The 141,696-nt window shown below is 45.3% G+C and overlaps 8 protein-coding genes and 1 non-coding gene across 33 annotated transcripts; 1 reads left to right on the top strand and 8 right to left on the bottom strand.

Moving 5' to 3' along the window:
• Window positions 1-28,980: 28,980 nt before the first annotated feature.
• LOC132872726 (E3 ubiquitin-protein ligase RNF183) lies at window positions 28,981-31,780 on the bottom strand. Its single transcript, XM_060907761.1, has 2 exons — window positions 31,126-31,780; window positions 28,981-30,135 (listed from the first exon to the last, which is right to left on the bottom strand). Exons 1-2 carry the CDS (start codon window positions 31,316-31,318, stop codon window positions 29,435-29,437), a joined length of 894 nt encoding a protein of 297 aa, XP_060763744.1. The 5' UTR covers window positions 31,319-31,780; the 3' UTR covers window positions 28,981-29,434.
• A 164-nt stretch (window positions 31,781-31,944) lies between these two features.
• On the bottom strand, window positions 31,945-40,226 carry wdr31 (WD repeat domain 31). Of its 6 annotated transcripts, none has more exons than XM_060907758.1 (11): window positions 40,128-40,226; window positions 39,904-39,986; window positions 37,805-37,901; window positions 37,608-37,734; window positions 35,717-35,791; window positions 35,382-35,526; window positions 35,093-35,193; window positions 34,853-34,920; window positions 34,549-34,698; window positions 34,270-34,432; window positions 31,945-33,692 (listed from the first exon to the last, which is right to left on the bottom strand). In XM_060907758.1, exons 3-11 carry the CDS (start codon window positions 37,849-37,851, stop codon window positions 33,522-33,524), a joined length of 1,047 nt encoding a protein of 348 aa, XP_060763741.1. In that variant the 5' UTR covers window positions 37,852-37,901; window positions 39,904-39,986; window positions 40,128-40,226; the 3' UTR covers window positions 31,945-33,521. The 6 variants fall into 6 exon arrangements, with proteins under 6 accessions (XP_060763741.1, XP_060763742.1, XP_060763738.1 ...); XM_060907755.1 differs by having other exon boundaries at window positions 31,946-33,692; window positions 39,893-39,986; XM_060907756.1 differs by having other exon boundaries at window positions 31,946-33,692; window positions 39,893-39,986; window positions 40,133-40,226.
• A 4,756-nt stretch (window positions 40,227-44,982) lies between these two features.
• Window positions 44,983-60,275, bottom strand: poli (polymerase (DNA directed) iota). 6 transcript variants are annotated; one of them, XM_060907749.1, is made up of 9 exons: window positions 59,642-60,275; window positions 54,959-55,075; window positions 54,662-54,826; window positions 48,212-48,355; window positions 47,871-48,107; window positions 47,528-47,706; window positions 46,312-46,403; window positions 46,071-46,192; window positions 44,983-45,961 (listed from the first exon to the last, which is right to left on the bottom strand). In XM_060907749.1, exons 2-9 carry the CDS (start codon window positions 55,020-55,022, stop codon window positions 45,078-45,080), a joined length of 1,887 nt encoding a protein of 628 aa, XP_060763732.1. In that variant the 5' UTR covers window positions 55,023-55,075; window positions 59,642-60,275; the 3' UTR covers window positions 44,983-45,077. The 6 variants fall into 6 exon arrangements, with proteins under 6 accessions (XP_060763732.1, XP_060763730.1, XP_060763733.1 ...); XM_060907747.1 differs by lacking the exon at window positions 59,642-60,275 and adding an exon at window positions 59,313-59,509; XM_060907750.1 differs by lacking the exon at window positions 59,642-60,275 and adding an exon at window positions 59,225-59,299.
• Window positions 59,948-64,691, top strand: pgam5 (PGAM family member 5, serine/threonine protein phosphatase, mitochondrial). 2 transcript variants are annotated; one of them, XM_060907753.1, is made up of 6 exons: window positions 59,948-60,270; window positions 60,587-60,759; window positions 60,973-61,098; window positions 61,191-61,279; window positions 61,623-61,753; window positions 63,559-64,691. In XM_060907753.1, exons 1-6 carry the CDS (start codon window positions 60,077-60,079, stop codon window positions 63,707-63,709), a joined length of 864 nt encoding a protein of 287 aa, XP_060763736.1. In that variant the 5' UTR covers window positions 59,948-60,076; the 3' UTR covers window positions 63,710-64,691. The 2 variants fall into 2 exon arrangements, with proteins under 2 accessions (XP_060763736.1, XP_060763735.1); XM_060907752.1 differs by having other exon boundaries at window positions 61,620-61,753.
• A 272-nt stretch (window positions 64,692-64,963) lies between these two features.
• Window positions 64,964-82,324, bottom strand: ankle2 (ankyrin repeat and LEM domain containing 2). 5 transcript variants are annotated; one of them, XM_060907744.1, is made up of 13 exons: window positions 82,014-82,324; window positions 73,734-74,122; window positions 73,295-73,489; window positions 72,915-73,108; window positions 69,007-69,195; window positions 68,808-68,930; window positions 68,456-68,528; window positions 68,088-68,257; window positions 67,828-67,934; window positions 67,503-67,693; window positions 66,827-67,385; window positions 66,602-66,733; window positions 64,964-66,157 (listed from the first exon to the last, which is right to left on the bottom strand). In XM_060907744.1, the coding sequence occupies exons 2-13, from the start codon at window positions 74,116-74,118 to the stop codon at window positions 65,965-65,967; spliced, it is 2,511 nt and encodes an 836-aa protein (XP_060763727.1). In that variant the 5' UTR covers window positions 74,119-74,122; window positions 82,014-82,324; the 3' UTR covers window positions 64,964-65,964. The 5 variants fall into 5 exon arrangements, with proteins under 5 accessions (XP_060763727.1, XP_060763728.1, XP_060763725.1 ...); XM_060907745.1 differs by having other exon boundaries at window positions 73,734-74,119; XM_060907742.1 differs by lacking the exon at window positions 82,014-82,324 and adding an exon at window positions 75,170-75,420.
• A 147-nt stretch (window positions 82,325-82,471) lies between these two features.
• golga3 (golgin A3) lies at window positions 82,472-105,447 on the bottom strand. 7 transcript variants are annotated; one of them, XM_060907736.1, is made up of 24 exons: window positions 105,275-105,447; window positions 103,616-103,827; window positions 102,819-103,028; window positions 99,467-99,576; window positions 96,141-96,739; window positions 95,528-95,639; window positions 94,462-94,768; window positions 94,104-94,306; window positions 93,867-94,004; window positions 93,396-93,557; window positions 92,940-93,308; window positions 92,745-92,822; window positions 91,061-91,324; window positions 90,666-90,760; window positions 90,117-90,333; window positions 89,889-90,032; window positions 89,611-89,808; window positions 89,373-89,489; window positions 88,527-88,666; window positions 87,009-87,141; window positions 86,763-86,885; window positions 86,437-86,601; window positions 86,165-86,322; window positions 82,472-86,083 (listed from the first exon to the last, which is right to left on the bottom strand). In XM_060907736.1, exons 2-24 carry the CDS (start codon window positions 103,722-103,724, stop codon window positions 85,918-85,920), a joined length of 4,317 nt encoding a protein of 1,438 aa, XP_060763719.1. In that variant the 5' UTR covers window positions 103,725-103,827; window positions 105,275-105,447; the 3' UTR covers window positions 82,472-85,917. The 7 variants fall into 7 exon arrangements, with proteins under 7 accessions (XP_060763719.1, XP_060763716.1, XP_060763720.1 ...); XM_060907733.1 differs by having other exon boundaries at window positions 105,279-105,447; XM_060907737.1 differs by having other exon boundaries at window positions 86,165-86,319; window positions 105,279-105,447.
• Window positions 105,448-109,049: 3,602 nt separating this feature from the next.
• ranbp1 (RAN binding protein 1) lies at window positions 109,050-119,377 on the bottom strand. 2 transcript variants are annotated; one of them, XM_060907732.1, is made up of 6 exons: window positions 119,186-119,377; window positions 113,192-113,328; window positions 112,540-112,697; window positions 111,893-112,021; window positions 110,136-110,198; window positions 109,050-109,698 (listed from the first exon to the last, which is right to left on the bottom strand). In XM_060907732.1, exons 1-6 carry the CDS (start codon window positions 119,198-119,200, stop codon window positions 109,577-109,579), a joined length of 624 nt encoding a protein of 207 aa, XP_060763715.1. In that variant the 5' UTR covers window positions 119,201-119,377; the 3' UTR covers window positions 109,050-109,576. The 2 variants fall into 2 exon arrangements, with proteins under 2 accessions (XP_060763715.1, XP_060763714.1); XM_060907731.1 differs by having other exon boundaries at window positions 109,050-109,701; window positions 119,186-119,376.
• LOC132872959 (small nucleolar RNA SNORA77) lies at window positions 109,975-110,108 on the bottom strand. The gene has a single exon (XR_009651512.1). It is a non-coding gene; the product is annotated as a small nucleolar RNA SNORA77 (small nucleolar RNA).
• Window positions 119,378-120,243: 866 nt separating the features above from the next.
• On the bottom strand, window positions 120,244-136,744 carry LOC132872716 (atos homolog protein B). 3 transcript variants are annotated; one of them, XM_060907727.1, is made up of 11 exons: window positions 136,334-136,744; window positions 129,177-129,243; window positions 126,556-126,713; window positions 126,274-126,432; window positions 124,234-125,168; window positions 123,347-123,405; window positions 123,160-123,253; window positions 122,895-123,053; window positions 122,722-122,790; window positions 122,416-122,615; window positions 120,244-122,288 (listed from the first exon to the last, which is right to left on the bottom strand). In XM_060907727.1, the coding sequence occupies exons 5-11, from the start codon at window positions 124,990-124,992 to the stop codon at window positions 122,135-122,137; spliced, it is 1,494 nt and encodes a 497-aa protein (XP_060763710.1). In that variant the 5' UTR covers window positions 124,993-125,168; window positions 126,274-126,432; window positions 126,556-126,713; window positions 129,177-129,243; window positions 136,334-136,744; the 3' UTR covers window positions 120,244-122,134. The 3 variants fall into 3 exon arrangements, with proteins under 3 accessions (XP_060763710.1, XP_060763711.1, XP_060763713.1); XM_060907728.1 differs by having other exon boundaries at window positions 129,177-129,240; XM_060907730.1 differs by lacking the exon at window positions 129,177-129,243.
• Between the last annotated feature and the right edge of the window lie 4,952 nt (window positions 136,745-141,696).

The raw sequence follows: 141,696 nt of genomic DNA, 5'->3' as shown, positions 1-141,696 counted from the left end.
ACAAATAACACAATAAAACATGCAATAAGAATATGATCAGTATAAATCAGAGAGAAGAGAGAGAGAAGGGACAGCAGGCGTGGCATCAGGAGGACAGACAGCAGACAGAACAGGCGAGCGGAGGACGAGTTCGCAGTGAGATGTTGTGTTGTTAATGTTTAGTGTTGCCAGGTCTGATTGCTGATTAGCCACTTCTTTAGATTGGATTTAAATGTGATATACGTTTTTATATCTCGAAAGTGGGCTGGTAATATGTTCCACTTATGCGCCGCTCTAACTGAAAATGCAGATTGGCTGAAATTGCTTTTTCTTAAAGGAGAACTGAAAGCAAGTTTTTTATTATCAAAATTCTATTTCTCTCATGTTATTAAATATCGGAATGCATTTTTGATCGCTATTTTGTCGCTGCTATGGCAAGTTCTGAGTGTTTGAAATATGCTGTAATATATCAGTCCATATGTCAAAGCAATGGCCGTAAACGAGATTCGTTGAGACCTGTGCGAGACATCGTAGGACGGAAGTAAAACAGCGGAAATCAAAGCAACCAACATCTGCCAACGTTCTCAAAAGATGCGCGCGCCCTCTTTCGAATGCTGATGTAATCAAGCCAGAGGTTTTGTTTGTTTTGATAGCAATCAGGAAAGTTTGAAAAAAGTAGGCAGTAATCGTCATTTAAACTCGTTTCTGTGCGATATTTCGTTTGGAAAACAGTTTTCAAAATGGCGGCACTGACACCTGGCTGACACTTCACATTTCAAAGTCTCGCACAAGTCTTATGAAGATCGCGCGGATAAGCGACGCCTGCCGTGGACCAAATGAACTAAATTCAACATGGCTAAAAACCGAATAGGCCGATAAGTATAATATTTAATTGCAATTAGTTGCCAATACAAGTCATGATATAAGGTTACTAAAACCCAAAACGTAATTGAATAACACATTAATTAAGAAATAAAGCAAGTTTAAAAATGACTTCAGTTCTCCTTTAAGCGTGGCACGGTGGTGTAATGGTTAGCACTGTCGCCTCACAGCAAGAAGGTCCAGGTTCGAGCCCCGTGGCCGGCGAGGGCCTTTCTGTGTGGAGTTTGCATGTTCTCCCCGTGTCTGCGTGGGTTTCCTCCGGGTGCTCCGGTTTCCCCCACAGTCCAAAGACATGCAGGTTAGGTTAACTGGTGACTCTAAATTGACCGTAGGTGTGAATGTGAGTGTGTCAGCCCTGTGATGACCTGGGGAGTGCAGGTGGCCAAGTGGTTAGAGCGCTTGACCGCTAAGCGAACGGTCCCTGGTTCGAGCCTCGGCTCGACGGGGATCTGGGGCTCGCTCCCTGTCCACCCAGCAGTGAATGGGGACCTGGTGGAAACACTGGGGAAGTTAAAGGCGGCGAGGAAAGGAACTGGCCACCCTACCTCACTATGCTGATGGCCCAGGACAAGTGCGCTCTCTAACAGGCACTCCCCCAATGTACGAATCATATATGGGACTCCCCTTTGCTTTTTTTTTGTGATGACCTGGTGACTTGTCCTCTCGCCTCTCGCTCATAGTCAGCTGGGATAGGCTCCAGCTCGCCCGTGACCCTGCACAGGATAAGTGGCTACAGATAATGAATGGATGATAGCTGACTATCAGTTAGCACTCCAAGATACTTAAACTTTGAGACAACCTGCAGTCTCTCCCTTACTACAAACACATCTGGTTCTGTTCAGTGGGTTTTTTTTACTTACTAAAAACATACACACTGTTTTGGACACATTCAGTTGTAGACAGTTTTGTTTTAACCATGCTGTGATGTGTTGCATCACATTTGTGAGCTGATCTGCAGCTTGAACTGCACTGCTACCACATATGAAGATCACTGTGTCATCTGCATACATTTGTGTGTTGGCATTGGGGCAAACAGTTGGCGGATCATTAACATACAGTGTAAATAAAAGTGGACCCAATATGAATCCCTGTGGGACACCTGTGGGCATGCGAATGGATAGTGACTAACAAACTGTGACCAATTTGACTCAATCCAATTAATGGCACTTGTCAAAAAATTAAAAGTAGATAACTTAGAGAAAAGGACTCTCTGATGGTATCAAATGCCTTCTTTAAGTCTAGAAAAATTGCTCCAACAACCCCTCATTGATCTAATAAGGATTTTACTTTTTCTATTAAAAAAAAAAAAACAATTAGCCGTCTCAGTTGACTGATTAGCGCGGAAACCAAACTGTGCTGGGTGCAGTGGGGTGGAACTTATATTTAAAAATGCAATAATTTGTTCAGCTATGGATCAGTGGAAGGATGCCGATAGGTCTCTAATTACAAGTAGAGAGACAATCTCCACCTTTTAAAATTGGAGAGACAGCAGCCAGTTTCCATACACTTTGAAATATTCCTTCTCTAATTGAGAAGTGTACAATTTTTGTGAACCAGCTTATGTTAGCTAGTGAATAATCAGCTTCTTCAGGAGTTTACTCTGACAGCACCAAACATCAAGTGATTCTCCTCTTCTAGACATCAGAGTGACCATTTCTTAGCCTTGTCCTGATGGGATTTTAATGGAGATGTCTCCAGCGACAGCACCAGACGGTTTAGGAATGGAAAGACATGCCTTGTGTCTTCTGGAACTCAGTTTTTCCAGACAGTAGGATTCTGAGACGACTCGAGACGTTTTTCACACGTCAGTGGACCCTATCCTGCACCACAACACTTTCCAGAGGATTCCCTTGTTGGTATATTTAGTGATGACTTATTCAGGAGGTTCAGAACAGAAAAAAAAAACAGTTTGTTAGCATTAGCCATTAAAGCTAAGAATAAATTTGACGTGGCCTGATGTCGTGACAAGAGCAACGTTTTCCACAGAGGCTTTTCAGATATAGAGGAGGAGTCACGAGCATTACTCAAAGGTCAGGAAAGTTTCGTGAAGCTCCACAGGTTTCCTCTCCCACCTCCTCATGTACTTTTTTTCTTAGTGTGGTTATCTCCTCAATTCATTTCGCCGGATGATTACAACATCCTCATAAAAGACAGCAAGTGAGTCAGCTTTCCAATCATGTGTTTACATCTCAGGCCTGAGCGCTCCACTCCTCAGGGCTCAGTACAAATCACCAGCCGGACTTTCTGAAGTCATGAAGAATGGTTTCCTCAGTCAGGGAACAAAAACACAAACACACTTCAGATGGCTCAGTGTGTAAACACTCCCCAGAGTGTGTTTCCGAAGCCAGCCTCTTCCACAGATGTTTATTCATCTAGAAACAAGTAGCACTTAGACATGTAAGGGCCAAACATGTGACCGGAACAAGAGCCATCAGTCCTCGGGATCTACAGCTCAACCATTCCATCTACTGAAAACTATGAGAAATATTCACTCACACACTCCTGCTCACAGACAGACAGCAATTCTCAGGTTCTTTGGGTTCTACATGGAACCCTTTCTCACTCAGCTGTATGGTTCTGATGCTGTGCATTGTGGGAATGTCCAGTTCACATTGTGAATCCAATCCACATATCCCATAGACTTATATATATTAGACTATGCTGGTCACATGATCACGTTTTTCATGGAGATAAAAGCCTGTGAGATCTGCAGTCATGAAGTGAGTGATAGCCTGATAGCTCCAGATCACAACGATCAAAATGATTTATATGTTATACAGTTACATGACTCCGTTAGAACAGTTACAAAGAGCTCTCAGTAGATTTCAAGCTGCACAATGGAAATCAGCCAGTTTAGCCCACTTTGGAGCTCTATTACTGCTCTAGAGCTCATTATACTTCAGTCGATCGTTTACCCCAGGTCAGACTGTTTATTTACTCTATCAGTAGTTTTGTAGATACATTTATTTATTAATTTTTAAGAAATGGTGAACCTGTAGTACATTTTGCTCACAATATTAATGTCAGGGTGCAGGAACTTACGGCTGCAGATGCAGGGGAGAGCAGGTGCGTCGCAAACTGGAAACCACATCAGCAAACAGAAGACATAATCAGGGTCAGGCGAGGATCAGTTGATGTGCAAACAGTATTTCAGGGGTCAGGCGAGATAACAGAGTCAAAGTAACAATGGAAAACAGGGTCAAAGTCACAGAAGGTCAGTAATAGTAAATAAGGCTTGGTACGATCACGAGGACACAGAATGATACTACACCAGGGGCGATTTCTCAGAGACAACAAGGGAAGCCGAGCTTCCCCTAAAATTCTCTCCCCAAACTGCGGCATCTACGACGTTGAATTCTCATTAAAACAATAACTTGCATAACATAATATATGCCCAAGCTTGTATTTACGTTCATAACTATCCTGTAACTTATTTGAGTGATGTCTGACGAACTTGCAGTTCGCTACGAGAATCACCTTTGCTGCCAGGCTGTAACCAGCATTGCCAGATACTGCTGACGTTTTCCAGCCAAAATATATTCAAAACCCGCTAAAATGCACTTAAAACAGCCCAATCTGGCAACACGCTGTAACCTTTCTTATTTCAATGGGCTCTATGGCTGGCAGCCGGGTTTCCGTTGCAGTCTATGAGACGGCTCTGAACAGCCAATTTCGGCTAGTTGTTATTGGTTAAAATCGACAAAATCGTCACTTCCAGGGAAGCCGGGCTTCTCTGGGACTAAACGAGACAGTGGGAGGGACAAGAAGCCGGGCTGATAAAGGATTATTGGAGGTAGTGAGGAGGGCGGGCTCTGTACTTCGGCGTCGGCGAGGAACACGGAAGTATGATCAGTCAGTCCCTAGCGGATGTCGAGAAAGTGTAGTCGTGTGCCAAAGTGCTGTCCGAATTTCTTTTCATATAAACGTTTCTTCTCATTGATGTCTCTGTACATTACTCTGTAAATAAATGTAAATATTACTCGTTGTGCTCCGTTAACTTTCATCCATTCTATCAGTTTGATCATTCGCGAATTCACTCGTTTATTTCATTTGTAGTTCAATCTGGTTGTAGGCTAGCTTGAGCCTTATTGGGATCTGCAGTGCTAGCTGCTAACAGAAATTGGTGAAGTCTCTGGAAAGCACAACCAGCTGGTATGACAGGGTCACAGACCATTTTCTGGAAAAGGAGCGGAGGGCAGAATTTGTGTATAAATAGTGTTCATGTTCATGAATCTGAAGTGTGTATATTGTTCAGTAATGTTAAGAGAATGGTGGGCTCTGTGTTATAGGTTATACCTGGGTATGATATTCAAGGTTCTGTGTGTTGCATAGCCTACCTGGTTATGAATTTCCAGACTGTGTTGCAGAAGATGTTCAAGGATGTGTTGCACAGCTGGGTGTTGTGTTAAAGACTCTGTGTTGCATATCAGGGTATGATGTTCAAGGCTCTTCGTTGAATAGCCAGTGATTTTTGGATGTTTGATATTTTTGATTAAGGATATGAGGCACTAGCCTGGCAAGCCAGACTATAACATGAAATGTACAAGCAAAAATACTTTCTGCCACTAGGTAGGGTTGTCTAGTTCACTATTGGGGCACACCTTTCTATGCTTTGATATCCGGCCTACAGATTTTACGATGAATACGTAAAATGGGCTTCCCGTTTTAAAAACCAGCAGCCGCCACTGTACTACACAACTAGCGTGAGTCAGACATGTGGACTCGAGTCATGTGACTTGGACTCGAGTCAGACTCGAGTCACCATTTTGATGACTTGAGACTTGAAATCCCTAGATGAGGAATGACTTGCAACTCGACTCGGACTTGCACGCTGTTGACTCGAGACTTGACTTGGACTTGCCAGTTTTAGCTTGCAATGACTTGGCGTATCAGGTATAAATATTCTTTATTTCCCCCCTCGATTTTGAATCCAAGTACACTCGTTATTATTTGAATGCGGTGTAGCTCCTTGTCCTAGGCTACGGCAGTTCAATCCACTAGCACTAGGTGTCACTCAAGCACTTCAACTGGTTCAAATGAAAAACCAAACGGTGATGGGCAACGAGGACGCTGAACATTGATGACACTGAATGATGAACGGACGGATAAAAACATGATTCCCCGCGTAATTTCCTTTGGATTTAAAGAATACTCCAATACAGATGGCAAATGCATTGCTATGTGCAGAACATGTGGAGCCACAATTTCGGACAGCCAGTCAACCACATCAAACTTCGTTCGTCACCTGAGGCTGCATAAGGACAAGTAAGTAACAAAGCTAGGCTACAGCTAGCAAGAATCTGTACAGGCTAGTTGGTGGCTAGAAGTGGAATGTGTTAATGTATTAACGCTGTCAAGGATTTGTTTTGCTTTGCTGAATATAAAATAGTGAAGTAGATTTTTTTATTGGATTGCTTTTGTGTTCAGTCTAGTGTTAAATTATGTGGGCTAGGCTACCAGTTAACACACACTGGGAAGGCATAGCCAGAAGGTGGTGATTTGGTCAGAGCAGAGAACGTTTACAAGATTGTTATAAAGGCTCTGGTCAGAACGACACAGACTTATGATAAGAAACCGGACAGCAAAGGATAAAACGTGAATCAAATAAACAGTTACCCAGGCTGCAAACTAAGTATGTAAAACAGAAGTTCGCTCTTTGCAATGGGAAAGTCAGTGCTTGTCATGAAAGGCATTTAAACCACTGAGACGAGATGACTAGCAATGCAAGTTAAACCAGGCATTTAACTGTTTGCTACATACTGCACCAAGTCGTGGACGCTGTGCGATGTGTGTTATTAGTGCTGGGATTACGTGTCATCAGAGACATTCAATTCTATTCTCTCCCTCTCTCTGGTGTCATGTAGGCAATGTGAATAATGGGCCATTTGGGCTATGTAAAATGTAAACTCAGGTCAACGTTTTATAGCGCAGTACATCCCGACAGATTGGAGTGTAGCCTACTCCGACACGAAGCATTATCCCACAGTCTCACCCAAACGACAGGGCACACAATGCCTCTACATAGCGTGGCTTTACCAGTGCATTTATTAGTCTCTGGCGAGAAACCAAATTCGCCAAAAGCACGCAACTTGGATCTGGAGGATTCCGCTGAACATTCTGAAATTCACAACAACTGTTTATTCTACTTTATTATACGGCTCTCTAGAATGTTGCCAGGGCTTCATTCTCACATTCTGGCCAGAGCCCTAGAGGACTCTGATTCTGGCTACATCGTCACAACGTTCTGTGTTTACTGAGGCTACCGGTATTTTAGCGAGTGTTTAGTGAATGCATTGTGGTCTAGCTAAACTGATTAAGGGAACATCCTGGCTGGCTTGTATTAAACATTATACTGTGTATAAACCAGGGCTTTGAACCAGAATTTTTTTTCCTATTGGTTCGTTCCGAACAGAAACAGAATTTTAACGTTTCCGGTTTTGGGTTCCACCATTAAATAGACGTTCCCGAACCGGTTAGAACAAAAAAATTTCGTTCCCGGAATGGTTAATTATGTTCCCTGTCAGCTGTTTAACAAATGGCTATAAAATTATGTCTCTGTCTCATCCAGCTTAAGCCAAATGTAGGCTAATTCTATTACAACCTTCATTAAATAAGACAAGAAATAATTCAAAACAATTATTATTTCAAATGTTGGCGATTTGGATTCTCAGTATGTCTTCCCATCTACACAAACAGAAAAAGTGCCAAAAATGAAAGAGAATTCGTTTAGTGTGTTACCAAAGGCTAGTCAGGCCCTATAGAGGGGCTACCGCATGACGTCACCGCGCCGCGAGATTTTGTTAGGCGCCATATTGGAAGACCAAGTACACATCTATGCAAGTACATACATACATAAAACAAACTACACCTGAAATGTAGCCAGGGCCGGTTCTGCCCTAATCTGGACCCGGGTGCAACATCGCGCAACACCCCCCCCCAAAAAAAACAGTCTAAATCAGGACAACCATCACATAACTATAACTATAAACATTTTATATAAACTATTTTAAATAAATGGGCTATAATAAATGAGCCTGCAGGCAGCCACGGCGGGCTGCCTCAGAAAACTAACCATTCAATGACACAACTGAAAGCCTGCAGCCACGGCGGGCTGCCTTAAAAAGTTAGTAACCATTTGTCCTACCTTAAAACTCGTTTTGCATTTTCTGCCTCCTTTTTTGTATTTTTGACCCTCCGTTTATTTTCTTTCCTTTTCTGAAAACCCGATTTGTGTCCAGACATTTTGTTCTGCTACCAACGAACTAACTTGTCAGGTCTCGTCTCTCGAGCCCGCGATGATTCCCGTGGGAGGGGCAACAACTGATACATTTTTACAAACAGCCAATAGGGAGGTTGCAACGTTCAGGCTCTTCTTTGCTCAGACACTCAGTAATGCACTTACTCACTAGTAGTCCACCTTCCCGCTCTCTCCATTCAATCAGCGAACGTCACACAGGAAGTGAACCCCAGCGGGTCATAGAAACTTGTGCAGGAGAAGAATGACTTTTATTTGTAGACTACAGAAACTTTGAGGAATGAAATAAAAACCGGTATTAACCGGTTACCATTATTTTTAATAAGCGTTTCTGTTCCGGAACATAAAAAATAATAAAGTTTCTGGTTTCGTTTCTGCTCCATGTGAAATAGAAAAAGTTCCCGGTTTTCGTTTTCGTTCCTTGAACCGGTTCAAAGCCCTGGTATAAACAAATATGTTCAGATTAAATGAACTCAGACTTTGATATTGAAAATGATAAAAAACATGTTAATGTCTACATGATTAAAAACAGAAAACAAGTAGGCCTACTAATTTTACATTTTTTTTTCTTGTTTAGATTTGCAGAATATCTGAAGAACAAGATCATCCCAAGTGAGACAGAGCAGCCGTCCATTTCTGGATTCCTTACTGCAAAAGATACACAGTACAATGCTACCCACCCACAACAAAAAGCCATCACAAATTCAATACTAACAGATTTGGTCATTGGATGCAACATCCCTCTCTCAGTAGTGGAGAACAGATATTTCCGGAATTTTTTGTCAGTTAGTTGGTCTCTCTCATACACACAAACGTACTCAAGTCACGTTGTATTGTGTCAAAGGCGTGTCATGTTGTATGTTGGGACAGTGCCTAACTTCAGAAGGAAAACCATTCTTTGATTCTAAAAGTACACAGATCATCTGTTAGCTTGGACTTTGAGTTTCATGTCTTAAAATGCACATGAAAAGCATTTTTATGTGAAAAATGACATGAATGAAATGAAAAGAAAATGATTTTTGTTACACAGTACCAGTACTAGTTTTGTTTAGAATTTTGTTTTAATTTCTCACTAATTTTCCAATAAAAAATGTAAGGAAATGGTCATACTTTCACTCATTCTCACACCCTTAGCCTCAGATGTACACTGACTCACTCAAACTAAACTCACTGAAAATTTAGGATGCTTTACTAACGTTAACTAACTAATCATTGTCTCCTCTGAGATTCTTTGATTGTCTTGGGGCACAAGCTCTAAAACATTTTAAAATGGAAAAGAATGGGTGTACTGTAGTTACTTGTGCTGACTCTATCAATCATTGACATTACATTACATTTAGCAGACATTTTTATCCAAGGTGACTGGAAAAGGAGGACATACACTGCAGTGTGGAGAGGTAATACATTTGTGATCAAAAATGTGTTGATTGCCTGTAGAATAAATGGTGACTTGTTAGGGACTTGGAAAAAAATGAGACCTGGACTTGGACTCGACTTGGCTTGGGTAGGACTTGGACTTGACTTGGCTTGGGTAGGACTTTGACTTGACTTGGTCAAAAGTGCCTTGACTTGTGACTTGACTCGGACTTGAGTGGTAGGACTTGAGACTTACTTGTGACTTGCACATTAGTGACTTTGTCCCACCTCTGGCGTGAGTGTTTGCTGAGCTTATATAGAGGGCTGATTACTGAGGTAACGGGAAACAGGTGCACTTCCTAGTATTCGGGAGATGAGGGGCGCTGTGGCGTTTGGGAACTGTAGTCCGGAGCGGCCATGTTTGCAGGCTGCTCTGAACTCAGGTTTTCGGCGCAGTTACGCACAATTAATCCTCTGTTCATCGCCATTTTGGATTTGTTAAATTTTATACAGAAAAAAATGCGCATTGTTTTGCATTGTTTATGATTCAGAAAATAAAAAGGAGTCTTTTCAGTCATTTTTCCCCCCTTCAAATTTATTTCAAAATCTTCTGAGAATCGAATCAAACTGTGAGCGGAGTGTATCATTACACCCCTATGGGTTCTGCAGAACCTTTAACGCTTCCTTCAGATGGAAAACCCAGGAATTCTAAAGGCTGCTTTCACACTTGGCATTTTTTTCTTCAGAACTATCATTTGTTTCTTTTGTTCTGATATCAGCTATAAGTGTCTCACGCAGTGGTAACACTGTTACCAGGGCTGCCAACTTTTCAAAATTCCTTGGAGTGAGATTTTTTTTGGGGGGGGGGGGTCGACGGCAAAATTTTTCCGCACACCATGCAGTAAGTGGGAATTTTGTATTCAGTTTGATATTCAGGGGTGGCACGGTGGTGTAGTGGTTAGCGCTGTCGCCTCACAGCAAGAAGGTCCTGGGTTCGAGCCCCGGGGCCGGCGAGGGCCTTTCTGTGTGGAGTTTGCATGTTCTCCCCGTGTCCGCGTGGGTTTCCTCCGGGTGCTCCGGTTTCCCCCACAGTCCAAAGACATGCAGGTTAGGTTAACTGGTGACTCTAAATTGACCGTAGGTGTGAATGTGAGTGTGAATGGTTGTCTGTGTCTATGTGTCAGCCCTGTGATGACCTGGCGACTTGTCCAGGGTGTACCCCGCCTTTCGCCCGTAGTCAGCTGGGATAGGCTCCAGCTTGCCTGCGACCCTGTAGAAGGATAAAGCGGCTAGAGATAATGAGATGAGATGAGTTTGATATTCACTTGTCCCCCTGCATTCTGGTGTTTTGTTTGTGGGTCGTCCAGCTGGAGATGGACAATGGGGGGGGGGGGGGGGGGGGGGTGTTGAGATATTGGATTTAGTAGATGTTCCTGCATTCTGGTGGATTTTTGGAGTGGCCTGCTGTGCCATACCTACATTCTTACACACCCTGACTTGCCAGGCCTTCAGCTTGTGGCCAACAAAAGCACCAAGTTTTGGCTTAAAAGCCCCCACACTAGAAAACTACAGATGACTGCCAATGTTCCTGTAGCCCTATAGACCTCATCTCATCTCATTATCTCTAGCCGCTTTATCCTTCTACAGGGTCGCAGGCAAGCTGGAGCCTATCCCAGCTGACTACGGGCGAAAGGCGGGGTTCACCCTGGACAAGTCGCCAGGTCATCACAGGGCTGACACATAGACACAGACAACCATTCACACTCACACCTACGGTCAATTTAGAGTCACCAGTTAAGCTAACCTGCATGTCTTTGGACTGTGGGGAAACCGGAGCACCCGGAGGAAACCCACGCGGACACGGGGAGAACATGCAAACTCCACACAGAAAGGCCCTCGCCGGCCCCGGGGCTCGAACCCAGGACCTTCTTGCTGTGAGGCGACAGCACTAACCACTACACCACCGTGCCGCCCCCCTATAGACCTGTGTTTCAGATTTAAAGGCAAGTTCATGTTTGAAAATATTTCATCAGCTAAGCCTAAACACCTTCTGAATTGAAACTAAATGTTAAGTTTTTAATAACTGTTGCAAAAAATAAGATTGTCCCTCACTAACTATTCATTATGCATTTAAGGGCTTTCCCCACCACTGGGTTCAGCAGAAGATTGGCATGGGGAAAAATATCAACAGCAAAAGAACAAATAAAATGCTTAAACAGTAAGCAAAATGTGCATGTGCTACAAGAAACATTAAAATGATTACGTTTGAACAGTATTGAAACACAAAAAGCTGAACCTTGGCTATAGGTGGGAATGTGCACACAAAGTTGGGCTTAAAAATTTTGGTCATACTTAAATAAGCTATATTAATATATTTCTTATTAATGTATTTCTTATCTATGTTTCTTATTAGTAATAGAGCATTCATCAGGGCCTGTTATCTGACAAATATTCTCTACCTGTCTTGCCCTCTTTGAAACCCTGTCTCCTCAGTATATTGTTCTCTGTCTTTTTTTTAATTATTCACAAGTTCAAGTTCTTTGATATTACAGGTGACCATGCTTTATTTACTTTAACTGAGCAATTACATACATCATAAATAATTAAAAATAAATACCCTGTAAATAAACAATAGGTATGGTGGCTAATGGCTCTTCTTGCATTTGTAATATTATCTCTTACTTGCTTTATTTTACAACATTTCCAGTATGGCTTCAAATAAAGTCATAAAGTATGATAACATACAGTAAACAAACTAAAAATGCACATTAATAACCATGTGCTAAGGAGGTGCTCTCCTGTGCTGCTTGTTGGGGAAGATAGAGGCTGTGGCACGGCAGGAGGCCTATAATGATTTAGCATGCCTAGTACACAGCTCTCGATATGGCATTAAATATTCTCACAACACTTATAGGCTAAAACGATTAAGAAACTTTATATAAGTTCATAATTACGCCAGTAACACCACACATTGGCGTGCATATGTACAAACCTGTCTGAGACACCCGTCTTCAACTCGGATACCTTCTTCTTTCTCCTCTTCCTCTAAATTGACGGTAGGCAATTATCCAACTTCCGGCGAGTGCAGCATCATTAGATGCGCCACCTACCATAGGGGAGTGTGTACAGAAAGGAACACCTCTCTGCCTGTTTAGCCGTGCATAAGGCGTAATTGATCAATCGCAAGTGGTTGGCGCGACGCAATGGGTAGCCTAGATCAGATAGATAAACTAGATTTTTTTTTCTAGCGTGAGAAATCGGAGGTATGGCGTGTGAGCGTGTGAAGACAGTCAAATGCGTGTGTCTCACGCTCATTGCGTGAGAGTTAGCAGCCCAGCTGTTACCATGACAATGCTCTTTCTTACCAGTCCTAGCTACTATCAGCTAACTAACCTAGCGTACTCTGTAGATCAGATCTATAACTCTCAGTTATACAGATGCAATAATGACTGGTGTAACTCTGGTGACAAGGGTCAAAGGAATTTGAATTAAACACACACACACACACACAGAGTTGTTTTTAGTTACACTGCAAAGTTGGAATAGTTTTGATTCAACATCAGTTGAAATCTCATATTCACTCAGTAACTTTCTTCACCAGCACCTCCATGTTCATGTGTGTTCTTTTGTTTACCGATGAACTTCTGACCTTGTTCAGGAGGGGAAAATATACCTAATGTAACTTGACACTTTTCTAAACTTCTTCAGTTTTGGAAGCTCCACTGTGACCAAATAAACCTCGGCATCATCACCAGCGGGAGCAGCACTTATTAAAAGTGACCACTTCCTGTAGGATTGCATGTAAAGCATGCACTGGTGGTTGAGAAAGCAGCCTTATCCAACTTCCTTCCTTTATTCTATTTAAACCTATCAGTCCAACACTACAGCGCAGTGTAAGAGTGTGTACAATCACAAAACCACACCGAGTTCCACACTGAGTCAGAAGATGCCTTTGGTTTACCGTCATGCACCTACAGGAGACACGTTTCCTCTGAGATTCACCAGCTTCTGAAACGGCCAATCAGATTGGCTGTAGTAAATCCTGAAAAAGTGTGCGTGCGTGTGTATTTAACCACAGACTGATGAAAGGAGTGCTCGGTCTACTGCTAATCATGAAATTGTGTCTTGGCTTAATGTAGCAGCACGCAATCCAACAACCACACACACACCATGACCCATATCACATTAATCCTCCTATTGAACCTTGCTCTTGGTTTTATTTGTAAAATAAAATCTGTCACGGCGGCACGGTGGTGTAGTGGTTAGCGCTGTCGCCTCACAGCAAGAAGGTCCGGGTTCGAGCCCCGTGGCCGGCGAGGGCCTTTCTGTGCGGAGTTTGCATGTTCTCCCCGTGTCCGCGTGGGTTTCCTCCGGGTGCTCCGGTTTCCCCCACAATCCAAAGACATGCAGGTTAGGTTAACTGGTGACTCTAAATTGAGCGTAGGTGTGAATGTGAGTGTGAATGGTTGTCTGTGTCTATGTGTCAGCCCTGTGATGACCTGGCGACTTGTCCAGGGTGAACCCCGCCTTTCGCCCGTAGTCAGCTGGGATAGGCCCCAGCTCGCCTGCGACCCTGTAGAACAGGATAAAGCGGCTAGAGATAATGAGATGAGAATGAGAAAATCTGTCACTCGATGAAGCTTCACTAAACACTGCAGATGTTCCCGAAGGAACCTGGATGATGTTATTAAAATACCGTAACTGTGTTACTTCTAGAACTTTTCCTCACACCCAGAATACAGAGATCCCTTCACGGGAACAGAACATTCTCATCTCTGCTCTACCATTTTATGTAGGGTTTGTCTTTATTACGAGCAACATTTTAATGCTAATACACAGCTAATGCTAACGGTGCTTACAGACACCAGGAAGTTCTCACGCTCTTTTTCTCACAGGAACAATTGAAACCTTTCTGTCATTTAGTGATTAACAGTACATCAGCGACAGTGATGAAGTAACATCCGGTCTATTATCATGTCAGTTATGGTAGGAATCCACTCAGTGAGTCAGGCAGGTGGAACAATGTCTCGGCTGGATAAACAGCACAGACGGTGATGTATTGTTTCTTCAACAGATGAGAAATTGAGCTTCGTGCAACTCTGAAGCTGAATTTTCATTCAGACCTCGAGACGTCAGTCTATTAAAGATAAATAGCTAATCACAGGAAGTGATCAAAATGAGCTGGCATTGTGCGTCAAACTGCAGAAACATCAGACCACATGTGCCACAGGATTTTGGTCCAAGGAACTGTTCGAGACCATCATTTAATTTGTCGCTTTATTTACAGCACTGTACCAAATTCACAGAGGACTAAGGAAAGCTACGTTCACTAATTATTGCTCTGTGAACACTGGTGTAGCTCCAGTAGCCTGTAGCAAAACTAGCCAATCAAGCGTTACACTGTTAAACTGAACACTTCTATTCTGTGCACTACATAGCCAAAAGTATGTGCACCCCTGACCATAAGACCTGTATACGGTATGCTTGTTGAACATCTCATTATTTCCTGTTATAATGAGCTCCACTCTTCTCTTCTCTCCTGGGAAGGCTTTCCACTAGATTTTGGAACGTGGCTGTGGGGATCTGTGTTCATTCAGCTATGAGAACGTTAGTGAAACCTAATGTTCTGGTCTTGGGATGTTCAGGAGGCTCCAGTTCATCCCAAAGGGGTTCAGTGGGGTTGAGTTCAGTCAGGGCTCTGTGCAGGACACTTGAGTTCTTCACTCCAACCTTCACACACCATGTCTTCATGGAGCTCCTGTGCTTTGTGCACTTTGTCATGATGGACCATCTGTTAGTTCCAGTGAAGGGAAACTGTTATGTTAAAGCGTACAGAGACGTTCTACACAACTGTGTTCTTCAGACTTGTTGGGAACAGTTTGGAAAAGAAGCAGATATGATGGTGTCATGGTCATGGGTGCACATACTTTTGGACATATAGTGTATTGTAGTACGAAAAATAGCACTGCTCTGAAATGCAACCAGCACTGAGAATTCTGTAGAATTCATTTCACATTTCCTGGTCACTAAAGTTAGATTTCCTTTTGTTTTGTTTGAGTGAGTAACGCTTAAATCCACCTCATGATTGCTGGGCATTTTTTCGCAGATTATAAACATTTACTAAAAAACCCTCCCTGGAACAAAACTGTAAGGCTGTACAGTATGATTTTTATGACAGCACTTGAATGGATGAGGTCAGTGTTTGACTGCTGATATTCACCGTACCTTGGAGCGTTAGTGTTTAAGTGTGTATCACACACAGTCAGTTGTGTAACGATATCTGAGCCGCTCTGACCCGAGTCTGAACTACAGCCGCCTGCAGCCAAAGCAGCGCTAATCAGTGAGACGCTGTGAGTCACGCAGCAGACTCATTTATAAAACGTGGAGATGAAATGCTGTAGCTGCCTGACTGCAGGTTAATAAACATAACCTCTCCCCACCAGCCTCTCTTTTTCTTTTGACATCAATAAAAACATGGATTGTTGTCATGTAAACGAGGAATTACAACTGTCGGAAAACAGAAAGTTCCAGCTTTAACTCTGACACTGGAGACTCCTTTCATCCATGTTAAAGAAACATCTCAGTACAGAAAACTTCACCACAACAGTGTTTAATGTGTTTATTATCAGTGAAGCGTCTGCTGTACACATCCCTGTGAAGGAGCTGTTACTATGGAAATGATAACAGAGCCAGACAATGGCATTAATGATATATAAACCTGCGCTAGTGTCAGAGCTGCTGTTCCAGAGAATTAATCAACACCTTCTGGCCAATCAGAGTCCAGAACTCAGCAGTGCTGAAGGATAAAATATAAATATAACACACAATATATTTTATAAAGTTCTTTAAGCTAATAGAGCAGTGCATCAGGAGACGAGTAGCTGCCGCACAACAGGACAGAGCTGTGTTCAGGAATCAGGACAGTGTTTTGAGACAGATCAATAATGTGGCATTGAAAAAAGCAAGATGAGAAGAAATGAGGTGCAAATGATTCTGTTCTGAAATGTAACCTGGACTGACTGACTGAATGACTGACTGATGGAATGACAGACTGACGGACTGATGGAATGACTGAATGACTGACTGATGGAATGACTGAATGACTGACTAACTGAATGACTGACTGATGGACTGAATGACTGATTGACTGATGGAATGACGGACCGACTGACTGATGGAATGACTGAATGACTGACTGAATGATGAATTGATTGACAGACTGAAGGACTGACTGACGCTAACATCTGTTTCCAAGTTTTTTTCTCATTAAGCTGCATCTTCTGAAAAATGAGAGCTGTTTATTTGAATAATTATGGGTTATATAAATATAAGGTTAGACATTTTCCTCTACAACACACACACACACACACACACACACATACACACACACACACACACACACACACACAGTCGTGTGTAAAACGTGAAATCTTCACTGAGGCGTTAGCACATAGTAACCCAAATGTTTTTTAATGTTTTAACATGACGAAACAGTGAGAGGACGAACAACAGTTTAGATAAAGTAAAATTGTGTGCGTGAGAGAGACACACACACACACACACACACACACTCTGTGTTTGCTCGGGTCTCTCAGGGCCGTGGGCTATGAAAGCAGACTCAGGGTGGAGCACTGTCGGGACTGTTATCTGATGTTATATCATTAACACACACACACACACAATATTTGACTTAATTAAAAGTTATAATCATTAAACCAAAAGCTAAATTTATCAATAAAATAAAGGTTACATTTCAATTAGTTAAGAAGAAGAGAAAGAAACCTTTATTTGTCATATGCACACTTCAAGCACAGTGAGACTCATCCTCTGCATTTAACCCATCTGAAGCAGTGAACACACACACACACACACACACACACACACACACACACACACACACACCCAGAGCAGTGGGCAGCCACACCAGAGCGCCCGGGGAGCAGTCAGGGGTTCGGTACCTTGCTTAAGGGCACGTCAGCCCAAGGCCACCCCATGTTAACCTACTGCATGTCTTTGGACTGTGGGGGAAACCGGAGCACCTGGAGGAAACCCACACAGACACGGGGAGAACATGCAAACTCCACACAGAAAGGCCCCCGCCGGCCACGGTGCTCGAACCCAGAACCTTCTTGCTGTGAGGTGACCGTGCTAACCACAAAGTTAAAGTTTATTGTGCTGTAAGCTACATTTGTTCACTAACTTTGGTTAGCTAGAAAAGTAAAATTATTATTATTATTATTATTATTACTACATTGAAGGTAAAAGCTAAATTCATGTTAGAAATTTTTTAAGCTGAATATCACTGAGGGACATAAACTGAGAGTTAAATAATTTAAAGTTAAGTTTCTATAAGCAACAAAAGGTAAAGGATAAACCTCGTTTAGATAAGTTCAGATTTTCTGTTAAGGCAAAGCTAGATATCCGTTAGCTAATGTAAGTTAACTTACATTACTCTTAGTGAGAAAGTTACCTTTTAAATGTAAAAGCTGAATAAAATATTAGATGATAAAAGACACATTTCAGTTAGCAAAAAAAAGGCAACTGTGTAATATAGTAGTAAAGTAAAGTAGTAAACGACCTACTGTTGGTGTCTGATCAGGGCTGTGTCTTGCTGCTTGTGTTACTTGACCTTAGTGCAGCATTTGATACCATTGATCATTCCATTCTTCTGGATAGACTAGAAAATGTTGTGGGAGTTAAGAGAACGGCCCTCTCCTGGCTCAGCTCTTATTTAACTGACCGCTATCAGTATGTTGATGTAAATGGTGATATTTCTAGATGTACTGAGATAAAGTTTGGTGTTCCACAAGGTTCTGTCTTGGGTCCACTGCTTTTTTCTTTATATATGTTACCTCTGGGTGATACCTGGCAACTTGTCCAGGGTGTACCCCGCCTTTCGCCCGTAGTCAGCTAGGATAGGCTCCAGCTTGCCTGCGACCCTGTAGAACAGGATAAAGCGGCTAGAGAGAATGAGATGAGATGAGACCTCTGGGTGATACCTGGCAACTTGTCCAGGGTGTACCCCGCCTTTCGCCCGTAGTCAGCTGGGATAGGCTCTAGCTTGCCTGCAACCCTGTAGAACAGGATAAAGCGGCTAGAGAGAATGAGATGAGATGAGACCTCTGGGTGATACCTGGCAACTTGTTCAGGGTGTACCCCGCCTTTCGCCCGTAGTCAGCTAGGATAGGCTCCAGCTTGCCTGCGACCCTGTAGAACAGGATAAAGCGGCTAGAGAGAATGAGATGAGATGAGACCTCTGGGTGATACCTGGCAACTTGTCCAGGGTGTACCCCGCCTTTCGCCCGTAGTCAGCTAGGATAGGCTCCAGCTTGCCTGTGACCCTGTAGAACAGGATAAAGCAGCTAGAGAGAATGAGATGAGATGAGACCTCTGGGTGATACCTGGCAACTTGTCCAGGGTGTACCCCGCCTTTCGCCCGTAGTCAGCTGGGATAGGCTCCAGCTTGCCTGCAACCCTGTAGAACAGGATAAAGTGCCTACAGATAATGAGATGAGATGAGATTGTATTAGTTTCCACTGTTCTGCTGATGACACACAGTTGTATGTTTCTGCAAAACCTGATGAGAGACACCAGCTTAATAGAATTGAGGAATGTGTAAAGGACATTAGACACTGGATGCTTATTAACTTCCTTCTGCTTAACTCTGACAAGACTGAAGTACTTGTACTCGGACCACATGCAGCTAGAAGTAAGTTTTCTGATTCCACAGTAACTCTGGATGGCCTTTCTGTTTCTTCATGTGCAGCAGTAAAAGACCTCGGAGTGATTATTGACCCCAGTCTATTGATAACATTACCCGGATAGCTTTCTTTCATCTCAGAAATATTGCTAAGATAAGAAATTTATTGTCACTACATGACGCGTAAAAACTAGTTCATGCTTTCGTTCCCTCCAGGTTGGATTATTGTAATGCCTTACTGTCTGGATGTTCCAATAAGTGCATAAACAAGCTCCAGTTAGTTCAAAATGCAGCAGCCAGAGTCCTTACTAGAACTAGAGAATATGACCCCATCACGCCTGTCTTATCCACACTGCATTGGCTCCCAATCAAATTTCGTATTGATTATAAAATACTACTATTGACCTTTAAAGCACTGAATGGTCTCGCACCACAGTACCTGAGTGAACTTCTGCTCCTCTATGACCCGCCACGCCTACTTAGATCAAAAGGTGCAGGCTATCTGCTGGTACCTCGTATAGTGAAGGCTACATCAGGGGGCGGAGCCTTTTCTTACAAAGCCCCACAGTTATGGAACAGCCTTCCAAGTAGTGTTCGGGAATCAGACACAGTCTCAGCGTTTAAGCCTCGGCTGAAAACATATCTGTTTAGTCAAGCCTTGTGTTAATGGTGTTTATGAGGTAAAGGTGTAGATCTGGAGGGTCCTCAGACAGAGTGTTTGGTAAACTGGGATGTATGGATGCTGTCAGTCTCCACTCGCTTGCTCACTCGAGTTTGTTGACGGTGTAGTGGCTGCTGCTTTATGTCCCGGGGCTCCCTCATGCCTGTGTTACCTTCTGGCTCTCCCCTTTTAGTTATGCTGTCATAGTTAGTTGCCAGAGTCCCTGCTTGCACTCAGCACAATATGTATACTGTTCCTACTTATTCAGGTGACATTGGACATACCTAACAACCTGTGTTTTCTCTCTCTCTCTCTCACCCCCCCCCCCCCCCCCCCCCCCCAATCTGTCCCTCTGAGTTACATGTTGGTCCTGGGATTGAGATGCTGAACCTCTTCTGCTCCTCGGACCTGCCTGATCCATCCTGGTGCCCTGTGTCTGGTTGGAGTCTCATCGCATCGCTCCTGTGGAGGGCGGCCCCATGTGGACTGTTGGGGGTCACGCCTGGAGGACGCTCTGGACTCTTGCAGTGGTGCTCTTGTGGCTGGGGACTGCAGTTGACTTGCTGACTTTAGGACTGCAGTTGTCATGAACAGTTTTGCACTCGGGTTTCCGTCGGTGGGGGGTTTATAGCATCAACAAAGCTGACTTTATGTTAGGACTGTTAATGTTATAGTCACGTTGTCTGTTGTTGCCCAAATGAGGATGGGTTCCCTTTTGAGTCTGGTTCCTCTCGAGGTTTCTTCCTCATGTCGTCTGAGGGAGTTTTTCCTTGCCACCGTCGCCACAGGCTTCATCATTGGGGATAGATTAGGGATAAAATTAGCGCATATTTTAAGTCGTTTAAATTCTGTAAAGCTGCTTTGTGACAATGTTTATTGTTAAAAGCGCGATACAAATAAACTTGACTTGACTTGACTTAATATCACGCTAATATCTACATTTACTGAGCTAAAATAAAGCTAAATAATAAAAGTTAACGCTCTGTGTTGTATCTATGAGTGAAACACTTTTTCCATGTCGTGACGTTGCAAATTTTGGAGATCTCATGGCTTCGTCTCGACTCGGCGTGAGGTTTCTGTGAAGCCGTGCTGTAGCTGCTTCTGATTCTGATCATTCGGGTCGCTGGGCTCCGGGTCGGGCCGTGGGAGTTTCTGTGGTAGGGTTGGGAACCTCTGTGATAGAGTGTGTAACGTGTGCAGGAAACACACACGCTTACATCCATGCTTACACGTACTCTTACACACGCTTACACACATGCTTACACATACTCTTACACACGCTTACACACATGCTTTGTCAGGAATCCGTTATTGGGAATTACAGTTTCTCATCCTGATTTCCACAGAGCTCCTGATTTGTGAAAGCTGGCCAGCTGAAGTTCACAGTTTCTCCAGTGTTTTTCCATGACATAATGACACAGTTATGCTGGAAACATCACCAGGTCACTGCTTCACGCCTAACTGTAACCATACAGCGCCACCTGGTGGACACGGAACCATCAGTGCCACTGGAGGCAGCATTCACAGTGTAACTCTATTTCAATTACAACAACTTCTGAGCTGAAAATCAGTGAAATAAATATAATTTTGAAATATCAGTGCAGGTAGAGTTTAGGAGACGAATAAACTGGAAGTGCTGTGAGGAGAAATACCTCACTATGTGAACCAAGCTACTCTGACAGACTCTTGGAGTTTCACCTCAGGTCTGTGCAGATCTTCATTTCTCCTCATCGAGCTCATTCCCAACACTCAGCTCTCAAACTCTCTGCTTATAACGCGTGACATGCTAGCTAACGTCAACAGGATGCTATAAGTGATCAAAGTTAAAACTCTTTCACCTATCAACAATCATTTGTAAAGTGATTAAAATATCAGAATAATTCATACACAGCAGGTAACTCCATGTTTATCTACTCATTATCCGCGCTCAGGTCAGGTAACGTTACTGCGATGAAGAATCTCTGTCCTTTATTCAGCGTGGAATCCTCCGCTGCTGTTTCGTTTCATGTCGTGTTTGGTCTCGGCATCAGCGTCGACAGAGCTGAGGTGAAAAACCTTTCCACTGCCAGTGAAGGTGAGAATGATTCTGTGGTAAACAGTCGGCTGTTTGTGATCATTTTCCCCTGCATTTACACACTTCCTGTGTTTGTGAATCACAAGCTCATGTTAGCTAGAAATATATTCATAACGTGTTTCTTTGCTTTTTACTCGTGGTGTTAAACTAAAAAATACACAGAAAAAGAGTTAGTTCCATAAGATGTATAAACCACAAACTCAATGCTAGCTTGCAAGTTGGCTAGTTAGTTTTAGCTAGAAACTGTCTTGATAACTAAGTGTGTGTGTGTGTGTGTGTGTGTGTCATGGGCGATTGCTCTAAGACAACGAGGGAGGCTCAGCCTCCTCTAAAAATGACGAACATCATGTAGGATGAATTGCGCTAGGCTTATGTTATAGCCGACCTTATAACATTGCTATTTCAGATCCAGAATCATAGAAATATATGTGCTCAACCCACTACAGTGCGAAATCATTCCGTTATAACTTTAATGTGTGCGTGAGTTTTTCCCCCTCGTGACAGCACGATGCAGCCAATGTTGCCAGATACTGCTAATGTTTTCCAGCCCAAAATATGTTCAAAACCCACCAAAATGCACTTAAAGGATATGGGACATGGATTTTTTTCTGGGCATAATTATGTATAAAGGACATAAGAAATGCCATCTAAATCACTGCAGGGCGTCAAAAATGTGAAAATCATCACATCATTCAAGTTTTTTTATACATCAGCGTAAAACAAGGATTCGTTAATGAGCTAGGTGGTCACGTGACCCGTGACGCAACAAAAACTTTCCAAGGAGCCAGCGCTTGGGAATCTAATGTAAACAGGTTACCGAAATGGACACCATCGACAGTGATATTCCCGATGTTTCACAGAGATGTGAAGTTAGACCCTATCAATTCGAACCGATAGCTGGAAATTCACATGAACATGGATCTTGTCTTTACTCTGACGGGTCAGATGATTCTGAGAGTGAGAGTTCATTCAGCCCTCATGAAACTGAAAGCGGTCGGCTCGATAACACTTCCTGGTAAGTTAAAAACAATTCTGCTCAAAGGCTAATGATCTGTTGAAAGAAGTATTATTTTTGTATCATACATTGAAAGTTCATCATAGATCTAGCTAAAGTCCGTTGCAAGCTAGTTTTTTTTTTTTTTGCTGATATTTTTAGAGATTGATTGAGATACAATGCTTCCAGAGTCCGAGATGAAAACATTCAAAATGGCGAAACGAGTCAGAATTATGATAATCAATAATTGATACACCCAAAATTATAATACTAATCCTTACCTCGGCTTTTAGTCGCTTAGCGCAGAGGTCTTCAACAGGGGGGTCGCGAAATCGCACCGGATCACTCATATCAACAAAAATATTCCTGCCCTGTCCCCTGGCCTCCGTGCAGGGATGCAAACAGCGCGCCTTTCGGCGGATGCCGCCTTTTTCACGGCTGAATCGCGCAGATCCGATTAAAAAAAAATAGTGATGTTGGTTCATGAGGCATGAAGTGTAAGGATGAGAGAGAGGCGGTTTGGGTCGGGAAGCTGCGCGCATTTGTGCAGCCTGGCGCAGATGTGTGCGGCTTCCTGATTTGAACTGTTTTTTTTCTCATCCTTATGCTTCCTGTTTCATGAATTAATATCGCTCAGTACCTGAGTATTAATAGTATTAATGTTGAAAGAATCCTCAGTGAAATGGTCCGAATACAGTTTGTGGGAAACAGTAGGTGCAAAGTTTTTTTCAACAGGTGTTCTGTAAAGTTGTCCTACCAAGCCTACTGCGCATGCGCGAAGCCTACTGCGCATGCGCAGGTGAGCCCACACTTTCCTCAACTTCAGGTCCTTGGGGAATGCAAAAAAACTTACTCCAGGGCATTTCCCATTGGAATTATTGCAACCATAAGCAGCACAATACACCATAATGTCCAATGTATGATGTCCAATGTACTTTAAAGACTATAAAAACAATTTTCTTGTCATCCACTTCTCCATTCATCTACCCGCTTGTGCTGTGCCTTTTTGTTACGTATGATCACGTGCCAGCGGCTCTTCCGGTTGCAAAAAATGCATATCGGAAGTCGAGCAGAAATGCCATATAATCATCACGAATATAACGATTTTGCTGAATTTAATAGATGATTTTGTATTTGTTGATGCAATTAATTCATATTTTTAATGGAAAGAAACTGATATAGCGTGCTTTTATGTTTCATGTCCCATATCCTTTAAAACCGCCCAATTAGGTGGGAAACCGCCTAATCTGGCAACACTGGATGCAGCCAAGCCTCAGTGGACTTCAATGGCATTTGGGAGCTCTGCGCTTTTCAATATCAAAATGCAAGATGATTATTGGACAAATACTGCGAAAATGCCCGCCCACGGAGTCCCACGGACTCCCAGCCTTAGTGGACTTCAATGGCATTTGGGAGCTCTGTGCTTTTCAATCTCAAAATGCGAGACGGTTATTGGACAAATACTGCGAAAATGCCCGCCCACGGACTCCCAGCCTCACAGTGGGAGGGACATGGCAGTTTCCGCGAGGAGACTGGTGATTGGTGAAAGCGGCCGGATATTTTCTTTGATTGACAGCTCGTTTCAACTATAGACAGGCAGCGATGAATCTCAGTTCAGTCCCATGTGGATTTGCAAGTGCTGTGGTGTATTGTAAGAGATCAGCTTACATTTCGATTTCATTCATTACATACGGTTTCTACCAGCTTTTTTAGTTTGTATATATTTTCATTGTAAATAAAGTGTAAATATAGTGTTGTCAAGTTTGCTATCTTAGTTCCAGAAATTTCGTTTATTTGAGTGACTGAACTTGAACTTGAGGGGGCTAGTCAGCTAGCAAGAAAGCTGCGCACGGATGCCAAGCATTGCTGATTTAATTTTGGCGAAGCCATTTGCCAGTCTTCCTTTCGAGGAAAAAATTAAAATTAAAGAGCAGGGTAGACCAACGCCTCAAATTGACTTGGTGAAAAAGGTAGGGAATAATACTCGTTCCTTTCAGCTCTCCTGGGGCGGCACGGTGGTGTAGTGGTTAGTGCTGTCGCCTCACAGCAAGAAGGTCCGGGTTCGAGCCCCGTGGCCGGCGAGGGCCTTTCTGTGCGGAGTTTGCATGTTCTCCCCGTGTCCGTGTGGGTTTCCTCCGGGTGCTCCGGTTTCCCCCACAGTCCAAAGACATGCAGGTTAGGTTAACTGGTGACTCTAAATTGAGCGTAGGTGTGAATGTGAGTGTGAATGGTTGTCTGTGTCTATGTGTCAGCCCTGTGATGACCTGGCGACTTGTCCAGGGTGAACCCCGCCTCTCACCCGTAGTCAGCTGGGATAGGCTTCAGCTTGCCTGTGACCCTGTAGAACAGGATAAAGTGGCTAGAGATAATGAGATGAGATGAGATTTTTAAACAAAAACACAGCCGAGAACATTTCACACTACAGACCTGGATTAAAAGTGAAGGGTTATCAAAATTGTCAATAAAACATTTCTCAGTCAAAATAAGTAAAATATAGGGAAAGTGTCATTGAATGAAATGTGTGGCCCCCAGCTCTATGTTTGGCTCCCCAAGGTCAGTGCTTGTGCCTATTCCAGAACACTCTGCTGTTACTGCTGAGGTTCCTGACAAAGAGCTGCTTTCAATAATGATCAATTTTTAAACAACATGCCACAATTTTAAAATATAAAATGTTAAAACATACCCCCCCCAACACCACCATCATGTATATTGGACACATGGGCGCCGCCAGGGGGGGAAAGGTTGGAACAATTCTAGGGGCCCAGCACTGTCATGGGGCCCTTTAAGGGGCTGATAATGTGCTTTTAATGATTTTAATAAGACTTTTGAAATAACAACAATGCAATATTCCATCTGGTAAAATGAGCTAATTGAACAAGGTTGTCTATTTCTTGAGTTCTTCAACATATTGTCATTTAACCCTCCCCCTTTTGCGAAATGGTACGGTCCAGTTCTGGTAGAAGCGCGATGCGTTAAATCTGTGTGCTGATCAGTGCGACGCTACTTGCTGCTGTGTCGCGGTGCAGCAGCCAGCAGTGGAGTGCGTACAGTCTATGATCACTAAATATGAAGAGTGGCTGTCAAAAACGTAAAGAAAGGCAGCTGAAAGCTGAGAGGGACCGGAGAGGTAGGCAACTGGTCACTCAGTTTTTCCCAAAGAAAGGTAGCTATCACTCACATGTGTGTTCAAAATATTAGCGAATGGTAAATGAACAGTATGAACGTGGTTGGATTAGCCTATCAAGAGAACACTTTTACAGTTTGTACAGTGACTTTTTTTCCATTTTAATAACTGAACTGACTTGTGTGATAAACAAGATGAAATATTACGCTATGCTGGTGCTAATAACTAGTGCTAATGACCAGTTTCATAACTAATGGGGTGCCCTAAATATGCACAGATTCAGCCTCAGGGGGGCCTCCGCCCTACCAAACCACTGAACCCCCCTTTGGAGAAGGAGGTAAGCAGCAATACAACCCATAAATGCTTTAGGATTGAAGTTTTTAATGAGCGAGCGCCATATACAGTTTGCTAGATTAAAGTGTTGCTAATAACGGACACCTGTCAAGTGTTTGACATGGTTAGGTGTGTGGAATGTTCACACGTTCTAAACCATTGGTTTCAAATTGAGGAGCTGGAGAAAACGCAGCACACATAAAAGAGGGATAGAGGTTACAACATATGAAGAAATAGGTACGTAATTGATCAAATTGAAATGTCACTCCGTGTCACTTTGAAATAAATTTATGTTTCCTGTCTTTTATGGGTAACTCTGCTTACACTCAAATTTCTGTCTAGACACACTTTGCTTTGAACATATTCCCTTTTTGCAGAACAGTACACACAGCTTTCTGCCTAACACATAACAATCCATGGGATTTCCATAGGTATTTTGATGCTGGGTAGAAAACTTTTTCTATGATTTATTAGCAATCACATCACACATTTCACTACCAATTGTCCTAGCACAAGAAGGCATGTGGCAAAATCTTGAATTTTCATTTGTGATTGTAAATGCACCAGAATTAGTCACTGACCAGTTTTCATCTAGTCCCTGGTAGGTTAATACATAAAATGTAATAACAAAGTCACAAACTCAAGGTCCATGGGCTATCAAAAGTCAAATAATGACAATAGTGCAATTGTGACGAGGGTGGGCAAAGTTGGGGGGCCCAAAATTCTAATTTTTCATGGGGCCCAAAATTTCTGGCGGCACCCCTGATTGGACAGTAGGCCAATGGGCCAAAAGAACCTGTTATTTCACAGTTTGTGATGCTGCCAACAATCAGCCAGATCAGAGGCAAGAGTATGGGCAAAATTGATGTGTGTTTTTTCTTTTAAAATATGGAAATATCGTAACCGACCAGCCTCCCCTGTTTGAAAGACTACCAGCCGCCACTGGTGTGTGTGTGTTTTAAGTAGCGGTGTAAAACTAAAAAATGGCCAAAAGGGAAAAAAAAAGTCCCCTGAAAAAAGCTAGCTAGTGTTACAAGACACCACAAACTGTTTTAAATGCTGTTTTAATGTTAGCTAGTTAACTATCTAGCTGGCTGGTATTAGCTACAAACTTTCCTGATACCTAGCATGTTTGTTATTTTTATTAGTGGTATTAAACCACCATGAGGCTTATCAAACAAACTGTTTTAATTGCTAATATTAGCTTCTTAGCTAGTGGGTGTTAAACTAATTCCGTCAGGTATATAAACTATAGTCTTTTGTTCAGTAATATTTGCCCATTACCTCACTAGGCAGCTAGCTTAGCTAGAAACTTTCTGGAGAACTAGCATATTTGTGCATTTTAGTTCAACTAAAAGTCACCCAGAAAGAGAGCTAACCCCATAACATATTAAAGCCTTTTTAATTGCTGATGTTATCTTGTTGGATAGCTGGGCATCTAGCTGACTAGTTAATGTAACTGTCTGTATTTCTAGTTTGCTTGTTTTGGATAAACTCAGGGCGAGACGGAGATAAATGTAGACATTGAGGCTACATCCACACGACAACGGCAACGAGATGTTATTTAAAAATATATCGCGTCTAAATGGGCAACGATCAGTAAAATATCAGGTCCATATGGCAACGCAACGCTTGCTGAAAACGATGCAATACACATGCCACACCTCTAGGGGCGCTGTAAGACGGTCCCTTCGGAGACACCAGAACAATAGAAGAAGTAAGGACGCATGCGCATAAACTATTATGCGCGAGACTTCATATTAGCCACAAAGTCAGGAAAATCTGTTCGTAAAATTACATTATAATGACCAAATACAATGAAAAGTATTTTTCCAGTCTCACCTGTGAAAGGTAATCCCATGTGATCTCGTTTGGACGGCAAACCTGTTGGTACAGTTAAACGCAGCTAATCTTTATTCTCCGCTTTGACCTATCCAATATGGCGGCGAGGATGACGTATGATTCTATGCGGAAGGCGGCGTCTTTAATGGTCCAGAATAAATTGAATGCTACACGTTGATGGATTAATTTGTTGTTTCTCACCTGTGAAAGGTAATCCCATGTGATCTCGTTTGGATGGTAAACCTGTTGGTACAGTTAAACGCAGCACATGAATCTTTATTCTCCGCTTTGACCTATCCAATATGGCGGCGAGGATGACGTATGATTCTACACGGAAGGCGGCGTCTTTAATGGTCCGGAATAAATTGAATGCTACACGTTGATGGATTAATTTGCTCTTCTACGCCCTTTTTGAGGAATGTATTGTAGGACTTAAACCAACATCTGAAGAGGTGAGATCGCTCCTTTTTTTCCCTATTTTTGCTGGCGGAATTGACTCTGCCCTAAGGGCAGAGTCTCTCTCTCTCTCTCTCTCTCTCTCTCACTTTGCACCATTACACAATAAATATTCACAGTGAAAATATTTTGTAAGCGCGTTTCATGAACCAAGTTATAGGATTTGTTGACAACTCGCATCGAGTTCGTTACACTTCTACCCGGCGTGAAGCACTCACAGTCATGTGGTTGTGACGTCATCGTAAACAAATCCGTTCTACTCATCCAGACGACTTCACAACGGCAACGTTGCCAGATCTTTCCACTCTGGAACCCGTTCTCAAAAAGATTGCGTTTTGGGCACCTAAAACGCCGGTGCCGTGTGGATGCCAGGCCTAAATGATAAACAATTGTATCGGAGTCACCTGAATCCGTTGCCGTGTGGACAGGGCCTTAGCCAGTGAGTGGTGTTTTCTGTGTCTTTAATAAGACTGGTGTTGCTGTACATTCATGTTTACAGTTAGCCTTTGGAGCAGCTCATAGTGCAAATCTGAGCATATCAAGTAACAACAGGAAGAAAACATAAAACGTGAACACACATAAACACATTTTTTTTCCGTATTTAATCTGTCTGAAGTTGACAAATCATCTTGCTGAAAGTGCAGAGTGGAGAAGTCTGTTCCAGGAGAGAAGCTGCAGAGAAACCCGTTTTATGGAAGAACCACTGGAGAGACGCTGAAACCAGTTTACGTGAGAAATCAAACCGCTGCCCTAAAATCCCTCCCTCCTCTCTGTGATGTCACTTACGTATTGAAAGGAGGATGCTGATGCCGATGGTGAGCGAGACCATGATGAGCATGGAGGATATCATGAGGAACGCCCTGCACATGGGAAGCCTCATGAGCCGTCTGAAGAACGGGGCCACTCCGCGTGGCCTGTCCTGGTCCTCATCAGCGCTGACGGGAGACCCGAGGTCCAGGCTGCGGCGCTGGTTGTTTAGGGAAGCTGGAATGGAGCTGGGAATGCGCTTCACCTGCAGTTTGCATTTGTTGCGATTGAAGCGGATGCTGTAGACGTGCTGCATGGCCTCCGGGAGGCAGGACAGCACCGCCACGTCCGTGTCCAGTTTGGGCAGGCCGAGGGTGGGCAGAGGGGTGAACGCTCTGCACAGAGGGCACTGCAGGCTCGCGGGCTGGGAGGACTTTATGTTCATGCGCGCGAGGCACTCCAGGCAGAACGTGTGGCCACACTGCAGCACTTTGGGCGTGTTGAACACGTTGTTGAACTGACTGAAGCACACGGCGCATTCCAGCTCTGGGAGGTCCTCGTTACTGTGAACCTGCACTTCAAGGACCTCTGTGGTGCTCGGCGTGGGCTCCGTAGACACGCCCGGGCCATTGGGTGAGTCAGGAGACTGCTGCATGGCTGGGTGAGGGTGAACGGTGACGGTGCAATGGTACAAGTCTGACGAGTCAGTGGGGCTGCGACACTGCTGCTGATCTGGAAAACAAACGAAACATAAACAAAACAAACAGATCACAATTTGTTTGCATTTGTTTGCAAAGGATTCAGCAAAAACGCCATCAGGAAGTGAGTTTACGTGTGTCTGATTCATCCTCAGCACAGAACCTTCATTGAGTTCAGATAATTCGCTTCAGAAATTCAAATGTCAGATTTTGAAGAGTGAAACCTCAGGGCCATGCAAAGCAGCCCAGGCCTGCTTACTGACGTGTGTGTGCTGTATGGTCAGTCCGGGATGGAGATACCATCATGTGCACGTTTGCTTCCTCTGGACGCACAAAATCCAACACCTGAGACCAAAACCAGAGCTGTTTGGACCATCAGCACACAACCCAAGTAGATTTCCTTGTTTGCTCTGAGTGCGTACCAGACGTCATGTCTCAGACTTTAATCAGCACCAGTTCAATCCCGCTTCTGCTGAGTTCTGGATTCTGATTGGTCAGTGTAGTACGTGTTGATTAATTCTCAGCTCTGACAGCAGTGCAGTTGCACATCACAGGTTTATATTAACGCTCTCATTCTAATACCTGATCGTTTCTATAGCAACAGGCACTTGTACCACGGCTTACACAAACAGATTGAAAAGGTGCGTGATCGTTGATATTGTGTGAGATGTTTATTTATGCATCGTCTCTAGAAGGAGTCTCCAGAGCCAGCGCTCTGTAACAGTCAGAGGTGAAGCTGGAACTGTAGGTTTTGCGTTATCGGTGTGACAACAGGAACTAACCTTCGCTTCGCACCTTCGCTTCACAAATTGCAGATAAAGAACTTTGATGTGTCACTCTTTAATGAATAAAATATTGTACTGGCAATTTGCTGTGGTATAAGAGGAATAAAACTCTCGGATACGTGCTGTTAAATGAAAATAATCTATTTTGGAGTGGTAACAGTAACTCTGCTTCATCACACACACACACACACACACACACACACACATGGCTGTGGTTACAGTAGTGATGTTTCCCCTACCTGGATCTCTCGCTGTCTCTGTACAGACCCTCCATCCCTCGGCCCAGGGCTCAGTGTGTGTCCTGTGGCTCTGACGCCTCAGTAATCCTCCTGAACCGTCCCTCCTTCTGTCTGCATGTTGATCTAAACCCTCTTTCTCTCTCAGTTCCTGCATTAGTACACTGGAGTTCGCTGTGTGTGGTGGGATTTGCATACAGAGATATCAAACACCAGGAAACACACACAGAGTAGTCAAATAAAGCTGAGGGACACACAGGCAGAAACTCGGACAAGTATCAAGGTCAGAGGTCAGTGCTTATTCAATAATAATAATAATAATAATAGCTGTTACTCCACTGTTAAAAATCACAGGTTTATTTACACTGCAGGCGTTTATCAGACGCTCTTACCCAGAGTGATGTGCACCACACCCAGAGCAGCAGTTGGGGGTTCGATGCCTTACTCAAGGGCACTTCAGCCATTCCTGCTGGTAGACTTGAACAAGCAACCTTTTGGTCCCAAAGCTGATTCTCTAACGATTAGGCCATGGCTAATTTACAATTAACTCACTCATTCTAATACATTATCGTTTCTATAGCAACAGCTCATTTACAGGGACTCGTACAGCAGATGCTCCAGATTTAAAAAAGCGTTGAAACTGAATTTTTCTGCATTTATTTAACATTTATGGAAAAGACAATCCGATTCAAAACCTGTCCCTAAACATTTCCCCCTTTTTTAGTCAGTTTTTGTTCTTAATCTTTATATTTTTATGAATCCTCATATAATGCAATAAGTCCAGCACAACTGATTGATGGGTTTGAGAAATGTTTATTTTTGAATCATCCCAGAATTAATATTTATACTTGCATAAACTACGATGATTAAAAAAAACAAAAACGCTACATTCAGTGAGTTGAAGATCTTTTTAAAGTCACAACATTCACGTTTCCTCAGATGTAACGCACCGCTACCAGGCTAAAGCAGCTAACGGAAGTCACCCAAACATTTATATACATATTTAGCGAACATTGTAAAGCTAATTTATTAAAGTATTTTATAAAAAGACAGTGGAGCCTCGAATAATCCTGAAAGTGCAATCTCCTTATCACTGGAGTGGGACATTCTGCCCTTTAGTTAGAGGAACATCATTAAAAGGTAGTGGTACAGTTTGACCTCGAGTCCTTATTGGACCTTCATCTGTCTAGTTCCAGTGACCCCCTGCACACTGGAGTGTCAGATTCCTGTTCTTGGCCGACAGGAGATGCTTTCCTGTTCACCACGGTTGTAAACGATGCTCATTTCCTGTCAGATTGGCCTCCTCTGGCCATTCTCTTCATCAGCAGATCTGACAGGGTTCCTGTGTTTCCGAAGAGTGTACCGTAGCTAGAGAACGAGTTTAAAGCATTTTGTGTCGTCGATCCAAATCTCCAGCACTACGGCTCTGCGCTTTGGCTCAGTTTAGCAGCTTGTAAAAAAAATAATAATAATAAAAAAATCTACAAAAACACCTTCCTGCAGAGAGCCGATTCAGAGTCAAATCGTTTTCTCTTTTGGGAACAGAATGAGACCACGTCGCTCAGATCCTCTCAGACCCCTGTGTGTGTGTGTGTGTCCCCGAGTGTGTTCCCCTCAGCCTAAAGAACTGCACCAAGGAGGAAAACACACCAGGGTGACGTTCACACACTAAACACTGTGTACATGAGGGAATATTTGCATTGTTTGTTCCGTAATGAAGAAACTGTACAGTATGATCTTATTTGTAAATGGAGACTGATAAAAAAGGATTTCCATGCACCTTTCCACCTCATCCAGTCACTCTGTGTGTGTGTGTGTGTGTGTGTGTGTGTGTGTGTGTGTGTGTGTGTGTGTGTGTGTGTGCTTCCTGTTTGTGTACAGTGTTCCTGTGTGTATTAGTGGTTAGTAAATGCAAAGCAGAGGTGGAGAGAGGAAAAACCAAAACAAGTTCTCCATATCAGAGACAGTAACCACTGTAGAGCTCTTGGCCTGTGTGTGTGTGTGTGTGTGTGTGTGTGTAACACACTTGGGCCATTTCTTTGCATAATTTCTTTGAAAAAAAAAAGACAGATAAGGAGCGCATCATCATGGCTTGGTGCTTGTTCTTTGGTGTGTTTAAGCTGTCGGTCACCACACACACACTTCCAAGTCAGTGTCATAAAGAGAATAAACCCCCACCCATATCATTTCCACTGATGGACAGGGTAGAGGGGTGCCAATACTTTGTGCAGCTCAGCGGATGATCAGTGACTGTACACCTACAATGTGGAGAGTGGGTGGAGCTTATAAGCTGACCGTTGTGTGTAAAAGTCTCAGTGCATTCATGATGTGTGCAGGATGGCAGTGCGTCCCTGAGTGAGAACTTCTCTCCTCCTCCAGACAGGAAGTTAGCGTTAGCGTTAGTGTTGGTCAGAAGCGTGCCACCTCCCTGATGCTGGGCGTCGTCCCCTGGGACAGCTGCAGCTGGTGGAGACCCGAGTTGTAGCTGGCACACAAGAGCGTGCTGGAGTCACATGGTGCCAACGACGCCAACGGCCCTGAGCCGTCCAGAGACAGAGTGAACAGACACGCTGCGCACACACACACACACACACAGATCTGAGTATATCTTTAATCGTGACAGATCAGAATTCTAAACTCATTCAGAGAGAAGTGCGTCACTGTGGGCTGCACGTTACAATCCGATCTCAGCTACATCAGAGTCACACCAGCCTCCGTTTGGCTCAGTGTTGGACGCTACTGACCCCGGAGTCGAACGTGGTGGAAAACCCTCCCAGACGCCGCAGTAGATGTGGTCGCATCCTCCACCTGAGGGAAGCGGCTCATTGATCTACACGCAGGACGACGCTGATGAGCTTCCACGCTGCGCGCACTCAGTTTCACAAAGTTCAGCTGAACTGCAGCTTATTCAATTCTTTAATGCACAAACCAAGCAGCCGAAAAATAGTGATGCTCTGAGCTTTAACGAAGAAAACGATAACGAGTCGGTGATTAGAGTTTTAATTACTGCTCAACTAGTGAACGTTAAGTGTTAGTGATGTGAACTTTAATACTGGCCACATATTTATGCACTGATTCCTTACAGTTCTGATCTACCTTACTAATTTTCTCTATCTGTGCGTGTGCGTGTGTGTGTGTGTGTGTTACCGGCGGTGTTCTGGTCCCAGATCCTGACCGAGCTGTCGTATGATGATGAGGCGATGAGTGCAGGTGAGCCGATGCTTGGGGGGAGGAACACACAGCACGCCGTTGTCTGGACATGTCCTCTGTACTCCACCACCTTACAGCCCGGCTGTCTGAGGTCCCACAGCTTCACACACACATTTATACAGTAATCGGTAATCAGATACACACACATTCATCAGCAATCCCAGCTGTTCAGTAGTAATCAGACAGAGGTGCACACACACACACACACACACACACACACACACCGTGGCCTCACAGCCGTGACCCCCAAAGCCATTGCTGCTGGACAGGAGGTGGTAGCGGTTCACGCTCACGTCACAGTGAGTCTGGATGTATTGCTTTGCTGGAAACGTGTTTGTCACCTGCCATGTCCGACTGTCCCACACTCTGTAACACACACACGCCTATTCTACATTACAAAGGAAATCTACAAAGTTCATATCCTGAAACTGAATCTGAATACGTGATTAAAACCTGACTAAATTCAAATTATTATTATTATGCTTCAAATTTTTGATTAAACTCTGCTCCAAAGTCTCACCTGATGGTTTTATCTTCAGAGGTTTGGACTATTGATGTTCCTCCAGGAACCCAACACAGATGAGTTACCTGATACAGACAGAGAGAGAAAGAGAGAGAGAGAGAGAGAGAGAGTCCCACTGTGTGTAAGGTGCATATATATACCGTATATATATATATATATATATATATATATATATATATATATATATATATGTGTGTGTGTGTGGTGTGTGTAAGTTGTGCGAGTGTGTTTTCTCACCAGGTTGCGTGAGATGGTATTTCTGTGTAAACACCTCCCGCTCTCAACATCCCACAGACACATGGAGTTATCACGAGAGCCGGTGCACAGCTTCGACCCGTCTGCAGCACACACATTACACATCATTAACATCAGGGCTTAGTGAAGCAGCTGTGTATGTGTATATGTGTGTGTGTGTGTGTGTGTGTGTGTGTGTGTGTGTGTGTGTGTGTGTGTGTGTGCGCGCGCGTGTGTGTGTGTGTGTGTGTGTGTGTGTGTGTGTGTGTGTGTGTGTGTGTGAGAGAGAGACCTGGGCTGACAGCAACTCCGTTGACGACAAGTTCATGTCCACAGAATGACTGGATGGGGTTTGGACCACCAGTAAAATCCCACATCAATACTGATTTATCACGAGATGCACTAAAGATCCACGTACTGCCTGGAAAGCACCCCAGCTACACACACACACACACACACACACACACACACACAGAAAGACAAATAACTGTTTCATGGTTTGTAAAGTAACTGCTGATGTAATGAGTGAGCTAGTTGTCAGGGTAACGGTGTTCTATCTGTGATGTGTTTAAGGTCTCAGAGGTTATACCATGTAATAAACATTTATAAATGCTGTTCATGTGTTACCTTGGTGATTTCCTTGCTGTGACCATGAAAACATCTGCACACTTTTCCTGCTCTCCAGTCATATACGACAACCGCCTGAGTGAGAACAGAGACACGCTTCATAACCATACATAACATCACGCTTCATAACCATACATAACATCACGCTTCATAACCATACATAACATCATGCTTCATAACCATACATAACATCACGCTTCATAACATCACGCTTCATAACCATACATAACATCACGCTTCATAACATCATGCTTCATAACCATACATAACATCACGCTTCATAACATCACGCTTCATAACCATACATAACATCATGCTTCATAACATCACGCTTCATAACCATACATAACATCACGCTTCATAACCATACATAACATCATGTTCCATAACATCACAATTCATAACCATACATAACATCATGCCTCATAACATCACGCTTCATAACCATACATAACATCACGCTTCATAATATCATGCTTCATAACATCATGCTTCATAACCATACATAACATCACGCTTCATAACCACACATAACATCATGCTTCATAACATCATGCTTCATAACCATACATAACATCATGCTTCATAACGTCACGCTTCATAACCATACATAATATCATGCTTCATAACATCATGCTTCATAACCATACATAACATCACGCTTCATAACCATACATAACATCACGCTTCATAACATCACGCTTCATAACCATACATAACATCACGCTTCATAACATCATGCTTCATAACCATACATAACATCACGCTTCATAACATCACGCTTCATAACCATACATAACATCATGCTTCATAACATCACGCTTCATAACCATACATAACATCACGCTTCATAACCATACATAACATCATGTTCCATAACATCACAATTCATAACCATACATAACATCATGCCTCATAACATCACGCTTCATAACCATACATAATATCATGCTTCATAACATCATGCTTCATAACCATACATAACATCACGCTTCATAACCATACATAACATCACGCTTCATAACATCACGCTTCATAACCATACATAACATCATGTTTCATAACATCACGCTTCATAACCATACATAATATCATGCTTCATAACATCATGCTTCATAACCATACATAACATCATGCTTCATAACCATACATAACATCATGTTTCATAACATCACGCTTCATAACCATACATAATATCATGCTTCATAACATCATGCTTCATAACCATACATAACATCACGCTTCATAACCATACATAACATCACGCTTCATAACATCACGCTTCATAACCATACATAACATCACGCTTCATAACATCACGCTTCATAACCATACATAACATCATGTTTCATAACATCATGCTTCATAACCATACATAATATCATGCTTCATAACATCATGCTTCATAACCATACATAACATCACGCTTCATAACCATACATAACATCATGCTTCATAACATCACGCTTCATAACCATACATAACATCATGCTTCATAACATCACACTTCATAACCATACATAACATCATGCTTCATAACATCACGCTTCATAACCATACATAACATCAAACTTCATAACCATACATAACATCATGCTTCATAACATCACGCTTCATAACCATACATAACATCATGCTTCATAACATCACGCTTCATAACCATACATAACATCATGCTTCATAACATCACGCTTCATAACCATACATGCAGTAGCATCACAATTCATAACATCACAATTCATAACCACACACAGCTTCAACTTAATAACCCTATCCACACACAGCCTGATACACACTTCATAACCTTCACAGAGTTTAATACACACTTCATAATCCAACCATCGCTTAATAAACACACACACACGCGCACATACACACAGATCTCACTCACCTGGTCACTCCCACCCGACACACACAGGTCAGAGTTCAACGAGGTCACACAGTTGACAGCATCGGCGTGGGCGGGCTCATACTGCAGCACCTGGGGTACAGGAGCAGACTCCACCCCCTCTCTGGCTCTGCACAGGTAAGAAGTAGGTGAGTAACGGAGGTGATATGTGAAGGAGGTTTCCAGGTAAAGCGTCTCACCTGTAGAGGTCAGAGCGGCGGTGCAGTTTACTCTGCAGTTTCCCCATGCTGCTGGAGAGCACGCTCAGCACGCCTCACACATCACACCTGCACACATCTGCACACACACAAGTTAGTTTCATTCTGATCACAGAAAGTTAAAAATTAACACCGAATCAGTTAATAAACGTTTGGGTGGAGAAATATGACGATACGATATCGATATCACAATACACTGTGTTTGCAGTGCTGCACGTACGACTGTGTTTTACCAATATTTTATCATTTATTTCCAATAATGATTACAGTCTCTGCTTATTTGATCTTTTTTTTATTGATCCCCCGGCCTCATCAGACTCAGCTTTTCACATTCTTGAAATTTTACTTTAGAATGGAAGTTTGTTAGCAAACCTTAAAGCAGATACGCAGGGATAGTTTTAAGCGTTAACAATAAATCTAATATAGTAATTTTTATGATTAAAGTGATTTATATAGGTAGCGGTCTGAGTGAATGACCTTGACGTCTGTAACGTCACAGCAGGAAGTCTATCGGTCTCATCGCCATTTCCGCTATACTAAAACACAGAGCTGACTGCAACGCTGAGCCTCCATTTTGAGCTAATTTATCGCCATGCCATGTAGATGTGTTGCTGCAGCCGTCAGCAACACGACAGAAGGTGGATTTACATTGCATTCACGGCCCAAGAATGTTCAAACTGCAAAGATTTGGACGCATTTTGCAAGAAATTCATGGGCACATTGGGCGCCTACGAAGTGGTCTCTCCTCTGCTCTGCACATTTTACTGAAGACTCGTACGAGACCTCTGATCTGTTGAGGAGCGTTGGCTATAAGCCCAGATTGAAAGAGGGTGCAGTACCAACAATTAAAGAAAAAGAAAACTACAAGAAAAGAAAAGTAATTTCAGTTGCACCAGTTCTCCCAGAGTGAGCCGAGGGTTGTTGCTAAAACCCGGGATGAGACGGAATGGGACATATTATTGCTCGGGCAGTAACCTGCCCATGGTTGTTGCTAAAACCTGTGATGTCCCGTTCCGTCCCGGGTTTTAGTAATTGCCTGAGCCAAGCAGTAATGGCGGAGTACTCCGTATGAAGAGAATGGAGAATGAGTGGACCAGCCGTCTGATTTCTAAACTGGATATCGCTGCCATCTCACCCTTATGTGGAAGAAGTGAATGAACAGAGAACTGAACGAACAACTGAAAGTCAGATTGTTTCAAAAACAATCGGCCACAAGATCGGCCTTCAAGGAGCGAGAACACAGACGGGTAAGCTCCGACTCTCATTTGTATATAAAACAACAAAAACAACACGTTGTTTACCTGCATTGTGTGTTTAAGTTAGCGGTATAAGATTATTTAATTTGCTTCAGAATGTGATCGTCTCAGTTCATCTGATTATTTAATGAGCCTTTTAAGTTTTATCAGTGAAAATGCATGCATGTACATGTATGTTGCATAAGTTATAGCACCCATCCTGTTTTAATGAGAGTCAACCCACAATCAATGAAGTCAAATCAGTCTTAGTTGAGCGAGTCGGTAACGCTATTTCTTACTTTCACCGTAAATTGTTATTGATATGACTTTGGTCTATAGCTGTAAAAGGCCTCAGCCTTAAAACCGGTTTCCGCTGTGACGTCACGCACTCAGGGCTGGCTGGCTCAGCGGGGCAGCGCCAATCACAACTTTACGGTCGATTTTAATTCTCAAATATATATATATATATATATATATTTATTCCCATTTATGCAGCATACAAGAATCAAGGATGGAGATACTATCCACTCAGAAATGTATTTAAAAGTATGCAAATGTATGCATGATTAATTATGCAAACCTCATTTGCATAAAGACGTCATTTTATCGAAAATAAATAAATAAAAAGTTCCACTAATTAAGAGTGAGCAGTGTAAAGTCTGTACTGAATGAAGGTCTGAGTGATTTATTAGTGATCTGTTAGTGCTGCAGTTCTTTTCCCCCAGCAGGCTGGAAGCAGCTTAAGTGTGCTGATCCTCTGTGTCAGGGCCAACATGGCGCTCCCCCCCACACACACACACCCCTCCACCCCCGGGCTCATTCCGCTCTTTCTTACCAGTGTCTCACCAGTGTCTCACCAGTATCTCACTCCGCTGTGTTTATAAAGTCAAAGAGCACAAACTCCACATCACTGGCCTTTAAAGGGAGAGCTGCACACACACACACACACACACACGCGCGCATACATTTACCCAGAAAAGCGTCAGTAAGAACCAAAGCGCTGATTTTTATTCTGTACTCTAATTTTGATTAAAAAAAAAAAAAAAAAGTAAATTTAAAGCTCATCAAACCTCACTGCTCGGCGCGCGCACTCTGCCACAAGCTCGCTCACTTCCACCGCGACGCTTCTTCCGTTGCCAGGCGAATCCAGGTCACGTGACCGCGGTGGGCGGTGCCTGGACGAAAGGTCACACTAATACCGGAAGTAAATATTCCTAGTTCATTTCTTCACTTCTGTTCAAGGTTCAATAGTTAGTGTAGTTTTTCAGACAAACAACAACAACAATAATAATAATAATAATAATAATAATAATAATAATACAATCTCACTTTCCTGTGCTAGTCATCTACAGCAGTTTAATCTGCAGTCTGTAGTATTTTTGTATGTTATTACAACAGCAAGTTTAATGTAGAGTGGGGGAAAAGCCCCCCTTAAGGAAAATTCAGTTTTTCTCCATGTTGAAATGAACCATGTGTTTAGTTTTAATCATAGTTTTTGACAACAGTGACATGAACAATAATGCCACCTAAAGTTTGCCTAAAGTTAATACTTAATTTTTTTTTTTAACAAAAACATTGTGCCAAGGGGGCCTTTTACCCCCCCAGTGGGGTAAAAGGCCCCCTGAGGTGGGGCAATAGGCCCCCTCACTCAAAAAAAGCTGTTTGGATAGCAAAAGTGTTTACTTAAGCCTATAATGTGAAAGAAACAAGAAAATATCCCTGAATTAATAGATGCATTATTGATGCATAATAGATGCATTATTATATGAATAGATGCATTATTTTATTATATTTCGCATTTTAATTTAATTTTTTTTTTAATTTCAATTATTTTTAATATTAAGTTCAAATTACTTGCTTTACTCAACCAGGTAAGTGAGATGTTATTAAAAACTACGTATCTGCTATTCAGAAATGTATGAAATACAGTAATTATGATAAAAGGAAACGATGCCCCCTGGGGGCCATTTACCCCTCCATTAAGGGGGCGTTTTACCCCACAGACTACACTTTTACAAAAAAGGGTCTTACTTTCAAAATGTGATTCAACTTTTTATACCTAATGTATTTTTTTTAACGTACTGACTTGTCTACTCATACCACATACACAGCTGTGATATCTGACGAAATAGCAGCTATCTAAATACAGTTTTACTGATATCTGAAAATTATATCACTTACCATGAAATTTGATTTCTCTCCGCTGCGTTGCTGATATGCGATCCACAGTGGATATTTGTATATCCCCGTTGTCAAGCCAGTTCATAGCAACAATAGAAATGTAACTTTGCGCCATCTGGTGGTTATTTTGGGTAAAACAGGCCGGGGGCATATTACCCCACGGGGGCGTATTACCCCACCAACCCAAGGACACTTTACAAAGTAATGGTACTCCAGGGAGGGAAGCAAATCAACCAAAAGAAAACATGACAAACAGGAGACTCAATAAACTCAAATCAAACACACTATACTATATACTTTATTTCTTCATCAGTATGAGGTTCCGACTCATAAAACTTAACACTTGGATAACAACAATAATAGAAATCTCTGCGGCACGGTGGTGTAGTGGTTAACACTCGCCTCGCAGCAAGAAGGTTCTGGGTTCAAACCTAGAACCTTCAAACTCGGGGAGTTTGCATGTTCTCCCCACGTTTGCGTGGGTTTCCTCCCACAGTCCAAAGATATGCAGGTTAGGTTAATTGGTGGCTCTAAATTGAGTGTGAGTGGTTGTTTGTGTCTCTATGTGTGCAATGAGCTGGTGACTTGTCCAGGGTGTACCCTGCCTCTCGCCCATGGTCAGCTGGGATAGGCTCCAGCTTGCGACCCTGAATGGGATAAGGGGTTACAGTTATAAAAAATAGAAATCTCTTCATTAATTATATGAAAAACTACTAATTTACTATCAACATCTGTTATCAAGTCAAGGATTGTATATGTTGATTGATATTTCACGTGATTTTACACATATTTAACACTATTCACACACACAGTACTGTGCAAAAGGCTTAGGCACTCTATTTTTTTAGCTGTTTTATTTTTTTATGTCTTCTACTTGACTGATTCAGCACAAAAACATTTTAGATTCCACACATTAGTTTTTCAGCACAAAATTAAATGTTACAGAAAAAATATTTGTATGTCAGGACTGAAAGTAATCATATAACGGTCTTAGCGGTCCTGACCAACCCGGACTGTGTGCTGGCTCGCCTGGTCATGAGGACTCGGCGTTCCTCATCAGGGTTTTATTCTTCTCTGTGTAGTTGAAGTTTATGAGCTCAGTTGTAAGGTCGGTTTGTTTCCTTGGCCGATTGCTGAGTGTTGGTATTTCAACAGAATATTACACTTAACAGTTATTCCATGAAATCGAGTTGTACATGAGCTGACAGGTGATGAGGCGCGTAGCACTGAGGTGTCTGTAATCCATGTACAATGAGATTGAGTGGAATAACTGTTTTATTCTATCCACATTCACTGGATTTTGAGAAACAGAGCATTTTTAGTTTTATCAAATTTGATAAATACAAACTTTGTACAAAACGTCTGACAAAATCATTTCCGCTTAGAATGTAAACAAACCGGTGAAATGACAGGAGCAATTTGTGAAAAGTGTGATAATAATAATAATTCTTGGAAAATAAAAAAGATCATAGATGTCAACCCCTACGGATTTCCCGTATTCCCTACAGATTTTGGCATTTTAAAAATGGTACAGGCGTAGTGGTATTCAACTACAGATTTTTCTACATTTTCACCTTAAAATTATTTTGATTTATTACCATCAAAAAAATCGTCATGAAATACGAAAATGCATGGGAGCCGCCATTTTCTACATTTAGAATTACTCAACCGGTACTTCCGCTAGTACCAACAAGCCATTCCGAATGTCTGAGCATGCGCAATTGTGATTTTCCTGCACACCGAGCAGGAAATAACAGCACATGTAGCGTAACAATAGACAGGTCAAGAGGTCAAGATGTCGGCACCACCGAAGAAAAAACTCAAAACATCTAAAACTGGAGGTCGCTTTCTTCCCGAATGGACAGAAACATTCAATGGAATAATTATCTCTTCCAAAATGGGTGCTGAGTATGTCAACTGCACAATTTGTTGTAGAGACGTGAAAGTGTTTGCCTCTGGAATTTACGACGTGAGGGAACATGAAATCTCAAATGCATGTGAAGAATGCAAACCAGAAAAAGAGACCGCCGTCAATTAATTTCTTCACGCAAAAGCCAACAAAGGTTGTATCTGACATTAGGTATTAGGTAAGATCTGATACATTTTTATTATGCATGAAATATTACTATGGATTTGGTATGGAAATTATGGATTTCTTTACCAGGGAGTACAGGTGAGAGCCGTGAGGGGTTGACATGTATGAAAGATACGTTCTTACATTCAAATACTTTTATTCCATATTCTGTTGCTTTTTTTTGAGTAGAGTTTTTATCCCGTCCTCAGTCTGCTCAGTAACACACTTCACCATTTTGTTTTTCTTCTTTAGGGTTTTTTTTGTCAGTTGGCAAACCAATTTAAAGGTTCGTTACTGCCACCTACTGGGCTGGAGTGTAGAACAGGAGAGATTGGGCGGGGGGGGGGAACTATATACTTTGAGCCATTTCTCATCTCATCTCATTATCTGTAGCCGCTTTATCCTGTTCTACAGGGTCGCAGGCGAGCTGGATCCTATCCCAGCTGACTACGGGCGAAAGGCAGGGTTCACCCTGGACAAGTCGCCAGGTCATCACAGGGCTGACACATAGACACAGACAACCATTCACACTCACATTCACACCTACGCTCAATTTAGAGTCACCAGTTAACCTAACCTGCATGTCTTTGGACTGTGGGGGAAACCGGAGCACCCGGAGGAAACCCACGCAGACACGGGGAGAACATGCAAACTCCACACAGAAAGGCCCTCGCCAGCCACGGGGCTCGAACCCGGACCTTCTTGCTGTGAGGCGACAGCGCTAACCACTACACCACCGTGCTGCCACTGAGCTATTTCTGTTTCTTTTAAATACTTGATAACAAAGTGATGTATTTGACTTAATGCACGCCACCATTTTGCTTTCTCTACTCACAGTATATGAGCTGATATCCTAGTAGTAGAGTAGCCAATCAGAGCATGCGATTTCTCATATCCAGTGAATGTGGCTAGAATAATGTGTTATTCTGTCATGCGTTCATTTGGCACTACAGGTTTCTTGTGTAGAAGTTCAGCACTTCTTGTACCTGACTTTCGCACTCGCTGTACGTCGCTCTGGATCAGAGAGTCTGCTGAATTCCTGTAATGGAATGTAATGGAATGTAAAAAAGCAGCAGGTTATGTAAGGGATACTTTTTCAGACTAAAACCTAATGAAGGCTGCTGAGTTTTACTGCAGAAATAAGAAGCGAGTGTGAGAATGAAAGGTCCAGAAGAACTGAGGCTGGTTCTGTAAGATGGTCAGTAAAACTTACAGCAGGCTGTCCGTCAGACTGCTCCCCGGAGTCAAGGCTCTCACAACAAATACTGACTCTTTACTGCTCTTTAATGTAGAAACATCTAATGTCCTTATTTTGGAAGGTATCTTTACTTGGGTCTTTGCACACCCAAGACTTTTACACAGACCTGAATCACAGTGACTTTGTTTTTGATCATAAATGTTACTGGAATGTTGTTGCTTTTTTTACATCATTAGGGCTCCTTAAAAAAATCCCCTCCGGACACACTCACTCTTTTCGCCAAGGAAGCTCTGATCTGTATTTTTCTACATCAGTTGTTTGTTTATGGAACGATCTGCTTCCATTGGCTGTTTATCTGTGAGTGAACACGGGCGCAGCGCCACACGTCACTTTATTCAAACAAAGACTGACAGGAAACAGCTCAGAGGAAATGAATCACACGTGTCACTGATGAATCACTGATGAAACGAGCCATGATGTCATCTTTTTGTTTTATTAACAAAACATTTTTATTAAAAATTCTGAATGTACACACACGGCTGAGTGAAGTATTTCACCAGCGCATTTTCATGAGTGTTTATCTGATGAGGGTTTGAAGTACTTGAGCAGGCTGCTGCTGCGAGAGCGCATCACTGCAACTCTCTTATCTCGAGACGACGTCGTGCGTCTGCCCGCGTGTTTGGGTGACATTTTGAGTGCGAGTTTGCTCCGCCTCCACTCTGTACGCAGTTCTGTCTGCATGTCCGGGGGAAGCTGGGAGAACACGTACGGATCTACGTTAGGAGGAACGTCAGGAACATCAGGGCTACTGGGTTCATACTGCACAATGCTGACGTCACTCAGTTTCTCTGTTTCACTGCAGCGCTGGGCGATGACATCATCAGCGTGTGCCGTGGGTGGAGCTGGCTCGCTGTGACGTTCCTGTCTCTTCATAGAATCTTCTTGGAAGCTGGACATGAGCTCCATCTGGATGTGCTGTGGGAGAGCTCTGAACACCTCCGGGTCTACGTCAGGGGGGAGGGCTGGAATGGTGACGGAGGTTATGGAATCTGGTGTGGGAACGCTGCTGGGATCAGAGCATTCCTGAACAGAAGGCACAGAGGAACCGGGTCTGATTGGCTCCTGGATAAATGGAGATGATGATGATGATGATGAGTCTTTGATGTTCTGTGGGTTCATTGTTCCACACAGAGTTTCAGGTTGTGTAAAGCTGGAAGGAGCATCACACACACTGTGTGAGGAGGTGTGTGTGTGTGAGGAGGTGTGTGTGTGTGAGGAGGTGTGTGTGGGGCTGAAGAAGGAGCTGATGGTCTTCCTGTTGGACATTTTGGCCTGCAGGTTGGTAAAACACATGCTCAGCACCGTCAGGTGAAATGGCTCTCTGATATCCACCAGTTTGTGTAACAGCTTCATCGCTATGGAAACCAGCTGAGGCACCGCCTCTGGGCAGCCTAAAACAAAAATAAACAAACAGTAATAGTGAGACGTGGACAATAATAAACCCGTGACTGATTTTGCTATTACGACTGTTCGTGTGTGTGTGTGTGTGTGTGTGTGTACCGTTAATGATCCTGTGTGCAGTGTGTGTAGGAATAGGACTCTGTCTGCTCTCTCGGCTCAGTGCGCCGCTCCGTCTCAGACTCAGCTTCAGTGTCTGAGGCAGCCTGCTGTCCTTACGCATTCTACACACACACACACACACACACACACACACACACACACACACACACACACACACAGCAGTGTGTTGCAGCTGTTGTTGTTGTGTCAGTGTGTTATTGAAAGCCTTCTCCGCTCTCACCTCTTGCTCAGGCTGAGCAGCAGCTCCGTGATTTTACTCTCCGCTTCACTCAGCGTGGAGATTTTCTTAAATGAGTCCTCATCACTCAGAGACTGAAACAACACACACACACACACACACATTACATATCTCCCTCTCTCTCACACACACAGTATTTCCATACCTACGTGACTCCCGGGTGTTAGTGTGTCCTGCTGCCGTGTGGTGTTTATTTACTGAACAGGGCTGAGTTTCCCAAAAGCTTCTTAACACTAAGAGCATCTTAACTAGGAGAGAGAGAGAGAGAGAGAGAGAGAGAGAGAGAGAGAGAGAGAGTGTGTGTTCATTGTGCTGCTCGCTCTACCATTTAATGATGATCTTTGTGCTACGATGCTTCTGGGAAACTCAGGCCTGATCATTACACACACTTCATATCCAGTACAATATGATATACTTATCACACATCACGGTGTTAGAGATCAGAATATTCAGCTGTGAGGAAATGAAGTGGGACTGGTCTGGAGAAAAACTCAGAAACTCCCCAGTTGAAATGTTTTTAAGGAATAACAGTCTTCCGGTTCGCCCCAGATGATGATCAGAGACCAGACTTCAGTGAACAGTTCTCAAGTAGAGTTTAAGAAAGATACAGGGTCTGGACAGCCACAGTCACTGTTGCCCCTTTTCCACCAAAGCAGTTCCAGGGCTGGTTCGGGGCCAGTGCTTAGTTTGGAACCGGGTTTTCTGTTTCCACTGACAAAGAACTGGCTCTGGGGCCAGAAAAACCGGTTCCAGGCTAGCACCAACTCTCTGCTGGGCCAGAGGAAAGAACCGCTTACGTCAGCGGGGGGGCGGAGTTGTTAAGACCAACAACAATAACAAGACCACGAAAGATCGCCATTTTTAAGCGACGAGAAGCAGCAGCTGTACAAACGCGAAGTCATCCATTATTATTATTGTTGTTGTTGCTGCTGCTTCTTCCGTGTTGTTTTTGCTTCGATATTCGCGCCAAGGTTTATGCAAACGTAGCGACGTAACTGACGTATACAGCGACGCAATGACGTGGCTTCCTTTAGCACCGCGAGCTATGGAAAAGCAAACTGGTTCTCAGCTGGCTCGCGAGTTGAACGAGTTGTGAACCAGCACTGGCCCCGAACCAGCCCTGGAACTGATTTGATGGAAAAGGGGTATGTGTGTGTGTGTGTGTATATATATCAGTAGTGTTATCCCGGTGTGTCACCTGTGGGGGGCCGGCGGGGGTGACAGGTGAAAGGTCGACGCCACAGGCAAGGCTCTGCATGCGTTTAGCGTTCACTTCTCCAAACTCACACACCAACCGCCTGAGAGGGAAAAGCTGCAGGTCTCTCACACTGAACACACACAGAGCCTTCAGTCTCTCAGCTGTCTTGGGACCGATTCCTGTTTCACACACACACACACACACACACACTGCGTCAACATGTGCACACTGTCTGATTTTAATAAAGTGTGTTTCTGGGAGGTCATGTGATCAGACGTCAGTCATATGATTCTCATTGCTTCACAGTGAGCACTGAATCAATATCGCGTGTGTGCGTAGTTACCTGGGACTTTGCTCAGTCCGCTCAGGCTGCTCATCAGCTGGGAGATGCTGTGAGGCAGCAGTGTGGTCTGCTGGTTGGGTTTGAACGTCCCGGACACCAGTTTAGCTAAGAGCTTGCTGTTAGCCACGCCCCCACAGGAAGTCAGGCCCAGTCTGGAGAACAGCACCTCCCGCAGCTCACACGCTATCACTGAGCCCAGAGCCAGACTCACGTGGTCCTGTATGGCCACGTTAGAGACTGCAAACACACACACACACACACACCAGGTATGACAGTCATGTTCAGGTAATGAGTGATCAATACTGTCACATCACACAGCATTGTGTGTGTTTGTTCCTCACCATCGTGTCCGTAGATGTGACCCACGAAGGAGAGCTCAGAGACGTCTGTGTTCCTCCTCCTGCTCTCCACCATCTCCGTCACATCCACAAAGTTCTCGTCTAAGCCCAGCCTCTCCACCAGGGGGCAGTACGACATCAGCAGCTCTGAACACGCGCACACACACACACACACACACACACACACACACACACACACACACCTGTCCATCACCTGTTCAACCATTTATCTATCAATCAATCAGTCATCCATCCATCTCTTGCTATCAATCTATTTATCCTTCATCCAGCTAGCCATCCAAACATCTGGATTTATATCTTTCCATTAATCCACCCATTCTTACATCTCCACATCAGTGTGTCTGTTCATCTGTCTGTCTATCTTGCTATCCATTTATTTGTCCATCCGGTCACCCATCCACTAATCCATCTAGGTACATATATGGGCAGTGGCTAGACCTTGTTTGGGGCCAGTCTAGAATGGAGAAGTAGGACGACTCCTTCCCTCCACCAGTCCGAGGGTTCACCTTGGGCAAGTGATAGTACCCTCTTGCCCTCCTACCTAGGGTTACAGGTCAAAGCGCTGGCAGCAGGGTGCTGGTAGATGCCAAAGGCAGATGAACCTATATTGGGTCAATGGCAGAGGCATCAGCTCGCATACAGAAGAGCCACTGGTTGGCCAATGAATGGCAGCACTGACTAGTTAATAGTCACTGCGGGGCAACCTCTTTATCTCCTAGGTTTGTTGCGCGTTTGTGTACCACTTAGGGTCAGATACTGCGGTCCAGAGAGGCTTCTCGGCGGGGGCACGACACCGAAGGCCTTATTCTACCGTGCAAGGCATGATTTGGGATGAGCTTACGAGGAAAATAGAAAGTCCTGTGGCGATGGAAGGAAGCATGACGGTAGCAGGCCTGAGAAGCTGGTGGCTACTAGCGAAGCCTCTGCACACAGGCGACTCATGTTAGATGGTCGTTACTTTGTCAACCCTGAGCAAAGGCAAATATCGGCAGCTATATGAGTGCCTAGGCAGCCCTTTTCAGGGACAGCACTGCCTACCCCAACTGGGGAAGCCCCTAGAAAAGGTGTGGGTAAACAAAGCTTGCTCAGATTTTAACCTGGCTGGCAACTCGCGGTCAGCGGGCCTTCATCACAGCGAGAGGAAACAAAAGAACAAATTTACTGTGGCAACATGGAATGTCAGAACAATGTTGGACAACGACACTAGACCAGAAAGGAGATCTGCACTGATCGACATTGAACTCAGCAAATACAACATCGACATTGCTGCTCTACAAGAAACAAGAATGGAAGGAGAAGGACAACTCCAGGAAAGACACTACACTTTTTACTGGATTGGGAAAACATCAGGTCGACGTGAGGCAGGCGTAGCCTTTGCAGTTCATAACAACCTTGCAAAAAGTCTGTCCAAATTACCGATAGGTTTCTCAGAGAGACTTATGAGCTTACGTCTTTACATTGGAAAGTCTCGGCATCTGACTCTTTTCTGCATCTATGCCCCTACCATGTCCTACTCTGATGAAGACAAAGAAAGTTTCTATCAAGAACTGAAGAACTGTTTAGAAAAAGTCCCAAAGGAAGATAAACTCCTGGTACTTGGTGACTTCAGTGCACGTATTGGGTGTGACTATGTGACATATCCAGAAGTCATTGGTAAATTCGGCAAAGGAAATAAAAACCAAAATGGAGAACTGCTCTTAAATATTTGTACTGAACTTGAGCTATGCATCACTAACACCTTCTTCAAACAACTAGACAAGAACTACTTCACCTGGACACATCCAAGATCCAAACATCCCCATCTCTTAGACCAGTGGTTTTCAAAGTGGGGGCCACCAGGGGGTGCTAGGGGGGCCTCAGAAAGTTGGAGGGACGATAACAAAAAAATTGCAAAAATATATATACTTTTTTAAAATAATTATTAAATATATTGTAATTAGTTTTTTTATCATTATTATAAAATATTATTAATAATAATACATCATATCGAAACGTTGTTTGCCATGCTCATCTCTCCGATTGCCTGTGACGTTGCGGTTTGTGCCATTTATCAAGCTGCTTTGCTCCTCAAGCTAGCGTATTGCTAGCGCAAAATGGACAGGTTTTTGAAGAAGAGACCGAAGGAACAAACCAACAGCCCTGCTGTGGAGGACACTGCTGCGAAAAAAACTAAGAAGTCCTGGCCAACTAAAATCTGAAAATATGAGGCAGCATACATTAAGTGTGGCTTTACAGCCATACAGAAAAATGGCCATGATTGCCCGAAATGTGTCCTCTGTCTGGAGACCCTGTCAAACGAGTGCTTAAAACCTTCGAAACTTCAGCGTCACTTGGTATAAAAACATCCGACAGATGCCGAAAAAACAGTAGATTTCTTCAGATGCAAAGAGCATTTGGTCAAGCAATCTGCTGCATTCACCCAGCAAGCTACCGTACTGTCCCCGAGCGGCCCTGAAGGCATCATTTTTAGCCTCGTACCACATTGCTCGTGCTAAAAAACCTCACTCAATTGGAGAAGATTTGATTTTACCAGCCACCAAAGACATTGTCCGAGAATTGCTTGGTGAGGATGCTGCCAAAAAAAAAAAAAAATCGCTGCTGTCCCACTCTCTGATAACACCATGAGCCGACGGATTGGTGACATGGCTCAAGACGTATCTGCTCAGCTGTTGGAGCAGGTGAGAGCCAGCGAATACTTCGCACTTCAGCTGGATGAGAGCACAGATTTATCCAATGAGGCCCAACTGCTTGTGTACATCAGATTTATTTCACAGGAAAGATTTGTGGAGGAAATACTATTTTGTAAAGCACTTGAAAGAAGAACTACTGGGAAAGACATTTTTCAAGTTTTGGACGATTACATCGAGTCTAACGGATTGGACTGGACCCGTTGTGTGGGGGTGTGTTCGGACGGAGCCGCGGCAATGACCGGGAAGATCAGTGGAGTGACCGCTCTCATTAAGCAGAAGGCCCCACATGTAGTGGCCACACACTGCACGCTCCATCGCGAGGCACTGGTCGCAAAAAGGATGGATAACGAGTTGAATCAGGTACTACAGGAGGTTATACAGTTTATTGTTCAGTGCAAAAATATTTATGTTGAAAACATGTTAGTTAATAATATTCTTATGCTAAACAAATGTAACAATTATTGAATATTGAATAAAAGTAAGAGAAAACATTCTAAAAGTTGATGCTTCTTTACATATTTTGTAGCATTGTCTGCGGGTTTGCAAAGGGGGTCCCCGGCCAGAAGCTCATGCTGTTTGGGGGGCATTGGCATGGAAAAGTTTGGGAACCCCTGGCTTAGACTATGTATTAACTCGAAGATCAAATCTCTCAGATGTGCTTTGCATCAAGGCATTGCGAGGCGCTGAATGTTCGACAGACCACTTTTTAATAAGATCTCAGCTCAAATTCAAGATCCTCTGCAAGAGACATAAAACAGCTAGTAAATCCCCTAGAAGATTAAATTGTACCAAGCTCTCCAAACCAGAACATCAATCTAGACTAGCAGATGGGATTACAAGCGCACTTGTAGAAAACACCATGATCTCCCAAGGTGATGATGTCGAAATGCAATGGAAACAACTCATCTCATCTCATTATCTGTAGCTGCTTTATCCTGTTCTACAGGGTCGCAGGCAAGCTGGAGCCTATCCCAGCTGACTATGGGCGAAAGGCGGGGTACACCCTGGACAAGTCGCCAGGTCATCACAGGGCTGACACATAGACACAGACAACCATTCACACTCACACCTACGCTCAATTTAGAGTCACCAGTTAACCTAACCTGCATGTCTTTGGACTGTGGGGGAAACCGGAGCACCCGGAGGAAACCCACGCGGACACGGGGAGAACATGCAAACTCCACACAGAAAGGCCCTCGCCGGCCACGGGGCTCGAACCCAGACCTTCTTGCTGTGAGGCGACAGCGCTAACCACTACACCACCGTGCCGCCTGGAAACAACTCAAGAACATAATATGCCAAGTATCAGAGGATTTGCTAGGATACTCGAAAAGAAAATCCCCTGACTGGTTTAGGGATAATGAAGAATCAATCCAAAAGCTACTAAATGAAAAAGATGTGCTTTTCAAAAAACACCTGAATGTGAACTCGGAAAAGAGTAAAGCTGACTTCAAGGTTGTGAAAGCCAAAGTACAGAAGGAAATTCGTAGACTAAAAGATGACTGGTGGTCAAAGCTGGCAGAGGAGATGCAAGGCATGGCTGATAGAAATGATACTAAAGGACTTTTTTCTGCGTTGAAAGCCATCTATGGTCCAAAAACAAATACAGTTGTTCCTGTGAAATCTGCAGATGGTAGCAAAACTTATACAGACAAAGGTGAAATTACTGAACGATGGAAGGAGCACTTTTGTAACCTCCTCAACCAACAAGGATCAGCAAAACCCAATGCGTGTGATGGATTGACCAAACGCCCGGTGCGTGATGAGCTATGTGACCCAATTACCATGGATGAACTGGAGAAAGCACTGAAAAGCACCAAAAGTGGTAAATCACCAGGACTGGATGGTATTCCAGCTGAAGTACTGAAGTATGGGGGTGAAAAGCTAAAGGCTGTGTTGCTTGACCTCTTCAACACCTGTTTTGAAAGATCCTGTCTTCCACAAGATTTCAAAGATGCTGTAATTGTAACAATATACAAACAGAAAGGAGAAAGAAGTGACTGTGGAAACCATCGGGGTATATCTCTTCTGTCAGTCACAGCTAAAATATTTGCCAAGATCATCCTCAACAGACTGAAGCGTATATCAGAAAACACTCTACCTGAGAGTCAGTGTGGCTTTAGAGCCGGCAGATCTACAACTGACATGATTTTTTCACTTCGTCAACTGCAAGAAAAGGCAATAGAACAACAGCAACCTTTGTATATTGTATTTGTCGACTTCTCAAAGGCTTTTGACACTGTTGATAGAGCAACACTCTGGAAAGTTCTGCAGGCCTATTGCTGTCCTCAGAAAATCATTAAGATCATCCAATTATTTCACGATGGCATGGAGGGAAGAGTAACAGTAGGTGGTAACTTCACTGAACCTTTCAAAGTCAATCATGGGGTAAAACAAGGCTGTGTCCTTCCACCAACCCTCTTCACAATGTTCCTATCAGCTGTTTTGGAAACAATGCCCACTGGTCTTGATGGCATTTATTTACGCACTCGAACAGATGGGAACCCATTCAACCTGGCAAGACTCCGAGCAAAAACAAAAACCAGAGAGATCTGCATCCGAGAGCTTCTCTATGCAAATGATTCAGCTCTGTTAGCAAATGATCCTATTGCAATGCAAAAAATTGTGAATGCTTTTGCAAAAGCTGCAGATCTTTTTGGGCTCAAGATCAATATCTCCAAGACAGAACTGCTCTTTCAACCTCCTCCTCAGAACAAAGAAAGTGTTCCACCTAATATCAAAGTCCATGATGAACCACTCAAATCTACAAACTGTTTCACATACCTGGGAAGTGCAGTGACTAACAACAACTCATCAGACACAGCAGTTGATAGACGGATCCAAGCAGCTTCCAAGGCTTTTGGAGCACTCAAGAAGAAGCTTTGGTCTAGACATGACATTAGACTTGTCACAGAGATAAATGTTTACAACACAGTGGTTCTACCATCTCTGCTGTATGGTACAGACTGCATGACCCTGTACCGCAGACACATCAAGAAACTCACAGCCACACAACTCCGACATCTACTGAAGATATCTTGGAAGGACAGAGTGCCAGATGTGGACGTCATTGAACGAGCCAACACAGAAAGTGTTGAAGCTCTTATTGCGGCCGCACAGCTCAGGTGGGCTGGACATCTAGTGAGAATGCCTGACACCCGTCTCCCAAAAACCATCTTTTATGGAGAACTAAGCTATGGCAGGAGGAACCGCGGTGGCCAAAAGCTAAGATACAAAGATATACTAAAGCGCCACATGAAGATGTGCTCTATAAATGACTCCACATGGACGGAAAATGCTCTTGATAGATCTAAATGGCGAGCAATCATACACCAGGCCAAGATCTCAGTTGAAAAGGATAGAAAGGCAAGATATCTCAGAGCAAATGCAGTTAGACATAGCAAGTGGACAGATGCAGCTCATGAATGCCCGTTCTGTGGGAAACTATGCAGATCTAAAGCTGGCCTTGCAGCCCACGCACGTTATTGCTCCACGTAAATTCCCAAAAATCATATCATCGTTTATGATGGACAGCCTATGTAGGTACATATTTGTCCATCCATCTGTCAACATATTTCTCTCTCAGTCTATCCATTCATCTGTCTATTTCTCTCTTCATTATAACTTTCTATTTTTCCATTACTCCATCCATCTGTCCATTGGATTTCAGTTTTTCACACAGCAGACAGGTAGGGGTGTGTGTGTGTGTGTGTGTGTGTGTGTGTGTGTGTGTGTGTGTTACCTGTGACCTTGTAGGACATCTCTCTGTAGACAGTGAGATCTTCTCCTCTGATCAACACCAGGTCAGGACACTTCTCCACAGCCTCCTTCACGAACATCATCTTGGCCACACCCTGCGCCCTCGCCACGTAGTTACAGGTGACGAGAAGGTACTTCTGATGCACTCCTGAAACACGTGACCTCTCCAGAGTGAACACACACCAGAACACAGCGGCTGTGTCTCAAACCCACACTCTGTTCCCTCGTGACCCAGACGTGTGTCGATCAGCAGTGTGACCCGAGACGTTTCTGAACTCACCCACAGGTTTGGAGCGCAGGCCTGGATTACGGATCATCTCCACCTGGGCGTAGAAACAGTCCATGTCAAAATGCAGGATCACTCTGGGATTGTCCTCCACACATCTGGCTAGGAATCCTGAAACGACACGGAATGCTACAACAAGTCCACACTCAGGAGAACACTTTCTCACGAGAGAAGTGCACTTGGCTAAGTGAGAGTCACACTCACTGCTCTTTACCATCATCACCAGTACAGTGTGGGGAGTCTTTGAATGCTTAATAATTCGAGTTTCCCCTCCATCCATCATTGTATGCAGCCCTCTATTTATCCATTCCTGTTTTTCTAATCAGCCATTAATTCATCAATCCAACTATAACCATTTCACAGTTCATTCATCCTTTCATCCACCCTCACACCATCCATCCATCCAACTTTCTATGGAGCCCTCCATTTACAAATACATCCATCTCACTGTTCTTCATTCCAGCCATCTATTCATCAATCCATCCATTCAACCACCCCTTTATTTGTCCATCTCTCCATCTGTACATTCATCCAGTGGTCCTCTTGTCAATCTTTTCATCCATCCAGTTGTTTAATCATCTATCCATCCATACCTCCATCCCTCCCTCCAGTTACCTCTCTATAAAGCCAAAGAACCCTTTTGGAGGTGACACCTTCAGAATAAAACGCTGAAACTGCAGTCCTAAACGGTTCTTTGGTCTGTCCCCCTGGGGAACCCATAAACGTTCTGTGCAGGAACTGAACACTGAGCACAGCTATGAAAACAGGAAGTGAAGAACCCTGATCTAGCTTCAGATTTCCGAAGACTGAAAAGCATGAGTGACTTTCAGTAAAACCTCAGATCACACGTGTGACTCAGCTTTTCTCTCTCTCTCTCACACACACACACACACACACACACACACACACACACACACACACACACACACACACAACCCTGAAACTGTGTGCACGCGTGCATGTTTTTCTCATATAAGAAGCAACCAAATAGTGTCTAGTAGTCTACAGTCACACCTTATTCCCTATCTAGTGCACTATTCTGCAAGTTCTGCCATTTTACTAGCCTCGTGTGAGTGCAGTAAATCTATACATCTGTGAAATCTCAGCATGCACCCTGGGGACTTAGGGAACAAGTGAAGGGCCCGGGGTGCACTTACAGCTGTAGGGCTTTATGCTGACAGCAACTAGACCAAGGTAAAGGAGACACTCTCGACAGATATGGTCCAACTTGAAACATATCTCAAGAGATGGAGACTGAAGCTGAGCACTGCCAAAACCACCCCAACACCAAGGAGGCCAACCGCCAGCTCCAGATCAACCTCAATGGCTCCATCTTCCCGTACAACCCGACTCCAACCTACCTGGGGTGAAACTCGACCAGCAGCTCACTTACAGACAAGACTCAGAGCCGCTGCATGCAAAGGTCGCCTGAAGAAACAACCTCCTATGTCGCCTGGCAGGTTCCTCATGGGGTGCGAGAACATCTACCCTACGAATGAGCGCCCTCGCCCTGGTCTACAGTGCTGCAGAGTACGCAGCACCAGCATGGAGTAGGAGTGTTCACACAAACATTCTGGACACAGCCCTAAATAATACCATGAGAATCATCACTGGATGCATCCAGCCTACACCAACTGAGTTTCTGCCAGTCCTCTCAGGCATCCATACAGAGACCTCCAGCTCTCCGTAGGGAACAACACACAAACAAGCTGGTCAATAAGGCCCAAAAGGATAAGACACATCTGCTACACAATACAGCAGAAGGATTGTGACGCATGGGTCGACAGCGCCTACGATCACACCACCTGTTTTCCTGCCATGTGGCCACCCTCCTTGACACACCTTTCAACACCCTACAAGCACAGAGAGGCACCTGGCAACAGACTGCACACCCTGCCCAACTCAGCGTCATCCCGAATACAGCACCACCCCCAGGTGGCAACCTTCCAAGGAAAGAGTGGGTCACCTTGAACCGGATACGAACTGGGGTAGGCTGCTTCAATACCAACATGCACCGATGGGGTCTGCGCCCATCTGCAGCCTGCCCCTGTGGGTCACCTGAGCAGACTGTAGAGCATATCCTCAGCGAATGCCACACCCTTGGCCCGCCCGCAGATGTCGACCTCCAGATCCCTAAGCAGTTCATGGTGAACTGGCTGCAGCACCTTTCTTATGTCTAATATAGCTGTCTTCTCATACGCAAGAACAACAACAGCTTTAGGGAATAGGGAGTAGGGAATAGGGAGTAGGGAATGGGGGTTATTTAGCTGTAACCCAAATCATAAATCTGAACACTGTATAAACAAGTTAGTCCAGTTTATAGGGTTCTAGTTCCAGCAGACTGACACTGGTACTGACACTGATGCTCACAATAACCTTAACATTGACACCAACACTTATAATGAAACCAAGACTGACACTGACATTAATACTGACACCAACACTGGTAGTGAAACCAACACTGACATCGACACCAACACTGACATTGAAACCAACACTGACATTGACACTGACATTAACACTGGTAGTGAAACCAACACTGACATTAACACTGACACCAACACTGGTAGTGAAACCAACACTGACATTAACACTGACACCAACTCTGGTAGTGAAACCAACACTGACATCGACACCAACACTGACATTGAAACCAACACTGACATTGACACTGACACCAACACTGACATTGAAACCAACACTGACATTAACACTGATAGTGAAACCAACACTGACATTAACACTGACACCAACACTGACATTGAAACCAACACTGACACCAACACTGACATTGAAACCAACACTGACACCAACACTGATAGTGAAACCAACACTGACACCAACACTGATAGTGAAACCAACACTGACACCAACACTGACACCAACACTGACATTGAAACCAACACTGACACCAACACTGATAGTGAAACCAACACTGACACCAACACTGATAGTGAAACCAACACTGACATTGAAACCAACACTGACATTGACACTGATAGTGAAACCAACACTGACATTAACACTGGTAGTGAAACCAACACTGACATTAACACTGACACCAACACTGGTAGTGAAACCAACACTGATAGTGAAACCAACACTGGCATTAACACTGACACCAACACTGGTAGTGAAACCAACACTGACATCGACACCAACACTGACATTGAAACCAACACTGACATTGACACTGACACCAACACTGACATTGAAACCAACACTGACATTAACACTGATAGTGAAACCAACACTGACATTAACACTGACACCAACACTGACATTGAAACCAACACTGACACCAACACTGACATTGAAACCAACACTGACACCAACACTGATAGTGAAACCAACACTGACACCAACACTGACACCAACACTGATAGTGAAACCAACACTGACACCAACACTGATAGTGAAACCAACACTGACACCAACACTGACACCAACACTGACATTGAAACCAACACTGACACCAACACTGATAGTGAAACCAACACTGACACCAACACTGATAGTGAAACCAACACTGACACCAACACTGATAGTGAAACCAACACTGACACCAACACTGACACCAACACTGACATTGAAACCAACACTGACACCAACACTGATAGTGAAACCAACACTGACACCAACACTGATAGTGAAACCAACACTGACATTGAAACCAACACTGACATTGAAACCAACACTGACACCAACACTGATAGTGAAACCAACACTGACACCAACACTGATAGTGAAACCAACACTGACACTGACACCAACACTGACATTGAAACCAACACTGACACCAACACTGATAGTGAAACCAACACTGACACCAACACTGATAGTGAAACCAACACTGACATTGAAACCAACACTGACATTGAAACCAACACTGACATTGACACTGATAGTGAAACCAACACTGACATTAACACTGATAGTGAAACCAACACTGGCATTAACACTGACACCAACACTGATAGTGAAACCAACACTGACATTAACACTGACACCAACACTGGTAGTGAAACCAACACTGATAGTGAAACCAACACTGATAGTGAAACCAACACTGGCATTAACACTGACACCAACACTGGTAGTGAAACCAACACTGACATTAACACTGACACCAACACTGGTAGTGAAACCAACACTGACATTAACACTGACACCAACACTGGTAGTGAAACCAACACTGATAGTGACACCAACACTGGTAGTGAAACCAACACTGACATTAACACTGACATTAACACTGACGTTTCTCTCCACACTGCTTCCAGCACACTATGTTCAGATAAAGTTTCCTGCGGAGATAAACAGATAAAGTCCGGGTTATGATTAATACCGGTGTCTAGAGTCATCCACTCTCCCTCCTCTCCCTCCTCCGCCTCCATCACTCCGCTCTCCGACAATTAACCACACACATTCGAATCGAGCGAGGCGTTCTGCGCATGCGCACTGCACATCCTACAGGGTGTATCTCAAATCAACCGATAGTTCAGTACTGACTCACTTACTGACTTAAAATACATTAATAAAAATAAATTTAAAAATACAAACACATAAACAAACAAATAAACAGCAAATAACGTAGGAAGTCTAAATACATTTCATAATAAAATAGAAAGCAGAAATAGAAAAGGGAGAATGATAAAGAACATTTACAAAGTACACCTTAAATAAGAGAACATCTAAATGTCCGGTTGCAGTTTTGTTTAGAAAATAAATGCAGTTCTTAGGAGTCGGTGTGAGACACTGCTGTTAGTGCCCTCTGCTGGTGTGGAGCATGTTTATCATTGCACGTTTTATTTCTCCATTCTGAACAATTAATGTAAGAAACAACAGTTAATAAAAGTTCGTATCATCAACTAAACAGTTTGAGTTAAAAAAAAAATCCAAATCCAAGAACCCGGAAGTAAAAACGATGAAGGACTTTTATTTTGTCGTTCTGTTCTGCAGTTCCGTCATCGCGCGCTTCACCGCCTGCACTTCCGCGTTCAGTGGCGACAATCCGAGCAGGACCGGTGTCATTACGTCACTCTTTACCGGGACGGTGTGTGTTCCGTGTGCTTTCGGAAGCGGAAGTGTGGGTGTGTGGCGCGGCGGGTGATGATGTCGTTCCGCAGGGCGGTGCGCTTTGTGTGCGGCTTCGCCGGAGGGTCTGCGGTGGTGGTCGCGTGCGCCTATCTAGCGGATAAACACCGGGAGGGTGTGCGGTTTAAACCCGCGCTGAGCGGCGCGCTGTGGGCGGCTCAGCCCTCCGCCGGACAGCACAGCCACAGCTGGGACTACAACTGGGACAAGTGAGTGGTTACCAGCGCTGTACATCCCTTACTCACTTCCGGTACAGCAGCTGTAAACAGTCGGAGTGGGAACTGCTGCGTGCTGAACATGCCTGAAAGCTCAGCTCAGCTCCGGAACAAAGCACTGACACTGGAGACTCCTTCCTTCCGAGTGTGTTTCTGTGAATGAGCTGTTGCTATAGAAACGGTGTTGTTAGAAGGGAAGAGTGGAGCCACCAGTTTAGTGTCGTCTGTGATTTGTGTTTTGACTGAAGTGACCTTTAAAGAGCTGAAGGTGATGTGCTGTGTGTGTGTGTGTGTGTGTGTGTGTGTCCAGGAGAGACCCATCCTCTGTGAGCAGCACCAGGAGGAAAGGAAGCGTAGGAGACGAGAACGGCGTGGAGGTGGAGAACAACAAACCCACAGCCACACGCCACATCTTCCTCATCAGACACTCGCAGTACAACCTGAACGGCAGCGGGGACAAGGAGAAGATGCTCACGGCTTTAGGTACGGCTCCGAGACGCTCAGGGTGGGGGAGCGAACTGAACCCTAACCACCTCCCAGCGACACGTAGAGCCAGTACAGCTCAAACACAGCCCAGGAACCCAAACACAACCGCAGCATGAGACACTACATTCGTTACTTCATTAGTCAAACCAACAAAAAAAAAACCCCACACACACAGAGCCTGCGTTGAGGTGTTGTGTGTTTGGTGTGCAGGTCGTGAGCAGGCGGAGCTGACGGGGCAGAGGTTGGCGTCTCTTGGGCTGAAATATGACGTACTGATCCACTCCAGCATGACACGAGCCACTGAGACAGCTCAGATCATCAGCACACACCTGCCAGGTAACTAACACACACACACACACACACACACACCAGGCTCCACTTCTGAACACAGGTTTATTAAATACACTTTGTAATTGTGTGTGTTTGAGGAGTGGAGATGGTGAGCTGTGATCTGCTGAGAGAAGGAGCTCCCATTGAACCTGTTCCTCCTGTCACTCACTGGAGACCTGAGGCTGTGGTCAGTGCTCACACACACACACGCACACACACACACACACCACCAGGGTGGAATGGATTATAAATAACAGCAGGACGTCCAACATACATTTATAAACTCTCCACCTCAGATCACATGCTGCCGCAAGAGAAAATACAAAGTGATGACAAATTCTGAGCTTGTGTGTGAGATGTCGGTCTTTTGGCTCAGATCTCATCTCAATCAGTTTGTATTTTGATCCAGGAGTTACCGCTCGTCTCTTAGCCGGAGAGCTTCAGCAGCGTGTGAACTCCGCTTTGTGTGCGGCGCTGTGTACGTGAGTGTGTGTTACTGTGTGTATCACTGTGTGTGTCGCTTTCAGCAGTACCACGAGGATGGCGCTCGAATCGAGGCGGCGTTCCGGCGCTACATCCACCGAGCCGACCCCAAGCAGAAGGAGGACAGCTATGAGATCATCGTCTGTCACGCTAACGTCATCCGCTATTTTGTGTGCAGGTGTGTGTGTGTGTGTGTGTACATTTGTGTGTATAAATCAGTGATTTATACATCCCACCCAGCTGTGTGTGGCTTCCATAGAAAAGCGGCGGTACATGACCACGAATTTCTAAAAAATTCATAGATGTCATCCTCATCATCATCATCATGGCCGTCTGCAAACGTCCACAAAAACTAAAAGCACTGTCGTGTTTCTGATTCACTTCTCATTTGATTCTGATTCGTTAATCGCTCTTCGTGTAATCCTGAGGATAGAGTTTCAATCTCAGATCTGATTCGCTTCTTGTTTGTTTCAGAACCATTTGCTATTCAGTTCTGAATCATTTTAGTGTTGATTTGGTTTATTAGTATTTTTAGTTGTTTCTGATTCAACTGAGTCACTTCTGACGTGGTTCAAAATAGTTTCTAAACCAGTTCAGGTTTATTTCAAACCAGATTTTGATTTGGTTTTAAATATTTTTCTAAATCCGTTTAGCTTCTAATTTCGTAATCACTTCTGATTCTGTTTTGAATCTCTGAGTCAGATTAAACGATTCTCATTCACTGTGGTGCTTTTGTTTTTGTCAGTTTTGTGTGATTCTTAAAGGTCCCATGGCATGAAATTTTCACTTTCTGAGGTTTTTTAACGTTAAAATGAGTTCCTCTGACCTTCTTAAGTCACCCCAGTGGCTAGAAATTTCATAATGTGTAAACCAAACTATGCCCAACATTTGAGAATGGCGCGTCAAAACGGCGCGTTGATAAACTCTTCCCTTTACTACGTCAGCAAGGGAGATGATCCCCACGCCCCCCCTCTGGATTCCCACCCACTGTATGGATTGCCACGCCCAGCTCAAAAGTTGCCACCAGACATGGAAATTGCGCTGTACATGGATGTGACAACACAGAAAGGAGTCTGTTTTTACTGCCGACGGGAGAGCCCCTGAAGACGCAGTGGCTTAATTTTATTTACTCCAATAATACGCCGTCGAGTCTACCTAAGACGGTGTATGTTTGTCGGAAGCATTTTCCTGATGAATGTTTCCACAACTTGGGACAGTACAGGGCAGGTTTTGCACATCAACTGTCACTGAAGCCTGGGTCCGTACCAAGCATCCCTGCCACATCAGCCACAAACACCGAACAAGTAAGTGTATAACTGTTAAGTTGTTTTGCTGTGTTTTAAAATCGGTGCCACGTTAGCCTTGCAATGGCTACATTAGCTGTGCAGCTAACCGCTTCCTGCAGTTAGCCAGGTAATCTGCGCTACAAAACCAAAAAGCATGCAGCATGCTCTGTTATAATAGCCAATCAAAACAGTTTTTACAAAGACACCCACATTCTTTTTTTAAGTCACTCGTTCATTTTGTTTGTTTGTTCAGTAAAAACCCAAACATTTTTTGAATTTATTTTATTTCCTCGCGTCGCACCTTAATGATGTCAGCGCGCGGTATTTTTCCCTTCGTGGTTTGTTCCTTCTCTCTCGCCATAGTAAGACACCCACATCCGCTTGTTCTGACCCACTGGAGGGAGCGTCACAGCGCTGTTAGCCAATCAGATGTAACGTTTACATGTCATGAATATTAATAAGAGCTGAAATCCTGTCGCTCTCCCGCCACCCCCTCCTTCACCAAACTAGAACAGCCTGAAACAGGAGAACCACAGCATTTTTTTCACCAAAACCGGCTCACAGGGCATTCATTCATACTAGAGACCACCGCACAGTTAATGAAAAAAACGATGCCATGGGACCTTTAAATGAATGACACCTGAACTGATTCTTTTGGTGCATCCTGTGTTTCACCTGTGAAGTGTGTGTGTTGCAGAGCTCTGCAGTTTCCTCCCGAAGGCTGGCTACGTTTGGGTCTCAATAACGGCAGCATCACGTGGCTCACCATTCGCCCGAGCGGCAGGGTGGCACTGCGGGCGCTGGGAGACTCCGGCTTCATGCCACCCAGCAAAGTGACACGAACCTGACACTCCTGATCCGCTTCTGAACCAGAACCTCGTTTCTCGCACAGAAAAACCGCGTTGTTGTTACAGAGGTGACTTTTCATGACTGTATTACTGACCATCTGATTATTACCTGCTCACAGAGTCAGAAGAGCAGCATGACTCGGTACTGATTCATGTTTTATATGATTCTGATTCAGATCTCAGGATTGTTTTGCTTCTTAATCATTTCTGATTTTATTTTGACTCACTTTTCATTCAGTTCTCGAGTGATTCGGAGCACTGAATCCTGAGCTGAAGTTTATAACGTTTTGAAATGATTAAATCTCATCACCACAGATGTAGAACTGATAACATGAGTGTCCTGAATTCTCCTGAAGTGTGTTTACAGTGTGGTGGTGTGTGTGTGTGTGTGTGTGTATATATACGTACAGTAGTGTTTGATATTATCATACAAGTTTGGATTAATTAAGACGTTTTATTGGAGTAAAGTGTCAGATTGTTCATGAATCCAGACTCGGTTCATAAACACGACAACCAGCATCATATCTATTTTACTTTAAACCCTGATCAGGATGAGCTGCGTTCAGAACCTGAACTTCAGTGTTTGTGTTACAGCAGGAAGTACTGATTCCTGAGCAGGACTTTTTTTTTTTAGAATAAAAGTGTTAATGCAAAATACAGATTAAAAACCCAGAGGCCTTGATGTGGAGCAGAAGTTCTGCTCGTCTGTCCCGCAGTCCCATAATTCTGTTCAGTGCAGGAGTGAGTTAATGTACGCCAAAAGAAACTCACTAATCTCACACGCCTGCAGTGTTTGTTCAGTTTAGTGATTAATACAGCTGTTTCGTGTCAGTCAGCATCAACACACCTCGACCTTAAAGCCAGACGATGTTCTGAAAGCCAGCACTCTGTGTGTGTGTGTGTTGGGTAGAACATGTTATTTTAAAGTCTGTACAGTTGCAGTTTTGGTTTGGAGAATTCAATTAAAGTGTAAATCTTCAGATTCAGGCGTGTGCGTGTGTGTTTTCCTCCTGCACATTTTCACACTGAATGTATGACTTTAACAAACCTGGCTGTAATCAGTGGGAGACTGACGGCTCAGAGCTGAGCTTTGGAGTGTGATGGGAGGAAAGTAAGTGCACCCCAGTGTGTGTTGTGACTCTCATTTCATACTCCATCACACAATACTAAAAGAAAATGTAAAACATGGGCAGAGCAACTGTTCCAAGATTTTACACATCACACACACCAACTGAATGAAGACATGACCATCCGTTGTAGAGATGCTGTGCACTTTATTTCTGTTTCTCAGCAATACATTAATGAACGTTTCTCCTCTGCCAGGAAATAAAACAGGACTGAGTCATGCAACAGGGCGAGAACACACGAGAATAAAAATAACAAGCGTCTCTCACACACACCTTCGCTACAGCCTCTACTGTAATTCTCTCTCCGCAGAGATATGCTCAGAGTGTGTGTTCAACATCAAAAGGCACTAAAGAAACTCAGGACCACACCTAAAATCATCAAAATAAACTGCAATTAAAAATGCGCTTCTCGTGTGTGATGGGATTAGACGTGGCCTACTGTTTAAAAAAAAAAAAAAAAGGTCACTGGTGTGGGATTTATTGTGCTATTCGTACCCCGAAGTAAGAATGTGCTGGTTTTGGTAGCCCCGCCCCTTACCACAGGCTACACCTCTCCACAATAACATTGTGCGTGATGTGCGGTGGAAACGATCCTCTGTACTGTGTGTTCTGAGAACTGCAAGTGCCAAAATAAACCACGCTGACGAGTACGTAACAGATTTATTACTGAAATGAAAAAAAAAACAGAAGTGAAACGTTTCTTCCAGATAAGACAGTATTCCAGTTACAGACCAGCAGGAGGCGCTGTGAGGGAACGGGCGGGCGGGCGGGCGGGCAGCCCAGACGGTCCCCGACTCTTCACTACAGCGTTGTGCTACTGAGTTACACCACATGAATAATTCATCGGCTTTCTTTAATCAGCTAGTTTTCTCAAACACTCAGAGTACCGCGCGAATTTAAATATTTCTGCGTCACCCATTAAATAATTACAGATACAAATCCACAGCCACACACACACACACATATATATATAAGAAAAGGACAACTGTTTAAAAATATACACTACAGCGTACCAGTTCAGTTGATGCTAATGGTTTTCCTCAGTAAAGTTCTGCAGCAGCGGTGGAGCTCCACGTGTCTGAGACGGACGGACGGACGCCGAGACACCGAGTCCACGCCAAGCATTTGTTAAATGGGCGAGTCTCCGAAGTGCTTGAGGCGAATGCGCTGGATGTAACTGGCATGGGCGGGGCTGTAGCGTCCAGGACTGGTGTAGTCTGGCGAGTGGGTGTGTCGGGCCGGACTGTAGCGGCTCACAGGAGAACCGGGAGTCAGACACTGGAGCCTGGACTGAGACTTTAACACAGCCGGAGTCTGCCAACTGAGACACACACACACACTATAAATCTAATGAATGTTTAAATGTTAAGTGAGCAAATAAATAAACAGAGCAAAAAAAAAAAAAAAAAAGTCTGAAATACCAAAACAGTTGCTATTTAATTTACAAAATTACTAAAAATAGAGTTTGTCACCTTGCACTAAATATCAGCGAGTATAATGAAAGGTTTATTTTACACCATAATGCTATTAAAGCTACAAGAGTTCAAATCACCGCACAGATATCACCGCCAACTCGTCAGCGCAGTGGTAGATAGAGTGGCAGTAACCCGTTAGCGAGGTGGCAGTGCCACTCTATCTACCACTGCGCTAACCGCGCTACTGCATTAGCGCAGTGGTAGAATGGTAGTAACTCGTCAGCGCAGTGGTGAGCTGCTCTCACTCTCCGAGTGCCAACATGTGAAGGGGGCGTGGTCAACATACACACCTCTGCATCTCGGCACTGGTGTACGACTCGATGGTGCTTTTCCACTTGTGAATGCTGGGATATTTGAGCGGGTCGATTTCGGCTCCTCCCACCGCGGCGAAAACCTCACGGTCCAGTCTGGAGGGAGCGTCTCTATGTGGAGAACAACGCCAACGTCAAACACGCTAACTCTAACTCGACTCTCACACTAACCCACAACACCACGCCCATGGCTGACTGACTCACCCCTCAATGAACAGCCCTTTCCTGACTCGAGGGGGTGTGGTCAAGATGAGGTCATTTGAACGGTCCAATGATCTGTAAGATCCAGAGGTGGAGGAGGAGGCGGAGCTTCCGTGATCCCATGACCTGGAGCGTGAACAGATCAGTCGCTCACCGTTTGATCCCATTCGAGTCCTCGCTCTCTGCTCCTCCCCCTCCAGGCTCTCCTGTGCCAGGAAATACTCGTCTGAACTCATGCTCGAAAGCTCCGCCCCTTCCTGTTCAGCTCTATCTGGGTGGTCACGCAGAGTCATACGCTCAAACTCCACCATCAGGTTAGAGATGGGCGATGGCGGGCAGGAAGAGGCGGGATTTCGTGGCTCGATGAGGGCGGAGTCTTGTGAGACAGGCAAGATGTGGAAGCCCCGCCCACCCAGGTCATCTTTAGAGCAGCAGGAGGTGGAGGAGGAGGAGGAAATGCTGGTGAGCGCTGCGTTCTGTCGGTTCTTAATCTCCTCCAGTGAGATATCCGCGTCATCCAGGAACGCACCGACCGACACAGAGTTACTGAACTTCTGCTTTCCTGAAACGTCACCACACACACACACACACAGAGAGAGAGAACATGTTCCTCCACTAAAACGTTAATTTATCACTTGTGTACATCACATCTACTTCCCTCCCCCGTGTGTGTTCTTACCTGGGGAAGGAGTTCTGAACTTGTTGCTGTTATTGAGTTCTCCAGCCTGGTCTCGAGCGCGCTCAGTGAAGTCCTTCTTGCTCAGAAACTCCTCCAGACGCTGCAGACCCTCTACTGACGACAAGTCCACAAAACTGTCCAGAAAATCCCAGTGTTCAGCCCAGGGGTGACCCAGCTCACGCGCCAGGTCTCTACACACACACACAGAGCAGTGAGATTAAGGCAGTAGCTGTAGGAGTAGTGTGTGTGTGTGTGTGTGTGTGTGTGTTATATGTATATACGTGTGGGTGAGTGAGAGAGAGAGAGAGACTCTTGCTACACTGACCTGCCCACTCGCTCTGCTCCACGCTCCGGATCTGATTTGAGGATATGGTGGAAATGCTCCGCCCGCTCTCTAGGGGGCGTCTTCCACACACGCCTAAATTCATCTGCCTGAGACACAGACAGACACACACAGACACACACAGCACTTTGTGAGAACTGGGAGATCTTTGAGGCACAAAAACAGAGAAAAGTAACTGTGCAAAGATAAAGGGAAATGAAATAGAAAGAAAACAAAGGAGGAGAGACTGTGATGGAACTCACTTTAGAGGGGCTCAGTGGGCCGGCGAAGGCCCTCACGGTCATCACGGGATCTCGAGGGCTTCTGGGTAATCGCGGCGAGCGCTTTTCCATCGGCTCAGGTGACCAGGGAGCGCCAATCACAGGCTGGGTGGAGTTATCAGCTGCTCGGAGGAGGGGCACGTAACACCGGTCTGCAGCCAATCACAAACAGGCTCAGAATCATCGTAAAAACAATCACAGCATCCAAAACAAAAATCATGTTAGAATCAACTGTAATGTCAACTAAACTGAAAAAAAAAAAAAAAAAAATCATCACCAAAACCATCACCAGATTTAAAAAAATAAACAAACATCACAAGTCTCACAGTGTGAAAATACTCTTTTATTACCTTCGAGGTACTCCATAATCTTCTGCTTGATTTCTGGGATTTTGTTCTTTTCCTTCATTCGCTCACAAATGATCTGGAATAACAGCAGCACTGCATCGGGTCAGTGAGGGATCTCCCCGGGCTTTTACTCTAACACTCAGGTCTCAGTCAGAAATTCAGCAGCTTCACCACAACATTACTGAAGGAACGTTCTCCTGCAGCACTGACTAGGAGGCCACAGTGCCGTTAGCCTGGCGCTAATACAGCACCGAGTCCCACAGCAGGACTGAGCGCTACAGAAACACACCCTCTTCTGTACCTTTCACACACACAACTGTGGTTCCAAGCAGCAAAGCACTGTGGGTAAACTCACCTCGCAGGGTTCCTGGTCGTATTTGTTCTTTCGGTGTTTGTCGATGTCGGGATGAGAGCAGAGGACGTTCACCACGGCCGCGCAACCGAACTTACACGCAAAGTGTAGCGGCGTCTCGAAGCACTGAACACAACAACACACTGATCAAACAAACAAACAACACACACACACGACGCCAGAGTCACGGCTCACAACTCACGGCTTTATCGGGCGTGTTGAGGTACAGGTCCACGATGTAGTGGATGCGCTGGTGCAGCATGCTCTCCGTATCATCAGGATACATGAGCCGCATGAAGTCCGGATTCTCCAGCGTGTCGAGCAGCAGCTGTGCCACGCCCGCCTGATTCTCCTTCGCTGCTACGTGCATCACGTTATACCTGCAGCCCTCCTACAACACACACGTAAAAGTGGAGGATTCTGAGCACGTAAAAAATTATGAAATAAAAAGCCTTATTGAGCACAGCGCTGATTTATAACTGTTCGCCAGATACAAACTGTCCGATGCGTACGATATTAAACCCACTGACCGGTGAAGTGAATAACGTTCATTATCTCGTTACAGTTGCACCTGTCACGGGGTGCGCTGTATTCGGCAGGAAGTGAACACTCCGTTCTCAAAGCAGGAAAAATGGACAAGTGTAAGAATCTGAGTGACTCTGACGAGGGCCACACTGCGATGGCGAGACGACTGGATCAGAGCATCTCCAGCACAGCAGGTGTTGTGGTGCGTTCCCGGTATGCAGTGGTTCCTACTGACCAAATGTGGTCCAGCGACAGGGTCATGAACGCCCAAGGCTCACTGATGCCCGTGGGGAGCGAAGGCAAACCCATCTGATCCCACAGAAGAGCTACTGTAGCACAAACCGCTGAAGAAGTGAACGCTGGCTCTGATAGAAAGGGGTCCGATCACACAGTGCATCTCAGCTTGCTGCATCTGGAGCTGTGTAGCTGCAGATCAGTCAGAGAGCCCACGCCCATACTGTACCCATGGCCAGGTGTGTGTGTCACTGACCTGGGGGAGAGAGGGCACCAGGATGCACTATGGGAAGAAGGCGAGCGGGTGGAAGCAGCGTGATGCTCTGGATAATGTTCTGCTAGGGAACCTTGGCTCCTGGTGTTCATGTGGATGTTCCTTTGACTCTTCAGGAACATGACAAAGAGCTCAAGGTGTCGACTCGGCCTCCGAATTCCTCAGATCTCGATCCGATCAGCATCTGTACGATGTGATGGACAAACAAGTCTGATCCATGGAGGCCCCACCCACAACTTACAGGACTTCCTGCTAACGCCTTGGTGTCAGATCCCACAGCACACCTTCAGAGATCTGGTGGAGTCCAGGCCTCGACGGGTCACAGCTGATTTGGGAACCGACACAATATTCAGCCGATGGTTTTAATGCGATGGCTGATCAGTGGCGTTCTACAATAATCAAGCACAGCCCAGGGAATTCCAGCAAGCTGACTGGATTCTGGTCCTCAAACCCAGCACCACTTGTAAATTCCTGGATGGGAATTGCAGAGAAACTGAGCTAAGCTCAAATCCCCACAGGGTGGCACAACTGGGCTTGCAGTCAAGCGAGCAACCATACCATATCAGCCTGTTAAAAATAGATTAAAGCCCCAGCTGTTGGGTCTGATGAACAGGAATATCTCCAGGACCTGGAGGACTAATTCTGCAACATCGGACATTCCCCACCAGAACTTCCAGCAGCTGAAGTAAACACCAAGCAACTGAATATCCAAAACCCCGGTTTATTTCCCTCTGTTCAGCTTAATCGTCATGGTAACTTCACCAGATCAATCCCTCCGATTCTGCAACACCGGATGGGGCTGAGGTTCAATCCCAGTTCTGTCTCGTCTGGACCTGACGGTGGGGTCTCACCCTTGCCCCAGAGATCACCCCAATACACTGGGTGTTGATGAGTATGATGTGTTTTTAAAGCAGATACGCAGAGCCTTTATTTTTAAATACATTTCTGAGTGGAGAGTATCTCCATCCTTGACGCTTGTATGCTGCATAAATGGGAATTTAAAAAATATATATTTTTGAGAGTTAAATCACCCATAAAGTTGTGATTGGCGCTGCCCCGCTGAGCCAGCCAGCCCTGAGTGCGTGACGTCACAGCGGGAACTGGTTTTAAGGCCGAGGCCTTTTATAGCTATAGACCAAAGTCATATCAATAACAATTTACAGTGAAAGTAAGAAATAGCGTTACCGACTCGCTCAACTAAGACTGATTTGACTTCATTGATTCTGGGTGGACTCGCATTAAAACAGGATGGGTGCTATAACTTTTGCAACATACATATACATGCATGCATTTTCACTGATAAAACATAAAAGGCTCATTAAATAATCAGATGAACTGAGACGATCACATTCTGAAGCAAATTCAATAATCTTATACCGCTAACTTAAACACACAATACAAGTTACATGGATTAATCTAAATGCAGGGAAACAACGTGTTGGTTTTGTTGGTTGTTTTGTATCCGAATGAGAGTCGGAGCTTAGCCGTCTGCGTTCTCGCTTCTCGAAGGCCGATCTTGTGGCCAATTGTTTTTGAAACAATCTGACTTTCAGTTGTTCGTTCAGTTCTCCGTTCATTCACTTCTTCCACGTAAGGGCGAGACGGCGGCGATATCCAGTTTAGAAATCAGACGGCTGCTCCACTATTCACTTTTCTCCATACTGTGTGCTCCGCCATTACTGCTCGGCTCAGGCAATTACTAAACCCAGGACGTCACCGGTTTTAGCAACAGCTGCGGGGAGGTCACTGCCTAAGCAATATGTCCCGTCCAGTTCTGTCCTGGGTTTTAGCAACAACCCTCGACTCACTCCGGGAGGACTGGTGCAACTGAACTCACTTTCCATTTAAATAAATAAATAAATAAAATTAAAATGCTTTCCTTTTCTTGTAGTTTCCTTTTTCTCTAATTGTTGGTACTGCACCCTCTTTCAATCTGGGCTTATAGCCAACGCTCCTCAACAGATCAGAGGTCTCGTAAGAGTCTTCAGTAAAATGTGCAGAGCAGAGGAGAGACCACTTCGTAGGCGCCCAATCTGTGAACTTCTCACAAAACACGTCCAAATCTCTGCAGTTTGAACATTCTTGGGCCATGAATGCAACATAAATCCACCTTCTGTCGTGTTGCTGCACCAGCCAGCAACACATCTACGTGGCATGGCGATAAATTAGCTCAAAATGGAGGATCAGCGTTGCAGTCAGCTCTGTGCTTTAGTATAGCGGAAATGGCGATGAGACCGATAGACTTCCTGCTGTGACGTTACAGATGTCAAGGTCATTCACTCAGACCGCTACCTATATAAATCACTTTAATCGTAAAAATTACTATATTAGATTTATTGTTAACGCTTAAAACTATTCCTGTGCCATTCTTGAGGTCTCAAGGCATTTATAAACGAAAGTGAGGCCATGGCTCTGCGGATATGCTTTAAGCAATAAAAACAGCCTCAGTGAGACTGGAGCTCATACCGCCCCCTGGTGTTGTGTGGGAGTTTGAAATCCAATCAATCCTGTGGGAGGAGTAGCGATTTTTGTGAAATTGCATGTGTGTAGCTACATCCATAATAGGTGGCGACACCTGGTGAACGATTCTTGTTGGAACATGTCTTTAGAGTCTTCTGGGTGAGTTTCAGTGAAAACGTCCCAGCGGTTTATGCAGAGTAGCGTTTAATGTGACGAGTCACCCAAAAATTTCCAGACACTCATAAAATTGTAAATATGACAGGTGGCGCCACCGTCTCGACAACTTTTATACACACCAACCTGCGGAACATCATATGCGAGTTTAATTGAAATCCAATCAATCCTGTAGGAGCGATTTCTGTAACTTGTGGACAAACAACATGTGACTGCACAAGTTCATGGGGCTTCCAGCAGGAGGAGCTGATAAACCACCAGATCAGACTTCTGCATAAAGACAGACCGAGACGAAACGAGACGAGGACTACAGCATACGCTTTAGCTCGAAACCACAGCGCTCTGAGTAACACTAGGAGGACGAACACTAAACTGCTGGGGGTTAGACAGTAAAAACACCTGACACACGAATGCAGTGTGTGGATTATGCAGTGCACTCGGACCTGCAGCACGGTGGGGTTGTCTCCGGAGCCAATGAGGTAGCGTGGGTTGCTCCACACGAGCTCGGTGAAGGCGACCTCATCTCCTCGCTCCACACACACTCGCAGCCTCGCCGTCAGGTCCTGAGGACGAGGACTCTTAAAGCTGTTCGCCTTTTCTCGGTTTATCCCTTCTGTCTCTGCCAGAGATGAGCCGTCTGATGGAGAGAGAGAGACAGAGAGAGAGATCTTATGATGTAGAAACTCTACACAAGATTTGTTTTGCAAATTATGACGATTCTGTTACTCTAAGGTTTGGTTTTATGGAACGATATACAATCACGACACAGTAACAGTCCGGGACAGTGAGGTCGGTGTTGGACGGAACAGGAAGTGCGTCTCACCTTTCCCGAAGACGAGGGAGGTCTTCACAGGTGACACGCAGGGGGTACACTTGCTCGGGGAAGGGAAGTAATCACAGAGTCCCTTGGCAAACTTCTCAGCGTCCTCTCGAGTAGAGAAGGGTTTGAAGCGAGCGCCCTTCATCATCTTCATGGCCTGCAGAGCCTCCTTCTTATCCGTGTACACGTGAACCCTTTCTACACGGAACAGCAGCACAATCATCACTAGCTATCGAATTACACTTCAGGATTAACTTTGTGTCCAAGCTGCACTCTTACTCAGCGTGTCAGTCATTTATAAATGATGATTAACAGAGCCGTCTCTAGTGCACTACATTTCCCCTAGTCCTTCAGCGTGAACACACGAGTGAACTAGAAGTGAGAGTTGAGATGCGACAACACCTCATGCTACAAGTGAAAGCTGCGTCTTGTTAAATCTCACCGTTTCTGGCCAGCACGTCATCCCACAGCGGACACACGCCATAGTAGAATGTGGGTGTGGTCTCGGCCATTTTGTTAGGTGTCCGGGCGTCATGTTGTGACGGTGACACGGTCTTCTCGCACAGCGGCTCCTCCTCAGGTGGGTTGAGACCGAGATGATACCCGACGTCCCCCTCTTCGGCCGAGGTGGCGCTTAGGGTCTCGGACGAGCCTCCAGATGATTCGGAGGAGAGTCCGGCGTTCTCGACGAGGGCCCGAGCGAGTTTACGCTCGAATACGGCACGTGTGGTGGCCGTGATGGGGCCGCACTTCAGATTGGCTTTGAGGATCTCCTCTCTGAGCTCATCAGCACTCAGAGACTTGAGCCGGGTCAGAGCAGCCTCCATGCTGCTGAGAAAAGAAAATCTGTTTACACACACACACACACACACACACAAATAACCGAAGTCTAAGGGCAGATGCTTTCCATGTTACAAGAAACGCATTTCTGTAACCACACTTTCATGAATTTCGGTTAAAGCAGTTTGATAATAAACGAAGCCGTAGATCTGCAGAACCCATCCTTGGAGGGATGGAACTACTTTTTCAGAGGGATATTTGCGCTTCCGGATATCACAAAAAGCCGACATAACCTTGATGAAAGTGCAGAACTACTCTGCACTTTTGGAAGGACGGTACGGACAGCAGGTGAGAATTTCTCTCGCATCTTTACAGCTTCATTTTCCTGTGTAACGGTTTGAATTTGCATTTCTACAGCTGTGCATTTCAAACGCGTATTAACGGATTTGCATCTGCCCTTAGACTTCAATTCTGAGAGTGTACACAGGCACTGGGGGTTGTTTTTAGAGAAAGGAAGCATGCTGAGGGTCCTGTCTGTGCTGATTGCACTCAGATGCAGTGAGGAGAGCTGAAGGTGAGAGGACAGCGGAGTGCTCCTGGACAGACTGATGGCCCTGTGCTCGGTGAGGGGAGAGAAACGGGTCTGAGTGCAGGGTCAGGGGTGCGAGAGGGTCGGGCACAGCCGGGTCACACCCACAGCCGGGTCACACCCACGCCAATGTCACACACCGCTTTAGTGCGCGTGGAGGTGAGGGGCTCGGCGGGCCTGCGGCCACTACTCACCGTCCAGGGCGGATTAAACCCACCTCCCGCGGTGCATCACGGAACAGATCTCCGGGTGTGCTGGGAGCCGCAGCTGTTTATAAAAGGACGCACAGTACAATAAGGACAAGCTGAGGCGCGCATTGTTTACAAGCGGCCCCGCGCATGCGCACCGCGCAGCCTTCGAGTCGAGCAGTCCTGCGCATGCGCACACCGCACATCCAGCAGTTGGAACGGCGCTTTATCCGATTGAAAGGATTATCGGCTCTCCTCACACACCGACTCTTTCACCGGACTCTCACTCACACTCTAATTAAACACCACGGCCGAGCTCACCTTTCCGCCGGAAGTCCTCTCGGTCTGTCAGCGAACTCAGTAAATTACAGCCGTTACCTTGGACACCACATTTAGCACATTTTTATCGAGTGCGTTATAAATATCGCAGTAAAACCCGCAGGATGCTCTCGCAGCGCACCACAGAGCCGACTCCGCCGCAGACTAAAGCCGCGACTCGGTGCCGAAGCGCCTGCAGAGCCGCCGGGTACACTGACAGGGAAGCACGCGCAGCGCACACACTCTCACAGACACACACACTTCCGGAAGCTGCTTCTTCTTCTTCTTCGCCTTCATTTTAAGAGTCCAACAGCGCCTCCTCTGGCCACGGCTCGTCATGACACCAAACTCCGTTCAAAACCTGCAGCACGTGATCAAGGGTTGAAAGCAGGGTCTCCAACTGCTCTGGGCCTGAGGGCTGGGCATCCAGAATAACTCACTGAAAATAAAAGGCTTCACATCCCTTTAAAATAAGACTATGTAGGATTGTATGCTTTTAATTAACAACAGCCAAGGAATAGAAACTGGCATTTTAACATGAGGGGCGGCACGGCACGGTGGTGTAGTGGTTAGCGCTGTCGCCTCACAGCAAGAAGGTCCTGGGTTCGAGCCCCGTGGCCGGCGAGGGCCTTTCTGTGCGGGGTTTGCATGTTCTCCCCGTGTCCACGTGGGTTTCCTCCGGGTGCTCCGGTTTCCCCCACAGTCCAAAGACATGCAGGTTAGGTTAACTGGTGACTCTAAATTGAGCGTAGGTGTGAATGTGAGTGTGAATGGTTGTCTGTGTCTATGTGTCAGCCCTGTGATGACCTGGCGACTTGTCCAGGGTGAACCCCGCCTTTCACCCGTAGTCAGCTGGGATAGGATCCAGCGACCCTGTAGAATAGGATAAAGTGGCTACAGATAATGAGATGAGATAATCTCGACATATCAATACTGTTAAGAATTACCAACTTTTTTGCAAATTCCAAAGTTTAATTATGCTAACTCTTAAGTTAATTATGATGATAATGAACATATTTTGTTGTCATCTCATGTCAGGAAAGTACATTTGCCCTCTCTCAGAATGATACACACACACAAAAAAACATTCTGATATTCTCACTGCAATTAACAGCTGTTAGATAAAAACAGGTCTGGAAATGCCAAAGGCACAATAATAAAAGGTTATAATTTTCTCTTTTCAACACACAACAGTTCTGTGAAAGTTAAAACTATTCAAAATCAATTCCTTAGAAAACTGCACTGCAGCAGTAATCGAACACTTGCACTTCTAACACAGCATACAAGTTGAAACTCTTAACTGCATCCTTAAATGATTTCACCTTATTGCAGATTCATAACATTCAAGAAATCATTCTCTTCATATTCTTTTCTCTTCCAAGTTTTAAAATGCATTTCATGCATTGATTTTTGCATGCGAATGGCTCCTAGTGGGAAGCCTGGCACTGCATTGAGTCCACCAGTGCCCTGTAGTCAGGGCTGTAGCTTGGCACAGCAACTCTGAGTGAATCTTCAAGCTGTAGATCAGTTAAGCAAGGTGTGTGTTTGTTTTTAATGAAATTCATGTTAGAAAAAGCTGACTCACAGAGATGCATCGAACCAAACAGACACGCAACTTTCAAGGCTACTGTGTGCACACCTTTGTATTTTTCTGAGTTCACAAGATACCAGAAGTTTGAGGATCCCTGGTGGGCTTTGAGAGTAACGTCGTTTTGCAGCGTAATGATTTCCATTTCAATCTCATCAGCAGTCAAGTTGAATATTTCACCGAGTTGTTCAGAAATGTACAACCCCGATTCCAAAAAAGTTGGGACAAAGTACAAATTGTAAATAAAAACGGAATGCAATAATTTACAAATCTCAAAAACTGATATTGTATTCACAATAAAACATAGACAACATATCAAATGTCGAAAGTGAGACATTTTGAAATTTCATGCCAAATATTGGCTCATTTGGAATTTCATGACAGCAACGCATCTCAAAAAAGTTGGGACGGGGCAATAAGAGGCTGGAAAAGTTAAAGGGACAAAAAAGGAACAGCTGGAGGACAAAATTGCAACTCATTAGGTCAATTGGCAATAGGTCATTAACATGACTGGGTATAAAAAGAGCATCTTGGAGTGGCAGCGGCTCTCAGAAGTAAAGATGGGAAGAGGATCACCAATCCCCCTAATTCTGCGCCGACAAATAGTGGAGCAATATCAGAAAGGAGTTCGACAGTGTAAAATTGCAAAGAGTTTGAACATATCATCATCTACAGTGCATAATATCATCAAAAGATTCAGAGAATCTGGAAGAATCTCTGTGCGTAAGGGTCAAGGCCGGAAAACCATACTGGGTGCCCGTGATCTTCGGGCCCTTAGACGGCACTGCATCACATACAGGCATGCTTCTGTATTGGAAATCACAAAATGGGCTCAGGAATATTTCCAGAGAACATTATCTGTGAACACAATTCACCGTGCCATCCGCCGTTGCCAGCTAAAACTCTATAGTTCAAAGAAGAAGCCGTATCTAAACACGATCCAGAAGCGCAGACGTCTTCTCTGGGCCAAGGCTCATTTAAAATGGACTGTGGCAAAGTGGAAAACTGTTCTGTGGTCAGACGAATCAAAATTTGAAGTTCTTTATGGAAATCAGGGACGCCGTGTCATTCGGACTAAAGAGGAGAAGGACGACCCGAGTTGCTATCGGCGCTCAGTTCAGAAGCCTGCATCTCTGATGGTATGGGGTTGCATTAGTGCGTGTGGCATGGGCAGCTTACACATCTGGAAAGACACCATCAATGCTGAAAGATATATCCAGGTTCTAGAGCAACATATGCTCCCATCCAGACGACGTCTCTTTCAGGGAAGACCTTGCATTTTCCAACATGACAATGCCAAACCACATCCTGCATCAATTACAGCATCATGGCTGCGTAGAAGAAGGGTCCGGGTACTGAACTGGCCAGCCTGCAGTCCAGATCTTTCACCCATAGAAAACATTTGGCGCATCATAAAATGGAAGATACGACAAAAAAGACCTAAGACAGTTGAGCAACTAGAATCCTACATTAGACAAGAATGGGTTAACATTCCTATCCCTAAACTTGAGCAACTTGTCTCCTCAGTCCCCAGACGTTTACAGACTGTTGTAAAGAGAAAAGGGGATGTCTCACAGTGGGAAACATGGCCTTGTCCCAACTTTTTTGAGATGTGTTGTTGTCATGAAATTTAAAATCACCTAATTTTTCTCTTTAAATGATACATTTTCTCAGTTTAAACATTTGATACGTCATCTATGTTCTATTCTGAATAAAATATGGAATTTTGAAACTTCCACATCATTGCATTCCGTTTTTATTTACAATTTGTTCTTTGTCCCAACTTTTTTGGAATCGGGGTTGTATGTGATGTTACACTGCATGAAAGGATGAGCAGTGAATGCAACACAAGGCTGCAGTTTATCAAAGTCATGAAATCTTTCTTCAAACTCTTGGCCAAGTCTAGATATTAGCTGGGTGTACTTTTCCACAGCCCCCTCTAAGGCTACAGATGCCGGGGCATTTCCATTCAAAACTGACTCACAGATGGAAAGTGCAGGAATTTCTTACTTTGCAAATGCACAGAGAAAATGTTCAGCTTTGCTCTGAACGCGTTCACAGCACTGATCATGTCCGATACAGTCTTGCAGTTCACAGTTCAAGTGATTCAGTTTCCCTGTGCTGTCTGTCAGAAAGGCAACGTCAAGCACCCACTCAGTGTCACGGAGCAAAGTAGCATCCTGCCCTCTGGATTCCATGAACTCTTTGATTTTGTCCAGAAGTGACAAAAAGCGCTGCAGAACTCGACCCCTGCTGAGCCATCGTGTCTCTGTGTGCAGCAAGAGGTCACCGTACTCGGCTGACAGCTCCTCCAGAAGAAGTTTGAATGCCCGGTGTTGTGTGGCATTCGCACGGATACTGTTGACAATCTTCACTCCTGGAATCATGACATCAAACCCCATCACTTTGGCATAAATTGCCTGCTGATGGATGATACAGTGGTAACTGAGGAAACGGGAAAATCTGGATCGCTTCTGCAGCGCGCAATAAGACCAGAATGATGGCCGGTCATCGCGGGGGCTCCGTTGGTAGCTACCGATACCAACTTTTGAAGTGGGATGGTTTTCTATGTAAAATAGCGCTTTATGGCCTCGTAGATGTCAGCAGCCCTTGTTGTGGTTTTCAGGGGCAGCAAAGTAAGCATCTCCTCCTTCACAGTCAAACCACTGAACACCATTCTGATGAAGACCATCAGCTGCGCCGTGCTGGTTTTATCCACCGAATCGTCACATTGGATGCTAAAGTACCTGCATGTCACCATTCAGCTGTTCCACCAAGTTAGTGGACATTGCTGATACTGTCCTGGCGATAGTGTTGGCACTTAGCTAAACATCCGCGATGGCAGCGAGCATCTTCCCATTCTTGTGATCTTTAAACAAAAGTGGTGTGTGCAACCACTGGCATCACCCCTTTGACCACCTCTCGGTCCGAAAATGCCTTTCTGTGCTTAGCCAGATAGCGTGCTGCTCTGAAGGAAGCTTCTGTAGCCGCTTTTGATTGCTTTGCCGGCTTGGTGAAAAAACACTGTTGTCTGCCCAAAGCTGCCTTGAGGTCATGAGTCTTTTGAGCACGTCATGCGCTGCCTGGAGGGTAGCGGGCATCAAACATGCTGTGGCATGCAGAAAAATGTCTCTCCACATTGTGTCTCTTAGCCAAGGCTACGGCAGCTCCACAGATCAGACACACACAACGTTCACCAACTGGAGTAAAGAAGAACTCTTTCTCCCATTCATCCTGAAAGTGGCAAGTCTTCTTTTTCTTGCTCTCCGACATCACGTTTAAACACTTTTATAAAACTGCCTTTACTTCTCGCACTGTGTTGATCGCTATCCATTGGTGGGCTAATGACTGAATGCAAAGGGGAGTTGGCGCGCTGGCATAGTGGGCTAAACTTTAAACCGGCAAAGAAAATGATCTACATTAGGCTTCTATTTTCATTTTAAAAAATGTTTGGATTTTTACTTCTGGATTAAACTTCAAGGCATCTTAAAACATGAAAACAATAAAAATAATATTTTTTAAAGATTACCAAATATGATTTGAACAGTGCAGTAGTCACTGGCTATTTTTAGAACTTCCATGGCGGGCGCCTCCCAGCAGGCTACGTGGTGCCCGCGGGCACCGTGTTGGCGAGGCCAGGTTTAAACTCTGCTCTCAGCGCTAGTGTGTGCAGGGCTCAGAAAACCCCTTCTCCTGGGAAACTTCCTTACAGTCCACAATGTCTGTATGTATCAGTTTGCTTTTATGTTCTGGCTGTGGGTTATTTCATAGCCACGCCCCAGCATCCCTTAACTCCACCCTCACCACAGTCTGAAATCGGAAAGCAGCCAGCACAGCCAGATAATCCTGCTTTGATGATAAGATTTCTTTTTTTCTTTCATTAAAACCAGAATAAACCCTGGCAGTGCTTTTTTCTCTTCAGAAGGAGATGAGGACGGACACAGAATTAGCAATACTGCTCCTGGACAAATAACCAAAAAATAAAGTGCGTAGCCTATAAAGCTTTAAATTGTTTGAATGACAGCTTTACACAATGGAACAAGCAGGAGTTAATTTTCATTAGAAATAAACAGGAAACTGCGACTCCACTTGACATCACTATGAGCTGACTTTGCACGTTTATGGTGTTGGTATTTGGCTGTCATGCAGGTGAAGGGCCGAGCGTGTGGCTTAAGACGTTAACAAGGTTAGGGATGCTAATACCAGGGCTTAAGCACTCAAAAGCTAAATATAAAGACGGACAGGACAGCGACGGCACTAGTTATTGTTCTCATGAACCAGTACGAGCCACATTTTGTGTGATTATGGGGTTTTAATTTGACTCTGTGTGGAGTTTGCATGTTCTCCCCGTGTCCGCGTGGGTTTCCTCCGGGTGCTCCGGTTTCCCCCACAGTCCAAAGACATGCAGGTTAGGTTAACTGGTGACTCTAAATTGAGCGTAGGTGTGAATGTGAGTGTGAATGGTTGTCTGTGTCTATGTGTCAGCCCTGTGATGACCTGGTGACTTGTCCAGGGTGAACCCCGCCTTTCATCCGTAGTCAGCTGGGATAGGCTCCAGCTCGCCTGCGACCCTGTAGAGCAGGATAAAGCGGCTACAGATAATGAGATGAGATAATTTGACTCTTAAAGCAGCTGAAAGCACTGATGCATGTTAACTCTCGGGGAAGCCATGGCCTAATGGTTAGAGAAGCAACTTTGGGAACAAAAGGTCATCAGTTTGAATCCCTGGACCAGAGGAATGGCCAAAATGCTCTCTAGCAAGGCACCTAACCCCCAACTGCTGCTCAGGCTGCTCTGGGTATGTCGTACATCACTCTGGCTAAGAGCATCTGCTAAATGCCTGTAACGTAATTAACTGAACCAGTGTAGATTGTGGAGACGGACTTTTAAGCACAAGGGGGACTCGATGTGTGAAAAAAACAGCCTTGTTTTCATCTCTTATTCAACGTGTATACACACACACACTTAATCTTGACCAATTTTGACAGACATACAAGTTGATAAATTTATTGATCCCTGAGGAATTTTTTTTAATATATATTACACACACAGTGACCCTTACCTCCCTGAAGGCATTTCACTGCATTCTGTCCGAGTCTTGAACATATGGACCGGACACACCACCCTTTAAAGCACACAGAACCCCAGCATCGGAACACACCTGAGGTGCTGGAATGAACGTCTCCTGACTGGAGAAGAGCCGAGCCTCTGCCATACAGATATGACTTTGATAGAAACTCCTCAGCACTTCATACTCACCTGGGACTGTGAAATCACTGCATTAGTTCAGGTGAACCCTGCTTCCATCAGCACACGCAGCTCACATGACCTCAGTATTAAATACACGTGTTCCTGGAGGAACCCAGAGTTACAGCTACAGTTCTGACAAAAGCTCCGTTTGGACAAGCTGAAGCTTGTTATGGTTTTCTCAGATGGTGCGGCTGGCAGTGTGTCAGGAAACATGGACAGGTGGAGATAATCCTTACAGCAGGCTGCGAGAACGTCTACTTTTCTACCCGTGTGTTTGAAGACATTTCTCTCTACCAGCTATTAAAAATTAAGTGTGTGTGTGTCTGAGTGACAGAGATCAACGTTCATTTTGTCTATTCTGGAAAACCAGACTGTCTTCTGCCCATGTCTTTTTCTTTATGTGAAATAAAATTTAACGTAATATGGAAAGACGAAACTGTAGAAATGAGTGAAATGACTCCAACTGGTGCGTTTCACAAATGTATTCAGTCCAGGACTTAATCAGCTGTGACAGAGAGGGTTTAAAAAATAAAAATAAAGAGGGGGGGGGGGGGGGGGGGGGAGAGAAGAGATGCAATACCCCAAGACACACCAACTGTCATTTACACATTTCAAAATAAACTAACAATACAGACTAAACAGAAAGTTACTGATTTCTTCGACACATGACATCATTGTGCTTGTTTTCTTGCAAAATTAAAACAAAAAACAGTGAAGCAACATTTCGCAAGTTAAACGAAGCGCACTTCCACCCACACCGGAGAGGATTTTCAGCCAGGAATCAACAACCTCTGGGATTCGACTCATCGTATCTCAGATACGAGTCGGTGAAGACATGCGGTTTCGGTGTCATCCCTCCGAGTCAAAACGCCACGGCGTACAGTACTGCATTCCTGCTGTAACACACTGCAGGAGGCGCGTTAAAACAAACAAAACCACAAACACTAAAACGTGCAGAAATAAGAAGACTGGAAGTTGATCATCTTTTTCAAGCTTAATAATAATAATAATAATAATTTACAGTCTGAAGCCTTAAAGTGCCGCTGCAGCTTTAAACTGGACCTGTGCTGATACACACACCCAGTTCATCAGCATCATGCTTGTTATAACTGAAGGAATTCAAGCCCGTGTGTGGTGCTGTTCCAGGAAAATCATCAACAACGGTGCGGTGCGATGAAGCGGAATCACCAACACTGTGACGCTGACGGATTATTTTCCTGTAACGGCACACCACGGAGTGTGTTATTCCTCTGACCAACTTCTATTAGATACAGAACGATGTACATCTAGTGTTGTGGAACTGCTCATGTTCTAGCAGAGCGGTAAACAGCTGACACTGGAGACTCATTCCATAAAGGCAACAGAAACTGTGACCATGTCAGTGACATCAGTGTCTGCTGCATAACACTGACTTTAATTGGGTAAACATGTTTACATGTCAGTGAAGTGCATTATGGGATTGCTCTTTCTGAGAAGTACGCATGCTCCGCTCCTCCTGAATGGGATAAAGTGGGAACGGGAAAGATTCTGACCTCCATCCCCATGAAACCAGGAGACACGATCTTGATGACGAGGTTCTCAGCACATGCTGACTTTAAAGCGCTTGGGTTTTTTTTATTATTATTATATTTATCTCACACGTTAATGTGTAAATGTCAAAGCTGGATATTATGTGCATCACACACACACACACACACACACACACACACACGTGTCTGCGTTTGTCTCATCTCGTGCACTCGACAGTGAGAAAGAAAAACAGCACTGGTCAAAACAACAAAAGGAGAGGAAAAATGCAACAGCTAAGCAGCACATCATCATCATCATCATCCAGCTGTCAGTTGTGCAACATCACCGTCTCTCTGTACAGCTCCTATTTTATATACATCATAAATTACATTACACGCCACCGTGCACAGACAGCAACTATTTCACACTCATTTAAACATCACTCAGATTTAGAGCAGGACCGAGAAAAGCATTTCCAAACCGCTGTCCTGAGAACGGCGCGACCGGAGAGGGGCGGGGCAGCAATTCAGCGTCTCGTTATGGTTTACAGCAATGTCAGGGGAATGGATGATGAAAAGAAGAAACGGACCAGGACAGGGTTAGGAGCGCCTCTCCATCACATGGTAGCTTCAGAACCGTGTTTTAATTAATTATCACAGTACACTGCGGAACTCATAATCGGCACACACCGAACTGAAAGGAAGGAAGAACAGAAGGGAAGGGAACTATCTAAACGTACCCATCTACTATGTTTATTTGAACAGTTATGTTAATGATACGAGGCGCGACCCTGTAACTGCAGCACAGTGTTGTGATGAGAGCATCGCTGAGGTGACTTTCCCTGAGGGCGGGGCTTCAGAGGGAGTTTGAAACTACTACAGAGGGAAGGAAGGATATATATATATTTTTTTAAATGGGAACCAGCGCTTTTGCTCTTTACTCAGCAATTTACAGCCCTTTAATTCCTGATCGACACATACAGGACATGACCAAATATGGGCGTCTGATAAACCAAAATTAAAAAAAAAAAAAAAAGTGTCAGAATAAACCCTGTCCTCTCACAGTCAGATGTTCACAAAGACACCGGGTCTCCATGCCACGATTCATCTTCGTTATCAAGCTCCCGGCGTCATGGAAACAGTGCTTTGATGTGTTGTTGAGCAATTTACAGCCCTTTAATTCCTGATCCATTCTAACACTCACACTGGGGTGAACTCTCACACACACACACACACACACACACACACAAGGGTTAGGTCAGCTTTTCGTTCAGGACAAAACAAGACCGCCTGCAGAGAACAGAGCAAAAACACACACACCCCACGGAGTGAACGATTCTTGAGCGTTCAGCTCTCACACCTTTACACCGTGTATAGAACCATTTTATGCACGTATATAAACACACACGTGGTTTTGGTGTCCATGAACTTCCATGTTATATTACTGACCAAATGGTGTGCACCCTGTGAGCCTCCAGCGAGATGGAGACAGGGTTACTCCACCTGATGGTCTCGGCCCATTTCCAGGTCAACTTGAGTGAGCCGACTCCGAATCGACTCACTGCAGAGAGTGAACTGAACGTGCCATGTTCTGGGTTGTAGATTTCTGGCGAGCCACGGGACACAAACTTCATATTTGCACCAATAATAATAATAATAATAATAATAATAAACAACAACTTACTGAGCGCTGTTCTCTGGATTTACAACACTTCTGTGATTTCTACACACACTTCACAGGTAAAGGGTTTAGAACTTTTTTCCTCCCACTGACAGTTTTTACGAAGATGTTTTCAGCCCCCCCACCACACACACACACACACACACCTTTTGGTTCATATGTAATTTAGATATGTAAATACGTGCAGTGTGAAATAGAACCACCACCGAGCAAATGATTCAAAAGAATCAATTTCACTCGGATTCGGAATCAGAAGGTGTGGAAAGCTCTGCTATGCGGATCGTCTCAACACCAAAACAATAAAACCAACATCCTACGGTCCATCTATCGGATCAGAACCGAGGTGTGTGTAATAGGTCACATTAACTCACCACGGTTTACGAGATCATTACATCATACCCAAGCAGATGTTCTGTCCAAAAAAGACAAGGCAGAGCACAGAGACTGTGTCCCCTACTTAAGCAGCCTAGTCCCAGAGACAACACTAATTCTGACGTGTCCTCGTGACCCTCCATGATTTTTGGTGAATTCTAGCAACAGTCCTCCAAACTTTCCATCACATAAATAAAAGAAAAACACAAGACAAAACAAATAAAGCATTAGGTCCAAAAAAAGATGGGACACGACCAAATACAGGCATCTGATAAAGGAAAATAAAACATGTCCTTAAAAAGTGCACATCAGGATAAAACACAGCCCCTCACTGACACGCAGACGGGACTGTTTACGAAGACGCCATCTCTTCAGGCTGCTGCGTTTCCTCTTCCTTATTGGACGAGCTTCCATTGTCGTGGATACCGAGTCTCTGAAGCTCCTCCTCTGCCGTGACCCACGTCGCCACGGTGACCGTGTGCTCCTCCATCTGCTTCTGAAGGCTGTCCATCTCCTCCCTAAACACACAGAGACATGAAGATGATGGATGCGCTCTAACATGACCTGAGCCGTGCGTGCGTGCGCGTGCGTGCGTGTACTTGAGCTGTCGTAAGCAGTTGTGCAGGTTGTTGAGCGGCTCCTTGTTGACGGAGGCGGCCGGCTTCAGCAGCTCGTCCAATAGCGACGCAGGAACCGGGCAATCTGGAATTTTCACTGGAGTCAAAGGGGCGGAGTCACACTTTACCTCCATCTGCTGCTGCAGAGGAACAAATGTTACAGTGGACTGTTTCAAAAGTTTTGGCACTCATGAAGGAAGTTTACTCCAATACCAACACGCACGTGCGCACACACGAGACGAGACATTTCTGACCTTGCGTGTGCGTGTGTGTTTGAGCTCCTGCTTGAGCTGTGTGTTCTGCTGCAGCAGGCTCTTCATGCTGTTCCTCAGCTCGCCCACTTTCGCCTGCAGCACAAACTTATCCTTCCTGGTGCCATTCAGTTCCTCCTGCACCATCTCCAGCTCCACCCTCACCCTCTATATACACACACACACAGACAGGCAGTGACAAAGAAAGCAATATCCTCTGAAATCCTGTTACTGAACAGCAGAAAGGTTTTGAGTTTTTGGTTTGTGTGTGTGTGTGTGTGTGTGTGTGTGTGTGTGTGTGTGTGTGTGTGTGTGTGTGTGAGTGAGACCTGTAATGTCTCCTGCATGGTGTCCAGCTCTTTCTGGTTGCACTTCTCATTGAGTTCTAGTTGTTGGCGCTGTGCATCAAGCTCCCGCTGCTTCTGCTCCACCTCCCACTTCAGATCCTCCACCTACACACACACACACACACACACACACTCCTGCAGTTACATGTATGCATCAACAGACATGAACAAAGTAAAAATGTACAACCAATTAAATTTATGGAAACAAAACTGTGCGCGTCCACAAACCTCCTGGTTAGTGAGCGGCTGCTTGTTGAGCTTGTCATCCAGCTGTTTCTGCAAGATCTGCAGCTGTGCGTGTGCCTCGGCCAACTCTGTCTCGAAGCGGGACACATCCTGAGAGCGCCGAGCATCCTGGGCTCTGAAGAGACACGTCACATGGCTTACAAGCACAGTACACACACACACACACACTCCATACACACATGCCGTTTGGGCTGCCTGGTATACTGTTCTTTGTTCATTATTGTGATATTTGTGAGCATTAATGAGCGAGCAGATGGCTGTGGTATGTAAATGAGACCTCATCATCAGTGTGACATCAAAGCTTCACCAGAGAGGTTACAAATGAATCACGACACAATATTTATTCCACATCACCCCAATCCCACCCTCGTGCCTAATTCTAATGAGTCTCCATCCATCTTCTACCACTTATCTGGATCCAGGTTGCGGGGGTAGCAGCCTAAGCAGAGCAGCCCAGACTTCCCTCTCCCCGGCCACCTCCACCAGCTCTTCCAGGGAAATACCGAGGCGTTCCCAAACCAGTCGAGAGATGTAATCTCTCCAGCGTGTCCTGGGTCTGCCCCGGGGTCTCCTCCCGGTGGGGCATGCCCACAGAACCTCCCCTGGGAGGCATCCAGGTGGCATCATAACAAGGTGCCCGAACCACCTCAACTGACTCCTTTCGATGTGGAGGAGCAACGCTTCTACTCCGAGTCTCTCCCGAATGACCGAGCTTCTCACTCTAAGGCACAGCACAGCCACCCTGCGGAGAAAACTCATTTCTACCGCTTGTATCCGTGATCTCATTCTTTCGGTCGCTACCCACAGCGCGTGACCATAGGTGAGAGTGGGAATGTAGATGGAACAGTAAATTGAGAGCTTTGCCTTTTGGCTCAGCTCTCCCTTTACCACCACAGACCGGTTTAGCGTCCGCATCACTGCTGACGCTGCCCCGATCCGTCTGTCCAACTCCCGCTCCCCCAACCCTCACTCATGAACAAAACCCCGAGATACCTAAAGTGGAGGAGTTTAAGTAGCGACTCCCCCCTGACCTGGAGTAGGCACGCCATCTGTTTCCACAGACTTGGAGGTGCTGATCCTCATCCCAGCCGCTTCGCACTCGGCTGCAAACCGTCCCAGCGCATGCTGCAAGTCACAGGTTGATGAAGCCAACAGGACCACATCACCCGCAAAAAGCAGAGACGTGATCCTGATGCCACCAAACCAGACACCCTCCGACCCTTGGCTGCGCATAGAAATTCTGTCCATAAAAGTTATGAACAGAACCGGTGACAAAGGACGGCCCTGGTGGAGTCGCACTACTGCAGGCCATTCGGCCCTGTACGACCGGAGCAGGAGTTTGGTTCGCATTGCCGGCAGTAAGTCGGACTCGTTCCCGGTGCATGTTGGAATCCGCCAGGGCTGCCCTTTGTCACCGGGTCTGTTCATTCTAATGAATCTAATCTACGTAATACAAGTCTCCTGGTCAAATCTCAGTGTTGTGTGTGTTAGAGGACATACTCGAGTCTCCTGGCCTCCTCCTGCAGTGCTCTCAGCACCTCCTCTTTGGCCTGAAGCTCCTTCCTGACCTCACTGAGCTCCAGCACGGCCGCTCGGTAATGCCTACGGTTATGAGCCGCCTCCAGCCTCGCCTCAGCCACCTACACACACACACACACACACACACACACACACACACACACCAACATGTACAACTCCAAGGGTATACGTCAATAAAAATGTGCTATTATTACTGAAACACAATCAGATGAGCTGGACATAAAGTGAGCATTCCGGAATTCTGCATCAGAGCCTACATCAGACACACCTGCATCTCCACTCTAAGATTAGACACCAAAGGAGGAGGAATGAATGAATAGAATTTAATAAATAAATAAAGCACATGCAGTAAAGCACAAATTAAAATACCATTTCCTCTGTTAGATCAGACCCCCCCCCCAAAAAAAATTCTAGCAAAGGTGGATTTTTCTGCACAGTGAGAGACAATTTAAAAAAAAAAGTACACTTACAAAACGACAAGGTACGAATTCAATAAAATCACCTGAGAGTAAACACTAATGAAAATGCTCTCTCATGAGATTGTGACTTGCGTGTGATCAGACACTATATGAAGGCTCTGAGATCAGACACTCATGAAAACAGGTTCTAATAAACTGTGACGGTTATGTGGAGACTGGACACTAAAAAAATAGGTCCTACTGGAACTGTTGTGTGAGATTAGACACCATACGGTAAGAATTAGATAAGCGCTCTGAGATCAGACGGTAATGAAAATAGGTTCTGGAGAAACTGTAGCTGTTTTGTGAGCTCAGCCGGTAATGAAACGGTACTGTGACGGAGGTCTACCTGCTCGGTCAGCTCTTTCACTTTGATCTTCTCCTTTTCGAGAGCAGCCTGCAGCGTCTGGACCAGGTTCCTCATCTGCTGGTCTTCCTCCTCCTTCCTCTTCAGCACGGCCTGAACCTTTAACCGTCATTCAGACACGTTATAAAACACAAACTGTTCTTTTAGGACTAAAACTAAAAACTTGCTCTTGCGTTTGAAAGGTGACGGGTTTCATCAGCGAACACGCCGACTGTCCGACCTGCAGGTTGAGTTGGACCAGGTCCGCCTCTCTCTTGGCTAGCGCAGCCTCGAGGACGTTAGCGTGCTCCCGCAGTGCATTGTGGGATTGCCCGAGTCCGGTCAGCTTGCCTTTCTCATGCTCCAGCTCCAGCGCGAGCTTCTTGTTAGCCTCTTCCAAGCGGCGGATTCGCTTCTTAAAGCCGCGCGACTCCTGCAGCTGTAGGTGGAGAAAAGCAACGTTAAAGACACACTGTCAGAAGAACTTAAAGATCCTGAAGAACATGTTGCTCTGCTGACCTCGTCCTCCAGCTCCAGCACCTTCTCCTGATACTCCTCGAGCTCGGCGCTGGTCAGACTGATGACTTCCTGCAGCTCCTTCTCCAGCAGGGCTTTACTCTGCAGCACGGTGTTCAGCTCCGCCTGCAGGGACTCCACCTTCGCCTGGGAACCCAACACGCCAAGCTGATCACCTCATCTGTGTTACTGCCTCTGATAATCAACACCGTCGTCTTTATCAGGACGTACCTGCAGAGCCTGGCTGTTCCCGCCCTCGTCCACCTGCGCCTTGAGTTTCACTAGCTCCGCCTCAGCCGTCTCCTTCTCCACCAGCGCTTCCTGGAGGCGTCGGCTCAGGATGCTCACCGCGTTCTCGTACGCCTTGTGTTTCACCTTTAGCTCCTTCTGCGCGCTCGTCAAATCCGTCCCCAACCTCTTCATCCTCACCTTCTGCTCCGAAATCGCCCTGAGACACCGCAACGGAGACAAGTTTCTATTCAGCAACAGTAACCTGTAGCACCTGGAGACCAGTTTGATTCTCCATGATGCTAATTAGAGATGGATGGATCATGCATGTCCTACAGTAAAATTGTGCCATCAGTTAAAGTCCCTTGGCCGTGTTAGCCTACAAAGGTGCTAATAAAGCTAACTAGGTCAGTTTGTTACTAGCTACATCAGAGTTTCTAAGTTAGTTAGCACTAGCGCAGCAGGATGCTAACGTCACTGTTTGACTCTGCTGATGATTAGTGATGTTAGCATTTCTGTATGGATGGATGGATGAAGGGTCATGTGACTCACTTCTTCGCCTCATCCTGCATCTCCTCCACCTTCTTCCTCAGGACCTCATTCTCCTCTGTGACTGCAGAAAGCTGATTCTGGTCAAACTGCACAGACTAGACAGCACACACACCTTCACTCAACTTGTCATAACACCACCAACACAGTGCACAAAAACCTTTCCTTCTTTTATTTTTATATTTGTCTTTCAGTTCATCCTTTTTTCTTAACTTCACTTTTATTCCTATCGTCTTTATTCATAACTACTAAATTTCTGATGTCTTTCATTTATCTTTTTGCTTTTCTTGTTTTATTCGAATTAGTTATATTTATTTTTTCCTCATCCTTTTTTCACTCACTCTTTCCAATTTTGCCCTTTTCCCCCCATCTTTCTTTCTTTCCTTGTGTGTGTGTACCTGGAGCTGTGTGTCGAGCTGTTCTCTCTCGCTCTGCACCTCCTGCAGATGTTCCTCCAGGCTGCTCATCTGCTGCTGCACTCTCTGGACCTCCTGCAGGAGGCGCTGCTGCTCCAGCTCAGCACTCCTCTTCTCCTGTTCTGCCCGCTGCACCTCCTCCTTCAGCTCCTTCACCTCCGAAAGCAGACGTTTTTTAGTCGCCTTCAGTTCTGAGATCAGCTGCTCCTTTGAGGTCGCATCTCGCCTGTACGCCTCCACCATCACCTGTAGGGGGCGAGAAGGAGCAACACGCTTACGGTGCTTAAAGACACGGGCTGTGTCCAAAATCACATTGAAATGAAAATACCATTGTTACTTTCCTCTACTCCCCTGTCAGTTGAGTACAAAACATTTTTTGCTTTTGGAAAAATAAATATCATCATAAACAGATAATGTCATTACCATTTGTTGAAATTTATCTTTATTAAATAATATTCCATAATAATGTAGTTGCTGTTGGCTTTTTTTTTTTACTCCACTTGTAATGAGTACTTATGAATAAAATTTCAAATACAATTTTTTGATATATTCCTTAACAAATGTGAAAACAAAGTTAAAAGTATAATTGGTCAAACTTTTGCTATTCGCGTTAATTTTTTTATTTTATTTCAGAGTCTTTACACTTGTGAAACAAGATGTGCTCATTAGTACTAAATAATGCTTCTCAGACAGTTCATAAACAAGTGCTTTCTTACTATTTTGAAAACAGCTCGAGTTCAGGCGGCACAGTGGTGTAGTGGTTAGCGCTGTCGCCTCACAGCAAGAAGGTCCTGGGTTCGAGCCCCGTGGCCGGCGAGGGCCTTTCTGTGCGGAGTTTGCATGTTGTCCGCGTGGGTTTCCTCCGGGTGCTCCGGTTTCCCCCACAGTCCAAAGACATGCAGGTTAGGTTAACTGGTGACTCTAAATTGAGCGGAGGTGTGAATGTGAGTGTGAATGGTTGTCTGTGTCTATGTGTCAGCCCTGTGATGACCTGGCGACTTGTCCAGGGTGAACCCCGCCTTTCGCCCGTAGTCAGCTGGGATAGGCTCCAGCTCGCCTGCGACCCTGTAGAACAGGATAAAGCGGCTAAAGATGATGAGATGAGATGAGCTCGAGTTCACAGCACTGCATTCTGAACAAAGCCCTGATGCAGCTCACAGCTTGGTGATGCTTGAAAGAGATGAAGCGAGTATCACTGATAACATGTATATATTCTACTGTAGATTTACCGTATGCACATGGGATCAGAAAACAATTTTATTTATGAGCAGAAGCCACATGGACCCATAGGGGACCTATGTTTTTTCTATCTTCTTACTATTTTTAATTTTACTTGAATGTCCGTTTAGAATGAGTTTCTTCCTCCATCCATTCACCCTCAACACACTTTCTTTCAGTGCGACTGCAATGCATGATGGTATATATGGCTTGGTTAGTGACCGTCGGTTGTACACAACTTTACACGGTGCATTGTGGGATACGATGAGTCCACTACATAGGGTGTGATAATTCTCACTATACATTCGGACAGCACTACAGTACAAAATGGCCAACTCACTATATAGCAAGCGATTTCAGACACAGGGATGGACTCTGTGGTGGTGGGAGGAGCCTTCTTGGTAGGAGGGTCTTACGACATTCCGTTGTGCGTGTTTGATAGACGTACCTTCTGCTGGAGGAACTGCTCCTTCAGTTTCTGCGCTTGTTTCTTCAGAGAGACGTTCTCCTGCTGTAAGGACTCGATCTACATTAAAACAGGAAGTGATTTAGTTTCATGTTTAATTTATTGAATCCTAAACAGCTTCCTGTTCATGTTTTTTTTTTGCACATAGCACTCACTAAAAATTAATGACTCACTCACCTGTGTGGCCTGGACCTGCACTTCCTGTCTGAGCTTCTCAACCACATCAGATGAGTCCAGCACTTCCTGTCCGAGTTTCTCCGCCCCGTCGCCCAGCTGGCTCTTCTCGGTGCGCGCCGCCTGCAGCGCCACTTCCAGGACGATCTTCTCATTGCGCAGGGAGTGCAGCTCTTCGTCACGGGTGGAGGAGTCGGACTGCAGCTCGCCCAGCTCGGCCTGCAGCTGCTCGTAGCGCGCCTCCATCAACTGCAGCGCCTGCTCTTTACTCTGCAGAGCGTCCTGAGTCTCCGTCAGCTTCTTCATCAGATCCACGTGTTCACGCTGGAATGCTGAGAGCTGAGCTTCCTTCTGGGACAGAGACACTCTCACCTGGACAGGACAGGGAGAGGACACTGATCTACCTGAAACACCACACACCTGTACACGGGCAGGGTGTGTGTGCGCGTGTGTGTGTACCTCTTCTAGCTCCCTCTCGATAGCTGCAGTTTTACTGGCCGCTCTCAGCAGCTGCTCTCGCTCCTCCTCAAACTCCTCCAGTTTCTGCTGCAGGTCCTTCTCCACCATCGACTTTGCATCATGAATCTGCTGGATGGCTGCTTCCTGAGTCAACATGTCCGCCTGGAGGGGGCGGGGTCAGAGAGGAGGTGCAGTACAAGAGGAGTCGAAGAGGAGGCAAAGACAGAGAGGTGGTGCGAGGAAGGGGAATGAGGCAGAGTTAGGGAAGAAGGAGAGGTCAGACAGAATTTAAGTCAGTGGTCATGATTTGAGGAACTGAGTGGACACAGATTCTGACTGTAGAAATTTGGGTTTCTGAATAAAGTCTGAACACATTTTTTTCTGTAAATGAAGTTCAGTATGAAACGGATTCAGGGCGGAGCTATGTAAAAGGACAGGTTGTGATGTCACTGAATAAACTGCACGCCCCACCTCGATGCTCTGCAGCTGGACAGCGATGCGCTCCTTCTCTTTAATGGAGCGGTGTTTGGTCTCATTGAGCTGGTGAGACAGACTGACATTCTCGATCTTCAGGTTCTCCAACACGCCGGTCTGAGTCATGTGACCTGCCTGAGAGGAGGAAGAACAGCGTAGCGCGATAATATAACGTGTGTGAAGAGACAGGAGAATTAAACAGGAGCGTGTGCGGACGTGTGTGTTAAAGTGCACCTGCATGCTGGCCATTTGATTCTGCAGCCGGACCCGGGCCTCCTGCGCGATGGCGAGCTGTTGCTGGTACCAACTGCGCAGCTGCTGCAGCGACTGCACCTCTGCCTGCGATGTCTGCAGCCGAGAGTTCAGAGCACTGCGTTCGGTCTCCACGTGCTGCAGCTGTGCGTGTAGTCCGGCCAGCTGCTGACGTAACTCATTCACTGGCACACACAGTGATTAAAATGAAACGTTTGGCTCGTGTAAAATTTGTCTCAGCTGACTAGAACTGTAAAGTGCATTTGCATATCCTGCCCCGCCCCTTTTCCCCACAATTTGGCTTTACAGTATTATCATTGGCATGTTTTTGCCTCCTCACCTGTGGTGTCTCTGGAGCTCAGGCTCTGCTGCAGGTCCTCCACCCTCCCTGTGAGTCTCTGGTACTGCTGCTCGGCGAGCTGCAGGTCTTTGGAGAGCGACTCCAGGCCGGTGTTCTTCTCCTCCAGCTGACCCTGCAGCTCCGCCATGGCTCGCTCCAGCCCGCCCCTCTCCGAGCGCAAGGACGACACCTCAGACGCCAGGGACGCCTGACGCTCAGAACTCCGACGGTTCTCCTCACACTGAGCTTGCAAACGAGCGTCCAGCGCCGCTAACTCCGCCTGCAGCTCCGTCTTCTCCTTCAGAGCCTGAAGGAGGGGGTACGGTTTAATCACAATCACTGCACATACAGTCAAGCACGCCTGGTTTCCTATGCTGGATATTAACTCATTTATTCATCACGTTTTACAGGCGCGCCGTGGTGTTGGGATCGCTCATATCCTACATTACACACCCGAGTTTGTGGAAACTTCCGCCTCAGATGGTATAATTATTTATATACGACTTGCACGGACAAGTTTAGTTCGTTCGTTTTAATCGCACACCATTTTCATGAGGATGAGAGTCAGATATGAGGATGAGGAGAGTCAGATATGAGGATGAGGAGAGTGTGTCTGTGGTATTGGAGGTGCTGCTGTGGCTGAGCTGCATTATTGCAAGATTTAGTGCACATCGCTTAGGAAGCACTCTTTCACTGTTTTTTGCTCTATGACCTTTTATGGAGTTTTGTGGGTGTGGCTTAATGTAAATCAGCTCAATAACAGGCATTATCAGCAAGGAGTTTTTAAAGCTGATGGGACATTTTATTACAGTTTAGTCTATGAAAGTATTTACATGCTTTACTCAACGACTAAAGTTAATAAATATAATAAATATATGAGAGTCAACAGTAATGTATGTCATAGAACTGTTACCTGCAGCATGTCTGAGGGATTCTGTCCATATATAGACTTTAAATTAAGCATAAATACACTCTCGACCAACCCCATGCATATGTGTGCTTCGTTACCAGTTTTTATTCATTTTAATTAGTTTTAAAATTTTTATTCTATGATCCATCATCTCACCTGACTGGCCTCGGAGGACAGAGACTCCAGCTGTCCCTCCAGTCTCATCTTCTCCTTCAACACCTGCAGCAGCTCATCATGATTCCCCATCACTGAGCTCCCATACGACACACTGCGCACACACACACACAACGGAGCCCCTTAAATACAGGACACGTCCACGACCTTCCGCTTACTCATGTGTGAAGTTCAGTACATCTGAAGTGCGTGTTTAGGGTGTGCGCCTAACGATGAAAAACTCACACCAGCAGCATGTTTGCACTACTTAACACTCTTCACTGATCACTAGTGGGCGTGTCCTGTTGTTAATTTGGTGCCTGTTGCCATGGATTCACTCCAATGCCAGGCTCATATCATGTGTGACCACACCCACTTTATTAACACTACCTCCATTTGTTTGACTGTTTTAGACTAAGATGCATTTAAATATATAATGAGTAGGCATGTCCAAATGTTAAACTGTTCTTATAGTATTGACATAATTAATTGATCCCTGATGTAAGTCACTCCATGTAGAAAAAGGGGTGGGTCATTACCAGCTCATGAATATTCATGTTTCAAAACACAATAAAACTTGAGTGTGATATTTTAATTTAATAAATCAGTTGCGTACGTGCTGGAGAAGCTGTCCCTGCGGCTGTGTGACTCGGCCCCGCCCTCACTCTCCAGCTCCTCGTTGGCCCTGCCTTCCTTCTCCAGCACCAGCTCCTCATTGGCTGCTTGCAGCACCTCCCTCAGAGAAGGGTACCGCCCCACGACCACTTCCTCAGCTGTAGACCCACTTGCCGCTAACGTTAGCTCTATCGCTCCATTGTTCCCGTCATTTTCGGAGCTCGGGACGTTGGTTTCCGACAGCGTGGAGGCGGAGCTCGTGCTGATCTCGGAAAGCGTGGAAACTGAGCTCATGCTCATCTCAGAAACTCCGGAGACAGAGATGCCGGACAGTGAGGGTTTCTCTCCGGCGATATCCGGCGTTTTGTAGTCAGCAAGTGAGTGGATCTTTCCAGATCGTGACGATTTGGACTTCCTGTCTTTGGGAGCCGGGATGCCCAGGCTGCCCAGTTTGGGTCCGCGGGGAACGCTGGTGCGCAGGAATGAGTACTCTGTCGTCATGGCAACGGTGGAGGCACGGGGCAAGATGTCCGGGTGCAGCATGAGCTCTGGGTCGAGGGTACTGCAGGGACGAGACTTAGGGGACGAACGATGATGTGACTGAGAGAGAGAGAGAGAGAGAGAGAGAGAGAGAGAGAGAGAGAGAGAGAGAGAGAGATGAAGTAAGACAGAGACAGATGCATAGAGAGAGATGAAGAGCGATATAGATTAAGACAGAGAGACAGTTAGATAAGAGAGAGAAGTTTCAACTGAGAACAAATGGACATACTCAATACTATTCTTTAAATTCATTTCTTAAGACAAGGATTTTTTTAAGATGTTACCTTGACAGTTTCGGCGAACAGTTCCGCCTTCTTCAAAACAGTCACCAGATGTCGAGTGGTGACGTGCCTTATCAGCTGATGTTACTCTAAGGAGGCGTGAACGTCCCGCCCAATTTGACAGGTAGTTCACGCCTCCTGCTGTCAGGTCGCTCCTCCAGGACGGCGCTCCAGGTGTGCGACAGCATGTACGCTCCCTCATCCCGGTTCATCGTTCTCTGCGCCCGCTTGCGTATCTCCACTGCCTCTAAAATCCAACGCTGGAATCTATTCTCTTCAGCGCGAATGACTCTGGCCTCTTCCCAATTCATTGTGATTTTGCCGTTTGCAGTGGTCTGAAATGGCTGATTTTAGGGTTTCTTGGTTTGCTTTTTCTTTTTCGGATCTTGTGAGTCTTTTTGTTGTTTCTTTTTCACATTCTATTTGGTGTTCTTTCCTGCGAGTGTGGAAGCATCTGCCCGTTTCACCAATATAGACTTTATTGCATGAACGGCAAGGGATTTCATAGATGACGTTGCATTTATTGTCCAGTTGTATTTTATCTTTGGGGTGAACTAGCAGCTGTCGGAGGTTCTTGTATGGTTTGACCGGGGTGTTGATATGATATTTCCTCATGGATCGTTGGATGCGTTCTGTAACTCCTTTTATGTATGGTAATGTGACAAAGCCTCGGTTTGTTTTTTCTGTATTTTTCCTTGTTTGTTTGTTTTTTTTCCTTTGTTTGCATCTGTAATTTTCCTTTTCGAATTGCCCACGGTGGATATTGGCAGTTTTTTAATGCCTGTTGGACGTGTTGTTCCTCCTCCTGTCTGTCTTTCTCCTCCGTGATGCTCTGTGTTCGGTCGTATAGTGTTCTGATTACTGACATTTTGTGTGCGATGGGATGTTCAGATGTCCAGAGTAGATACTGGTCGGTATGTGTAGGTTTTCTTAGGAATCCTTAGAGTAACATCAGCTGATAAGGCACGTCACCACTCGACATCTGGTGACTGTTTTGAAGAAGGCGGAAGTTTATCGCCGAAACTGTCAAGGTAACATCTTAAAAAATCCTTGTCTTAAGAAATGAATTTAAAGAATAGTTTCAACAGGTAGACATAATGAACTTTCACTACACATACTCAATACTGTTGCTAGACAACCACAAAATATGGCCATTGAATAGCTAATGAGTTAGCCAATAATATACCCATTACTGAAAAGCTAATAAATGGCGCTAATGATTTTATGAGCTAGCAACTCTTTTATTCATACATGTAACACAGTGACAGTGGAAATGTGACAGAAATATCTGAAATGTCAACATTTACCTCAGATGTGTCTATAAATTACTTGTTTAAAAAAAAATATATATATATATATATAATTCCCCCAACTCAAAGAAAAAAACCACTGTAATTAAACTTAGCATGAACTGCTCATCAAACACGGATTCAGTCACACTGAGAACCAGCACCACACCACAATCACACCGTGTGAAGAGTTCAAGTGAAGCACTGAGGTAAAAACCTCACAAAATATGTTCAAGCTAACGGCTAATTATTAGAGCTAACATGTGTGGTGTGTGTGTTTTTCATAGAAACAACCGATTCCCAATTTCTGAGACGAAAGCAGAACTTGAAGGAGGTTGTCACGGTGTAATTAGCATCACTCTCTGACAGGAACGCGCTATAAATATCCCGGGGAGATTTTATCTGAATCAGGTGATTGACAGGTTGGGGGCGGATCAATCAACAAGTCGCTTCAGTGGGGAAAAAATAATAATAAAACACTTTGTGATGAAATGTCACTCAGTGACTCACGCCGAACGCTAATCATGTTAATAACGTGCTGCTTTTACACCACAGCGCTAACTGCTCACGGCCCTACAGCCTGAGAAAACGAGTTAGCATGCTAGCTAGTCCTCAGTTGTTCAACAAAACTAATAAGCTAGAATGGTTCAGGGAAAAGAAAAAAAAAAAGAGGTAAAGAAAAAAAAACGAACAAAAGTCACAACAGTTATGGCACCCCAACACAAAACTACATTGACATTCGCAACTTATTTCACTAAAAACATTTAATGATTTTTTGTTGTTCAGTATGATGCCAAGAACGTGGGAATCAGTTAACATCAGCACTTACCAAGTTAGCATTTGTGTTTGCTGTCATTTACATGAAGACAACGGATGCTAACTGCTACACTACTGCTGGCAAGCTTCAACAGTAACAATGCTAATGAAGAACGTTAATAACGCAGTCACGTTAGCATTAACGCTTTACATTCTCTCAGGCGTCACCGGCGACCCTGCTAACAACGCCAACACTGAATAAAGAAGTGTTAAGGAGTTAGCATTTCTATATTTTATACACCAACTCAGCCTGAATTTACCTCTCTCTCACACACACACGTACGTTCTGTTTAACAGGAATATTTTCAACAAATGCCAAATGTAATGGCACCCTGACCCACACTGTGAACAGGTCACATGACTGGACTTCCCTCAGCAGCTGTTAGCATTGTGTGTCTCACCCTCTCCCGGTGTCTCTGAACACGGTACTGCTTCAGCTGCTCCTCCAGACGCCGCCGAGCCTCCAGACGGATCTTCTCCTCATTCTCCATCTCCAGAGATGGCTCTCTCGCTACACACACACACACACACGATCAGGAGTCAGTTTCCTCTCAGCACTTAGGATTAATATTAGGATTAATAAAAGCCTAAATCTGTCCCACAGCTTACAGGGAGAGAAGTGAGGATGGAGGGATGAAAGTAAAAAGCAATAAAAAATGAGGAGGAAGAACAGAAAGGAACAAATTTTAAAAAAATACAGAAAAATAAAAAAACAATATAAACATGAAGGAAAAAAGGAGGGAAAGGATCAGATATAAAAATAAGGAAAAAATAATAAAAACAAAAAAAAGGGAAAAAATATTCTATTGGTAGATAAAAGAAATAAAATCCAATAAAAGGTTGCAGATGAAAAAAGTAAAATAAAGCTAAAACAAACAAAGGGAAATAATCAAATGAAATAAAAGAATATCAATAAAACAAATAAAAACAAAATAATTAAAAATAAATAAAGATAAAGGGATGTGACAGGAAAAAGAACGGAGTTCATCACATGGGAGAGGAGAAGAGGAATAGAACTGCTGCTGCTGCTATGTCAGTGGTGTGTGTGAGAGAGAGAAACACGCACACACACACACACACACACACACACTTCAGTTCTCACTGTGGTGTTTAGTGAAGCTGCAGGGTTTCAACAATCGCTGTGTGTTAAAGAGAAACATCTCCCCAAACCATGCAGGAACACGGACGCCCCTGGAGTGTTTCTGACCAAACCCAACGTTAACACACACACACACACTACAGAGACGTGTGCTGATACTAAACTCTCATCGCCATTAACTCCTCTTCTGTACTTGAGGTTATCAGTGAGTTGATAAGCTTTTTATTTTAGTCGGCCATTTAGTTAAAGGTGCCATAGCTGATTTTTTCCAATTTCTTGCTTTTAAAAAGACCTGATGGGGAAAAAAAACAAAAACAAAAAGTTTGAAGCCATGAGCTGAAAACGAGTGCGCTACACACCTGAGAGAACCTGTTTGGAAATCTATGCGCTTGTTTATAACCACGCCCCCCACCATGCCCCTTCACTCCGCCGCCATCTCAGTGTGAAATCAGTAATCCAGTGCAGCCAGATAATTCTCCTGTCAGCAAATAAAAACAACGTGGAACAACGAAAAATACAGCAAAACCAAAACGCACTAACGCTTTCCCAACATAGAGTCATTTATCACTTAGTATTATTATTAGTAATTACTATATTAAAGGACATGGGACATGAAACATAAAAGCACGCTATATCAGTTTCTTTCCATTAAAAATATGAAATAATTGCATCAACAAATACAAAATTATCTATTAAATTCAGCAAAATCGTTATATTCGTGATGATTATATGGCATTTCTGCTCGAGCTCCGATATGCATATTTTACAACCGGAAGAGCCGCTGTCACGTGATCATACGTCACAGAAACTTTCGGGCACAGCACAAGCGGGTAGATGAATATGGAGAAGTGTGAATCGTGATGATGACGATTGCGACAAAATAGTTTTTGTGTCTTGGATGACAAGAAAATTGTTTCGTTTTTAGAGTGTTTAACGTACATTGAACATCATGGTGTATTGCGACCTCCCAGTCAGTCAGACGCGCTGTCACTCCTGTTAGCAATGTAGCTAGGCTCAGCATGGCCAATGGTATTTTTTGGGGCTGTAGTTAGATGCGACCAAACTCTTCTGCGTTTTTCCTGTTTACATAGGTTTATATGACCAGTGACATGAAACAAGTTCAGTTACACAAATTGAAAGGTGGCGATTTTCTATGCTATGGAAAGTGCGCACTATAATGACAGGCGTACTAACACCTTCTGCGCACTTCGACAGCGCATTGATACCTTCACTCGGAGTTGTACCATTATTTTTAGACAGGGCGGACGGACCAGGGCATTCGCCCGCCTGGCCGTGCCCGACGAGGAGCGCTCTCGGCCGGCTTGGGAGGCAGACGGCAGCCCCTCCTGGAAGTGTGGTTTTACCATGGGCCTCATGCGGTAAGGATTAGTATTATAATTTTGGGTGTATCAATTACTGATTACCATAATTCTGACTCGTTTCGCCATTTTGAATGTTTTCATCTCGGACTCTGGAAGCATTGTATCTCAATCAATCTCGAAAAATATCAGCAAAAAAAAAAAACTAGCTTGCAACGGACTTTAGCTAGATCTATGATGAACTTTCAATGTATGATACAAAAATAATACTTCTTTCAACAGATCATTAGCCTTTGAGCAGAATTGTTTTTAACTTACCAGGAAGTGTTATCGAGCCGACCGCTTGAGGGCTGAATGAACTCTCACTCTCAGAATCATCTGACCCGTCAGAGTAAAGACAAGATCCATGTTCATGTGAATTTCCAGCTATCGGTTCGAATTGATAGGGTCTAACTTCACATCTCTGTGAAACATCGGGAATGTCACTGTCGATGGTGTCCATTTCGGTAACCTGTTTACATTAGATTCCCAAACGCTGGCTCCTTGGAAAGTTTTTGTGACGTCACGGGTCACGTGACCGCTTAGCTAATTAACGAATCATTGTTTTACGCTGATGTATAAAAAACTTGAATAATGTGATGATTTTCACATTTTTGACGCCCTGCAGTGATTTAGATGGCATTTCTTATGTCCTTTATACATAATTATACCCAGAAAAAAATCCATGTCCCATATCCTTTAATACTGAGTGATGAAGCTGAGTGCAGGATTAGCCACGCTGCTCAGTAAAGGTACTGCTGAGGTAATGCTAGCTAACTGCTGTGTAGCTAACCATGCTAACACTTTTAAAGTTCAACAGAAAAGCTGGACAGTGCCTGCACTCATGAACATGACACGTCTTTATTCAGATAAAATTTGGCTTTCAACCAGCCGAATGTTTAAGTGTGCTTCAAAGTGGAGACAATCCTTGCTAATGCTAACTCTACAAGCATCGAAATCTGGAACTTTTCATTTACTCACAGCTTCAAGCCCTGACAGAAATACACGAGTTAACGTAGCTAACAGGTTAACTGATCATCAGCACACGCCCAACACCGGGAGAAAGAAACACCCTGAGGGGGCAATAAACACACACACACTCGGGGGAATAATCAGCACCCTGTTAGATTACAGGTTCCCAAAAAAGATCCAGCATCCAAAAAACCCTGAGGGCCATGAGCGTGGGGCCATGAGCGTGTTAGGAGCAGCCTGAGGGGTCACATCCCGAGGTTAAACTGGGAGTGGGCAGGAGGGAGAAGGGGCGGAGTCACGGGCAGTATGACGTCATGTGCTTACACAGTTCCGTCTCCTGCATTGGGATACTTAGTCTGAGCGACTGCAGTGCCGAGCCCTCAGGTTTCTCTACGCTGTCAGGGAAAGAAGTCACACCTGCACCAGGAAGTGACACAGGAAGTGAGGCAGGAAGTGACACAGGGGAGGAGCTGCTGTTTCCTGTCTCTCCCTGAACCTCTCCGTTCTCCAACGGCTCGACTCGACCCACGTGACCTGCAGGAGATACGGAGAACATCAGACAAGGTACGCGTGTGTATACACACACACACACACACACACACACACACACACACACACACAATAACAGAAAGAAACAAAGGGAAAAGGGCAAAATTAGAAAAAGAACGAGTGAAAAAGGATCAGACAACAGAAAGGAACTGCAGAAAACTCTTAGCTGTGAAAGAATAAAAATAATATAAAATTAAAATATTAAAACAAGAAAAGCAACAAAATAAATGAAAAACATCAGAAACGTAATTATGAATGAAGAAGGTGCAGGAATAAAAGTGAAAGTCAGAAAGAAAGTGAAAATATTATATAGTATATAAAATATAACGAAAGAAGAAAACAAGTAGTTTTTGTGCGCTGTGTGTTTGTGTTGTTAATGTTATGAATAGTTGAGTGAAGGTGTGTGTAGCTGCCCCAGGGGGTTAGGATCAGAGCTGGAGGACTTCACACAGATTGCAGGTGAAGCAGTCGAGCAGGTAAAACAGGTGAGACGCGACGAGGCGAAGCTGCAGCACTGATACACTGAGGAACTGATTTATCGAGCTGAGACTCACCACACACTCAACCCTCACCATTAGGGATGTTCTCCTCAGCGTGCGTTTCTCCTGATTTCACTGCACCCGTCTCTCCGACTCCATCCGCCCGCGTGTTGGTGGTGATCTCTGCATTTCCATTCTCCATCTTCGTACGAGTTTGTGTGGTTCTGCTCTGACATCCATGAACAGGGACGAGGTTTCCACTGTCTCTCTCTCTCCCCCCGTCTCACTGCATGCCTGATAGAGACCTGTCAGAAGGAAAGGAACAGATACTCCAGTAAATAAAGACGACATCACTCTTACACTCTTCCTCCAGCAGGTTTATGCTGCGTTCATGTGCTATGGGAATTATGGTAAACACCAAACGCAGACATGGAAAGCACACATGAACACCCCCTCTTGTGGTATTTTCCACTGGGCAACTCGTAGAAAATTTTGATACACGAGTTGCCGAGATGAGATGAACTTTAACCTTTTCAACATGGCGGCGAGCGGTACAAGACTAGCTTATGAACCAAGAAAGAAGTGGTTTTCACCTACGGAAAGCTGACTCTCACCTTTTAAACGAGTCATGTTATGTATATTATATTATTATAATATGTATATTATAGGGGCGGCACGGTGGTGTAGTGGTTAGCGCTGTTGCCTCACAGCAAGAAGGTCCTGGGTTCGAGCCCCGTGGCCGGCGAGGGCCTTTCTGTGTGGAGCTTGCATGTTCTCCCCGTGGGTTTCCTCCGGGTGCTCCGGTTTCCCCCACAGTCCAAAGACATGCAGGTTAGGTTAACTGGTGACTCTAAATTGAGCGTAGGTGTGAATGTGAGTGTGAATGGTTGTCTGTGTCTATGTGTCAGCCCTGTGATGACCTGGCGACTTGTCCAGGGTGAACCCCGCCTTTCGCCCGTAGTCAGCTGGGATAGGATCCAGCTCGCCTGCGATCCTGTAGAAGGATAAAGCGGCTACAGATAATGAGATGAGATGTATATTATAGCCTAATACAAAATATTCTGTGGCTGTCCAAAGAACGCCAACAATGATCTAGATACTGGCTACAGCCAAATTTCCAAAAACTGCGTGGCATTCAATGTGTTAAGAAAATCTCTACTTGTCATGATGAGGAAATATTCAGCATTATTTACCTTTTGACTTTTGATAACTCTTATTCCTGCTGCAGCTGATGAACAAGGCAATCTATAATTGTTTTAGCCAAATAACAGGCCTGATTCTGAATCTGCTCCACCAGCTTTAATTTGTCAACAACAACAAAAGCATGTGAACACAACACACTGGTAAACACCACTTCCCAACTGGAAAACATCATCTTCCCATAGCACATGAACGCAGGTTTATCCTCACTCTGTGTTAGACACAATCCGCATCCTACAGTCAGTTCTCTCTCACACAGTCCAACAGCCAGAGCTCCGGAGAACTCCCGTCAGAGCGAGGTTTGCGCTGCTCTGCTGAACGCCAGTGTTACTGAGGATGAAACCCGGGGTTTAAACTCCAGCTGACACACAAACACAGTTGTGCTCGAGGTGTAGGTTCACTACTCACACTATACACAGCACTACAACCTAAACAACCCTAAACACTACCTAGTGCACTAGACGCGCGTTCAGGACACGCCCCGCCGTTAGCCTCGGCTAGCCTGTTAGCTCACACGCACAGTGTTGCGCCCGCGGGAACAGAAACACTCACTCACTCTTTCTTTCTGTCTGCTCTGTGAGACTCTCAGCCTGTTCACAAACACACCGAGGCGTTTCCTCAGCCCGTCTCTGTAAACACCGAGAGGGGAAGCAGGTTCGGTACCGAGGCGCTCCGACGCTCTCCTCCCTGCTCCAGCTACGTGGCTGTTTGGGTTCCGTCACGGCTCACCGTCCGGCTGGAAACAACATCGCCTCACAACAAAAGGTTCCGCGGTCAAGACGGACTGATTTCATGTGAGCACAGGAAACACTTTACACTCGGGTTAAGAAGTCCCACCATTTTTCTGTCTGCCTAGAAGACCCGCATAGGGGCCATTTGGCCCGACCGCTTTTCCCTAATACACTAATCACTCATTTTGTTATGGTAATGAGGCTGTTAGTGCAATGGCAGCGCCAGGATTGTGAGTGACTGCTCAAATGTATTTCACTCATAATGCATGCTTTTTCATTCTTTGTAAATATGCTTGGGTTTCTTTTTTTTTTTTTTTTTACTATTTTTAGCACACAAAAATAACAATTACTTCTGCAACAACCCTCCACACCAAAACTGGGAAAAAAGTTGCTTTTTCATTCTTTGTAAATATGTTTTTTTTTTTTTTTTTTTAACAATAAATGTCAGTGTGTTGATCCCTCCCTTCCTTCCTGTTGATCCTTTCCACTGCATACAGCTCAGTCCAGTTTAAGTCTTTATGGCTATGTTCACTGAGGTATTTATCCATCTCAGAACTAAAGCTTGCTCTCAAAAGAACCTCCTAAGCTGTAAGGTGTGTCCCCTCCCCCCCACAAGTTCAAGTGGCTCCGGCCGTGTGCCACTAACAGCCACATTTCCATAACAAAATGAGTGTCCACAATATTTCCATAACAAAATGAGTGTCCACAGGGGGGACTTGGGGCCAATTGGCCCTCTTGTGGGTTTTCTAGGTAAAAAGGCCAAATGGCCCCTCTCTGGGACTTCCAGTATTGCTGCTTTTCCACTACAAATGCGGCTGAGCCGTGCTGTGCTGAGTCGGGCTGAGCCGTGCCGTGCTGAGTCGAGCTGAGCGGGGCTGTTGGAGTTGCATTTCGACTACAACCGCGCTGAACCGTGCTGGCTGGAAGTAGGTGGACACATTGGGTGGAGTTAGCGAAAGTGGGTGGACGTCACATGATGTCGTTAAGCAGCGCAAACAGTGACATCAGTGACAGTGGCGGAACAAGTCAGAGCCGGGCCGGGGGCGGGGCAAATGACCGGGCCCTTTATTAAAGCTTATCATAACATCATTTTAGGCTACAAAATGTCCGCAACTGCGGTGTTTACCAATTTCAACACTACCGGGTGCAACTATGTTATTTAGTACATCAAGTCCTTCAAACGAACATGTAACTCAGAAACAAAAAACATTAGGATACTGTACATGGCTCATAATAAAACATCAATAGCCTATACTGCGCACATTATTTGAAGGGCATACGAATGAGCGCTCAGAGGTTGCAACGGTGACAGGAAGAGTCAGAAATAAAAGGAGGGCGGTGCAAACCTCACTGAATGCACTGTGTTTACCAATTTCAACACTACGGGGTGCAACTATGTTATTTTGTACATTAAGTCCTTCAAACGAACATGTAACTCAGAAACAAAAAAACATTAGGCGACATACTGTACATGGCTCATAATAAAACATCAATAGCCTACTGCGCGCATTATTTGAAGGACATACGACGAGCCTTGCGCTCCGCGAACTCGTGCACGATGCTCTGTATGTCACTGATTCAGTGATCTTTTAAGCGGTAGTCTCACGACCCGAATAGTAAACAATAAACATGGAGGACATGGAGTCGTTAGTGTTGCTGGTCTTGGTGCTGTGGCTTGTTGTCACCGACAACGCGGACAGATACTGGCAAGAGCGTATAGATGAGGCGAGGCGCATAAGGCTTCAGAAATTCTCGTAATTCGTAATTCTTCTTCTTCCGGGTTTGCGGTGTTTACAGATCCCAGCGCGCTCGCGGGGCGTGTGTGGGCATGTGAGGACACTCCTCCTCACCAATCAGTGCACAGGGGAGTGTCTGCTCACGCCCCCAACCTCACTCGGCACGGTTTGGCTCGGTTTGGCTCGCTTCAGCCCCACTCCAAAACCGTGCGAGTTTTAGGGGCTAAGCAGGGCTGAAGCGAGCTGAGTCGTGCTGGTTTTTGGTAGTCGAAACGCGAGCCGTGTCGGGCTGAAGTGAGCTGAAAAAGGGTAGTGGAAAAGGGCCATATGTGCACTGATATCATTTAAAGAGTTTATATTATACAGAAACGCATTGCTTCGACACGTTTGTGCCTCCAGAGCTGCTAATGAAATGTTTTATTCAGCGTCATACTAATTCTATCTTTCTCAGAGGAAGCACCTTATAAATTTTTTTTCTTCACTGCAGGAGCTCATTTTTTTTAATCTGATATCTTCTGCACGTTCATTATATTAAATTAAAAAAAAATGCTGTTCAGAGCAGACTTGATCTAACTGTAATGAACCGGAAGTGGTTTATTGATGCACATTAGCATGACTAGCCGCAGTGTGATTTGTGAGCAGTTCTGTCCTTCCACAGGGATCACTCACTTCTGCTCATTAAAGTCTGCATTCTGATCCACCACAGAGAGAAAAACTCCAGCAAGGGGCCGAGCTGACATTTCAGTTCACTTCACTGAAGCTAATCACGAGCTAGCCTCACAAAACATTCACCTCGTCTTCACTGCCTGCATAAAAACACGTGGCAGAAGTGATCTGAGCTAATGGGAATATCGTCATACACAGTTACTTGCCCTAATTAATTTTAAAATAACACTTTTTTTTTTAATTATGGAACTAAAACCAGCAGTCATGTTCGATACACCTCACTAACATTAATCTGCTGTATTAGTTTACTGAGGTTATTTAATGAACGGGTTTTAGCTTTAACTTTACCATCAAGATACATTAAATATTGCATAATTAAAAACCCAGAACTGTTATCAGTTTTAATTCCATAACCGTTAATTCAATGCTAATGTTAGCTAGCATCCAGCTGCTTACTGTAATCACAACCTTCAGGAGCAAAAACCCTGGAATCAGGCTGTATCCATGACAACTGCAAGCTTAATTTCCCAGTTCAGAACTTTTAGTGAAAAATCTTTTCTAGAAAAGAGAACTGCAGAATGGTTAACGCTCGAGTTATTTTATTTTAGGAGGAAATAGGCACTGCTTGTATTGTTTCAGTGAAAAGGAATCTTTTAATTAGCCATTTAATTAATTATCAAACTACTCTCCATGAAGCACATCATGTGCTAATTACTTGGTATTTTGGACACAGCCATGTTGAAATGACATGTCATTTTGTCGTTTATTAAAAAAAAAAAAGATGAAAGGAAAAAAAAAGCATGACATTTGGTCAAAATGAAAATTAGCGACCCATCCTACTGTATTTCATCATCATGGCCCACAGGTGCTAATAAAAAACTGAAAACTACATTAACTTGGCATTTCAGACAGCCGAGTGGGAATAATAAGTTTTAAGCACTGTTTAAAAAAATAAAAACCAACACTTTTCAGTAACACCTGGCTGGGATTTTACAGATCAAGTTTCTGATTGGCTGATTAAATTGAACAGAAGTGCCGCCTCTTGTCTAGAGATAAGATCAGAATATTGAGGCAGCAGCGACGTCCCAAACACACAGACCTCGATGAGACTAATATTGCGATACGCTGAGTAAGCAATAATCAGTGCAAACTTATGACCAAAAGAGTTCACACTACACGGAGCACCACACACACTCAAGTGAACTTTTCTTTATTTCCTCCATTTGTTTATAATCACACAGAGCAGCGCCAAGCCTGAAGGAACTTCACTGATCTCTCCAGATCCTCCACTCAGGCAGGAACCCTCACCTCCCGGGTTCTCCCTCAGAACCCCAGCATTCTGTCGACCAAACTCACTTCCTGTCGCTCTGTATCGGGTACAGAAAAGAATAAACACGAGCTGATGTGGGACAGAGCTGAGCCCCACCCCCATCAGGGCGATCAGGTGATCCATTCACAAGCAGATGAGTGCAAGAGTGTGTGAAGGTGTGTGTGTGTGTGTGTGTGTGTGTGTGTGTGTGTGTGTGTGAGAGAGAGGGAGAGAGACAGGAATGGATTAAGAATGACGCCGAGGTCTCTGATGGACAAATAATAAAAAAAAATAACAAAAACAGAGCTTTGAACCCAAAATAGAGACCAAGTGTCCGAATGTCGTATTCAGAGTCTGTTGTAGAAAAGAGAAGTGCTGCGAGGAGGGGTGGGGTGGAGAACCACAACCACACTCATTTCTCCTCCTCCTCCTTCTTCTCCTCCTCCTCCGTCTTCTCTTTCTCTTCTTCCTTCTTCTCCTCCTTGATTGACAGCTCCTCCAGTTTCTCTGCCACACTGTTGGCTTTGTTCCCACCTTCTGACACACACACACACACACACACACACACACACACACACACACAGATTAAATTAATTAGTCAGCAAATGCAACTATAAATGGATAAAAATAAAAAAAAGCATGACATTCATGAATAAACTTTTTGCTGTGGTGTCAGAGGTATAAAAACACTCAGGGATGTGCTGTTAATGGGGGGGAAAAAAAAAAAAAATTCAGTTTCATGACACCATGCGGTTACTGGTTATTTTCCTATAAACACCACCACACACGTGATGACGTGCCTTAGGGCTAACAGGTGTAGCAGAGCGCTCTGAAGCTCCTCCCAGATGGGGGCGGAGTCAGTGTGGAGCGGTTCTGTAAGGCTGCTGTAGCAGACCGAAAAAGTTCAGAGCCGGAGGAGGCGACCCCAAACAGAGTGAGTCTGCATGTGTGTGTGTGTGTGTGTGTGTTACCTTCAAGTGATTTTCGGACTTCCTCTTTGCATTCGTCAAACTTCACCTTGAACTTCTGTGCATCTGTCATGAGAACAAACAGATGAGTTCACACTGCTGTCTCACTCCCACACCTCATCTCACTCCAACACCTGCAGTAAGTCACCCTCTGAGTGGAGAAGCACTCGTTTATTTGCCACTCGCTCCATCAGTGGAGTTTGTTTAAACAGGAGCACCTGGCGAACCTTACAGAGATATTTCCAGTGTTCAGTAACATCATACAGTCAAAAGGTTCTGAAAGTGAGCTGGCGTTCACTGCCGGGGTTCACACTGTTCACTCGTGTTGGTTTTCTGAACTACAGCTTGGATGCCAAATGAGGTACATACCAGAAACACCCTGAGAGCGCTGTCTGAACACTTTATAGCGCAACAGGAAATGGCTGTGCTACAAAATTTCAGGTGTGTGTGGATGAGTTCACACATTTTTATTCATCACCAAGTGACTCTTATAAAATGCATTCATCAAAAGGAAAACCACTGGAGGAGAGATGAGGGTCAAACGGAACACTGTTCCATCACTGACGGGAGTGGGCGGAGTTAAGGAGTCTACTGCAGCAGCCACTAGAGGGCCTCAGACACGTGGGCTTCACTTGTCTCCCTGTTACACCCCCCTTCATATACACAGTCACCAGGGTCCTGTTACACCCCCCCCATATACACAGTCACCAGGGTCCTGTTACACCCCCCCCTTCATATACACAGTCACCAGGGTGTGCACTCACTCTCTCCGCAAAAAGCCAGGTTTTATTGTAGTGTGAGTGTATTCACACTCTGGACTAGCCTAGTAAACTAGACCCACCCGCCTAGCGGCCAAAAATATTTTTGCCTAGCGAGTGGGTCTAGCCTCGCACTATATAAACAAAAACACCCCGGGCATCAAATCGTGCCCGCCAATCACAACGCAGGGTTTTTGTTTGGATTCTTTGGGCGGGCTTTTGCAGGAGTGATGACAAAGCTGCGCGACGCTGGAGAAAGCACAACAGGAAAGATGGCTACGGCTAGTGAACAGCGCGCGTTTGACTCCGCTTTGGAATCAGTTTTAGAAGAATTAGACTTGGAGTTTTGGTTGAAACATGAGCAGGAAGAGGCTCTCCGCTCATTCCTTTTCAAGAAGGACGTTTTCGCTGTTTTGCCGACCGGCTATGGCAAAAGTCTGATCTACCAGCTGGCTCCGCTCGTAGCCAAAAGGATGGGGCTAGTTTGTGCAGTACGAAGAACTAATAAACAGCTTTGAAACATTACTTTTTGATTGTTTCTTATTTTCCCGTTATTTTAAATTTAAGGGAAATTATTTCACCAAACACCACTAAATAAAAACTCTCAAAAACAGTTTAAGCAAACACTTGAAAAACACTTGGGGGGGGGGGGGGGAGTGTATGTGGTACAGACTCCAAACTTGTGGTCATTATCTCCAAACTTCTTAATATCTAGAACCTGTTTATTAATTAATACGCATTTTGAAAAATTATTTATTTCAAGGCCTCCCCCACTGCTTTCTGTCGCTCTGACTACGTCACAGTCACTGTTGCGCTGATTGGTCAGAGCGTTGGCCTATACGCACAGAGACAGTTTGAAAGACAGCGGTTTGTTCCTCCCACCCCCGTCGGAAATGTCTACGGATCGAGGACAGATTAAATATTCACATTTAGTCTGGCTTGCCAGGCTAACTCTGGACTGTAGATTGTATTGTGTGCGCGCGCATGTGTGTGTGTACTCACTCTCTGCGTTGAGGAAGCGGATGGCCAGCAACTCTGGTTTTGGTTCTTCATCTGCAAAGTCAGCGTGTGTGTTCCACACCCAGGCCCGGTCACTGCCTGCGTTTGGCTTCAGCTCCATCAGTGGCATGACTGTACACACACACACAAATTTATTTATAGGGCACTTTTTCTTTTTCAAAACAACTCAGAATGCTGTATAAACCCCAAAACAAACTTGTAAAACCGTTTTTGTTGTATTTACTGGATATTAGGGCCCAGTGCGCCGTCTTTTTTTAAGCTGAACAGTGACCGACACAAAATGAGCAAAAATCTTAGTTTAGGGAAACAAAGCAAACAGAGATTACTACACACAAAGAAAAAACAAGAGGGTTGGGAATTTGGAAACGATGACACATTCATTTACACACTGATCGCTCACTAGTGTCATGCAGACAAGTGTGTAGGTCGGGGGTGTATGGATTGTAATAAGCCCCACCCCTCCAGGAGCAGCTCACGACAGTATGGAACTCTGGTTGAAGGTCACAGAACATTACTTTAGTAGTTTAACATGAGGAAGGAGTGGAGCGAGAGCACACACAGCGGCGTGTCCCACACTGAGGAAGGGCAGTGATGTGAAGGACTCGGGACCGAGCGCTGAACATACTCACTGTGGTGGTTGGCGCAGATCTTGAGCGTGCGGTCTCTCCTCATCAGCAGGCGGATGGAGCCTCTCTCTTTGTGGCGCAGCAGCTTTACGTCCCCCGTACCGCGCTCCTTCCACTCTGGTGGGTCGTTCTCACTCGCAAAGCGGTACAGCTTCGCCCTCCTACACACACACACCATCACAGGATGCTCACCGTTTCACTGACATTTACACTCAGGACTACTGACACTCGTTGGAACCTAAACACACTTCACCTCCATCTCCAGCTGAGCCACTCGTACAGATATTCCTGGAGACTGGACTTTAACCGAGTCTCAGCATGTTCACAACGTTACTTTATAATCTGGACTTTATTATTTGGTCCTGTGTCTGCAGTTTAATTTCTCTGTGTTAATAATTGATAATATTATTATTAAAAACCCCTCATGTGTAAGGAGGAGACAGAATCTGCTTGGCGCTGTACTGCTCCTCAATCCAGCGCTCTTCATCACCAGAGCTGTCGAACAATAGAATACTGATTTCGTGAAGGACAATTTTCTGAGATCGCACCCATCACAGAAATGCTTTTAAGAACCGAGAGATGAAATTTTGATGACTGTACAGTCCTCCAAACCCATGACCTTTTATTTTACCCATAATTCCATAGCAGCACTCACATTTTGAAGAGCTCCTCCTCATCCTCCTCCAGAGTTTTGACCTCACGCTCTGGCAGCGACACAATGGGCTCGAAGTGTGGGTCGTGGTTCGAATCGTCTACGTGATCCGTGGAGGTCTCGTGCTCATCTTGTGTGTCCTTGGGAAAGAGGTGAAAAAGACACATCATGTTTATAATGCGTTACCAAGGCAGAGTGCACTTTAGAGTGTGTACACACACACACACTCCAGATGTGTATCTGTTCATTCATCACAGCCCCAGGATAAACAGACTCGGAGTGGATTTGGAGTCTCACTCTGGTGTGCTTTTCTTTTGTCTAATCAGAGCAGTGAACTGTGAACACACTCCCGAACAATGAGATACCCGGCTTAACTCTGCCTCAGTGCAGCGGAGCTTTATTGTTATTACCCTAAAAGCACCCATGTTACATTTTATTCATATAAATTAAAAAAAAACCTCCAATTCTTTGAACAGCAAGACACTACAGGTAAAAACACCACATCTCGTCACAGTGGATTTCCGTCCATTTGTGGCCTCTGAACTACCGTAAACTTTAAGCTCCACCCACTTCTTAAATCCTATATTACATACACCTGAGAATCTCATGTCTTGACGTGTTGGTTGAAATCGCATCATCACATACACATCCGTTTCCTTTATAAACACATCATACTGACAAAACCATGGGCTTTTCTTGATTAAAAAAGAAAAAAAAAATCAGTTTTCTGTAAAAGGTGTTCTCGACTGTTTACTAAATCAGAAATATTTTAATTCAAACATCTAAAGACTAGATGTTATGCATATTTAATGAGATGAAGTTGTTTTATTTAGGGCTGAGAGAGATGAAAAATCTCACATACCAGTCTGATAAACTAACAGCAGCAACCGTCGCATCAAATACATCAGAGACGACAGATTTAAACTGAACACGGGGAGAAATATTCTCACACATTTTAATAAGTTTGTAAGATAATATACAAATATAGACAGATGCCCTGGTTTTAATAAATCAGGACAAAGCTAAACACTAAAAACAAGGGAATGATCGTGAACCTGATTCTAATGAAGTAAAAATTTTACAACTGTACAACATTTTAACATCAAATCAGCCTCCACTAACCACAGTCCAGAGACTCTGCTTTTAAAACGCTTAGGAAATGAAGTGTAGAGGTGCAGCGGGGTGCAGCACAGTGTAGAGGTGCAGTGGGGAGGTGTAGTGTAGTGGTGCAGTGGGGTGTAGTGTAGAGGTGCAGTGGGGAGGTGTAGTGTAGAGGTGCAGTGGGGAGGTGTAGTGCAGAGGTGCAGTGGGGTGTAGTGTAGTGCAGTGCAGAGGTGCAGTGGGGTGTAGTGCAGTGCAGAGGTGCAGTGGGGTGTAGTGTAGTGCAGAGGTGCAGTGGGGTGTAGTGTAGTGGTGCAGTGGGGTGTAGTGTAGAGGTGCAGTGGGGTGTAGTGTAGAGGTGCAGTGGGGTGTAGTGTAGAGGTGCAGTGGGGTGTAGTGTAGAGGTGCAGTGGGGTGTAGTGTAGTGGTGCAGTGGGGTGTAGTGTAGTGGTGCAGTGGGGTGTAGTGTAGTGGTGCAGTGGGGTGTAGTGTAGTGGTGCAGTGGGGTGTAGTGTAGAGGTGCAGTGGGGTGTAGTGTAGAGGTGCAGTGGGGTGTAGTGTAGAGGTGCAGTGGGGTGTAGTGTAGTGCAGTGCAGAGGTGCAGTGGGGTGTAGTGTAGTGCAGAGGTGCAGTGGGGTGTAGTGTAGTGGTGCAGTGGGGTGTAGTGTAGAGGTGCAGTGGGGTGTAGTGTAGAGGTGCAGTGGGGTGTAGTGTAGTGGTGCAGTGGGGTGTAGTGTAGTGGTGCAGTGGGGTGTAGTGTAGTGGTGCAGTGGGGTGTAGTGTAGTGGTGCAGTGGGGTGTAGTGTAGAGGTGCAGTGGGGAGGTGTAGTGTAGAGGTGCAGTGGGGAGGTGTAGTGCAGAGGTGCAGTGGGGTGTAGTGTAGTGCAGTGCAGAGGTGCAGTGGGGTGTAGTGCAGTGCAGAGGTGCAGTGGGGTGTAGTGTAGTGCAGAGGTGCAGTGGGGTGTAGTGTAGTGGTGCAGTGGGGTGTAGTGTAGAGGTGCAGTGGGGTGTAGTGTAGAGGTGCAGTGGGGTGTAGTGTAGAGGTGCAGTGGGGTGTAGTGTAGTGGTGCAGTGGGGTGTAGTGTAGTGGTGCAGTGGGGTGTAGTGTAGTGGTGCAGTGGGGTGTAGTGTAGTGGTGCAGTGGGGTGTAGTGTAGAGGTGCAGTGGGGTGTAGTGTAGAGGTGCAGTGGGGTGTAGTGTAGAGGTGCAGTGGGGTGTAGTGTAGAGGTGCAGTGGGGTGTAGTGTAGTGGTGCAGTGGGGTGTAGTGTAGTGGTGCAGTGGGGTGTAGTGTAGTGGTGCAGTGGGGTGTAGTGTAGTGGTGCAGTGGGGTGTAGTGTAGAGGTGCAGTGGGGTGTAGTGTAGTGGTGCAGTGGGGTGTAGTGTAGAGGTGCAGTGGGGTGTAGTGTAGAGGTGCAGTGGGGTGTAGTGTAGAGGTGCAGTGGGGTGTAGTGTAGTGGTGCAGTGGGGTGTAGTGTAGTGGTGCAGTGGGGTGTAGTGTAGTGGTGCAGTGGGGTGTAGTGTAGTGCAGAGGTGCAGTGTAGAGGTGCAGTGGGGTGTAGTGCAGTGTAGAGGTGCAGTGCAGTGTAGAGGTGCAGTGCAGTGTAGAGGTGCAGTGGGGTGTAGTGCAGTGTAGAGGTGCAGTGGGGTGTAGTGCAGTGTAGAGGTGCAGTGGGGTGTAGTGCAGTGTAGAGGTGCAGTGGGGTGTAGTGCAGTGTAGAGGTGCAGTGGGGTGTAGTGCAGTGTAGAGGTGCAGTGGGGTGTAGTGCAGTGTAGAGGTGCAGTGGGGTGCAGTGTAGAGGTGCAGTGGGGTGCAGTGCAGTGTAGAGGTGCAGTGGGGTGCAGTGCAGTGTAGAGGTGCAGTGGGGGTGTTAGTGCAGTGGGGGTGCAGTGCAGTGTAGAGGTGCGGTGCAGTGGGGTGTAGTGCAGTGTAGAGGTGCAGTGGGGTGCAGTGCAGTGTAGAGGTGCAGTGGGGGTGTTAGTGCAGTGGGGGTGCAGTGCAGTGTAGAGGTGCGGTGCAGTGGGGTGTAGTGCAGCGTAGAGGTGCAGTGCAGTGTAGAGGTGCAGTGGGGTGTAGTGTAGTGCAGAGGTGCAGTGGGGTGCAGTGTAGAGGTGCAGTGGGGTGCAGTGTAGAGGTGCAGTGGGGTGCAGTGTAGAGGTGCAGTGGGGTGCAGTGCAGTGTAGAGGTGCAGTGGGGTGCAGTGCAGTGTAGAGGTGCAGTGGGGTGCAGTGCAGTGTAGAGTTGCAGTGGGGTGCAGTGCAGTGGTGAAGTGCAGTGTAGAGGTGCAGTGGGGTGCAGTGCAGAGGTGCAGTGGGGTGCAGTGTAGAGGTGCAGTGGGGTGCAGTGTAGAGGTGCAGTGGGGTGCAGTGCAGTGTAGAGGTGCAGTGGGGTGCAGTGCAGTGTAGAGGTGAAGTGCAGTGTAGAGGTGCAGTGGGGTGCAGTGTAGTGGGGCAGCGGTGTGTAGTGTAGTGGGGCAGTGGTGTGTTGTGTAGTGCAGAGGGGTGTAGTGTAGAGGTGCAGTGGGGTGTAGTGCAGTGTAGAGGTGCAGTGGGGTGTAGTGCAGTGTAGAGGTGCAGTGGGGTGCAGTGCAGTGTAGAGGTGCAGTGGGGTGCAGTGTAGTGGGGCAGCGGTGTGTAGTGTAGTGGGGCAGCGGTGTGTAGTGTAGTGGGGCAGCGGTGTGTAGTGTAGTGGGGCAGCGGTGTGTAGTGTAGTGGGGCAGCGGTGTGTAGTGTAGTGGGGCAGCGGTGTGTAGTGTAGTGCAGAGGGGTGTAGTGTAGTGCAGAGGGGTGTAGTGTAGAGGTGCAGTGGGGTGTAGTGCAGTGCAGTGTAGAGGTGCAGTGGGGTGTAGTGTAGTGGCACAATTTATCACGGTATTGATGATCATCGCATCACACAGCTCCAGCCTCATTTACATCAGTTACAGGTTTTAATTCAAACCAAATACTTAAAGAATCATCAGTCAGAGCTTCACTCCTCATAAACCTGCCCTCTGTCTTTCACCGGGGAACCGGGTCACTGTCATCTGCAGTGAAACCCCCTCAGTCACCGGGTCACTGTCATCCCCAGGGAAACTCCCTCAGTCACCGGGGAACCGGGTCACTGTCATCCCCAGCGAACCGGGTCACTGTCATCCCCAGGGAAACTCCCTCAGTCACTGGGTCACTGTCATCCCCAGCGAACCGGGTCACTGTCATCCCCAGGGAAACTCCCTCAGTCACCGGGTCACTGTCATCCCCAGGGAAACCCCCTCAGTCACCGGGTCACTGTCATCCCCGGTGAAACTCCCTCAGTCACCGGGTCACTGTCATCCCCAGTGAAACTCCCTCAGTCACCGGGTCACTGTCATCCCCAGTGAAACTCCCTCAGTCACCGGGGAACCGGGTCACTGTCATCCCCAGCGAACCGGGTCACTGTCATCCCCAGTGAAACTCCCTCAGTCACCGGGTCACTGTCATCCCCGGTGAAACTCCCTCAGTCACCGGGGAACCGGGTCACTGTCATCCCCAGCGAACCGGGTCACTGTCATCCCCAGCGAACCGGGTCACTGTCATCCCCAGCGAACCGGGTCACTGTCATCCCCAGTGAAACTCCCTCAGTCACCGGGTCACTGTCATCCCCAGTGAAACTCCCTCAGTCACCGGGGAACTGGGTCACTGTCATCCCCAGTGAAACTCCCTCAGTCACCGGGGAACCGGGTCACTGTCATCCCCAGCGAACCGGGTCACTGTCATCCCCAGTGAAACTCCCTCAGTCACCGGGTCACTGTCATCCCCGGTGAAACTCCCTCAGTCACCGGGGAACCGGGTCACTGTCATCCCCAGCGAACCGGGTCACTGTCATCCCCAGCGAACCGGGTCACTGTCATCCCCAGTGAAACTCCCTCAGTCACCGGGTCACTGTCATCCCCAGTGAAACTCCCTCAGTCACCGGGGAACTGGGTCACTGTCATCCCCAGTGAAACTCCCTCAGTCACCGGGGAACTGGGTCACTGTCATCCCCAGTGAAACTCCCTCAGTCACCGGGGAACTGGGTCACTGTCATCCCCAGTGAAACTCCCTCAGTCACCGGAAATACACAGCAGGAAACCCTCAGTCGGGGGAAGCGCGAGCCCATGTGCGCGAGCCGCCTCTCCCCCTCACGCCGTCCGGCCTAGCATGCTAATCAAGCTAAGCTAAGCTAATCCAACCCCGCCACAGGAGATTACTCCTAATAATACACTCATCACTCCACACTAAACACGGCTCTGTTAGTGGGGAAACAACTAAACACATATTTACGCGAGAATTTACCTTTTATTTGTTTAAAAAAAGAGCAAAAGGTTTTTTTTTAATATAATTTTCTGCTAGCTAGCATGTTAGCTGATTAGCTAGTAATCCCTTGGCCTAGCAAGAGTTCCGAATTCAGAATAAAGCTTTCAGATTAGAGCAGTAACGAACTCCGTCACCCGCTCGGTAATGCAGAGTGGGGGTGAGATTAGCATGCGCTAGCAGAGCCACCCGGAACTAGCATACACACTCACACTGCGCTCATGCTAGCGGAGCAACAATAACCCGCTGCACCAACACCGCCGGCTCACCAACACCGCCACACTCACTCACTCACTCACTCAGTCAGTCAGTCTGCAGCGCCCGGCTGCCCTCACAGCGGCGCCCGGCTCGGGATCAACAGCCACAGAGGACGCGGCCGGCGCCTTTTACTCCGCCACCGCTGCCCGGGCTTTGATTAAACACACAGCGCGGACCGGACCGGACCGGGAGCGGCTTCACTCCACCGCGCGCACACAGCCGGCTTTTTAAATTCCCGCACGAGCCGCTGAAACAAACCCGACTCACATTCCGGTAAATATCGCGAATACAGCGGCCCCGAGGCGGCGCGAGCGGGACGATGCGACTCTCACCTTGGGATCGGCCATGATTCCTGCGGATGGCTCGCGATTGTTTCAGGAGTTTTTTGGTTGATTTTCGGCGCTTTTTCTTTTTCTCACACTTTCTTCCGGTTCGAGAGCAGCCTGCCCCTCCCACTGCTTTCCCGCTTCGCGCGACTAACCGGGGCCGCGGCTCGCTGACGTCATCTCCTTTCTCGCTGTGGGAGTCGAATCCAAAAGCGAGTCGGTTCTCCGAAACAGGAGTCGACTCCACACGGATGAGGAAGCTGATGATGATTCTCGAGCTGCACGTCTCCAAGAGTCTCATTCCAACATCACCATTTTCATTTATTAAACACCGCCGCGCTGCACTTTTTATCCGTTTATAGTCACATTTCATGTTCAGTGGAACAATTTTGTCGCTCACAGCGATAAACACTCATTCTCTTTATTCTCTGTGTGAAATCTTACAGTTCCAGCTTCACCTCTGACTGTTACACAGCGCTGGCACTGGAGACTCCTTCCATACATGTACACGCCCCTGTGAATGAGCGGTTGCTATGGAAACGATAACGGTGCATGAGTATAAATAAACCGGTGATGTGCAGCTGCACATCAGAAAGAAAACACCTTCGACACTGACCAATCAGAGTCCAGAACTCAGCAGTGCTGTGGAGTGACAGACTGAATAAATACTGCACATGAGCTTTCTTTCCTGATTTGTGTTTTATGTATTCAGATCATGGAATCGACTCTGAGAATCTGTGACCAACACATTGAATCTTTATAGGAGTCGACTCTAAAGTTTGTGGAATCGAACAGCTTTGTTTGGGAAGCCCTGACTCTGAAGATGAAGGATTTTTATTGATTAGCTTTATGTGTTGGGGTGGTAGACATTTAACCTGTGTGTAAAATATAATCACATAAATGCACTGAAGAGTCCTTTCACACTTCAGAACATCATTATATTGAAAGCATCACCACAGAGCTGATTTAACCCACAAGCCACAAACTTTTATTTTATCTTTAAAATATACATTATACATCATCTGAGCTTAAATACCCCACACCCCTCCCTCCCCCCCTCCCATCCACACTTCATCCCTCCAAAAGAAAAATAACACACAGCCCTCTAAGTGCGCAGCATATTACTCTCTCTCTCTCTGTCGGTGTTAAAAAGTTAACTGAAACACTACTGCTTGGGTCCTGCAGGGGGCGCTGACGCTACAACAGCCTGGACTCGGACCTTTGAGTTTGTGACCATGAGTGAGTTATTTAAGCTGAAGGACTGAATGGGATTAGAGTTTAAACTCTGTCTGGTAGGAAAAAGTCCAAGCTCTCAGAAAGTTTCAGCTCACTTTGCTTCATCACTGTAACCGTGTAAAGACCTTCACTGACTGTACAGGGAGGATCACAATCGGACCATGTGCAAAAATGTGTTTCCGTAACACAGTGTAAAGTGGACACCATCAGAGTCTGCAAACCTTCTGCGCATCAAGAGTCACTGTATTGGTGACTTTTTTACTATCAAACCTGATGACTGGAGTTTGACCTTCATTGCTATCATTTTAAGAAAACCAAATTTAGCTACTGGAATGAACATCAAATTCTGGTCGCAAATCCACGATCAATAAAGGTCCAATCAGTTGACTGAGAGTTCCCTAACCCTCAGAAAGGATTGTGGTAGTGGTTTTTTGGTACTAATTTTGCTCTTGAAAGCCCTTTGTTTCTGCTGCAGTACTAAATACAGCCTGAAGGTGGCAGCAATTCCTGACTCTATCAAGTCAAAAATGTTACAGTAACTACAAAGTTCACTAAAACGCAATCAGGAAAAGTCCAAATGAACCCTCTCAGAGTTTATTGACTAATAGAAAATTAATCAATCAATCTTTAAAATAGGTACCACAAAACAAACGGCTTTGACAACCTGACAGATTGCCAGCTTGGTCAGTTCAATTTTGTTGTTGTTGCAGTATTTAAGCTGTAATTCCTGAAGTGTGAGTTGAAGATGGTAAATCTGTGTGTTAATGCAGCTGAATCCCAACATTCTTTTGCTCAGCTCGAATAAGAAGTTAAAACTGACGCCGTCTGATTTCATCAGATCACAGGAACCTTGTTAAAATAGTCACGAAAGCAAAACGGCCATGATGATAAGTTTCAAAACTTATAAATGAAAACTAATCAAAGACAAAATAAGTGCAGTGGTCACAGTATTAACACCGGCCTGTAGAGGGCTGAGAGCGTACGCTGGGGCTTTCATGAACACGGCGTGTAATGGTAAAGCTGTGTGATGCTGTAGCTGAAGCCCGAATGCAGCTTGCTACATGACAAACGTTTTGACATTTGGTGTGTTTATATAGTGCCACTGTTACCATTTAAAGGCCTTTGTTATTGGTTTTTTTATTGTTGCAGTACTAAAGCCAGCCTGCAGGTGGCAGCGATTCCTGATCGAGTCCAGTTTTGTAGCGTCCTGCGCTCCCAATACAGTTTGTTCATGTTAACACAGTTAGTCAAAATATCCTTCTCCCCGTCTACATTCCGAGAGAAGATCCTGAGTCCGTTTCCCCTCCACATGGCTTCCTTGTTTGTTGATGGAGTTCCTTCGCTGAAGCTGCTCTGGTCTTCGAGTGGCGTTACGGATGACGAGAAATCAGAAGTCAGTCTGTACACCACATCCCACATCCACTACAGGCTCGCTGCAGTGCTCCTTCCTTCACTCCTATAACCAGGCACTCGATCCGATTGGTCGACCGGGTCAGTGCACACGGCCACCACTGGCCAACAGTCTCAAGTGGGTGGGGCTTAGGCAGAGCAAACATCCTGTCTAGGGGAAAAACTCTCTTCAGTCACAAAGCTACATCAGTGGAGAGTCCGTCATTCTAGTGGGTCATGTGTGTGTGAGCACGTTCAAGATCCACTATTCTGGAATCAGAAGGCATTATTTTAGTCTATTTTACAAGTCTGTCCTGCAGTTTGTCAGGGTCACACACGTGGGGAGTACTTGGGGTTTCTTGGCACCTCGGTGAAGGACTTGAGTTCGTAAGGGATCCCCGTGTCCACCTCGATGGATTTGCGGGAGAATAGCAGCCGGATATCGTTGTGCAAGTAGATCTTTCCAGATTTGGAGCTCTGGAATCTGAGAGAGAGACAGAGAGAGGATGGAGGATGTTTAATGACTTGCAGTGAAACATTTTATTAATAATTCTATTAAACAGTGTCTGAGGTGTTCAGGTTAAAGAGTCAGGCCGAGAAAAACCTCAGACCTAAGGTGTATCAGGTAGCATAGAATCTTCTTCCTATCAGAGGCGGAGCTTTCTGTTCCTGCCCCTGACTCCACCCCTTCCTCCACAGGCACCAGGAAGATACGATGGCGCAGGAAGGTCATGTGATTGACAGGCATGTCCCCGAAATTGTAGGTCACCAGGAACATTTTCACCACAGTCTTATTGGGGTTGAATAAGGTCTGAACATCAAACACACAGGAGGATTAACAGTAATTCATCAGTCATGGACATGTGAGACAGACAGACAGACAGACAGACAGACTGACCAACCACTTGGTGACTCACCACTTGAATGGTCCCTGCTTTAGGTACACTGTATCCTTTCTTTCCCAGGGGCTCCAGTGAGATCACACCCTGACACACAGACAGGGGATTAGATAACATGGGCGTGGCACAGTGTGTGTGACTGACTCACACACACACACACACACACACACACACACACACACACAGGTTACCAGGAAGGGTGAGGGCGCGCTGTGCTCAGACGTGTCGTAGTAGGTCACCTGTACAGGTAGAGTGGCGTGTTTGGGACAGTACGAGCCACTCGCCCCGATCTCGGCTGTGAAACCCTCAATTCGTCCTGACGGAGGGAACCGACCCTTTAGGATTGACTCCTGCAAAAACACACACACAGTTTGAACACGTCTCCATTTTGTCCCCATATTTTTGACTTGGCATTTAAAATGTAATAAAGACTCAAAGTTTCAGCTTTAGAAATACCTCAAAGTTTCCCAAAAGCGACCTGCTAACAGCTAACGATGAACAGGAGGATGAGCGGCTGGTGTCGGTGCGCCTGCCGCTGCGCAACTGACGGCTAAACACACAGGATAAAACACGCACGCGTTAAAGCAGCCCATGTAAAACATTTATGGAGAGTGTATGACGGGTTTGCGAGTGTGGAGCTCACGATTTGAGGCGAGCGCTGGTCTTTAGCCTCCGCGACGATCGGGAACACTCAGCCAAGCTCTGAGAAAAGGAGACAGGAAGTCAAGTTAAAGGTGGAGTTTAGACCGATGCACCGATTATGACAGAAGAATCGTCTCAGAAATCCCGTCAGGTTAGTGAGATAGCTAGCATTAGCATTATGACAGTGCAACATGTAAGAATAGGACATAAAAATTATTTTCAAAATCCTGTCAGGATTGTTTATGGATTGTTAGCTGGCTGGTGTTCGCATTATGAACAGCCATGACCATTTCTAACAGTTCTCTCAGAAATCCTGTCAGGTTAGTTTACATTAGCTCACTGGCTAGCATTATTCAGCAATAGCAGTGAAGATCCGGAATATTTTAATGTGATTCTCTCAGAAAGCCTGTCAGGTTAGCAGTAAAAATTAAAGATTAATGTAAAAAAAAAAAACCCTGCTGAATCCTGTCAGGTTCGGCAGATTGTTAGCATTAGTGTTATAAATACGACTTTTAAATTCATTCAGAAGTTCTTTCAGGTTAGCTTTTGGCTCATGTTAGCCAACTGGCTAGTAACTAGTAATAGCAGTGAAATTCAGTGATCCTTTCAGAAATCCTGTCAGGTTAGTTTATCAGTTTATCTGAGTTACCTGGTTAGCGTTAGTGTTAGCATTATGAGATGTTTATAAATGTATAATTTAAGGATCATGTTAGAAATTCCTGACAGGTTAGCATTAGCAGTAAAGATTATTAAACATTTCCGAATAAAATAATAATAATAATAATAATAATAATAATAATAATAATCCTCTCAGAGATCCTGTCTTTGTGCCTGTGTGAGGGAACACTGAGTATTCTTATTATTATTATTTTGTGTGTGTGTGTTTACTTTGCCCTGCTCTCTGGTTGTGGGCAGAAGGTGTGTCCAATAGGGGGCAGCCTTGGAGTCGGTGCTGCGTCCCGGTGCCAGTCCGATCCCGGGGGTCAGCGCCAGACGGCAGCGTTTGGACGTCGATGGTCCTTCGTCCTCAGAGCACGAATCTCCGACGTCACTGAACGACAGCAGCTTCTTCTTCTTCACCTCGCCGCTCCTTTCTGACGAACTCGACCCGTTAGAGCAGGAAGGTGGCGATGGTGGATGGGGCTGTCTTTCTGAAGGGGGTGGGGTCTTTTCAAGCTCTGCCCCCCACCCGATAACCTCAGCAGGGGTTAACGGTGGATGTGAAGACTGTGAGGGCTCCAGAGGGGCAGTAGGGGGGGTGTGAGGGTCCACCATAGGGGGCGATTTGGGTGACAGCGGGGCAAAAGCATCCTTTGCAGGGAGTGGTGGTAGTAAAGGGGTGGAGCCTCTTCCACACAGCACCTCCCCTTCCATTTCTTCGTCGTCATCCTCATCCTCGTCCTCATCCTGAAGGAGGCGTTTGGGTGCAACGACGGGGTCCGATGTCTCCTCTAATCCACGCTTCATACTGCTTTTAAACCCTCCTCTCTGGGAAAAGATGGAAAGCTGATAAACCTTCTGCAGCCGCAGCTCTTCCTGGTTCAGAGGTCTTGGCTGGGGGTCGAAGGTCACCTGTGGGTCGCTGGGTGGTGGCAGGTCTCCAGCTCGAGCCTCCTTCCGGACCAGCTCCACATGAAGATGACGCATGGTGATGGTTTTTTTTTTAAAAGACAGTTGCACTACAATTTATATAATGTTTATTCTTAAAAAGTTCTAAAAAAGTTGTGCAGAGTTCAACAGAGCGAGAAGAGGATCTGGACGATGTTTAGATCCGCTTTAGGACCAGCACATTACATTTCCCATAATGCCTTGTAGCACAACACCTGAAAAACATCAGTGGAGACAAGAACAACATGTGAACAACAATCAGATCAGCCTGAAGGACTGATTATCTGCAATACTTACACCTTTAATCACATTTCCCATAATCCCTTGTGTTAAAGAACACACATTACAGAAAGACGTGTAAACGTCGCCGATTGTATTTTTTTAAAACCTGATCTGGGCCACATGAACCAGTTCCAAGTCTGGAACACATCTGATATCTGATCACAGGAGTCCCCTCTAAATGCTCACATACGGTTTTCCTGGTTCTGAAGTTCTAGTCGTTGTTATGTGGTGAATAAACGCAGTGGAGTGTGAAAGCTGGCTCCTGCCTCAGACTGCCACAGGAAATGGACAGGGACAGTGCCCGTGAACTGATGGGACAGTCATGTACACAAACAAACAAACAGTCATGCAAGAACTTTTAACTTGTCCCAAATATTTAGAAGAAACTCTGAAAAAGCTTTCTTCTGCTTTAAGGGTTGCGATCAACCAAGCTGACGCTGCTGGTACAACGTTGCTGTTTCCAGCTGGGGGGATAACGTAAACACGGGAATCAGATACAGGACAGGTCTTACGTATACACACACGTAAACACGCGAGACAAAAAGAATCAGATCTGTGTGAAAATACCAGAATTGTTTTCTCGCACACATCTACTCGTACGGTCAGGAGGGAACGACTACACGATGGAGCAGCCTCTCAGCCGCGTACTTCAGTGAGCGTCCACATCGTTACACTCTACACTCCACTCATAACCCGAGCCCTGACTGATTTCAGTCAGGACGTCGTCTCTGGGTGCAGGGACAAGTGTTTCACACTGACAGAAGTGATGGACAGGGGGCAGCAGTGTGTGGAATAGGGCAGTGTGTCTGTTGGATGTCTCGCAATATCACGTGTAACTATAAATGGATAAAAAGCACAATTTTAATGAATGAATATGATAACTGTTGGCAAATTGCGGTGGTATGGGAACACTTTTGAATGTGCTGTTACAGGAAGATAATCAACTTTAGGGACAGTAACTGTAACTCTGCTTCATCACACCACCCTGAAACAGTGCCACGTGTAACTGATCGGCTGTGTGAGCGAGAGCCTGCTTACACGTCTGCCTGCTCCTTCTCGACGGTATCCGGGTTCAGCCACGTCCACCCGTGTTGACCTTCGCCCTCTGACCCTGAGCCTAGCCCCTGAGTTCGGCCATCTCCAACGCTGCTCGTGTGACGCAACAACAGCATTCCTACTCAGGAAGAGAACAAAGGCCTAGAAAGAGAGAGAGAGAGAGAGAGAGAGAGAGAGAGAGAGAGAGAGAGAGAGAGAGAATATATATTAGCATAAATTGTAATTAGCACTATTTAATAACCACACAATGATCCGTTTACTCACCAAAGGGGCGGAGTGTCAGTGAAGCGTCAAACAAAAACAGATGACGTCTAACCTCAAGCTCCGCCCAGACCAGACCAGCGGCCAATCACGCCCTTCCTGGGCTCCTGATGGGTCGCTCGTGGGCTGCATCCTGAGCAGGGCATTCCAGAGACACCAAACTGTCAACCACAAGATTCAGTTCAGGAGCATTCGATTCAAAGCAGCAGGTTAAGACACGCCCCCTTTTCTAACACAGATGTATTTTTTTGTTTTCGGTGCAGTACTGCGGATGACCGGAGCGTACTCTCACTAGGTCACATGTAGGAGTGTTTAGTTTGGCCGTTTCTTCTTCTGTCCAGTTAACTGACCTCCATCTGGGTCATGACCACCTTTTTTTGCTTGTGTTAGGTGAAATCAGTACACACACACACACACACACACACACACACACACAGGAGGAGTACACAGTGATGATCACTCTGACCAAAGAAACTTTACGTTTTCTTAAGTGCTGTAGTATAAGAGGAATAAAACACTTGGCAATGTGCTTTTAAAAGAACATAATCAGCTTCATGGCACGTGTGTGTGTGTGTGTGAGATGTAGATGTGTATTTATAGGTGCATAGTTTGCTGATCTGTCAGTGCGCTCTTCTCTCTGCACGAACACACACCAGGGCGTGTGCTGAGGTGAATCCGGCGTGTAAATGAACACTTCTTACTCACGTCACTTCGAAACGATGCCCTGCGTCCACTAAACCCCCAGCTCCAGTGAACTGGTTCGAGTCTGATCCTTGCAGTCTGATGTTAATTCCAGTGTCTGATTCAGAACTATTGCACCATATTACACATTTATTTATTCCGCAGCAGTCGTTGATACTGGCTGTGGTTGGTATCAGAGACATCGGGTTTCTGCACGACATCACAGACGCACGTCAGAAACGTTTCCAAAATGCAGGACGTAACTGTGATTGATGGTAATTTTGGTTTGTTCCGGTGAAACGTTAGAGAAGCCCAGCGAGTTCTGTCTTTATTTATTTGACACCGTTCACGTACAGTACAGACTGACTGTCTACATACTCCATCTTTAACCTCAGATCAGGCCGAAGAACAGGAAGGACACGCCCTCGAGACTTTAACCCCCTGGATGTCGTTCATTCCACCTGCGGTCATGATTTGGTTTTGTCTGAGGATTTTAAAGACTGTTTTAAATAATGGATTCTTGGGTCCAGAGGATCAGCTGGAGGATTGTTTAAGGATAAACTGTTTATTTATAGACGCGAGACTGCCGTCTGTCAGAGGGGGCGGAGCTGCAGCCGTTCCAGGAACTTGTGCTAAAAAGATAGTGCAGAGTGGATCCTGAACCCAAGACGGGTCAATTACAGCTGATCTTGCTCTCCCTCCCACCCACACACACACACACACACACACACGTGTGGTGCTGGACTCAGCACAACCTCATGAAAGTGATCCACGGTGGATCTCCAGCTAATCTCATACTGTCCCATGCAGCATTACAGAACTGACCAGAGGTCAAAGGTCAAGGCCAAAAGAAAGCTCTTGGTGGTGACACAGATCATCATTCTGGAGATACAGGTTGCATCAGGTTAGGTGACCTTCACTCAGAACGCAAGACAGTCAGGGTTCAGCACTGCTCAGGAAGTCAGGATGCTACCACAATGATGCGCACGCACGCGCACACACACACACACACACACACACACACACACACACACACACACACAGTGTGTCACTGAAGACAGCGTCTCTGTGCTTATCTGTGTGCAGGACATGTGTTTATCTGCTGCACACACACACACACGCCTGTGATGTCACACACTCATTCTCTCACCACACACTGCAGTCTCGAGTCTCACAGCAGCTTCACATGACGCACACGATTCAGTGTTACGAATTCACTCACTGCTCTTTGAACCGCAGAGGGGGTGGGGTCTAGCTTGGGGGCGGGGTCTACAACCTACAACTTCCACTTAAACTGTGAACATGCAGCTCATTATTCGTTCCTTCATCCTCACTAAGCGCTTGGTCAGTGTGGTGGTGGAACCTCTCCCGGGATCGCTGGACATGAAGCTGGAATACACTCGGGATGAGACGCCAGTCCATCACACTCACTCACACACCAACGGACAACTGGCTGATTAGTATGTTTCTGGGATGTGGGAGGAAGCCGGGGAGCTCAGAGGAAACCCACAGGGACAGGAACCTGAGCTCAGGATGGAGTCAGAATCCTGCTACGTCCTCGAGGAGATTATTATTATTATTATTTTTACTAAACGAGTTCATAATCAGAATCTTCTGGAGTTGTCATGCATACGATAACAAGACCCGACTTCTGATCTGATCTGGAACACCTCCGGGTGCGAGGGTGGTGTGTGAACACACACAGAGAAGACTGACATCATGCTGCATCAAAACACTGAGTCAGGACAACGATCAGTGTAAAGTCAATGTCTCGTGTCATACTGATGCAACCCTACACACACACACACACACACACCGCTGTAAAAACTTTATTGTAATTACTGTGTAGTTAATGAAACTACAGACTCAGGAATCTGTGTGTGCGTGTGTGTGTGAGAGAGACAGAGAGCGCACATTTATGACTACGATAACCCCTGACTTACCTTTGCTACACTTCTGTCTTTTCCTCTTCCTCTCTCTCCGTCTCTTGCTCTCAGTCTGTCCGTCCTGCTGGTGGGTGGACGAGCGAAAGAGAGATAGAGAGAGATTGGGGGGTGGGGTGATGGGGGGGTAAAGAAAGGGGATGGGGTAAAAGAAGACGACAAGCATGGGATTAAAAAGTACAGGATCAGTGTGTTTATGCACTCTCTCTCTCACACACACACACATCTCAGTTGCCCCCTCTCTGTTAACACAATGGGTTCGGTTCTCAAACTTGCTCACTCTCGCTCTCTGTCAGCTTTCAACATGTGGGCGGGGCTTCACCAATCCCAGACATCTGATTGGACTGTGGAAAGGGGCCCTGGTACTTTAGTTTTGAACACCAACACACACACACACAGACACACACACACACAATGTTCTAGTCCCACCCATCTGCCTGCTTTGCCCAGAGCGTGTTCACTCATGCTGATTCCTTCTGTGTGTGTGTGTGTGTGTGTGTGTGTGTGTGTGTATTGCTGGGTATCTCCTGGGTAGCCAGCACTGTTAGCTATGGTATGTCCCAGACGCGCGCGCGCACACACACACACACACACACACACACACACACACACCTTGTACTTGTGAGTGAAATGCAGGTGGACTTTTTCAGATCTGTGTGTGTGTTCATTCTAGAAAGGGGAACTTCACAGCCGAGTAGATGCATCAGAACATGAGAATTGTCATCCTGGCATATGTGTGTGTGTGTGTGTGTGAGTGAGAGACAGAGCAAGAGCTGGTAGCTTGGGGTGTCTATACGCTTGATGAATAGCGGGGGGGGGGGGGGGGGGATGCCTGCCTGCCTGCCTCTGTGTGTGTGTGTGGGGGGGGGGGGGATGACAACCTAGGTAGTATAAGAGAAACACTCTCTCTCTCTCTCTCTCTCTCTCTCTCTCTCTCTCACACACACACACACACACACACACACACACTCTTCCCCTTTAAGAGCTCATTCTCTGTGCCCATATAAGGTGAACAAGGGAGGCGTGGCTAGTCATACAGCCCAGACCCCATTAGGCCTGGAGAATTCTGCCCCAAACACACACACACACACACACACATACACACACACACACACACACACACACCACTTGTGTGTAGTTCATTATGCTCCGTCACAGTGTCACTGAGGAACAGCAATCAAATTAAACTGTACTGAGAGACAGACAGAAAAGGAGACAGTGAGACTGTGTGTGTGTGTGTGTGTGTGTGTGTGTGTGTGTGTGTGTGCCGCAGGGAGATGACCAGAACATTCCAGAAGACTGCATACATTATTTCAAAGCAAGGGAGCCGTCTTTCTTTTAACCTCTCTCACTCTCTCCATTTCTCTCTCCCTCATTCTGTCTGACTCTCCCTCGTTCCAGACGTCTCTCTCCTTCATTACACCTGTCTCTCTTTAATTCTGTCTGTCTCTATTCATCCTCTGCCCATGAATAGATTTTAAAGTCACAGAGAGAGAGAGAGAGAGAGAGAGAGAGAGAGAGAGAGAGAGACTGAGTGAGTCATGATCAGGAAGTAGAGTTGACATGGTTACTGTGTGTTTTCATCAGTCAGTGAAACAACATCTGTGTGTGTGTGATTTCAGTGCATCTATAGAAAACGTCCCTATGGAGTCTCATTTCACAGTTTAAGCGCGCACGCACACACACACACTTCCTGAACCAGTTTCGAAGTTCTTCGACTGTGTACACACACTTGACAGCTTGCAAGAGAGATGTGAGGGTGGTGCTTTTGGGTTTTTTTTTTGTTTTTTTGGTGAGTGAATGAAAGAGAGAGAGAGAGGGATGAATAATGGACAGAAGGGAAGAGATGGAAGGGCTCGGTGGCTCAGTGCGGGTCCTGAGATTGAGGGATTCAGGAAAAGCGGACATCAGATTTTTTTTTCCTGCAACTTGAGTCGTTTGATTTTACCTAAAAGAGATTCATTCACTGAATCGTTCACTTAGAGTGATTTAAAAAACACCTAATAATCATTGCCATGTTTATGTTTCTATCTCAGTAAGGAATAAAACACACCATGTTGTGTAGTTACAGGTAAATAATCAGTTCCGGGGTGGTGTGATGAAGAGGCCTTACTGTTACCACCCTGTCGTTGATAATTTTCCTATAACAGCATGTCCCCAGCTGTTTTATTCCTCTTATACCACAGTAATTTAATAATTAGTACGCGTCTCCGCTTGTTAAAGGAATATCAGCTGTGTGTATTTACAGTTAATGCTGTAGCTCATTAGTGAAGCAGGTCAGTTCCTGTTCCTCTGTCCAATCAGAATCTAGGATTTTACAGCTCTGTGATAAAAACCCCATTCAGTTTGAAACGATCTTCCTGCCCCAGATGTTACCTGACTGTCAGGACGTCACTGTCGGAGACTGGGTGTTGGAACGGGAAACCGGGTTCATGGGCGACACCAGGCTACGGCTGCTGAACGAGCTAATCGGCTACTCCAGTACCTGAGCTAAAGCACTCGGGTAGCTGTACCTCACTTATTGTCTTTACTAACAAAGTGCACCCCCACCACCACACACACTCCAGCAAGTGCTGGTGATTAGAAACGCTGTTCTGAAGCTGTTCCTGAGTCAGGTTTTGAATGTAGCTCGGTTTCAGGAGATGCTGTTTAGCCATACTGGGGTTTCGCTGAAACTGGTTTCCTGTACAGAGTTTAGAGAAGTGTACAGTTTGTTTGAAATCATTTGGAAATAATCACTTGGCACATTCAGGACCATCAGAGAGAGAGAGAGAGTTTCATCATCTCATACCAGCATTACAGCCCCAGGAGTGACTGACTTCAGTAAACCACGAGCTGCTAACGCTAATCCCATCAGGTCCACACCTTTACACCTCAGACTGGGGGTGAAGCTGGACAGAAGGATAAATCTTTTTTCTTTCTTTAAAGTTTGGCTAAAGTTGTTTATTCCAGTGCCACAGCTTGCAGAACATACAGACCCTGTAGAAGCCTGTGGTGCTCCATGAAGCGGTTCATTTGCTTAGCGTTCATCCCTGATGTTTCTACACAAGGAATTTTGAGGTCATGCAGTCACACCTTCAGCTACCAGAGCCATGTTTAACATCTCACACTCTCCTGGACATGTGACTGTCTTCAACTTCATGAGGTAGTTCTTAGAGGAGGAGGAGGAGGAGAAGAATGAAAAACCCACAAAAAGTCTGGAAAATGTATAAAATCGCTACAGCACTGACCTGAGATCAGTTCCTGGTGGTTTACAGGCTGATCCGGGATCAGATATTAAGATGATCTTCTCCAGGAGATAGCAGTAAAGTGGACTGATCTGGAACCTGGTTTTCCACAAGTGGTGGTTTTACAATAGCTTTTGTGTATTAATTTAATTTAATAAATATAACTGATCTGAGAGCAGGTTTTCACACTGAAACTCAAGAACTGATCCCAGGTCAGCGCTAAGCTAAACTGTAGCTGGTATTCTTTATCTCTGATCCAGGATCAGTCTATACAACCAAATCCTCCTGGAAAATATAAACAGAAGCTGATTCAGGATCAGATTCCTCATTTTCCAAAAAAGCCTGAGCTGATCTTGGAACAGACCTGTAACCCAAACTCAGCTGATCCCAGGTCAGCGCTAACCTGCTCAGTACTGGTTATTCTAGAGAACAGCTGATCTAGGATCAGTTTTCACTGCCTGCCCCAGAGAAAACATTAAATGGCATCTCATACCCTTTTCCACCAACAGGGAATGGGTTCTGCTCTGGTCACATTCTGAACATTCTGAAAAATAAATTGGTCCAGAACCTGAAAAGTTGTTTCCCAGCTGGAACTGAAATACAGTTGGTTTTTCCAGCACAAACCCTGACATCAGTGGGTGTGTCATTAGTTTGGAGAGGAAGCAGAGTGCAGTGCTGGAGAACGCAACAGAAAAGGACACATCTTCAGGAAACAGTGGACCAAAAACAAAAACAGCTGCAGAACAAAAGCTCGCAGGTAATCTGTGTGCACCGCCATCTTACTCTACCGTTTCCTTCCGCTGTGAATGGTGCCACGCCCTCCGTTCATGACGTCCTTGATTACAACAGTTTCACTCAAAACTGGTGAAACCGTGGGCCAGTTCTCTAGCTGGCACCAAGGTTCAAAGAATCCTGGACAGATCCGGTTCAAGAACCTGTTCCCTGTTGATTGGAATGGGGTAAGACTGAACTGTTCTGGGATCAGCTCCGGGGGTGACGCACCAAAGGGTCAGTCACCCTTTGGTGACTGACCCCTTGAAAATGGTTCCTCCAGGAACGATGACTTTTCAGTTGTCAAGACAACGGAAAAACTAAAATACAAAAACAGAAAGATACGTCACAATGCTCTTGTGCACAAAACAAAATGCTCTTGTATTTTAGTTTTTCCGTTGTCTTGACAACTGAAACGTCATCGTTCCTGGAGGAACCATTTTCAAGGGGTCAGTCACCAAAGGGTTAAGGAGACCAAGATGTTAGGTCTACACACACACACACACTTCCTGAGCACATATAAGCAATTTATTATTGTTTTTCATCTTTTACTACTTTTTTAGGTAGTAGTTCTATATATTTTTATCCTTATCTTTGTCTGATCTATTCTTTGGCTGCTGTGATAAGTGAATTTCCCCTTTGGGGATTAAATAAAGTTTTATCTTATCTTATATACATCGAGTGTGTGTGTGTGTGCATGTGTGTGTGTGTGTGTGTGTGTGTGTGTGTGAGATTGCTTGGAAACCACTGACTCGTACTACAAGAGTAGAGGAGTGAAGCTGTGCAATCACACTCCAGATCAGGTCTAACAGGCGAGAGGAGAAGAACATGAAGAAAACAGAGAAGGGAAAACGAACAGCAGGAGGACAGACGTCTGGTCGTGTTCAGGGTCACAGTTAGAGCTGACGGATATGTCCGGGCATACCGTACACACGCTGGAAACACACACACACAGAGTCCATTGCATTTAACTTCACACTTATGCAAGAGTCCAGAGACATAACAACCTCAAGGTTACGAGGTCAAATCGCACAATCGCAAAATTGCCCCAAACCCCCTCACTGTACTCTTCCAGCCATCAGGAATGCTGCTTCCTGTGTACAGTGTTGGCTTATAACACAGGTGTAACGGTGTTTATTTACTTCAGTCCTTAGGTAACTGATCAGAAGGTTGGGAGTTCAAATCCCCCCCCAGTACTGAGCAGCCTGCACTGCGGGTTTGCATCCTGTCTCAGCTTTGGATTAAAACAATGAAATGAGAAAAGGTCGTTTGGTAACTTGCGTCCACATTAATGATTTAAACAACTTACCCCAGCGTGAGGAACCTCGGAAAAAACAAAACCCACACCTCTTTGATCGTGACATTTACAAAAGGTTGGTTTTTTTGACTCCCCAAAGCAGACGATGTCATCTTATAGACAGACATTACAGCGTACAGTATTAACGTCTGACTTTAACATAAACACATCAATCAAATTCCACGCTGTCACAATATAAACACCACACAGGTGCATTTCTGTTTCACAACATACAAACTATATAAATAAAAAGCTTTAAAAGGTGCAGGAGGAGGTCTTCAGGTTGAAAGGTATGCACCAGACGTGACCCTTTAATATACAGTTGAGCCCGCGGGACCGTGTGGATAACGTGCTCATAATTTCACTGTAGATTTTGTAAACACTGCAATCATAAAGACCCTGGTGCTGAAACTAAACCTCCTCCAGCGCACGCTGCGGCTCTGTAGGGCTCTACAGTGAAGATACAACACTACAGAGTCATGATCTATAATCTCACTCTCTGGGGTCACCCAGGAGAGAACCGGTTCCTGCCCCCGTGTCATGTCCACTTGGAGTTCCTCCTCATCGCCATCTCCTCTGGTTTGTGCAATCGATCGATCAAAATGTAAACTTGCATCCTGATTTCTGTAAAGCTGCTCACTGGAGGAATAAACCCGGCCTGAATGGACTGTAGGTTCAGATCGTCTACAGTGTGTGTTAATCAGATTTAGTTTACAGCTGTGGGGATTCAGAGCCAATAATGTGCCTTCAAATGATTTGCACGGTTTAAGGTTTAAACACGATACCACCTCAGCCACGACATACACAAGTACAAGAGTACCGTGTGCTGCTTTTATTTCAAAGAATGCACCATTATTTGCTCCAGTGCTCCTGTCGTATGCGTCTCACACCCGTCTGTCTCTCGGCAGTTATACAGGTGGTGTTGCCTGCAGCGTCGCTCCTCTTGAACACGATCACATCGCCAGGTCCAACCCGTTTTTGTTCCCACCACCACCACCACAGCCTCCCAGATGGCTTTAAAAGCACGGTGTGATTCGGTCCTGGGTTTGATAATGAGCTTCGTGTGGTTCAGAGAGGGCACTGTGCATTCCTAATGACCCCCTGACTCACCCCCCAACCTGTGTGTGCCATTCAACACGCTCATTCAGTGAAAAACCGACAGCCTCCGGGTGCCTGTGGTGCCTTCTCTATCGTTCTCTACTGTCTCATTGTCTCTCTCTCTCTCTCTGTGCATGTGCGTCTTTTGCTTTCTGTGCATGCATGATTAAGATGCAGGTGAAATTGCTTTATGCTGCCTAACATTTTGCACAAATCTCTAGAACAGAAACTCTATTATTCAAGTCCATGAGGGGCCTCTCTCTCGCTCTCTCTCTACAAAGAAAGAGCAAATGCAAAAGCAAGAGCAAATGCAAAACCAAACACACACACACACACAAAATACAAAAGAGAATGAGATGGAAAGCATGAAGCTGGACAATACACACTCCCTGGCCTTCAGGTTGTCTGAAATGGCATGAATCTCTCTCTCTCTCTCACACACACACACACACATACATACACCAGGGTCTCATTAAAAAATAAAAAAGCACACATCCTGAACAGATCAGGAGAGGAATGAAAAGCCTGGATGGGCGTGTACACACACACACACACACACACACACACACACACTATGTCACCCAGCTACACACTTCGTGCAAATCTACTTCATCACCAATCTGTGGGTTTGTTTTTGTCCTGAAGCAGAGGATGGGAAGCTGTGAGAGAGAGAGAGAGAGAGAGAGAGAGAGAGAGAGAGAGAGAGCCTGCTCCTGAGAGGCGGATGTGTTGTTGGAGCTGAGCAGGCAGAGGCTGTTACTCACCCCGGGCTGAGTGCTGAGGAACTGCAGCAGGAATCAGGGTGAAGTCGCTCCCACAGCCAGCATGGAGCTGCGTGCAGCAACACCACAGTTGGCTCTCTTCTTTTATTTTTAGTAACAGCAGATCAGATCAGCTCTCCTTCTCTCCTTCTCTCCTCTCCAGTGCAAACACATCGACACCAAACCCGTCTCACCATTTTCACCTTCTCCAACACACCTCCATTACAGCACCCCCTCTCTCTACTGCAGATCTCAGGCTTTCTGCTCCTTTTCTTTAATCCACGTCCTCCGCCACCCGGGCCTTGGATCTGTCTCTCTCTGTGAGTGTGTGTGTGTGTGTGTATTCTTGTCTGTCTTATTTTCCCCAGCAGCCGTCGCCCATTAAAACCGAGCCTGTCCCTTTAAAAAACAATACTTCCGCGTTCAGCTGCAGAAAGAGCACGAAGGCGGGACCAAAGAAACAGCTGAAGCGCTCTCACTCACGCGATTGGCCGAGCGTCCCAAAGCTGCAGCCAGTGATTTCTCGGGCATCCGTGCGTCATTTGCATATGCTCGCTTTCTGTAATATATTCAAACGCCGCCGGAGCTGATTGGCTGCGCCGCGTGGTGACGCAAGGCGTAGCCACGTGCTGTGGAAGGGAATGGGACAGTGAACAGGAACTGGGAGAAATGTACATAAACACAATAATACAAACGATTTATTTAAAGTGAATATTCACATTAAATTAATGAATTAAACACAGAGGTGGTGTAATTACATAATACGGGTTATGTAAATATATACACATTCTCCGTTGTTTTTCTTTCTTTCTACTGTCACAGTTGTTGATGTATTTACACCACAGTTTGTACATTTCCTATGTTTTTAATGTTGTGTAGTTATTCTGGTCTTGTACAGCACCTTACACAACACTGCACAAGTATGTGCAGTCTACAGTTGTGTAGGATCGGTTAAATCTATCTCTCTCTCTCACACAACACATTAATTTCATGAACATGCTCCACTGATTTAAATATTAGGCTCATTATTCAAATATACACAGGAATGTTCTTCCAGGGTTTTTATTCCTGAACTTTCCATCGCCAGAACACACCAGGCTGAAGCTGACATTATTTATAGTCTGACTTGTTTTTGATTTATTGAGGTTTGGATTAAACCCATTCAAATCAATCCTGATCAAAAACTTCAGCTCGGTCTGACAAACTTAACAGCTTATGAGATGATTATAAATCAAGTGTAAGATTAATCCGCCTGATCAAGTCTGATTCTACACAGTTCAAGCTTCAGAACTTTTGCTTCTATAGGGCAGACCATTTTTATAGAAAGAAATGCTTAAATTAAACCAAAGCTATTCTGCCAGTAGAAAAGATTATTCCAAGCTTGAAGTGAGTAAAATGACTGGAAATAGATTTATTAATAATAATAATAATAATAATAATAATAATAATAATAATATGGTTTATTGTAAACTTATAATCAGAAATGTGAGACACATTAGATTATAATGAAGATATTGTTATTTTTTGCACTCCAGCTGGTCAGGTTGATTAAACCATCTTTTGCAGCAGATAAGTTATTTTCCAGTTTCCTTATTCCCTGAAGAAACTGATCTATAAATGTTAAAGATTTTATAATAGCCTTAGTGTAATGTTGACGTTGTAGCAGTAATTTAGAAAATGTTCCCATTTACAAGCTCAGCATGGGTTCCCCCAGACCAAGCTGGATATTTAATCAGGGGAGTGACTAAACAACAGCTAATGACTATAAAAACTATAAGTCATAAATATAAAGACACCATGTCTATGCCTCATGAAACCCGGGAGTAAAATACATCCATAACAATTAAATGTCTTAAAATCATTTATCTTCCACTACAGCATGTTTGTGAACATGACCATAAAGGTGTTGGTGTGGACAGTAGGCGGAGCTTATAAAATTGCCAAATGGCGAAACATGACAAATGTTTACAGAATTTACATGTTTATTATACATTCAGGGTTTTTTAGTTTTATCCTCAAACACACGCTGTGTGACCTCAGACTTTCATTCCAACCCAATAAAATATGAAGCAGCTCTATCAGCTGACTGAAGACTGAGCTGCTGATTACTCAGGTGTGTAAATGAAACTCTGCCTGCAGTCACCCCGAGCTCCTTTAAGCCTGAACTGTGTGTGTGAGTGTGTGTGAGTGAGTGTGTGCACTGTGCAGTTCATTATTCCTTCATACCCTGCTGATGCATGAGGAGGGCGCAGTGGCATCATGAATGAACCCATAATCCTGTGTGCCGGAGCCACTTCCGGCCGCTAGGTGGAGCACGAGCACTGTAAAACTCACCTGCGTTCATCAGCGCTGTAGATTATTCCATCCATCCATCCATCCATCGACTACGGGCGAAAGGCGGGGTACACCCCAGGGCTGACACAGACAACCATTCACACCTACGGTCAATTTAGAGTCACCAGTGGGGGAAACCGGAGCACCCGGAGGAAACCCACGCGGAAACTCCGCACAGAAAGGCCCTCACTGGCCACGGGGCTCGAACCCAGAACCTTCTTGCTGTGAGGCGACAGTGATAACCACTACACCACCGTGCCGCCCTGTAGAGTAATAGCAGCAGCAGCAGCAGCAAGTCAGTTAAATAACTGTTTTACGGTTCAGGCATAATGTTTATAACCTGAACACTTTATTTAACAGGTTATTTATATATGACCTGCACATCTCTTTAATTTCAGTAATGAATAATAATCATAAATTGCACATTGACTATAAACGAAAAGACGGAAAATAACTTATTTAATTATTTCATTAGCAGAATATGATCAGTTATTATTTAAAAACTTAATAAACACTAAACACACAAAACTGTAAATCTCCATCGCGTGCAGGTGCCCGCGTGCCTTCACCTGTGCGCATGAAAGTTAGTGATTGGTCCATTGACCACCTCGTCCCGCCCCTGTGCAGACAGCGGAGCAGATGATTGGCTGTTGTGGCTGTCGGTCCCCGCAGGCCGGTGTCCTCGGTGCGTGTGTGCGCTGAGGAGGAGGAGGAGGAGCAGCTCCGCTCCGCAGGAGGATTCCTCTCACCGCCGCGCTCTGCAGCAAACCGACACTCATGTTCGGATTACTCCTCACAGCCGGATTAAAGTTTTTAAAGTTGTTTAGTGAAGTGACGCGGTTTATTCGGGGCCATAAATCAGAGCTGCGGGATGTCGCTGCTCTGCGTCCGCGGTGAGTGATTCACTGAGTCGGTCAGCGAGTCGACTCTTCACGCGCTTCAGACATGTAAAGTTGAGGGTTTTCAGGATGTAAAACTGCGCACAAGGGAAATTAATCCACATTTATAAACCCGCTTTATTGCTGTTGATGTGTTTTTCTTCCCGTCACCCTGTGGACTGCAGGCCAGGCGAGTTTTAATACCACCGCGGTTTAACGGTCAGACCGAGCGGGCTCCATTCTGTTCACATGAGTCGGTTCATTTACCCGACTCTCACCACGCTCACACACAGAGGACCGGGGAAAGGCTTCGAATCTTTTCCTAAACGATTCCTTCAGCTTTTCCCCAGCATGAGGAGGACTCTGCAAACTCAGCCTCCAGTCTGTTTTTAATCAAATAAAGTCCTATAATCGCATAACAGCCCTTGTGGGTCTTAGGTTATTATGTTAACATCATAAAACACTCATGTGATTGAGAGAAATGTTCATGATGTGATTTGACTCAGAACTCTGAAGCTTGATGTGTTGTATATTTGTGCTTTATGTTTGCAGACAGTGGGATACAGGTTTATTCCTTTGTGAAGCAGCAGTAGCTCTAGTTTTAATGTTGTTCAGCTGAATTACTGAAATATGCACCACGGTGGACTGACAGGTCTCATAAAAATGCCGAGTAGATCTCGAGGTGAGTTTCTGCAGCAGGTTTATTCTGCACTACTCGAATCACATCATGGACAAATCTGACAAGAGGAAGAAACTAATCAGTGCCACGTCTGCAAAATTGGGTTCATGAATCTTTCAGATGCAGGAACTGATCGCTTTAGTAAGAACCAGCCTCAGATGAGTGTTCATTTTCTTTGCATGTGTGTGACACAGAGCCACGATTTCAGTGACGCCAGCAAGTGATAAAGCAACATTCATTCATTCATTCATTCATTCATTCATTCATCTTTATTGTGCTCCGTGTGGCGCCGGATCCAGAGTCTATCCTGGGAACGCTGGGTTTGAGGTGGGAATACACCCGGGATGGGCCGTGGGTCCATCACACAGCACCATGCACACACTCATTCATGCCTCAGCGAGCCCAGTCCACCTCCTGGCATGCTTTTGCACAGCAAATTCCTCAGTGTTGAATTAACACTTTCAGAGTTAATTTGTGTCCAACTGGACCTATATAAACACAGTAGGGTGTTAAATCAACACTCTGGGTGTTAATTCAACACTGGGGATTTTGCTGTGTGGGAGGTGTGAGGAAACTGGAGAACACGGAGGAAACCCACACAGACAAAGGGAGAACATGTGGAAAAATATGATCAGTTTAATTGGGAACAAATAGAAGCACATCACCGTCTCTTATAGCCTTAATAGCCGCTGCACTACTTTACATAACACTCAGTGTTTTCACATCACTTGCCACGCCCACTTCACATCGCCGACGTTGATTTCGCCTCGTTGAGTGAATTCTGGGTTATTAACGGATTACTGGGTTATTTTGTATGTTGCCACTGAGTGTATGGAGGAACGTCCTGCATGCTTCAGTCAGTGATGGAGGGCGTTTCTCACAGTCATGGATGTTTCCTTGGTAGGACAGGTCCTTCAAACGGTAAGCATTTGGAGAACACGTGATGGAACAGTACAGCAAGTGTGTGTCATTGAAAAAGGTGCCGTAGGATAGAGGGTGCTTAAAGAACTCGGGCTTTGGTAGAATTCGAACGATCCTAGACTTCGGCGGGACTCAGCGACATGGCGTCCGCGTAATGAAATGGCGCTTTTAAAGGATCCTTCCTTGACATTAAGAAGCAGTGTACACGCGTCTCTGTAAGTCCACAGAGTTGGTGTCTGGTCTGTGTTTCTTCTCCTGGCCTGTGATGTGGAACAGACGCGAGAATGCCACGCCGTCATCTCAGCGGAATAAAGAGATATTTTGAGAACGACACAAAACCGAACAACGAACAATAAGGCCTTGTGCTGCTGATTATTCTGTTTGTATGAGAGAGAACTTTATTGTGTGCTGAATCTTTTCAGGAAGTCTGACAGCCGATCACTTCTCAACGTTAAATGATTTTCACAGTAAATACGTGGCCACGTCTTGACTCGCTGGCTGCGAATGTTAGCGGTGTAACTGCACGTTTCAGTGAAGACGCTGCTCTCGCGTGC

Source organism: Neoarius graeffei, chromosome 24, assembly GCF_027579695.1.
Source record: "Neoarius graeffei isolate fNeoGra1 chromosome 24, fNeoGra1.pri, whole genome shotgun sequence".
NCBI lineage: Eukaryota > Metazoa > Chordata > Actinopteri > Siluriformes > Ariidae > Neoarius > Neoarius graeffei.
The sequence above is the reverse complement of the archived record's forward strand: the minus strand, read 5'-3'. Positions and strand labels throughout refer to the sequence as shown.

Excerpts from the sequence above, each read along its gene's own strand:
- LOC132872726 (XM_060907761.1), bottom strand. The coding sequence starts at position 31,318 with ATGCAAATCCCACCACACACAGCGAACTCCAGTGTACTAATGCAGGAA. Across the intron at positions 30,136-31,125 it reads AGAGACAGCGAGAGATCCAG|ATCAGCAGCAGTGTCGCAGC; the intron begins GTAGGGGAAACA and ends TTTGTTTTCCAG.
- wdr31 (XM_060907758.1), bottom strand. The coding sequence starts at position 37,851 with ATGGGGAAACTGCAGAGTAAACTGCACCGCCGCTCTGACCTCTACAG. Across the intron at positions 35,792-37,607 it reads TGTCGGGTGGGAGTGACCAG|GCGGTTGTCGTATATGACTG; the intron begins GTGAGTGAGATC and ends GTTCTCACTCAG. Across the intron at positions 34,433-34,548 it reads TGTGAGGCCACGGTGTGTGT|CTGTGGGACCTCAGACAGCC; the intron begins GTGTGTGTGTGT and ends GTGTGTGTGAAG.
- poli (XM_060907746.1), bottom strand. The coding sequence starts at position 55,247 with ATGATGGATGGAGGGGAAACTCGAATTATTAAGCATTCAAAGACTCCC. Across the intron at positions 54,827-54,958 it reads CCTGCGCTCCAAACCTGTGG|GAGTGCATCAGAAGTACCTT; the intron begins GTGAGTTCAGAA and ends CACGTGTTTCAG. Across the intron at positions 48,356-54,661 it reads GATGTCCTACAAGGTCACAG|AGCTGCTGATGTCGTACTGC; the intron begins GTAACACACACA and ends GCGCGTGTTCAG.
- pgam5 (XM_060907752.1), top strand. The coding sequence starts at position 60,077 with ATGATGTCGTTCCGCAGGGCGGTGCGCTTTGTGTGCGGCTTCGCCGGA. Across the intron at positions 61,099-61,190 it reads CATCAGCACACACCTGCCAG|GAGTGGAGATGGTGAGCTGT; the intron begins GTAACTAACACA and ends TGTGTGTTTGAG. Across the intron at positions 61,280-61,619 it reads ACTGGAGACCTGAGGCTGTG|CAGTACCACGAGGATGGCGC; the intron begins GTCAGTGCTCAC and ends TGTCGCTTTCAG.
- ankle2 (XM_060907744.1), bottom strand. The coding sequence starts at position 74,118 with ATGGAGGCTGCTCTGACCCGGCTCAAGTCTCTGAGTGCTGATGAGCTC. Across the intron at positions 73,109-73,294 it reads CTCCCTCGTCTTCGGGAAAG|ACGGCTCATCTCTGGCAGAG; the intron begins GTGAGACGCACT and ends TCTCTCCATCAG. Across the intron at positions 69,196-72,914 it reads ACAACCCCACCGTGCTGCAG|GAGGGCTGCAGGTATAACGT; the intron begins GTCCGAGTGCAC and ends TGTGTGTTGTAG.
- golga3 (XM_060907736.1), bottom strand. The coding sequence starts at position 103,724 with ATGGAGAATGGAAATGCAGAGATCACCACCAACACGCGGGCGGATGGA. Across the intron at positions 94,307-94,461 it reads GAGCTCCAGAGACACCACAG|TGAATGAGTTACGTCAGCAG; the intron begins GTGAGGAGGCAA and ends TGTGTGTGCCAG. Across the intron at positions 90,033-90,116 it reads GGAACAGCCAGGCTCTGCAG|GCGAAGGTGGAGTCCCTGCA; the intron begins GTACGTCCTGAT and ends TTGGGTTCCCAG.
- ranbp1 (XM_060907731.1), bottom strand. Across the intron at positions 112,698-113,191 it reads GAGGAGGAGCTCTTCAAAAT|GAGGGCGAAGCTGTACCGCT; the intron begins GTGAGTGCTGCT and ends GTGTGTGTGTAG. Across the intron at positions 112,022-112,539 it reads GATCTGCGCCAACCACCACA|TCATGCCACTGATGGAGCTG; the intron begins GTGAGTATGTTC and ends GTGTGTGTACAG.
- LOC132872716 (XM_060907727.1), bottom strand. The coding sequence starts at position 124,992 with ATGCGTCATCTTCATGTGGAGCTGGTCCGGAAGGAGGCTCGAGCTGGA. Across the intron at positions 123,406-124,233 it reads CAACCAGAGAGCAGGGCAAA|AGCTTGGCTGAGTGTTCCCG; the intron begins GTAAACACACAC and ends TCCTTTTCTCAG. Across the intron at positions 122,791-122,894 it reads GCGCGCCCTCACCCTTCCTG|GGTGTGATCTCACTGGAGCC; the intron begins GTAACCTGTGTG and ends TCTGTGTGTCAG.